At 42.2% G+C, this 121,563-nt stretch overlaps 5 protein-coding genes across 14 annotated transcripts; 3 read left to right on the top strand and 2 right to left on the bottom strand.

The window, feature by feature from the left end:
- The first annotated feature begins 14,797 nt into the window (after positions 1 to 14,797).
- On the top strand, positions 14,798 to 25,228 carry LOC130196799 (protein prune homolog 2-like). 4 transcript variants are annotated; one of them, XM_056419168.1, is made up of 10 exons: positions 14,798 to 14,835; positions 15,125 to 15,346; positions 15,474 to 15,659; positions 16,015 to 16,114; positions 16,473 to 16,604; positions 17,571 to 17,657; positions 18,022 to 18,120; positions 18,417 to 18,458; positions 22,667 to 22,699; positions 23,693 to 25,228. In XM_056419168.1, exons 1-10 carry the CDS (start codon positions 14,820 to 14,822, stop codon positions 23,721 to 23,723), a joined length of 948 nt encoding a protein of 315 aa, XP_056275143.1. In that variant the 5' UTR covers positions 14,798 to 14,819; the 3' UTR covers positions 23,724 to 25,228. The 4 variants fall into 4 exon arrangements, with proteins under 4 accessions (XP_056275143.1, XP_056275144.1, XP_056275145.1 ...); XM_056419169.1 differs by having other exon boundaries at positions 15,510 to 15,659; XM_056419170.1 differs by lacking the exon at positions 18,417 to 18,458.
- A 3,795-nt stretch (positions 25,229 to 29,023) lies between these two features.
- On the top strand, positions 29,024 to 32,160 carry LOC130196094 (putative per-hexamer repeat protein 5). The gene is made up of 4 exons (XM_056417960.1): positions 29,024 to 29,107; positions 30,411 to 31,612; positions 31,666 to 32,056; positions 32,110 to 32,160. The coding sequence occupies exons 1-4, from the start codon at positions 29,024 to 29,026 to the stop codon at positions 32,158 to 32,160; spliced, it is 1,728 nt and encodes a 575-aa protein (XP_056273935.1).
- Positions 32,161 to 41,175: 9,015 nt separating this feature from the next.
- LOC130197191 (enoyl-CoA delta isomerase 1, mitochondrial-like) lies at positions 41,176 to 43,664 on the bottom strand. Of its 2 annotated transcripts, XR_008832398.1 has the most exons (4): positions 43,366 to 43,664; positions 43,161 to 43,282; positions 42,506 to 42,646; positions 41,176 to 41,984 (listed from the first exon to the last, which is right to left on the bottom strand). XR_008832398.1 is itself a non-coding variant. In XM_056419739.1 (3 exons), exons 1-3 carry the CDS (start codon positions 43,414 to 43,416, stop codon positions 42,511 to 42,513), a joined length of 309 nt encoding a protein of 102 aa, XP_056275714.1. In that variant the 5' UTR covers positions 43,417 to 43,664; the 3' UTR covers positions 42,333 to 42,510. The 2 variants fall into 2 exon arrangements, 1 of the variants encoding a protein (XP_056275714.1); XM_056419739.1 differs by lacking the exon at positions 41,176 to 41,984 and having other exon boundaries at positions 42,333 to 42,646.
- Positions 43,665 to 44,785: 1,121 nt separating this feature from the next.
- Positions 44,786 to 49,279, top strand: rfk (riboflavin kinase). Its single transcript, XM_056418113.1, has 4 exons — positions 44,786 to 45,595; positions 46,760 to 46,911; positions 47,365 to 47,467; positions 47,678 to 49,279. Exons 1-4 carry the CDS (start codon positions 45,514 to 45,516, stop codon positions 47,848 to 47,850), a joined length of 510 nt encoding a protein of 169 aa, XP_056274088.1. The 5' UTR covers positions 44,786 to 45,513; the 3' UTR covers positions 47,851 to 49,279.
- A 1,085-nt stretch (positions 49,280 to 50,364) lies between these two features.
- Positions 50,365 to 116,517, bottom strand: pcsk5b (proprotein convertase subtilisin/kexin type 5b). Of its 6 annotated transcripts, XM_056418108.1 has the most exons (38): positions 115,940 to 116,517; positions 110,888 to 110,992; positions 103,300 to 103,452; positions 101,828 to 101,971; positions 101,072 to 101,148; positions 98,545 to 98,633; positions 97,901 to 98,073; positions 95,307 to 95,519; positions 94,142 to 94,242; positions 89,379 to 89,482; positions 88,470 to 88,587; positions 82,535 to 82,723; positions 81,821 to 81,957; positions 81,220 to 81,351; positions 80,926 to 81,028; positions 75,719 to 75,912; positions 74,485 to 74,569; positions 72,494 to 72,597; positions 72,216 to 72,354; positions 70,715 to 70,830; positions 63,546 to 63,648; positions 63,140 to 63,276; positions 61,453 to 61,653; positions 60,337 to 60,405; positions 56,542 to 56,602; positions 56,318 to 56,463; positions 55,857 to 56,063; positions 55,384 to 55,467; positions 54,966 to 55,152; positions 54,657 to 54,871; positions 53,894 to 54,136; positions 53,551 to 53,784; positions 53,293 to 53,473; positions 52,986 to 53,203; positions 52,650 to 52,750; positions 52,304 to 52,511; positions 51,614 to 51,895; positions 50,365 to 50,522 (listed from the first exon to the last, which is right to left on the bottom strand). In XM_056418108.1, the coding sequence occupies exons 1-38, from the start codon at positions 116,117 to 116,119 to the stop codon at positions 50,419 to 50,421; spliced, it is 5,637 nt and encodes a 1,878-aa protein (XP_056274083.1). In that variant the 5' UTR covers positions 116,120 to 116,517; the 3' UTR covers positions 50,365 to 50,418. The 6 variants fall into 6 exon arrangements, with proteins under 6 accessions (XP_056274083.1, XP_056274082.1, XP_056274085.1 ...); XM_056418107.1 differs by having other exon boundaries at positions 50,365 to 51,895; XM_056418110.1 differs by lacking the exons at positions 50,365 to 50,522; positions 51,614 to 51,895; positions 52,304 to 52,511; ... (13 more) ...; positions 63,140 to 63,276; positions 63,546 to 63,648 and adding an exon at positions 66,969 to 69,232.
- Between the last annotated feature and the right edge of the window lie 5,046 nt (positions 116,518 to 121,563).

Genomic DNA, 121,563 nt, shown 5'->3' on the forward strand with positions numbered 1-121,563 from the left:
ACTTGCTCGTATGAAATGTTTTGTGTGACACGTACGTGAAGCTCAAATTAACAAACACATTATTCACATATTCATGTGCCAGTGAGTGTGTGTTTGTGTAGGTTTTCATGGCTCAGTAATTAGCACTGGGAGATGAAACATTGGTCGGATAAAGAGTTGTCGTGCTGTGGAGTTGATGAACTGTGGGAAGGACAGGAGCCCACAGCCAAACACACACACAGTCATGAATATTTGAATAATGTGCTTTTAGCATGTGTTAAAATGGAAATCAAAGTATTACAATATGTTTTAGAGTTCTTTGTTTTCTGTCTTTTGAAAGCTATTCCCACTATTGAGACTTTAGAGAGAGGAGCCCTGGGAGAGTGAAGTTTGCATTTTGATTTGCGCTTGAAATGTGATATTTAATTTATGATCCAGTGTTCCACCAATATATCCAAATTATTTTAACGTTGTTTATTTTTCTGTGTTAAACCAAATCAATCATATTTGGTTATGTGGGAGTGAGTCAGGTTATGGGATAATACATCTGCATCGAACATTATTTTGGATGTTGATTACTATTTTCCCCTTTTCCTCGCTATATTGTATCTGGTTCTGGATTTGTTTGTTTTGTTAATTCTAGTCATGTGTTCGTGTGTCCATCTCTCCATCTGAGGTGCGCTTTAGATTTCATTTGGGCAACGTTGATCGTCTCTAATGTGTTGTTTGTTCACAGTCCTCCGGCCCTTCTGTTTGTTTATGCGGGGCCAGTTTTGCCCTACGCCACTTGCACAAATAATTATGCTCGCTAATGAAGGGGCCCGCAGCCACGGCACTCGGTAAATGCCTTTCTGATGAGAGGCACTCGGAGACAGCAGGTGCAGGGGGGGCCTCCCAGGGACTAAGATTGAAGACCAGGAAGTCAGAGTGCCCTGCCCCTCTATCGCTCTATCTTTCTATTCCTCTATCTATAACTTCCTGTTTTTTTACTTGCTTGCTTATCAATGATTTCCTTGGTGAGAGTATCCATTAAGTACATATTGCTGACTTCAGAGTCTCCGAATATAAAGCTAGGTGCATACACATCCTATGAATAGTACCTTGAGATGTGCTTATGCCATCAGGATACTAAAGCACCAATGCACATTTCCTCTGTGTGGTGTCTTTGCGGTGTAGCGCTTTATACGGGAATACTTTCAGACTAATGGACACAAAGAAACATCATTTTCATCTGCAGTGTGAACATATTTGGCTGTACATTTGTTTGGCAGTAACACACAACATAATAGGAATTGTTTCATGTCGTCCACATATTTAATCAAGTTTGGAAAGCCGCCACCCAAGACAGTCATCATCTCTTCTGAAACTCTCTTTCTTTCTCTTCCTCCATTTTTATTCTCCCCCTGTGGTTTCTTCGGGCTTCGAGGGCAAACAAACACACAAAACATTTATAGACTCAGTGCTCGCGTCTTGGCCCCAGAATCTCTGCACTTAGAGCTGAGCGAATGAAGCATGCGGAGAAGGCCCCTGTGAGACAGACAGATAGACATTTCTATCTCTGCAAACTTTTACCCCCTCCCCCTTTCCCTCTGTTTCTCCAAAAACTTTGTGAGCGGTAATACTCTGGTGTGTACGAGTGTGCACGAGTGTGAGCGAAAGCGCGTGACTGTTGGTTTGTGAGCACATGCGTGTGTGAGTTTGGCTGTGCACGTGTGTGCGTGCATTTGCATGTGTGTATTTGAGCAGGGTGGTGTCAGCTCGCTCCTTGCCACCCCATTTGCTGGAGCTGTACCGCTGTGATCACAGACAGATGTATAAATCAAACTTTGCTTGATGGATTCATCAGGGTGGCGAAACGATCGCCTGAGAAGAACTCGCAACTCTCTTAGCGTTCTGTGTTCAGACGGAAAGGGTATGCAAAGAGCCTAAATGGATGAACGCTTGATTAATTCTTTGCCGAAGATGTTGGCGACAGCAGGAAATGTGTTTTTGCTTTGACTGTGTTTGCACGGGAATTTACGCGTGCGGGGCGTGAGTTATGAGGCCTGAGTTTTGTACCTAAGGCTATTGTGCATAATGATGGCAGGTTGGGAGAACTGCAAGCAGCCGCTAAAGACTTGCTACCTGTGGAGCAAAGACAACCAAAGAGAGAGAGAGAGGAAGGGAGTGTGTGTGCCCGAGTGTGTGTGTGTGAGTGTCTGTGTGTGTGGGGACTCGTGTGAGAGAAAGATTAAGCTGCAATGTGTGTGAGTGCAAGAGATGAAGAGGCAAAGTGTGAAAGGGAAAGATAAGACAGGTGAGGGAGGGAAAGGTGAGATAAACAGAAAGAATGCCACTATGAACATAACGAAAAGTAACGCTCAACGTTATATTAAATGTATGTATTAGTTGCATAATTCATCCGTGTGATATGAGATACTAAACATGGGTCTACGCTACTTTTGATCAACAGTAAAACTACATACCTGGTCCTCAAAGACCTCGGTCAGCAACTGTAATTCCAAAAAGTCCACTGTTGGATCTTTCTGTCGTTAAAAGTTTTGAAAATACTATTTCAATGAAGAAACTGCCTGCATTAAATTGTTAATATTTTAAATATTTGCAGCAGCAGAACTGTTGCCAGTGAGTCTCTGCTCTTACAATACATAAAAATGAAAGTCAAGAGAAAGTAAGTACAGTGAAGGGTTTAACGGGAAACTATGTTTGTGATATCTCAGCTCAACAAATGAGAAACAGGTTTCTTTGTCTGGATCCTAAGGTTCTTCGAGACAGTTAGCAAGTGGATTTTTATTGCCAACATGTTGGTAATTTATAAGAAAAGGCAATCTGTGTATCTGGGGGTGGCAGAAAGAGGGGGAAAGAGGAGGGGCAGGCAATATGAGTAGTAATTTACTCAGTCAAGAGCCAAATGGCAGACAGACTGTCGCCCTGCGTGTTATCTCGGAGATTTGCACTCTGCTCGTTTTCTAACTATATTTCCCAGCCTGTGTGAGTGAGAATGAGTGTGTGCAGTTTTGTGTGTACATGCACGCAGTTGGGTAGTAGCTTTAGAGTATCAGCATCATTTGAGCATTTCTTTGATGTTGTACTGTGAATCATGAAGACTTTATTGCTTTACCATAGCTCGTATGTGTACATACTGGTACATGTTTGTTCATTCACTGAGACGCAGGCGAATTTCTGTGTGTATCTGCATGTGTTAAGGTTACATGTGCATGTACGAGTGTGTTTGTACTTATGTGAGCGAATATGTGTGTTTTAACGAATCTTGGGAGGCTTCATTGCAGTCATCACGATATCATTGTTTGAAAAATTGCAGTGTCAGTGAAGTGACAGTTGTGTGCGTGTGTTAGGATTGATGGGCCTGAGTCTGACAGCAGCCAGATTGTGAAGAGAGAGAAGGATGAAGGGATGGAGGGAGGAACAGAGGGAGGAGTATTGTCACCCCCTCATCCTCACAGGTTAATATTGACACAGCCTGGGCAGATACAGTGCCTGCAGCGCTCATCCATCACTTTCAGTGGACCCATACAAATACACACACACACACACACACACACACACACACACACACACGCTTAGCGGAGAGAAGTACCACACACACTGTAAAACACAGCACACAGAAAGAAATGCAAACTTTCAAAGTCAGACAGAATCAAATGTTATTTGGACGAGTCAGGCAAAGTGAACAAAAGCATATTTTCATGAAAACCAGACACACGCATCACGTCAAACTCCTCTATTAGCTTTACTAAAACCACAATAGCTCTTTTGTTTAAAAGTTCTACTTAAATAAGCACAACAACACATTTGACAACTTCACAAAGCAAACAGTTGCACCGCAAATCGAGATTAATCAAGTAAATATGTTTTCAAAAGTATTACTTTATGTGTAACACTGGGTTGCAAATTATGGTTGCCATAACATTGTTGTTAATCATTTCAGAAAGAAAGAAAAGCAAGTTGCCTTGACAAGCAAAACAATTAATTAATGCAACTTTCCATCCATCAATCATAGTGTATGGCACAGCATTACCATAATCTGTGCATGGTGGCTGTTTTAAGAGCAAACAGTTAATTTCAAAACAATAAATCACAAAGTGTCTCTCTGCCCCTCTGTGCGCCTCGACAGCTTCGTCTCTCATTGCTACAGATGAAAGCTTGAACTTGAAACACTTCTTTTTACTTCTCTCAAAAAATTACATTTTATGTGCAATAAAAGGCAAACGTCTAAAAACGTTTTCGATACAACTGTAACCAAAATGTTTATTCATTTTTTTAAATTTATTTTAAAACATTTAAATAATTTGTTCATAATTAATTAATAATATAATAAAGGTACGTTATTAGTTTGCATCAACACATTTAATAACTTGATTCCTTTCCCTACTTTTCTATACCTTTCTGCTTCTTTGTCTTTTTTTCACAACTCTCTCCCAGGACTGGCGTGATTATGTTGACGAGCTGAAATCATTCAGCCAGCGCCATGGCTACGATGGTCTGGTGGCGCTGCTGTCCATCGATGACACAGTTCATCATCCCTGCCAGCAGGTGGCTGTCTACTCAAGCAATACAGATCTCCTAAACCAGGTAAATTAAATGTAAAACCATAAATACAGCTTATGTCAAGAGTGAAACACACATGTCTTTTTGATCAACACAACTCTATGAATAACTCTGGGAACTAGAAGTAGGCATTGTGATGTCTCTTTATTCATTTGTCAATGTTCCTGAATCTTTAGATATGATTTTGCAACAGCAATTTGAAATGTTGTCCTTCCAATCGTATGAAATAAATAAAATAGTTAAAAACATCATTGAAATACACTTATTTTCTTTCTTGATGAGAGATGTATGAGAAGGTCATATACTGGAAAGACATTAGTGTGGTATCGACCAGAATAAATAAGCACATTGACCAAATCTTCAAACTTTTGCTTGAGTAAAAATACAAAACATAAAATATGACATCACGGTGTCTTTCATTGCAGATATGCTGTGAGTTGGAAGAGTCTTCCAGCTGGTCTCTTTCTGGTGAACTGGAGACAAGGGAGAATATCCAGGTCTACCACATACCGATAAACACCTGCTTAACTTTTGATACTCCTCCTCTGCTGATAGAAGAAATACATGGCCTCCTCAAGGTCTTTGTTGACCGGCAGAGCTCTGTATTGGCCTGCCGCCCCAGCAGTAGGACCTCTTCCACAGAGGGAGTGGCAGGCAGCGTGGAGTTCTCCCAGGGCTCATCTGGCATCAATGACATGGATGGCTCTGACATAGAGAGAGCTGAGGGAGGCAGTGGAGAGGCAGTGACCATAGCAAGGTAATTAAATTCATCCCTTTGACTTAGTTTCAATAGTGTCATTGAAAGTCATCAAAGCATGAAATCTGAGATGTCATATTATTTAGGCCTGTTCATGGACTTTTGACATAAATTGACAGAATACAGTCAGCATGTTTGTTATCTTTGTATATAGGGTGATGGCCGATGGTGAAGAAGACACAGGAGGTGCAGGAGTTGGCACTTGTGGGGAGCTTGTGAGCCCTGATAGTGGTATGACCACCTTCCGCAGCAGCCGCTCCTCCAAGGAGAGCTCCGTGTTTCTCAGTGATGACAGCCTAGTCGGTGAAGTTATAGCAGCAGCAGGGCCAGGAGGACCCTTCCTGAGGAACCCCTCTCCTCTGGGATTGTTGTCCCTCTCCCCTCCTGTTGCACCTGAGAGGAGGAAGAACCACTGCAGCAGAAATAAGAGTGAACACTTTGACCTTTTTAGTTTTGACCCCCTACATAGCAGTGATCAGTCTATGCCAACAAGAGGGGAATCAGGCACTTCTGGAGTAAGACGAGATGAGGAAGAAAGAAGAGGAGGAAGTTCTAGCTTATCAGAACTTGAAGAGCTGAGGTTGCTAGATTTCTCTACTCTCAATTCACTGGGCGGGCTTGACAGCATGCATTCTTCAATTGACAACCATGGTCAAAACCATGGGAATGACATGATTGAAACTGTGGTTCCTCCAACCCCAGTCAACAGTGTGGTAGGTAGCCGCCCACCCAGCAGTTGTGGGGTCAGGTTCTTTCCAGAAGATGTGGTTGAAAGGATCAATGGCCTGCAGCACAAGGACAGTGTGTCATCATCGTTGTCAGAGACCTGGGATGAACTGGACTTTGACACACAAGGAGCATTGTCCTCAAGTGACAATAATGTCTGGAATAGGAACAAGGAACACGAGAGCCCGCCGAATATTGTGGAGGAAGTTGAAGGGAAAGAGTCATTGTTTGATATGATAGATCAAGAAAACAGGGAAGAGCTCTTAAAGTCAGATAATGTCCACCACAGGGGAAATAGACTTGTGCCCCAGCTTACTCTGATTACTGAGCAAACTGATTCATATGACACCTGGAACCCAGATTCAGTATGTAAGGACCAATGGAACCCCGCCACTTTGGCTTATCTGCAATTGACACCACCAGACGAGGACGTAACTGGAAAATGCAGGCCTGGAATCATGGGAGTGAAGGAAACATCAACCTCGTTTTTAAGAAAGAAAACAATCCTAAACACTTTAACGCCTGATACATTGAAAGAAGAGGATGAAGGAGTACAAAGGAAAAAAGGAGACGGACAAATGGAGCTCCCAGACTTTTGGACATACTCAGCACAGAGGGGATATCTCAAATCAGAGAGTGGAACCACCACGTCTTACCCTGAATCACTAAATCTGTGGAATATGACAATCAGAGATGACAGTCTATCGCCTCTCACGACCCCTGACAACTTGCCTGATTTCCTATGTGGGGTGAACCCCAATGTTGAGGCTGGCGCATCCGTGGAAAGCCCACAAGAATTCTGTGGTGGTGGAATGGTGATGTGGAATACCACCATACAGGAAGACAGCTCTTCAACGATAAAAAGCCCCGAAGGACCTGCCAGTGGAAAGGACCTTAGTCAAATGGGATCATTGGATGCCAGTAATTCTCCTGAGACACATGTAAGCAAACAGGTAGAGGAAGAAAGGGCCAGAGAAGAGGAGAGAGATATAAATAAAGTCCTCAAGCAGACATTTGAACAAGCAGGGTGGAGAGTTTATGATCACAACGTGAAAATAGTCATAGATGCGGCAGAGGGAACAACACAGGGCGAAGAAACGGGGCACGAGGACATCCAGAGCCTGCAGGACTTGGCATCTGAATGTTCAGAAGATGAGACCTCCCCCTACCAAGGCACTGACATGTGGGACCTACCTGTACCTGGCATGGTCGTCTCTACTTCAGATTATGACAATGTTGGCACATGGAGCCTGACATCCTCCCCTGAGACTTATGCTATCCCGGGAGCAGAGCTGATCCAGCTCGAGGAGCAGTCGAGTCCTTTTGTTGCTGTGACAAACCCTATTCAGATAGATGAGGGTCACAATAAATACAAGAAGGCTGATCCACTGGGCACGACTGAATACAGAGAAGTCCTTTCAGACAAAGAACAGCCAGCCAATCAGGTGTTTCTATTTGAGGGAACTAGTGAGGTGGATCACATGATCAACAGTGGGATAACTTCAATTGAGAGTAATCACAACAACAAAGGTGGAGGAAGATCAGAGGAAGCTGATTGGATTGAGCAATCCAGTGATCATTCACCGTTCTTTCTGGTGGACCGCTCCACTGTCACTCAGACCACTTCGCCAAATCATCATTCAAGTCTCAGAGAAGCTGCTGAGACACAAATACAGACTGACCAATCTTTATCCCCAAGTCTCGTTGATTGGAGCGATCCTGATTTCAAGGATCATGATCCGTTGTTCACAATGGCCCAAAATGACGACGGCCCTGCCCCTGAAAGCCATGGTGGTCTTGACAATGACAGAACTGGAAATGTGGTTTGTAAAACATCAGAAACCATGTCTCTCAGCTCCAGCTCCGGGGGGGATAGAGACACGCTGAAGTATAGCCCCGACAGTCTTCATCCAGGTAGTCGAGACGAACTCCGATCCAATTCTGATGGAGATTCCTCATCGGGCCTAGAAATGGATTACATCGTTGTGTCTGGCACCGTAAAAGAAGCGGAGAGAGAGTGGCGCGATAGGCCTAAACAGGCTGACAGGCTATCAAAAGCTACTAGAAAATCCATGGAGACGTTTAGCATGCTCTCCTATGCAGCCACAGTACTGCGGAGCCAGGCCCGAGGTGAAAATAAAGAGCGCCAGGGGAAAGCAGAGCAAAGTAAGCAAAAACAAACCATCAGATCTTCTGACAGTACGCTTAGCAACGTTACAGAGCAAAGTCAAGCCGTCTCGTGCACTCATTACCAAGCACTTCTTGATAATAACATCAAGCATCACATCGTGCCAAAATTGATCAGTCCAAGCCAATCAAAAGATAACCATGAATCTTTTCATCAATCAGATTTGAGATCAACAGGTGGCGGTCAAACACGGGGAGAAGAAGATGATAAATCCAACATTGTAAGCAGAAGTGTGTCTCCATCCTTAAGATATCCGTCAGACCATTTCCTGAAAATCAGAGAGGAAGTTTATGTCCATTCACAGATCTCAATGGAAGATTCAGATGAGGGTGGGCAGTCTCCTTCTGCACCTCCACCTTGCCCTACTAGTTTGGGCGACTTTCAAGTGTGGGGGGGTCAGTTAGAGAGACAAACATCTGAACCACAATCACCTGTACTTACCAACAGCTCAGACTCCCACAACAGCTCCTTTACTGGCACCCCATTAAGTGAATCGGGTATTTCTGCTGAGAGAGGCCTTGGATTACCATTCTCTGGAGATTTGGAAGAGGAGGATGATGAGGAAGAGCAGAAGGAGGGAACTGATTTAGAGCGCACCTCCTTGCCAAAATGGACTTCAGAAGTACAAAGTGGGAGGGAAGAAAGGCAACAGTTAGGGTCTGCTGATCTGCTAAGTTTCACTGAGCAGCTGATTGAAGATTCTTCATTTCAACAAACAGGTTCACAAACAGTTGAGCCAAAGAGGGATGGATACTTACAGAATACAGTGGATTACTATTATGGACAAGCTATAAGGACTGTTAATCGGGATAAATGGTCGACTGAACAACAGATCGGAGACCACGAAGATAGCGGTTCACCTTTTCTAAGGTAGGCAATGCACCTCAAATGATGTGTCTTAAGTTCTACTTCTATCACATTAACAGTTAGTTAAACGTCAGTACAATTATGTAAGAGGAAACACACTGATACTGACACTGACATTGGGTCATGGTTTATTTCAACCAATTGCTCTTTTTATATTTTGATCTCCCTCTTGCCTCTATAATAGAGGAGGAGCAACCTCCTCTGCCTCTATGGACCAGCCTCCTCTATTATACATAAACATGTGCCAACCACTCTTCCCCTCGCACTCCTTTCATGTTCCGTTTATGAATCTCTGCAGCTTTCTCAATGGTCTGTATGGCAGAGGAATATTAGCATCGCTGAACAGACTGTCGAAATGTTGCTAAAAGGGCCTCCTGAGGAATTGAGTCTGATGAGCTGCATGTGTGTGTGGGTTTTTTTTGGGTGAGTGATGGGTTGAGACTGACAAAGAGGGTGTGAGGATGATGATTAGTGGTGTCAAAGAACAATATTGTGAGTCCATAATTGTGTGTGTGTGTGTGTGTGTGTATGTGAGAAAGAAACAACATTTGTACGTAGGTGTGTTTCATGTGATCAGTGGCAAACTTTGATCTGCGGCTTTGTGTGTTTAGGTTTATAAATCAGTTTATGCCTCATTAAATATGCATTACCTGCCTCATTACAGCTGGAGCCCCACCACAGCGAATGGAAACAGTTCCCCTAGCTCTCTTACGAGGTGTGCAAGCCTGTGTGAGTGTGTGCATAGGTAATATCCAATGTATCAGACAATAAAAGTGTATCCAAATAGCTTCACCTTTACATTAGCAAGAAGTACATCATTATATATTGAACACGCATCTAAGTCTGTGTTGTTTGTTTGATGTTGTGTGATGGATTTAAATATACTTTATTTGATGCAGACTGTTTACTTCTGTGTTTGTTATTGCAAGAATTACAAGATACGCTTTTATTTAAGTTGATGGCATTTGATGTTGAGTTGTGAAGCAGAATCTTATTTCATTCAGTTTTTTGTGTGGATTGTTAAAAGTTCAAGTTAATTTTTCTTGGAAACACACTGTACCTAACACACCTCTTGACTGCATTTCCTTCATCAGAAAACATTTGCAAAGAAGATGTATTTGATTTCTTTTGAAACCATTGTAGTCATTCACGTTTTCCTTGCCAGCAGTCCTCTTCTTCCTCGTCTTTGTGGAGGCAGTGCTGCATTTCCTGACGAATTACAGCCACCTGTCAATCAGTATAATGGCAGGACATGTTCAAGCATGTGTATCCACATGCACGTTCATGAGAACTCAGGGTCAAACCCAAGATGGCTACAACTCGCACCACATTGACCAAATAACTGAAAACCAGACACCTGGCCTGTGCACAGACTAAACCCAATAGCCTGCAAAGCACCACATAAATCTATGCTGAGTTTACAACTGATGCCACAGCTAGACAGTACCGATCTGAGCTGGCTGACAGACAACCATTCCACCAATCAGATGTCCACCCTGAGAGGAAGAGTGTGTGCCAGATGGTTGTGTTCACTTTCTCCTCTCAATGTGCACTTTTAGCTCATAGAGACTAAATGTTTCCCTTCAGGAAGTTATTAATGCTCTCAGGGGATCTAATCGTATGTCCTCCTGGTATCAGCCAAATGCCCCTTTGTAAGCTAGCCTTGGCCACACAAAATGTAATGTCAGATGTTCTCTTTCATTGGTCTTTCTAAAAAGCTAAAACATGATGATATGAGTTTTGTGTCCCTTATAAGTGCAAGAGGGCAGCACGGTGGCTCAGTGGTTAGCACTGTCGCCTCACAGCAAGAAGGCCCTGGGTCAATCCCCGTCGCCGGCCATTCCAGGTCCTTTCTGTGTGGAGTTTGCATGTTCTCCTCGTGCCTGCGTGGGTTTCCCTCCGTACTCTCCGTTTCCACCATCATAAAGACATGCACCGCAGCCTCACCCCGTGTATGGATGTGAATGAATGTTGGTGGTGGTCGGAGGGGCCGGAGGCGCTGATTGCTGCGCACGCGTCTGCCTGCCCCAGGGCAGCTGCTGCTACTGATGTAGCTTACCACCACCAGTATGACTGTGTGTGTATGACTACTGGACTCTGAACTGTAAAGCGACTTCGAGTGTCTTGAGAAGCGCTATATAAAATAAAATAAATGATTATTAAGAGACCGCTTTCCAACAGGCTAAGAGCTGCACTACTGTCTTTTACCACAAAGAGGTAGCACATATCCTTTTAAAACTGTGACCAATCCTTCAGATCTCTTACATTTGTTTTCATTGTAGGCTACCATAGAAGCCAAGGGTTGATGTGACACGCCTACATGAGCCCAACAGTATCAAAGTATCAAGTACTAAAAGTATTGTTTCATTCAATACATTTTACTCAAGTAAAAGTAGCTGATAAAAGTAGGTTAAAATATATTACGTAATCATTAAAATATATAATAAGAAAATGGTACATTTATATAGGATACATGCTACTGTTAAATTAATAGGCTACAACTTTAATGACCATGAATGTCAACTTATACACGAGTGAACCAACCAAAGCAACACGACCCCTTCTGTCCAAGCCAACAGATGGGCACTCTGCAGTGGGTGCATACAACTAATCAATTATATAAATGAACTGCCTTCCTCAGTGAAGCTTTACAGGGATTAACCAGACAAGAGACACAACTTCACAGCAGTTGCCGCCACTCACACTCATATTACAGCAAAGGAGAGACCGCACAGTTTGAAATCACTGCGGAGATTTGACTTTGTTATGGTACTCACCTGAATCTGCTTCTGGTTCACTTTCTCGGCGTGTTCATGCTCAATAATATGACCAGTCGACTTTGCCTCTTTGTTCCAGTGTAACCAGTCCACTGGGCCTCTCTAGTCCCACTGCATTCCTCAAATTCAAAGTGGTTTGAGTTGAATGAGGAGTATCCATGAGCATGTTAGCATTTAGCATGTTAGCAGACCCAGGAGGCCCCTACTGTACTGGTCAGGTTCAGGTCAGGAACGGCATGGGTTTGTCACTCTGTGTGCTCGTCATGGTGAATTATATCAGACTTTAACTAAGATAGATACAATATGTTTTTTAAACGATCATGAAGTAAAATAGTGCTAATTATAACCCTGTATATAATCCTTAATGTCATAGTGTTTGAAGTGCTACACAGTAAATTCCCCCATGTTAAAATGTTTGTGTCAAAGTATATTTACTCTTTCAGAGTTATTGCAACACTAGCAAGAGTACATAGCCCCCAGTGTTGGTGTACATATTCAGATTTAATTCCCAAGTGTTAAAAATGCAGTGTTAAAGTAAATTGACTGTCAGAGTCATTAAAACTAGAGCCAAAGTAAACCCTCCAGTGATGACGACGTTCAATGTTACTCTGGAAAGCTTCGCCCACTCCTTCTCCTTTCAAATTGAGTTTCATCACGTGCGTTTTAATTGTGGAAAGACTGCATTCAGGTTCAATAAATAAAAAAAATTATATCAAATGTTGATATTTCAGCAGAAGCAACATTTTAGAATAACTCTTTACTGAGTTCAACTTACACTCGAGCTGATTTTGTGTCTTGAAATATCGAATTGCAGACGGCTAACATGACCGAGTCAAAAGCTACACAATAAAATGAAAGAGTACATTAACACTAAGCCAGTAAACACATGGTCTCTATCTACAGAGTGTTGAAGAGCCACTGTGGGTCAGTGCCCGCCTTAGTCCATGTGTCCTTGAGCAAGACACTTAACCCTGAACTGCTCCCTGTATCTGTGTGTCTGTGTATTAATGTAACATGATTGTAAATCGCTTTAGATAAAAGCATCAGCTAAATGTCATGTAATGTAAAGTAACACTGAACACAGTGATAACATGACACTGAGAAGTGTTCATTTTGATTAACACTAGTCCGAGTGTCAAATGTAAATAACACTTGAAGTTAATAACACTTGTAGTGTTATTTACATTTAACACTCGGACTAGTGTAAATCAAAATGAACACTTCTCAGTGAAGAATAATAACTCTCACCACAGTTGCGTTAACTCTGAAATCTTAACACTATGTTCAGTGTTACTTTAACACTCTAAAGATAAGGGATCATATGTTCACTGGCTGCGTGTTAAAATGTTCTCTTCAAGTGCTAAATTGCCAATTTTACTGTGCAGCCTCGGCACATAAACGCAACATTTGTTATTTCAATTGCACTGATTTGTAAGTTATCATTTCCGGAGTGCAGAGTTCCTCTTCTCTGGCGCTCTGCCCTCCTGCAGCCACAGAAACACCTGCTGCTCTTCACTCTTGCAGCTGCTAACTAATCACATTTATTCTGTTCCATTCTCACACAGTTCATCAGGACTTTTTCATGTATCTTTAGTGAGTTGAAATGTAGCAAAGGAAGTCAAGATAGGCCTAATTGTGATGAATAGATACATTAAGTTAAATTACAGATTTAAAAGAATACTCAAAAAGCACAAATAGCCTGCACAAAATAACGACTTAATTGCAACGAGAGTAAACTTAATTTGTTACATCCACTTGTTTAAATGTCAATGCAAGGATTGTCGTGTGAGTTTGAAAAAGCAAGAATGAGCCAATTTCTGTTTGGATGGCAACGTTTACAGAAATGGCCACGTTGGACATTAAAAATCCCTTTTAAGCATGAATTACAAAAGAAGAGATGACAGAATCCACACCGCTCCTTACATACAAACAGAATTCACTCCAATTTACGGGTGAAGTTTTAGAGTGTCAAGTGAATTCAAGTCAAGGGCTGTAAAGACTATAGCCTAGTATCACAAATTAAAATTGTACCCCAGGGGGCTTTATAATCTGTGCAGCGTATCACACGCTCTGTCTTTAGACCCTCGATTGGATCAGGAAAAACTCCCCCCAAAAAACCCTTTAACTCTGAGAAATAATTTAGTAAACCTCAGGAGGAGCAACTGATCTCTCGCTGGATGTTCACGAGATGTCACATGTACAGACATTTAGACGCAGTAGTTGCAGTAAAGACAATCATGGGGTGTTTGACCCACTTTGTAATTCTGATGACCGTCCCCCTCTTTGGGATTCACGACCCCCCCCTGTCTTTGACTGTGTGTGTTTGCGTGCATACACAGCAGACCTTTTCATCATCAAGTGGTCATGTGACTTTATTGTGGAAAGAGTGGTTCGGTCCGTCTGCTAGGAGAAGACAGAGTGAGAGGAAGGTAGGTGTCCTCAGACAGAGAGGGGTTCTTTTTAAAGAAAGAAAAAAAAGCATGTGTGTGTCTTTGTTTGTGGACTGGTTTCTTTGTCGAGCTTCACTCTATTGTTGGCAGGACTTATGTTAATCAGAGTCGGTTAGAGGGGCTTTGGTTGGGGGGAGGTAGCAACACTGCTCAGTATTGTTTCCTCAGCCCACACGTGCAGCCTGGGAATGAAGCAGTGAGTCGCTCTCTGTCCGTCTGCTTCCGTAATCTTTTACGTCCAAAGTCAAATGAACAGATTTGAAACTCTTTCTTATTCAATGTCATGGGAAAAGTTATTTTTTTCTTTGTCGATGGTTGTCTTTGGCTTGTTTGGCCCAATACTATGCGTAGCTGTGCCTATGGTGGCAGTGGCGACAGCAGTGATCATTTATGTTGTGGCTCATTATTGTCTTTCTGTGCCTCTGAGCAGACACTTCCAACAGGAAGACGGTGCAGCAGGGATGATGATGATGATGAAGAAGCCCTCCAGTGAGGAAGCTGCTGAGGAGATGGATAACAGAGAAGGTAAATATAAACCACGGTAAATATCGTGAAATGATAACCTATGGAAATGCCAACTTGTAACACTCTTTAAATGAAAGACAGTATTTCATCATTGTTCTTTCATGACGTGCCCGTGTCTCTAGATGGGTCAGGGGGGTCCGTAACTTTGGTTCAAGGACAACACCGTAGATGTACCTTAATCTATATAAATAAGACACATGTTTGTTAAAAGAGAATACAGTGGGTCAACAACCTTTCTCTTGAAAAGTAAAAAACGAAGAAAACAATGTAAGCGTCTCTGTTTGATCAGATCCACCCTCTTTTGCGGATCCGTCATGCGGATCCAACCAAAGGAGAAAGTTGGCAGCTCCACCAATGAACGTGTCACTGGACCGCAGTGAGGGGTCTCTCCTCTCAGAAGACGGCCTGGACACAGAGGACGAGGCGCTGGATACTGGTGATGACCTGGACGTCAACATAGATGAGCTGGACACACCTGATGAGGCCGATTTACCTGAGTTCAACGAACACGGTCAGACACACACCAGAACGTACAATACAAACGGGTCATTCAGACCGACCCACACACACTCACATTGCATATTTTCAAAGAAAGTGGACAGTACAAATGTAAATGTGTTGTTATGTTGTCTTTATAGCAACAGAGGAGTCAGACAAGTCTAATCTGGGTGCAGGAGCAGCATCCGGTGATGCTAACGCCGGACACGGAGCAGCTGAGGAGAACAGGGGAAGTCGGCTGTGGAGGAGTGTCGTGATTGGAGAGCAAGAGCATCGCATTGATATGAAGTGCATTGATTCGTACAAAAGGGTCATTTCTCATGGAGGTATGCAAATACAAATACTTAAAATCCATACATTCCTGTTTCTGATAGCTTTTGTCCATTTGTATTCTCTGCTAAGGTCCTCCCTCTTGATACGGCCTGCTGGTGGAAAACAATGAACTAACATTAAGTCAAATCAGTGTTCAATGTTCGGTGTTTTGTATCAAAATGTCTGTGTTTGGAAACTGAAGCTCTTCCCTGTACTTGCCCAAACAATCCCTTTTTTCCATTGAAGGTGGAGCTGGAAAAATTGTGAGCAATTTCAAATGTAAAAAAAACAACCTGTGTACAAAAGTAAAGGTTGGTGCATGTGCAATGGAAGTGGGACCCACTGTCTTTATTGTGTTCATGTTTTTAGGTTATTACGCTGAAAAGAATGCCATCATCGTGTTTGCAGCGTGCTTCCTGCCGGACAGCGACTGTGACAATTACAATTATCTCATGGAAAACCTTTTTCTGTGAGTAAAGCAACGGTGCATTTTCTAAATATCTGTGGACATATAAATAAGCCAGGACCATAGGCATTCTTTAATATTCTGCAATAGCAACCGTCACTCTTCTAGCGAGGCTTTGCTCCCATTCTCATGGCTACTGGCCCCTGATATTGGCCTGAATCCGGCCCGGCTGGCAGTCTGCGTTCCAATTCATCCCAAACGTGTCAATGGTGTTGAAGTCGAGTTAGTCCAGTTCCGCCACACCAAACAATGACAAACATTTCTTGATGGACCTGTTTCGTGCATGCAAGCATTGTGCTGTTGAAATCAGAAAGGAACTATTGCTACATAGTTGTTGTTTTTTTCATCATCATCTGCGTAGGTATGTAATAAGTACCCTGGAACTAATGGTGGCCGAAGATTACATGATTGTTTACCTGAATGGCGCCACACCTCGCAGGAGGATGCCCGGCTTTACCTGGATGAAAAAATGCTACCAAATGATAGCCAGACGGTAATATTCACACAAACAAGTGCACAGAAACCTTCATGTATAATCATGTTATGTGTAACACACCCAAACGCCCACGTTCCCACTCCACACTTAACCACACGATTGACTCACGTTGACCCTATCTGTCTCTAATCATGATATTACTTTAGTTTTTTCTATTATTGGGATCTCATAACATGGGGACATGGTTTTGCTTACATATCACATGGTTACTATGTTTAAATTACATTACATTACACTGTAATATTATGCAGAATGTCTAAATCAAACAGTAATGACGCATTTCAAATACATTAGTTTGATTAAAAAGAAAGAAAGCAACCTTGAATATGGAAAATGAATAGTCAATTATCTTCACCTTTGAAACATCTTTTATTAAAGTGCTGCTCTGAAAAAAGTACTTTGGAAAGATTTATTCATAAAATTAAGGAGTTTTATATGAATAAAATCATAAATGCTCAGCCAATTACATTAATGAATTAATAATTGAACTTGCTGATTTGCTCTCAGTAGGTTTTCTCTGTGATACCACAAATAACTGTAACTCTATAACTGTGAATTCAAGAATAAATTCATTTAGTTGTACCCTTTGACCGTAATGATGTCACTATCAGCTGTGTCAGAAATCATCATTTCGAAGAACGATAATTTGGGCAGATCTAGAAAATTCAACCGAAAGTAGAGTAAATACGAGAAACAATATTTTTCTCACTCCACTGTGGTAATATTTGAAGGCACATTAATATAGTAAACATTTCACACTTACATAAAAAGTCAGTCCGTCATACTATAAAACCTTTAGCACTCAGTTAGCGGCCATCCTCTTTTCAACTCCCACTGTGGTGTTTTTATCTCCTATTTTAAAGGACTTTATATCTGCCAGCAGGAATGGATAATAACTCACATCATGATAAGTGAATAATAGTTGTGAATGACACCACTTCTGCCTCTCGTCTTGTTCCACAGATTAAAGAAAAACCTGAAGATGTTCACCATTGTCCATCCCTCCTGGTTCATCCGGACGTTGCTCGGCATCACCAGACCCTTTATAAGGTCTCCTTGTTGTACACACTGTAATATATAGATGACACAAGCATGTGCATGACAGATTTTAGTTTCACAAAATACAAACATTGCACTCTTAACACTACATATAACCATATCCATGGATACCACCAGCACGTATATGGGAAAGAAAATCTCCCAACACTATCGCAGTTTCTCAGATACACTATTTCACTATCCCCATACGGGCTTACTTTGTGATCTATTTGCATTTGACTCCAGCTTGAACCTTTACAGCTATAACTAATTCCAAGAGGACTATTTGATGACACAAAAAATTCAGGAATCAACTAAAGCGCACATGACCGTCCACATCATTGAGACACAACTTTATGATTTATGTCTTCTACAGCTCCAAGTTCAGCAGTAAGATCAAGTATGTGAACAGTCTGCAAGAGCTTGGAGAAATCATCCCGATGGAGTTTGTCCACATTCCACCCAGCATTATAAAGTGAGTCAGCCTGTTTCTATGTGTAACACATGAATATACATATACTGTGTATGCCACGTTTGGCTTCCACACAAGGTGAACAACACATTTCCCCCTGGTGTGAAAACTGTTTGTTGGTGTTTATCTGAAGATAACACGTCATGGCACTCTCTCAGGAAACCGTGTCTTTGTCATGCTCCCCTCCTCTACTCCAGTTTTGACAGTTTAAAGTGAACTAATATTCTGTCACATATTTAGAATAGTTCGTAGCCAGCAGCTGTTTGTGGGCTAAAATATATATCTCACTCTGCCCCAAGGTATGACGAGGAGAGGGCTATACACACATTTGCATGCATGAGGTAAATAGCCTAACCTGCCTGTGTTAATCAGTTGGTTGTGTAGACATCTTCCTGAAAACCCTTCAACAATATCTTGAATTTCCTCATGCTGGGATTAACCTTTGACTGACCTCTGGCTGTCTTTTTTACATAAAATGAGCCATATATTAATTGTATTACTTCTTTCAGTCTGTGATGTGGCTTCCCTTGTGAATTGGTTGATTTCACCAGTCATCTGTGACATTTTTGTAGAAATCTAATGAACAAATGTGCTCCCCAAGCTCGGCAGGTCAGATGGTTTGTAATGTGATTTAAGTGCAATGCATTGTGGGAAAGACTCCAATCCACACAGGAAAAAAAGAATTTCACTGTCAGTATGAAAGGTTGTAAAGGGTTCCGGGTTTCAGTGAACTGCACAGATGGGACTTTCTCATAATTGGCAGCAAAATATTACTGCAGTGTAAAAAAAATGGTTTCAAGGTATAAAGGCTAAGTTTGAGAAGACTCAAACGAGTCGGTGAAGGTTAAGGAAACATAGCCGTCATAACCTGCAGCTCACAATGTCACAAGTGTACATTACAGGTCACTCGTCAGGGAAATGTTAACAATTAAACAAATGACAACTGCTGTTGTTTTTATCTGGCAACAACAGTCTCTGTGAAAAAATGAAAATACTATAAAGAATATAACATGAGATTTTATGTTTTATGATTTGTATGATTACTTTCTATTCAGATCTACAACCAAAATACAGAAAAGTGTCTGTTTGCAGTTCAGTGGAGATGACATTGTGTACAAATGAAAGCTGTCTAATTCCTACTTTAACCCTTTCAATTATCTAAGGGGCCATGACTTGAGTCTGAAAACTAGTGACCTTTACACTGTGCTTGTAAAACAAATTATTGAACTGTTTAAGTATTTAGAGTTAAAATGTTGGCTTTTTTGACTGGTTAATTGATATCAAATAATTGCTCCCTTGCAGTGCATCTGTGGCTCACTCCTTTGGCCTTGAATACTCCCACGTTAGAGCACTGATGCTTGTTTCCCTTTCCTTCCATACACCCTTCAGTGTGGACCAATGTTCCCTCTAATTTTTCATGTGTCTGGGCATACACACAAGCTCCCTGAGCACACTGAGGACCACTGTGAGCAACATCAGATGTGCACGCTGTGGCCACACACCAGTATCACACCTGTTCAAAACCTTGGATCATAGCAAGTTACATGGCTTATTAAAAGAATCAAATTACAGCAGCAATTTTCATTAGTTTACTTTTAATATAAGCGATTTGGCCCACTTAAGATGAAAAAGACAAAAATCTTGTTGTTCATGAGATGTATAGTATGTTATATATGCGAGAGTCCTGCTTTGGCCATGGGAAGAGTCCTGCTTTGGCCTGGCTGTGGTCCAGTTGTGGCCTGGCTGAGGGTCCTGTTCTGGAAGAAATGAGACATATACACCTTTCAGACATAACATTTTGTTCACATTTAAAACATTCACATTTTGCTCAATGACATGTGCTGTAGCTTGTGATACAGTGTAAATTCCTGTAACTCTTTGTCTGTAAAATATATAATTACACCGTTTTTTTAATGAGCATTTCTACTACCCATAAATTATCTAGTAGTAACAGCATTTAATGATTAATATCCATAAATAAAAAATCGTAATAAATGTCACTCGAATATGCACACATTTTGACTTAAATGTTACCTTATTTTTCACGTCTGTCCTTCTCACTTCTCCAACGGTTGTACACTTTGTCCAGGTTGATGGCTTCGTCTGCTTCTTGCTTTGACTTTATGCGCATCAGCTGGTCCAAATGTGTCACTTCAAGTAGGCCTACTCACATACTTTGCCATGTGATTGTGGATTTGTTGAACTTACAGCATTGATGCATTCATTTTGATGGCAAGTAAAATATTGTCAATGAGAACTTACCTTGCTTGGGGTCAGATTTTGTTTTACGTGACAGCTCGTTCCTTTTCTCTCTGTCGTTTGCGCTCTCCCGCAATAATGAACCAATCCCCTGTCCCACCTGGAGTCTTCGTACAATTCCAACAGCTTTCAAATGACTTTTCTGCTGAATGTGACGTCCAACTCCCATTCAGTCCACAATGTTACCGCTGAAAGCTCATTTGCTACTTTGGCTTCGCTGCATGTTTTGCAGAGTAGACCTTTCTCACTCGAAAAAGACAAAATCTCCCCCAGCTTCACCGCTTGTTCTTCTATTTGCACATACTCCGACAGCCATTCCATCCGAAAAGAACCGCATTTCTTTTTTACTTTGGCTTGGTGAGTGGACGTGTCGCTAGCTGTTGTTCCGCCATGATAAGGGGTTGCATCTCATAAATGCAACCCCTTATCATGGCGAAACGAACGGGCAGGACTCTCGCATATATAACATACTATACATCTCATGAACAACAAGATTTTTGTCTTTTTCATCTTAAGTGGGCCAAATCTCTATGTTCTCACAAAATATACCGAGAATATCGGTAATATGTGATTAATCATGATTAATCCACAAAAACCTGTGATTAACCCGATTAAAAATGTTAATCGTTTCACAGCCCTACTTTTAATATAAGCAATTTGGCCCACTTAAGATGAAAAAGACAAAAATCTTGTTGTTCATGAGATGTATAGTATGTTATATATGCGAGAGTCCTGCTTTGGCCATGGGAAGAGTCCTGCTTTGGCCTGGCTGTGGTCCAGTTGTGGCCTGGCTGAGGGTCCTGTTCTGGAAGAAATGAGACATATACACCTTTCAGACATAACATTTTGTTCACATTTAAAACATTCACATTTTGCTCAATGACATGTGCTGTAGCTTGTGATACAGTGTAAATTCAGCAGTTATTTAGCAGTTTTCTTCCATATGGAACATTAATACATCTTCATCCTAAACAGAATGTTTAACCCTCCTGTTACCTTTCGGGTCAATTTGACCCCATTCAATGTTTAATGTCGGTGTTCTTTGGGGTCAATTTGACCCCAGGCTGTTTTTCACTGTGTCAAACATATAAGAAATATCAACTTTTTTATTTATTTAAAGGGCTATTTAGGTAGTCAACAAACAAACATAAAGTACCTCACACTTAAACTTGGGAAGCAATATTAATTCTAATAATTTTCTGGAGGTTTTAATTGCTGGGGTCAAATTGACCCCGAGGGTAAAATATGTTAGAAAATGTAAAGGTAACAGGAGGGTTAAACAGAACATTTTTCTCTTGTTTGTCAACCATTAACTCCACCATTATACAACCTAAAGGCCTCTAGTCTTCCTCTAGCATCTGCTGAGGCAAACTGACTGTGTGGGTTTTCTTCATGAACTGGGCCGTGATGAAAGGGACGGCGGGGACACCGCTGCAAAGCTGAAACCTCACCGGCCCGGACAGGTGGACAGATTGACAAGTGACTTTTTTTTGCTCGGTCCCGATGCGCGCGCACGGAGCTCTGTGGCGCGCGAGACGGAGATCGATAAGTGTTAACGCAACGCGAAGAGACAGAAATGACATGCTGCTGTGGAGATACGATCAACAACAGACGTTTAGTTTAATAAAAGAACAAAGACGTGCTATAGAGAACATGTCAGGGGCGGGCCAATCTCTTTAATGTCATGCGATCTACCGACACTACGCCGCGATCGACTGGCAGGTCGCGATCGACGTGTTGAGACCCTGATCTACAGGAAGTAAAAGTCGTAACAAGGTTTCCGGAGGTGAACCTGCGGAAGGATCATTACCGATGAACAGACCGTCTGCATGAGAGCGGACAGAGTTCAGATTGAAGTGGTGGATTGGAAGCTCATTTTGGAAGTGACTTTTTTTTCGTCCCGACGGCCAACAACAGACCTGATTGGAAGCTCATTCTGCGCATGCGTTAAATGCGTTTACAAAAAAAAACTAGTTAAACCTGTAATTGAATTAACTGAGTTAAAATGAAAATTGCTGCTGTAATTTGATTCTTTCAATAAGCCATGTAACTTGCTATGATCCAAGGTTTTGAACAGGTGTGATACTGGTGTGTGGCCACAGCGTGCACATCTGATGTTGCTCACAGTGGTCCTCAGTGTGCTCAGGGAGCTTGTGTGTATGCCCAGACACATGCAAAATTAGAGGGAACATTGCCCAGCATGTTTACTGACAATATGGTCGCCCCTTGTCACTTGTTTACCTCCCTCACTAACCTTTGCTCTCTGCCCTCGAACACAATGCCACATCAGATTGGATACAGAATTGCAAGACACTTCCGTTCAGTAAGTAGTGGGCCATTGTTCTCTGTCAGCGAGTAATTTAAACAAAGACACAGAATAAGAAGATTTCTGAATATTAGCCCAATATTCAATAGACGGGAAAAAAATACCCATATTGAAAGAGGCATTGGCCCAAGCAGAAACAAAACAAAAGAAGCAGCCTTCTGACATTTCAGAGATAATTAGAGCCAAATTGCTTCGTTTGTCCAGTGGTGATGTGAAATGTTAAGCGTGCTGCCCTCAGTGATAAAGTACTGATGAGCCAAGACATGAACACATACAGGCACTGATTTGCAAGAGAGAATAAACTAATAAATGATCTCTGGTTATACATTTCATTAAATTGAACAGACACAACTTTATATGTTTCACTAATGTCCCTGCAGGGGATCAATAAACAATTTGAGCCTCACTGAACTCTCTCATGCTGGTCCGCCTGCCTAACAGATGGTTTTCCAAACATGTTCATGCTAGCATTTCATAAAAAATAGTGGCAATGTTTTCCAAGACTAACAAATGCTGTTGTTGTAAGCAAAGGCTTGGCTGGTTTCTGAAATCACTACTACTATTGCAAAGCCATGGTGCCTGCTGGAACTCATGTTTTTTATGAATAAGGAATAAATGATAATTGATAAAAACAGTAGAATCAAGATATATTCATATATCTAACTTGCTCCAGATGAAACTCATCTTTGAGTTTTATTATTTCAGAGTGAACCATATTTAAAGATACTACAGGGAATAAACACTATACATTAAGATCCGGCCTGGTAGCCGCTGAATACATACTTATTTTTTAGTGTTGCAGTTAATAGAATATGTCAATCTGCAATTAGCCTTTGCAGAGGCATGCAGTTTATGATCTGACTACTGTTTATAATTTCTCACTTACCATATCATTTTCATTTGCAACCCCTCTGCTTTTAATGTTTATTTGTAATGCCTTGATGACAAAGATGTAGAACATGTATTCATCTCATTTGTTCTCTCCCTCAGAGCCGACAGGAGGGGAAACTCTTTTGTTTGACAGTTACAAGATTCCTGGCCGCTGCCTCTCCTCTCCCTACATTATGCTGTACTCTGCCGCAGCGTATCTGAAGATGAGCCCGCCTGCAGCATGATGTGTGCGGCTCATGGTTGCTGCACCAACAACTGTCAATGGTTTAGAAAGGGAGTTGCTGTGGTACAACACTTTAGAAAGTTGCTTGTTCATTGAGGAATGTATGAACTTGAGGGTGCTGAACATAATACTGTATTTACAGTGCAGAGACTGCCACTGTGCGGAAGGTTTAATGCTTTACCCTGTATTACGCCACGTGACACAGCACTCCATTAAGCTCCCAGTTCTCTTTCTTTTATTTTCTTTTACTTCACCTTTCACTTTTACGAAATTTTGATTCTTATGTAATTCACTTAGGAGGAATTACTAACTGGCTTTGTTACATTCATGTATTAATCTAACCTGTCAGTTGCCGTGTGGACCTTTTGTAACCCTTGGTAAACACAAGTGTGACTGATTGCTCACATGAAAACATAAGTTGTACTACAGCCCATTTCATTTGCTCACAAAAGATGTGAAATTGTACTGTCAATAGATGGCGGTGTTAAGGGATACTCTATATATACTGTAATTTTAGATAGTCAAGGTTTACAGACATGATCCACACACAAAAAAAGCTTTCTACTGTGCACCTGTTTGTAATGGCATGTATAAGGGTCGCCACACTGGTTTTAAATCATTTCCAATGGTGTAGGTGGCTCATGTCATTGTGTGTCAACAATCTTTAAAGGCTATCATTTGGCTGTTATACTAACACTGTATGTCACTGTGAAAAGACTTGCGACATCATATCATGAAGGTAGCAAAATAGCAGTTCTTTATGATGACCCTGAGAGCTCAGCTCACTGCAACTTACTGTTAGAAAACCCAAAGTAGACAGAAGACAAGCTGAGTCAGAACATTTCAATTTGAAAACACAAGCAAACAAAGAGACACACGGCAAATATAGAAAATACAAACGATTAGGAAACAAGCTGCAAACTTCAGCAGAGTTTTCTATATTTATTTGTGTTTTCCTAACTTGCAGTTGCTGAGCTCTCAGGTCCACCGTAGTTATCAGTAGCTGCAGTAATGTGTTGCATGCAAGAGTTGAAGATTAGTCTGATCAGATCTCTCACTCAAAAGCAGAATTATGTACCAATGTAATTTTAGTCATAGTTTATCTTATGTCTGTGCGTGTGTGTGTGTGTGTGTGTGTGTGTGTGTGCGTGTGTGTGTGTGTGAGATTGTTGGGGGTTGAGTAAGAACATCTAAATGTTGACTGATGGTTAGAGAGGTACAGTATAGAGAGGGCCTTGGTTCAAATATGTTTACTTTTATTTGTTTTTATTATATTTGTATAAATATATATATAAATATATTCATTTGTTGTAAAATATGTCAAAAGTTTTACTTCATTAAAGATGTGTTCCACCTCAACAGTCTTTTCAAATAGTGCACCATAGACCACAATAAACACATTGCTCATTTCATCTTGTAGCAGTTTATTAATCCTGCATATCCACATAACGGACAGAAGCTCGGCTAAACACAAGAAAACCATTTTAAGAAATACAATTCCAACCCCAAGCAACTAAATGAACCCACAACAAACACCTGCACACAGTACATCCCTGGTGCTTGCAATATTACACATCATGCCACCCTAAATAACAATGGTGTTAATGCTCTTAACGTCTTTGAGTTGGTTTGTAGATTAATTAGCTAACTGTCAGGCTAAACCAAAGTTATTGTTTAACCAGAGTTCCTGCAATACTGACTTGACAGAAAGCAATAATCTTAACATTGACTTTCTGGAGTGCTGCCATATTTGACTTTATCAACAAAAAAAATATGTGTTTAATTAAATTAATTCATGTGTTTAATCATACGGTAAGTGATATCAAACGTTTAAACTTATGCCACAAATCGTTATCGAGAATGAACAGCACTATGACGGAAATATATATTTACCATCAATGTAGTATCTGTAGTGTCAATCTATGCAAGATTCAATTCTCCCAACATCTCCAGTTCAGGGGGACATTCAGTCACAAGGCCAGGCCGCCCTTTCCCCTCCCCGCTAGAGCGATTGGGGGTGTTCTGCCTGGAATAAAGCTTCGTTCAACTATTCCGTGAGTCATTCGTATGTCTTTTGGGTCCTTACCACACCCGGTACAGGGTTTAAGACTTCCGACAATCATAGACTGCAAACTATTTCCAGCTTTATTGGCCGTGTATGTGGGCAGACATGACATTTTACTTCGTGTGGCTGCTCCCATATGGACACACAGTTATACAAAACTTTATTCCAAATGGTTTATATTTTAATTAACTAACAGTACAGATTCATTTAATATTTATTGTTTCTAAGAAGAAGTATACACTTATTATTATTTGTACTTTGTATATCATATGATATAGCGACGGAAGGGTAACCCGTCTGTTTGGGCCATGGCTTGGCTGCTTGGGAAAGGATAGTCCTCATGTCGCCCTCTTGTGGTTTCATCCATTCATTCCTCTGGTGGTTTCATGAATACATTTATATATTCCACGGGTAGGATACCACCACGTTTAGTTAATGTTTCTAAAACTCTGAGCAGTAGTAAAGATAGTAAACGTCGCCTTGTCGACTGCGGTCAAGCCAGCCGCCACTTCGGAAAACACAGTCAAGCCAGCCCGCCCGATATTTTTCAGTACACGTATATACCAGGCATTACGGTACGAGCGTGTGAAAACTGTCTTCAAAATAAGAGCGAACTTCCGGTGAACGTGATATGACGAAACACGCCTTTAAAAACAGATATAGTGATAGATTAAACTAATTGAAGAGATGAAAAATCACGAATTGTATGAATGATGAATACAATACATAAAAGAAGGTAATTATTTCAATATTGGATGTTCTGATTTAAAATTTCAAAATAAATGATATAGAAAATCACATTCATGCGCAAATGTGTCTAATTTCAGAATAGATTTAGAACACAATGGTGCGTAGTTACAAAATACTTTCACTTCTGATTCATGGTAGAGTACCTCAAGGTGTCACCCAGAGATAATCAAGACATTCTGACGTTTGATTTCTAAATGAAAGCACTTCATAAAGAAAATATTAATATATTTCCAATATTTGATATTTCTTTAAAGCAGATCCTTACATTTCATGAAAGAAATTACACTGCAGTCTTGTTATTAGTGACCTCTGCTAGCCCCATGATTATTTTCATGATATATTACCGTGTGGATTGTGAATGAATTCAATTTAAAGTTAGCGAAAAATAAATATTATTAATATTTTGCCAATATTTAAATTATATTTAAAGCAAATCCTTAACTTTCATGAAAGGAATTACAATGCAACCTTGTTACTGGTGACCTCTGCTAGGCTCAGGATTATTTTCATGAGATATTACTGTGCGGATTTTGAATGAATTCAATTTCAAATTAGCAACAAATAAATATTATTAATATTATGCCAATATTTGAATTTTATTTAAAGCAAATCCGTAACTTTCTTGAAAGAAATTACACTGCAGTATTATTCATGGTGACCTCTGCTAGGCCCAGGATTATTTTCATGAGATATCACTGTGCAGATTGGGAGAAAATACAATTTAAAGTTAGGAGAAAATTTATATTATTAATATTATGCCAATATTTGAATTTTATTTAAAGCAAATCCTTAACGTTCTTGAAAGACATTACACTGCAGTCTTGTTTATGGTGACCTCTGCTAGGCCCAGGATCATTTTCATGAGATATCACTGTGCGGATTGGGAGAAATTCAATTTGAAGTTCGTAGAACATTTATATTATTAATATTATGCCAATATTTGAATTTTATTTAAAGCAAATCCTTAACTTTCTTGAAAGAAATTACACTGCATTCTTGTTATTGGTGACCTCTGCTAGGCCCAGGATCATCTTCATGAGATATCACTGTGCGGATTGGGAGAAAATTCAATTTAAATTTAGGAGAACATTTATATTATTAATAGTATGCCAATATTTGAATTTTATTTAAAGCAAATCCTTAACTTTCTTGAAAGAAATTACACTGCAGTCTTGTTATTGGTGACCTCTGCTAGGCCCAGGATTATTTGGACCTCTCAGCCAGTGTCCCTCTTGAATGAACTTCTCGGCTTTCATGCCTCTTGATTCACTGTCAGCGGGGTTGAGTCCTGTCTTTATGTGGCGCCATTGGGATTTGTCTGTCAAATCCCGAATAGTGGTCACTCTGTTAGCCATGTAGGTTTGAAACCTTCTGGCGTCATTCTGGATGTATTTTAAGACGGCGGTGCTGTCGGTCCAAAAAACTGAGTCTCCGAGGGTTGACTCGAGCTCTCTCTTCAGCACCTGTCTATCCTAGCAGCGAGGACTGCACTGGCAAGCTCCAGCCTTGGGATTGTCACCACCTTTAAATGTGCAACTCTTGCCTTCCCGATCACAAACACCATGTGATCTAGTCCTTTGTCACTGGTCAGTTTCAAATAGCTCACTGTCCCGTAACCTCGCTCACTTGCATCGCAGAAGTGGTGCATCTGTGCTCTAGTAACTTCGAAATCTGGTGGCCTACGGCATCTCTTGATTCTTAGGCTGGAAATCAGGTTAAGATCTTTCAGCCACTCTTTCCATCTCTCTGTGTAAGCAGTTGGTATCGATTCAACCCATCCGCAATTTAGCTTGCACAGGTCCTGCAGTATTCCTTTCCCTGTCAGCATGACTGGTGCTATGAACCCAAGAGGATCGTATACTGAGTTCAACACGGACAAAATGCTTCTGCGGGTGACTGATGGTTGTTTCGGGGTGATAGAGAAGAAGAATGTGTCGGACTCAATGTCCCATCGCATGCCAAGAGCCCTTTCTATGGGCACTTTGTCTTTGTCGATGTCTAGATCTTTGACCTCTTTTGCTCTCTCTTCCGCTGGAACAGAGGCAAGGACTGCTCGACTGTTACTAGTCCATTTGGTGAGTTTAAATCCACCTGTGGTGCATACTGATTTGAGCTCCTTCACCAGACAGATTGCTTGGCTCTCGCTTGGGATGGATTTGAGGCAGTCGTCTACATAGAAGTTGTGACGAATGGTGTTGACGACTTCAGTACTACACTTTCCTTCATTATCATCAGCTGTCCGTTTCAGTGCGAAATTGGCACAGCTCGGTGATGAGACTGCTCCAAAGAGATGCACCGTCATCCGGTACTCTGCTAGCGGTTGGTTGGTGTCACCATCTGGCCACCACAGGAATCTGAGGAAGTCCACATCATCTCTAGGTATTCTTACTTGATGGAACATTCCTTCTATGTCTCCCATCACTGCTACTGGTTCCTGTCGGAATCGGAGGAGTACACCCAGCAAGGTGTTCGTAAGGTCAGGACCCTGCAGCAGCTCACTATTTAGGGAGGTTCCTTGGAATGAAGAGGTACAATCGAACACCACCCGGATTGTCCTTTTTCTTTTGTGGTAGACACCATGGTGGGGAATATACCACAGTTTTCCGTCTTTCCGGGGGAGTTGTTCCTCGGGCACTCTTTCTGCATGCCCTTTCCTCAAGACATCACTCATGAAGCTGTTATAGTCTTTCCGAAAGGCTTCATCTTTCTGGAATCTGCGGGCAAGGCCTAATACTCTTTGTTCCGCCACCTTCCTGTTGTTTGGCAGGCTGATGTTATCCTGACGGAATGGAAGTCGTAGTTCATAGTGGCCTTCTTTCCTTTTGACTGAACTGTTCATCACATGCAGGAATTTCTTGTCTTCAAATGAGTGTTCTTGTTTTTCATTGTAGGACAGCTCTGAGAAGTCCTGGTTGTAATGTTGTATAAGGAGCTCTTCCAGCTTGGCCACTGATATTCTATTGGATGTTATCTGTGGTCGACCATGCTCATCCATAGGTGCAGTACTGCAGAGAGGTCCGTTTATAGTCCAGCCTAGGCTTGTCAGGACTGTGTAGGGCCCCTCACCTTGGCTACTGATCACTCTCAGTGGTTCCATGGCCTTTGGGACATTTGCACCAATCAATAGGCCTACTTCTGCCCTGATGGGCCTTAAGTGGACCTCCTTTAGGTAAGACCATCCTTTTATGTCCATTTCCGTAGGAATGTTCTCTTGACTGACAGGAATGGCCTTTTGTGTGAAGACTTCTGGAAGCCCTATGAAGCTGTTGCCATCCAGGCTGCATACTTCCAGTCCTCTTATCGCATGGGTTTTCACAGGCTTTTCATGATCCACTGTTCGGAGTAAGAGCTCTGTTTTCTTTCCTCTGACAGACAACTGCTCCATCAGTTTTTCGGTGACAAAGGTGGCAGTGCTTCCAGGGTCCAGAAATGCATATGTTTCTATCAAACAGCTGCCTTTATGACTCTTTATATTTACAGGTACCACTGCTAGCTTGTAGTCTGTGGTTCTGTCCCCTGTGTGTGCTGCTGATGACACCATAGCAATATGAGGACCGGCCGAGACGGGACAGGAAGACCGGCCGAGACGGGACGGGGAACTGGAGTTGGCGAGACGGGGCACCTGGCTCTTTCCTTTCTTACCTCCTGTCCTTCCTTCTTTCCTACCTTTCCTTCCTCCGTTTCCTTCCTTTCCTCATTTCCATCCTTACTTTCCTCCTTTCCTTTCATCCTTTCCCGGCTTCTAACCTTACTTTTCTACCTTCCTTACCTCCTTTCAGTCGGGGACGACCATCCCCCCGTCTCTGTCCCGGCCGGTCCCACTTCCCGGTGCTCCGTCCCGCTTCCCGGCTGGGACGGGGACAGGAGGACCGGCCGAGACAGGACGGGGCACAGGGAAGTGGGACCGGCCAGGACGGAGACGGGACAGGAGGACTGGCCGGGATGGAGACAGGACCGGCCGGGACGGAGACGGGAAAGGGGGAACTGCAGTCGGCGAGACAGAGCACCTGGCTCTTTACTTTTCTACCTTCCTTGCCTCCTTTCAGTCGGGGACGACCGTCTCCGTCTCGGCCGGTCCTCCTGTCCCGTCTCCGTCACCGGCCGAGACGGGGAACTGGAGTCGGCCGGGACGGAGGAACGGGAAGTGGGACCGGCTGGGACGGAGGAACGGGAAGTGGGACCGGCTGGGACGGAGACGGGATAGGAGGACCGGCCGAGACGGGGAACTGGAGTCGGCCGGGATGGAGACCGGACAGGAGGACCGGCCGAGACGGGGAACTGGAGTCGGCCGGGACGGAGGAACGGGAAGTGGGACCGGCTGGGACGGAGACGGGATAGGAGGACCGGCCGAGACGGGGAACTGGAGTCGGCCGGGATGGAGACCGGACAGGAGGACCGGCCGGGATGGAGACAGGACCGGCCAGGATGGAGACGGGAAAGGGGGAACTGCAGTCGGCGAGACAGAGCACCTGGCTCTTTACTTTTCTACCTTCCTTGCCTCCTTTCAGTCGGGGACGACCGTCTCCGTCTCGGCCGGTCCTCCTGTCCCGTCTCCGTCACCGGCCGAGACGGGGAACTGGAGTCGGCCGGGACGGAGGAACGGGAAGTGGGACCGGCTGGGACGGAGGAACGGGAAGTGGGACCGGCTGGGACGGAGACGGGATAGGAGGACCGGCCGAGACGGGGAACTGGAGTCGGCCGGGATGGAGACCGGACAGGAGGACCGGCCGAGACGGGGAACTGGAGTCGGCCGGGACGGAGGAACGGGAAGTGGGACCGGCTGGGACGGAGACGGGATAGGAGGACCAGCCGAGACGGGGAACTGGAGTCGGCCGGGATGGAGACCGGACAGGAGGACCGGCCGAGACAGGACGGGGCACAGGGAAGTGGGACCGGCCAGGACGGAGACGGGAAAGGAGGACTGGCCGGGATGGAGACAGGACCGGCCGGGACGGAGACGGGAAAGGGGGAACTGCAGTCGGCGAGACAGAGCACCTGGCTCTTTACTTTTCTACCTTCCTTGCCTCCTTTCAGTCGGGGACGACCGTCTCCGTCTCGGCCGGGCCTCCTGTCCCGTCTCCGTCACCAGCCGAGACGGGGAACTGGAGTCGGCCGGGACGGAGGAACTGGAAGTGGGACCGGCTGGGACGGAGACGGGATAGGAGGACCGGCCGAGACGGGGAACTGGAGTCGGCCGGGACAGAGGAACGGGAAGTGGGACCGGCTGGGACGGAGACGGGATAGGAGGACCGGCCGAGACGGGGAACTGGAGTCGGCCGGGATGGAGACCGGACAGGAGGACCGGCCGAGACAGGACGGGGCACAGGGAAGTGGGACCGGCCAGGACGGAGACGGGACAGGAGGACTGGCCGGGATGGAGACAGGACCAGCCGAGACGGAGACGGGAAAGGGGGAACTGCAGTCGGCGAGACAGAGCACCTGGCTCTTTACTTTTCTACCTTCCTTGCCTCCTTTCAGTCGGGGACGACCGTCTCCGTCTCGGGTTGGGAGGTTGGGAGGGCTGCCTGAGCGTCAACCATTTCAATGTCATTTGGATAGGTGGCTGCAGGGGAAGCTTCAGCCACCTCTTCACCACTTCATGTTTTGGAGGGCTGCCTGAGCAACAAGCCAATTGGAAGCTGGAGAGAAGGTTGGAGGGATGGCTGCGCGGCCGGCTACGATGGGGTCGGACTCAGCGTCAACCATTTCAATGTCATTTGGATTTTGTGCTCTAGTGAGGGCTACACGGGAGGCTTCAACGTCTCTCCCCAACTCGTTCACCCTCAGTTGATATTGTGATACAGTACAGTTTATTTCCTGTACCAGAAGCGTGTTTTGTTTCTCCATATGCTCTTTCATCTGGGTGATTTGACATCTCTCGTTAAACAGTGTCTCATTTGTTTCTGTAAGAGTCTCAGAGAGCTGTACATTGCACTGTTGAAAAAGCCCAATCTGTTTCTCGAACTCTGCTATTGTATGTTGATTCTGAGTCTGTTCCAGATTTTGCTGCCTTGATGTCTCTTTAAGTTCCTGGAGCTGGATCGCTTTTTGTTTGCATATAGCATTACTCCTGGAGATCCTCTGACAATGTAGCTCATGTTCTTTGGCTATCTTATTTTTCTGAAACATTTCATACTCCAGGGACTTGCATTTCATTGTTTCCCGACACAATTGTATCTTCGCCTCTTTGACTTCCAGCGACAGCAACTCATGTTTTGTGCACATTTTACCAGGGCAGTTGTTTAAGGCCTCTTTCGATTCGACAAATATTTTTGGGCTTGGGCTGATTTGTTGTTGAATGGATAACTTATCGAAGATTTCTCGTCCTGAATTCAATCTTTTTCTTTTTGCTTGCTGCACGCCGGATAATGCAGATTCCACGTTAATTCCTGGATCCAATCTTTTTCTTTTTGCTGGCTGCATGCTGGTTTCTGAATATTCCACGTTGATTCCTGGATCCAATCTTTTTCTTTTTGCTGGCTGCATGCTGGTTTCTGAATATTCCACGTTGATTACTGGATCCGATCCTTTTATTTTTGCTGGCTGCATTCTGGTATCTAAATATTCCACGGCGAATCTTAGATCCAATATTTTTATTTTTGCTGGCTGCACACCAGATTCAGCAGATTCCAACTTCATTCCCTTTGGATCAGGAGCCTGGTTTTCCGCTTGGCTATTGGTGAGACCAAACAAGTTCTTAAAAAAAGTAAACATTGTTGGAATATATCTTGATCGATGGTCTCTGAAGTAAATCCTATCTTATACGTCCTCTTGTACCAGAAAAAAAACTGCAACTCTATGGCTATATTGGCTATAACTACTCCTATATAGAAAAAACAGATCAAAGGTAACAACGCCTCTGACATCAGGACATGACGCGATAGATTTTAGACCGAAGAACTGACTTTGATCTGGCTCCGCCTTGTGAGAGTGAAGTCTCATTCAGTGGTTCTCACGAGATCTCATTCTCATTCATTGGTTCTCACGAGATCTCATGCCTCTGTTTACCCACACGTTCACCGTAAGCTACAGTTTTACATTGTTAGCTGCTGATGTTGTACAACTTAAACTATCGATCAGGGGACCGTGAGCTTTCTACCAGCTGAACGGAGTAGATACCGGAGAAAACCCCGCTGTGTCGGCTGGGTACGATGTCGGTAAGCGGGTAGTTTGGTCACGTAAGTTTACCGTAAGCCCGGTGTTACATGTATAGCCGTTAGCAGGAGCTCACTCGCGTCACTAAAGCCCGCGGTGCAAACGTTATTTGTTGAGGTGTGTCCGCGTGTCGGTTATAGTTCCGTGCGGTACCACGGTCGGAGAATCTTCCTCCGGTTTTATCTCCGCGAGGTGTCCCGGTGTTAGGGTTTAAGAAGAGACCGTGTTAACTGGCGACTTTGAACCGAACGGGTACCAGTGTTGCCGTAGTTCACTAGGACAGCTATAGGCCTACGTGTTATCTTCCTATTTTTAACAGCTGTCTGTAACTACGATACCATCGGACGCTTTCGGTTCAAAGTCGACAGTTAACACTGTCTCTTATTAAGCCGTAACACCTGCTCCATGGTTCCCCCACCCCCAGCATGCCGGGGGCTGTCGCTCTTGGAACTCGGCGATGAAGCGATAGCACGGCCCCCGAAACAAGAACACCGTCCGGAAGCTCTGGTTCATTCTGATGAAGAGCAAAGAAGAAATTTAAGAAAGACATAAGAAGGTTAAAGCTTTAAAATATTGAGAACCATACATTGTTAATGCTCACTTGATTTGATCAAGCTCATTAATTTGAGAAAGCATCATGTGTACGTCATCTTCAGACAAATCCATGTCGAGGTCCACCAGAGATTCATCATTCATCTCCATGGAGAAGTCACTGAGGCAGCTGGACAGGAACACAAATATTTAAATTGATGGGTTTTTTTTGCCAACAATGTGCATAATAATAATTTGTAATGTCTTTGTACCTTTTTTCTAGCTTCCCACAGATGTCCTGGGTGTTCGCGTCTCTCTTGAACTCGAGGAGGCGAGGGCAGGTCGTCCGCGCAGCGGTGACGACAAGCTGAATCTTCGGGTCGGATCCCCTCCAGCAGACAGAGGACCCGGTTCTCCGGCGTGAACACGTGAAGCGAGCTGACCGCCGGATTCTCCAGCGCATCCAGAAAGGACTCGAGCTTCTGCAGACCTCCCAGAGTGTCCTTCAGCACAGCAGCCAGCTCCCCCTCCAGCTCTGCACCCTGGCTGTCTGCGGTCACCTGGGTGGCCTTGCTCGCCATGTATTCCAAAAAGGCCTGAAATCGGCGCTCCGACTGCCTGACGTGGTCGATGGGTAAGTTGATGTGGCCGACCCGGTCTTTGATGTCCGTCATCATTTCCAACACTAAGTGACCTCAAAGACACTTAATGAATACAAAGAGACACTAAATGAATACAAAGAGACACTAAATCAACACAAAGAGACATTAAATGACCACAAAGAGACACTAAATCAACACAAAGAGACATTAAATGAAACAAAGAGACACTAAGTGACCTCAGAGACACTTAATGAATACAAAGAGACACTAAGTGACCTCAGAGACACTTAATGAATACAAAGAGACACTAAGTGACCTCAGAGACACTTAATAAATACAAAGAGACACTAAGTGACCTCAAAGAGACACTAAGTGACCTCAAAGAGACATTAAATGACCACAAAGAGAAAGGGAGTCTCCGCCGCCATCCTTGTTTCACATTGACTGCGTTCACCACGTGCATTTCAAGTGTTGGTTCAGAGAGGTGGAAAACACAGCGCTGTTTACTGATTCTCTCACACAGTTAAGTAAATCCTGCTCTTCAAAGTGAAGCCATCTCTGGCTGCTCAGACCAGCGCATGAATGTGTTCGGAGCACAGAGGAAAAGTGAGAACTAACGTCGGCGCAGCTGCCAAAGGACTTGAGAGTTTTGAAGGCTTTCCAAGGAGATCGTGATCATATTAGAGTTATTATATCTGCAGGTTAAAAAGAAACAAATGTTCCTTCTATGGTGAATCCCAGTGAACTCAATTTCCTAAGAAAGGTACCGAAGATGATATGAACACCGGCAGAAATATAAATGCTCGGTAGTACAATAACCGGTATATTACACTTGATGTGAAATAAACCGTCAAGAGACGGAGTTCAGCGACGCTGCTACTGAAGCTGCAGCTTTCAAGTGTTGCACCTCCTTCTGTTTTTATGGAGTGTGTGCGACTGATGTGAGCTTCTTGATGATGTTCAACTCATGAACTCTCTAAGACTCCAGCAAACTATAACACACACACACACACACACACACTCACCTTTCCAAACTTCACCTTCACACACCGGTCGATCCCGTACCTTGTGATTTAGGTCCATATCATGTTTGGTACAAATACAGGAAGTAACGTTCAGCCATTTGGAAATGAAAGGCAGGATTTTGCTTGATGATAATTAGTTGTATACAATGTGTTGTGAGCGTTTATGTATTGAATGACAACGCACTTTGTGTGTGTGTGTAAAGCTGTCGGCCATTGCGGTAAACCCCAAATATTATTTAATTTATTCTGTATGCTTTTACGTTGCGTCTCTGACATGATGTTTTTATTCTGTCCATTTTAACATTGTTCTCCCTTATTTTATTTGCTTTGTCTGTAGATGGTATTTGTAACCTTGTGTTTTTAGGTTTGTTCTTAACATCAGCATCATTGGGACTACAGATGAAAAATAGCCTCTTGGCTAACTCTGGCACATTTACTGAAATGTTTTTATCAATGTGCACTGTCCCTTATTAAATATACCCAGTATTATAAGAATAAAAGATCCCTGATTTATATTCTAAGCCTAGCTTATTTTCCTAACTTAAACCATGCAGTAGTTATGACACTGCAACGTGTGTGTGGCTGTCACGAGCACACGGGATCAATATTTGGTAATATCTTTTATTAAAGAGTGCAGACTGCCTCTGCTCTCCCGCTCCTCAGTCCCTACTGATTCTTTATAGACACACACACGCGCGCAGATTGGCCTCAACTGAGACCAATTAGACACCGTTCCCTGAACCACCCCCCCCCCCCCCCGCTCCACCCGCTCTGCAGCCGAGCCTCAAGACCCCCCGCTGCCACAGACACCTACAGATTGTAGAATCAGATAAAAAACTGTAACCCATGTGCGCCAGAAATAATCCGTGGTTTTGCTTTAATCCAGCATTGGCGTTCTTGTCTGATGACAGCGCGGTGACGTGCAGAAGCAGCTTCGTACGTCCTTCCCGCTGACTGGCGGCCGCTGCGTCACAAAGCCACACGGGCACATCAGAGTTCCAGCTGAACAAAGTGGAGCCGTTATGATATTTCTGGGGCCCCCGGAAGCTCAGTGGACCTCCTGCCGGGCGCTGATCGCTGCTCTTGGGAAGAAAATCACTTATTATTAATAATTCAGCGCAGCAGCCACTTCAATATCCGAGGCGGTGCTTTGTCCCCTCCGTCAGTCACAGCATCAGAGACGGGGAACGCGTTCCAGCAGGTGTCAGCCCGTTCATTCACGCTCGTGTGCGCCACTCCATTCAACAGATTACAGTCCTCTGTACCGTGAACCCTGAGCAACTCTTTATATCCATTCAATGAATGAACAACATCTCGGGGCAGATGTACGAAAGCGCACCTCTGTCCTCATTAAATATGCTTTTAGAGACTAACGTTGGTCTTCTTCAACATTATTTTGTCATCTTCTGTCTATAAGTGAATTATGATAATAATAATAATAATTCAGACTTCTATAGCGCTTTTCTAAATACTCAAAGACGCTTTACAGGGAACAAGAGACAAACAGAACAAAACAAAAAGAAAGCAGGCAGGCAAGACGAACAAAAACATAAAGAAAGGAAAACAAACTGGGGAAGCTGTATGAGTCGTATCGGGGTAAGGGTTTAGCAGTTGAAAGCGAGTTGGACGGGGTGTGTTTTGAGGGCTTGCTTAAATAATGGCAGGGTGGGACCCGATAACGGATTGAAATGTAATTCTACTTCAAAGTCCGCTAACAGTTCTGTTGTAAAGGACCCGACAGACAAACAGGATGTTTCTTCTGACCTTCTGTTTGTTGTTGGTCATGTGACGCGTTGCTGGAAGACAACGGTGGAATCAATGTGATGGAGGAGAGTCGGCGTTGTGTTGGAGGGCAGACGGCGTAGTTTAGTGTCATCTCTGGTGGGGACGAGACCACCTGGTGACCTGCAGCCAGAACAACCTGGAGCTCAACGCCTAAAGACAGTGGAGATGGTTGTGGATTCAGGAGGAATGCAGCCCCACCCGCCCTCTCATTGTGACTCGGAGTCCTTCCGCCATCATCACCCAGGACCTCAAGTGGGAGCTGAACATCGGCTCCATCACCAAGAAGGCCCAGCAGAGGATGTTCTTCCTGAGGCAACTGAGGAAACTCAACCTGCCAGGGAGAATGATGGTACAGGCCATCGTGAGTCCATAATCTGCTCCTCCATCACCGCTGGCACCCTGCCGAGAGGGTTATTGGCTGCAATCTGCCTCCTCCAGGTCCTGTTCACTTCCAGGTCACTGAAGCGGGCCAGAAAGATTGCGCTGTCCCTCCTCGGGAGGAGGCCCATCAGGACAAAGACCTCCCGCCACACCAAAGGAACCCGGGACTGACTGACTGTCACCCCCAGGACTACCACCTCTTCTTCCACCTTCCTCTCTCCTCCTTCTTCCCGCTCCTTCCTCTTCTTCCTCCTCCCTCCTCCTTCTTCTTCCCTCCTCCACACACGTCACTTTAACATGCACTTTAACTTGAGGCCTCCCCCACACACATGCCACTTTATTTACATGCACTTTAACTTAAACACTTAAACACACGCCACATGTAACATACACTTTTAACTAAAACACACATCACTTGAAGCACACACCCAAACACTTTCACATTATTTGTTGTCTTTCTGTCGTGTTGACTGTTGTTTGTCATGTCCAAATGTTGCACCTTCCGCCAAAAATTTGTGTAAACATTCCTGGCAATAAAACTGTTTCTGATTCTGATTCTGATTCTGATCTCAAATATTCTCAATCTCACTCAACGGGTCCTTACGATCTGTCAGGTTCGACATTAACGGAGCCCAATCGTCACGAGCAATTTAATTGCAGCCTATTTCTCACTCAATATTGGACCTCGTTGATCACTTTTTGTTTTATTGATGCACACCGAGGGTAGTGATGAGGGCTTGAAAGAAAGTGTTGCACACTTTCAATAGTTCCATCCATCCATTATCGTCCGCGTAGTCCGGGGGTCGGGTCGCGGGGGCAGCAGACCCAGCCGGCTGACCCAGACTTCCCTCTCACCCGCAACATTTTCCAGCTCATTCTGGGGGATCCCGAGGCATTCACAGGCCAGCCGGGAGATATAATCGTGCCTGGATAACCTCTAAAGGCAGGTGTCCAGGAGGCGTCCGAATTAAATACCCGAACCACTTTCAATTGTTGATCTTGAAAAAACATCATCGGAAGAAAAGAAAAGCAAAGAGAAACGTGGGGAAATAGGTTCCACATTGGAGAATATGAAAATGACCTCTGAAAGGAGTATCAGCAAAATGGTAGAAGAGATGTTGATGCTGGGTTTTCTGAGATTATGCAATTTTTAAAACGACCCAGATGGGATTCACATGAGCCAGAAGAAGAGTGTAGAGGGACAATAAACCTTGCATTGAATACGGCCTGTATTAAACTAAAGACTGATTACTTTTATTTAGAAAAATGAAGCAATTAAGCTTTTATTAATAAACACAATTTGTGATTCTTGGAACACAGATTTATTTGGTGCGGATGTCGTTGTGTGTGCCGATCGAACTGTATTGTTAACTCCACCATCAACTGTAAAGTCCCAACAGGAGGCCACTAAACTTTAAGTGGGCATTTGGCTGCGTTTCACTCGACGTTAACATCCACGTCTACACCACCTCCATCGCCACCTGTCTCTCTATCTTCACCGATTAGATCTTTTGTAAATACTTTGATCACCTCTGTTATTTCTGCTCTGAGCTCAGTGATCTCGTAGAAATCCTCCTGAACTGCTCCGGGGTTCAGCAGCAGGTGCCGTCCAGGAGCCGATTGCATAAAGAAACGCAATTTCCCAGTAAATCTGGCCCTGAATTTGAACAAAGAATGTCTTTATTACTGCATTTTATGCAGGATTATAAACAATAGATCCCCAAATCAGTGAGAGGGAAATAACGTGTGTTAATGCTGTGAGGACAACTCAACATTGTTTACATGAATTATTCCGTCGATTGTTTCTGCTCGATGAAATTCAGCCTGATCTGTGAAAGGAACTCGGCCTCTGAACAGGTGCGTTAACGGGACCACAGAAACAATGCCGATGGGAAGTGCATCGATCCGTGAATTATTAGTGCAGGGATCAGCACAGTTGTTTGATTTTCTGGTGTCATACTCAGAACTTCATTGAGGGCGGGTTGTCCGCCATAATCCTGTAGTCACACGTCATAGACATGAGACAGCCGCCTGCAGGACTGGAGCCCTCAGGCATTCTGTGAAAGCGAGTTGGACGGGGTGTGTTTTGAGGGCTTGCTTAAATAATGGCAGGGTGGGACCCGATAACGGATTGAAATGTAATTCTACTTCAAAGTCCGCTAACAGTTCTGTTGTAAAGGACCCGACAGACAAACAGGATGTTTCTTCTGACCTTCTGTTTGTTGTTGGTCATGTGACGCGTTGCTGGAAGACAACGGTGGAATCAATGTGATGGAGGAGAGTCGGCGTTGTGTTGGAGGGCAGACGGCGTAGTTTAGTGTCATCTCTGGTGGGGACGAGACCGCCTACAGGTGGGAGACGGACCACCTGGTGACCTGGTGCAGCCAGAACAACCTGGAGCTCAACGCTCTAAAGACAGTGGAGATGGTTGTGGATTTCAGGAGGAATGCAGCCCCACCCGCCCCTCTCATCCTGTGTGACTCCCCCGTCGACGCTGTGGAGTCCTTCCGCTTCCTGGGCTCCATCATCACCCAGGACCTCAAGTGGGAGCTGAACATCGGCTCCATCACCAAGAAGGCCCAGCAGAGGATGTTCTTCCTGAGGCAGCTGAGGAAACTCAACCTGCCAGGGAGAATGATGGTACAATTCTACACGGCCATCGTTGAGTCCATCATCTGCTCCTCCATCACCGTCTGGCACCCTGCAGCCACGGCCAAAGACAAGTGCAGGCTGCAGAGCATCATCCGCTCGGCCGAGAGGGTTATCGGCTGCAATCTGCCTTCCCTCCAGGTCCTGTTCACTTCCAGGTCACTGAAGCGGGCCAGAAAGATTGTCGCTGACCCCTTCCACCCTGGACACTCCTGTTCGAGTCCCTCCTCTGGGAGGAGGCTGCGTCCATCAGGACAAAGACCTCCCGCCACACCAAAAGTTTTTCCCGTCGGCAGTCGGGCTCATCAATGGAGCCCGGATCCCACTGACTGACTGTCACCCCAGGACTACCACCTCTTCTTCCACCTTCCTCTCTCCTCCTTCTTCCCGCTCCTTCCTCTTCCTCCTCCTCCTTCTTCCTCCTCCCTCCTCCTTCTTCTTCCCTCCTGGAGGCCTCCTCCACACACGTCACTTTAACATGCACTTTAACTTGAGGCCTCCCCCACACACATGCCACTTTATTTACATGCACTTTAACTTAAACACTTAAACACACGCCACATGTAACATACACTTTTAACTAAAACACACATCACTTGAAGCACACACCCAAACACTTTCACATTATTTGTTGTCTTTCTGTCGTGTTGATTGTTGTTTGTTTGTCATGTCCAAATGTTGCACCTTCCGCCAAAAAAAATTCCTCGTTTGTGTAAACATTCCTGGCAATAAAACTGTTTCTGATTCTGATTCTGATTCTGATCTCAAATATTCTCAATCTCACTCAACGGGTCCTTACGATCTGTCAGGTTCGACATTAACGGAGCCCAATCGTCACGAGCAATTTAATTGCAGCCTATTTCGCGGCTTTAAGCGGCGTTCTCACTCAATATTGGACCTCATTGGTCACTTTTAGTTTTATTGATGCACACCGAGGGTCGTGATGAGGGCTTGAAAGAAAGTGTTGCACACTTTCAATAGTTCCATCCATCCATTATCGTCCGCTTAGTCCGGGGGGTCGGGTCGCGGGGGCAGCGGACCCAGCCGGCTGACCCAGACTTCCCGCTCACCCGCAACATTTTCCAGCTCATTCTGGGGGATCCCGAGGCGTTCACAGGCCAGCCGGGAGATATAATCGTGCCTGGATAACCTCTAAAGGCAGGTGTCCAGGAGGCGTCCGAATTAAATGCCCGAACCACTTTCAATTGTTGCTCTTGAAAAAGACCTGAGGGCCAAAACATCACCAGAAGAAAAGAAACATGGGAAAATAGGTTCCACATTTGAGAATATGAAAATGACCTCTGAAAGGAGTATCAGCAAAATGGTAGAAGAGATGTTGATGCTGGGTTTTCTGAGATTATGCAATTTTTAAAACGGCACAGATGGGATTCACATGAGCCAAAAGAAGAGTGTAGAGGGACAATAAACCTTGCATTGAATACGGCCTGTATTAAACTAAAGACTGATTACTTTTATTAAGCAATTAAGCTTTTATTAATAAACACAATTTGTGATTCTCGGAACACAAATTGATTTGGTACGGATGTCGTTGTGTGTGCCGATCAAACTGTAATTTTAACTCCACCATCAACTGTAAAGTCCCAACAGGAGGCCACTAAACTTTAAGTTTGCATTTGGCTGCGTTTCACTCGACGTTAACATCCACGTCTACACCACCTCCATCACCACCTGTCTCTCTTTCTCTCCATCTTCACCGATTAGATCTTTTGTAAATACTTTGATCACCTCTGTTATTTCTGCTCTGAGCTCAGTGATCTCGTAGAAATCCTCCTGAACTGCTCCGGCGAGCTCGTCTGGGGGTTCAGCAGCAGGTGCCGTCCAGGAGCCGATTGCATAAAGAAACGCAATTTCCCAGTAAATCTGGCCCTGAATTTGAACAAAGAATGTCTTTATTACACGTCACTTGCATTTTGGAAGCGACAATGCAGGATTATAAACAATAGATCCCCAAATCAGTGAGAGACGAACGTGGAAATAACGCGTGTTCCGTAAATGCTGTGAGGACAACTCGTAAACATTGTTTGGACGTCCTCGTTCATGTGCACGCCCAGATGGAGTCGGCTGCACATCATGAATTATTCCATCGATTGTTTCTGCTCGATGAAAATCAGCCTGATCTCACACAAACGCGTGAAAGGAACTCGGCCTCTGAACAGGTGCGTTAACGGGACCACAGAAACAATGCCGATGGGAAGTCAATCGGGATCCTTTGTCGTGGCGGACACATGAGACACGCCCGCCGTACCCCTCGAGCATCGCTTTAGGTCGTGGCGTGGACGCCGTGGCGGTTCCCACTCCGTTACGCGTGTAGCGTGAATTATTAGTGCAGGGGATCAGCACAGTTGTTTGATTTTCTGGTGTCATACTCAGAACTCCTTACCAAAAAGGCGCCACGATGCCCAGCTGCGTCTCATTGAGGCCGACGCTGTGACGCGGGTTGTCCGCCATAATCCTGTAGTCACACGTCATAGACATGAGACAGCCGCCTGCAGGACTGGAGCCCTGCGGAGGGAGGGACAAGGTAGGCTACCAGGCATTCTGTGAAAAACATGTGATTTACCAAGTTTCTAAAGATGTTTGCGTACATTGATTGCAGCTATGGTGACCATGCTGGAGCCGTAGAGTTTCAGCCACATCTCCTGAACAACTCTTCAGAACTCTCCATAGCGCTCTGGACTCTTCCCGTACATCTCCATGATGTCCAGGCCGGCTGAGAACACCTTGGGCTGGCTCTGGATTAAAAAGAGTATTTATTTGAATGCAACTCCAAATATGTAATGCAATGCAAACACGGAGCACAAAGCAAAGACTGCACCGAGGTGAGGATGAGGCCTCGGCAGCTCTTATCCAGCAGACTTTATTGGCTCCACCTCTCCGAAAAGTGCAAAAGATGATCTGTTACAAATTTTTCAGTGCTTTGGTCACCACTCCACTTTTTTTATTTTAGGTGAGTTGTTTCCTCCGGGAGCGGCGTGAGAGTTGCATTCTCTGCCTGCATGACTGCTGCAGGAGGAGGGAGGAAGAAGAAGAAACCTGCACATACACATACATACACACACACACTCATGTACACACACACAGTGTGATGTTGATGAAGATCTGTGAGTACAAAACAAAAACACCAGCCACGCAAATCACAAATATATCAAGTTTACGGTTTATTACAAACTTATTACAGACTTATTATTGTTTCCAAAAGGTGTTTTCAATTTTATATACAATAATATGTTAAAATAAGGTTCAGTTTTTTAAGTTTTCATGATGTTATCATGAACAAGAGATGACAAATACAACACAATAACAATAAAATATAAATATTAATATAATAATATTATTAATAATATTAAATTGAATTTTCTCCCAATCCGCAGTGATATCTCATCAAAATAATCCTGGGCCTAGCAGAGGTCACCAATAACAAGACTGCATTGTAATTTCTATCAAGAAAGTTAAGGATTTGCTTTAAATAAAATTCAAATATTGGCATAATATTAATTATATTTATTTTTTGCTAACTTTAAATTGGATTCATTCAAAATCCGCACGGTAATATCTCATGAAAATAATCATGGGGCTAGCAGAGGTCACTAATAACAAGACTGCAGTGTAATTTCTTTCAAGAAATGTAAGGATCTGCTTTAAAGAAATATCAAATATTGGAAATATATTAATATTATTTTCTTTATGAAGTGCTTTCATTTAGAAATCAAATGTCAGAATGTCTTGATTATCTCTGGATGACACCTTGAGGTAGTCTACCATGAATCAGAAGTGAACATATTTTATAACTACGCACCATTTTGTTCGAAATCTATTCTGAAATTAGACACATATTTGCGCATGAATGTGATTTTCTTTATCTTTTATTTTGAAATATTAAATCAGAATATCCCAATATTGGAATAATTACTTTCTTTCATTCAATGTATTCATCATTCATACCATTCATGATTTTTCATCTCTTCATTTAGTTTAATCTATCACTATATCTGTATTTAAAGGCGTGTTTCGTCATATCACGTTCACTCTTATTTTGAAAACAGTTTTCACACACTCGCACCGTAATGCCTGGTATATACGTGTACTGAAAAATATCGGGCGGGCTAGCTTGACTGTGTTTTCCGAAGTGGCGGCTGGCTTGACCGCAGTCCTTGTCGGGTAACAAAACATCCAGATGAAAAGATGCAGTCTATTCACATAGATGTGTCAAAGGACGCCTCATTTGTAGCTGAATATTTTCCGACGACATTTGAACGCAACACGTAACGCCGAGTGCACGCGGCCAATGACGTCGGCAGAAACGTTAACGAAATGTATGTGTACACACATGTAATCATTTCCGCCTGCCTGTGAGATCTTCACTATTGCCGCCACGCCGTGAGCGGACCGAACCCGAGCGGAACCGGGGCGGTCATCTTCTGAGTGCTGAGCAATCGACACCTTTCGACCACTTCGTTTCCGGGCCCGGGCCCCTCTGTGGGAGACATCGGTAGCTAACTTAGCTAGCATAGCTGGTGAACTTTACCCGTCGCTGCTGAGTGAGCGACGGTCGACTTTATTTAGCGAGCGAGCTGTGGCCAAATACGAGGACGGGTTTTGAACTCTACGATTTCAGTGTTGCTAACTGTCGAAGAGTCGCTACTGGCCGATCTGTCGGTCGACGTCCCTGCATCATTAGAGGTCATTCTGTTGCGTCTATCGAGCCAGCTGTAACCGGGAAGCTAGCGCGAGTCATGAAGAGCCTTCCGTATTTCAGCCGGGGAGAGGTCATCCGAGGCTTCGGCAGAGGAAGCAAGGAACTTGGAATCCCCACTGGTGAGTCGGTCGTCTGCCATTAATCGGTATGAAATTCTGAGTAACGTTGGCCTCCGTAGATGACGTATTTCAGTAACTTCACCAGACGGAACTAGAGTAACGTAACATGGTTTAACGTTGTCAGTCCGTTGTTGTCGTAGTTACTGACAGCTGCTGAAAGTAGAAAGAGAACACGTAGCTGCCCTCGTGAATGCCGTATTATTTAATTTGTATCGTATATATGATTATGTATATTACAGGGGTTGACACTGTAGTACAAAATTAAACCAAGCGGCATTCGCGAGGACAGATATACGTGTTCTCTAACCTATTTTTCGAACGGCCGTCGTATTTACGACAACAACGTTGAAAAGTCGCCAGTTAACAGGGTCGCCTGTTGAACCGTAACACCGGGATGTGAAGGACATGTCTGCCAGGCTCCACATTCAGAACTATATCGATGACTGTTGACGACGACGACACCTTGTTAGAAACACGACACCGTCGTGCGTGCTCGTTGCGTAACAGTTACGCAACGAGCACGCACCTTTTTTGTTTATTTGTTGGACTGCTGGTTGAACTTGATGGATGATCTATCTGTTCACAGAAACGACAGCGTTGTCCAGAATTGTGTACCTAGACGGGAGTATACATTTCTGGAAAACGCTGTCATATTTCAATGAAAGTGAAGTTAGTTTATCCTGATTCAGGACAGCTGTTTATAGGTGGGACCTTCAGTGCTTGAGGGCATTGTTTTTTCACTAAATATGGGTTCAGACTATTTTGATGTTAAATCAGGCATAAGTAGTAATATTGAGATAAAGTTTACATTTACACAATTGAAAATACTGTGGGACGATACCCCATTTCATGAAGATCCCGTTTAAACTCAAACAGGTTTATTGACTTGTCTCAACAAGGATGCACACATTGAGGACATTTAAAGCATTTTTAAAGATGTTTGTTTAGTCAATGTTTGCTTGTACAGAAGAGGTTTGTGTCTATTCAAACGGTGAAGACATTGCCAAAAGTACCCAGGGTGTTACCCACTATTCATTTCAATCAATGTGAAGGAAAACAAATGTGTGGATTCATTTCTAGCCTTGGATATCCTAACAAGCCGTTGCGATGTTTCTCCATGTAGTTCTCTGGTTTATAAAATCCCTTCCTTTCTCCCATCTCCAGCCAACTTTTCTGATGCAGTGGTGGACACTCTTCCAGGAGATATAGGCACAGGGATCTACTACGGCTGGGCCTGTGTCGGTAATGGAGAAGTCTATAAGATGGTGATGAGCATTGGCTGGAACCCTTACTACAAAAACACCAAGAAGTCCATGGTCAGTACAAGAAAAGCAACATTTACGGCAAACCGCTTGGAGTTTTAGTCAGAAATGAAGCGTGCATGTTGAAAATCTATTCATAAGATGTTTATTAGTTATTTACAATCCAGGTTTAAAGGCAATGACTGTATGGTCACATGGCCATGGTCACACTAGGAATTGTATTTCCCCCAATTATTATATTTTGAACATTTCTGCAACACATTCCAAGACATTTCTTGCAACAATGTTACACTACAAGTATTTGGCAAAAAAAAGTCATGTATTTTTTTTTTTTATATAGGTCTTGCAGCTGTTTTCAACATGATCATACACACTTTATTTATTTTGAAACTCCCTTATTTTGTTAATTTCCCATCCCTTTAATTGTATTCTGGTTTGACAACACAAGAGCAGTGTTGACTGTATGACAGCAGCAGGACTCTTATTCGTTGTGCTTTCCCCGCCTAGGAGACTCATGTGATTCACACATTCAAAGAGGATTTTTATGGGGAGATTCTCAGTTGCGTCATGGTGGGCTACATCCGTCCAGAGAGAAGCTACAGCTCACTGGGTAAGACACCCCTCCCTCCCTCCCTCCCTCCACTGTATTGGCATGACCATAACACAATGCAGCATTTCCAAAGCACTTTACAAATGTTGACAATTCTGGCTCGCTCCTATTTTTTTGTCATTCCCCCTCTTCCTCTTCACTTGTTGTTCTTCTCTTTACATCCGACTTATTTTCTGCAAGTTTTTATCTCTTTTTTTCTGTTCCTAACAGAAGCACTCATTGAAGCCATAAACAACGATATTGAGGAGGCCAAGATGAAGCTGGAGCTCCCAGAGCATCTCAAACTGAGAGACGACAACTTCTTCACCAGCGCTCCCAGCCCGCCGTTGGATCTGCCCCCCACCAGCGCATCCACATCACAGACTATTATGAATGGTCACTGACAGCTGGCTGGGACTGTAGCACTTTGTTCACACATCCACACACACACACCAGAAAAAGACCACGTTTTCTTTCCACACAGTGTATGTGTTAATTAAACGACAACGCCTCATTCTGAGATCACTTAGCTGCCATTATGTCTGCTTATGGACATACTCTAAAACAACCCATCTTTTTTTTCTTTTCTTTTTCTCTACTGTTTAATAACTTCCTGTATTGCTTTGTTCCAGACAGCCAATCACTTAATCTATCTTTATTTGTATATATCCACAACAGAGATGGCCTCTGTATATAATGGAAGACACAAATGGTCCATACTAAACTCTTGCCAAGGTCGAAAAAAAGATACTAATGTGACACTTTTTTTCTGTATCGGAGAGGGCATTATTATCTGTAACAAAAACCCTGGTCAAACTGTTGATGAATATGCAAACATTTAGCTAAATGCAAGTCATGTGTGACGACGGGGACATTAAATTATTAATGTAAATTCAACAATTTTAAAATCTGTCTTATTTCCCTCAAGAAAAATCTTTCCCTTGTGAGACACACGCCCTGTACTGTTTATCACTGCCCTTCAATGGATGACCTTAATACTTTGGACCAGAGACTGATTGTTTTTAAGGATATATATATATATTTTCAATGCATTAGCTTTCTGGGTTTAAGTGGTACTCTTTTGATGCGAAATATCCTTCTAGTTTTCTCAGTCAAGGAATGCAGGCTGGATGAGCGAGCACATTCTTATGCACGTCTGTTACGTAGTGTCATTTCTTTTTCTCTTTTGATCTCTGCAAAAGGCAGCAGTCTTTGAAATGTATAAACTCTTGATTTCTACCATAAATATTTAAAAGCAGGTTCATGCATTGCACAGTAACCTAACATTTGCAAAATATTGATCTTCATTAGACTCCTTTGTTCATAGGGTTTTTCAAAGAACATAAAAACATGATTGTGCTTTACATGGTTTGCTTGGGTCTGTTTGTGTATGTGCACTGCTAGGTTTTACAAAAAAAATGGCACGCAATATGTTGATTTCTTCAAACCCCTGTAAATTGTTATTAATAAATGAAATCTGAGTCTAGATATGTAATTTGGGATTTGGTCTATTTTAAATTAAAGTGTTATTTAGAAAGATGTGAAAAATATGACTGCAGTCCTGAAACAGTAGCTATGTTCATCTCCAAAGAAGTCTTTCCGGGTACCTTTCTATTCTGTATGGTAGTTTGTGTAAGTTTCCTTTTTTAGAAATTTGCTGGAAAATGAAAGAATGAATCCAGGAAGCAGTTCATCACTGTATTCATGACAACTGCACTTCTGTGAAAAGCTTTTATTTCATGCTGAATGCTACAGTATCCATTATATTCATCTTCTAAAGCACTTAGTGTACAAAGTACAACATTATACAATAAACTTGAATGTAACTTTGAATTGCCATGTCTTGCTTCTTTAAACCTGTCTGACTTTAAGAGGGCTGCTTTCATAATACCGACACTTGTGATTACGCTGCGATAGGGTTGAATGTTTTTCAAGGTCATTTGTTCTTATCAATCGAATTGTAAACAATAGTTTCTATCTCAAAAACATTTCCACACACACTTTAGTTTCGATCATTCACATTTCAAGAGATATCCATTTGACCAAAACAGAATTACGTTCCATTACTCATTCTGACGTAGTCCACAAATATCAGATCCTCTTTGACCAAGTGTCAATAGTAAAAATGTCCAAAAAAGGAGTGACTGATGATCGGTTCAGGGTTTGTGCGTGCGTATTGGAGGAGCCAAGAGGAAATGTAAAGTCCAACAGGGGTAAATATGAAACAGTTCTGTGTTCTTCAAGTGGGGAGACCAGAGCGACACGCAGTTCCAATCCAATATCACAGGAGCCAAGAGGTGTCAATAACCCCTCTGCTTGCTGGGTCTCCCACTCCCACTCTGATGTCTCTCATCCTCTGTCCGCCGTTAAGGAGCCGACTGGTTGTTTTTGGCTCATGCTACAAAGTCTAGAATGAGATAAGAAACTGGACTCAACCTGCTCTCCTGGGGATTCAGCATAAAGGTCGTGATGAGAAGACAACTTCACGTTGATGAGTCATAAGTTGACAAGTGAGCCTGGGGATGTCGGTGCTTAAGCACCTTAGTAATTAGAACAACTCTGAACCTAAAAGATGTCTTTCGGTAATTTCAGTGAGTAAATTCAGATTTATCTCTAACGGGTCTTCCTTTTCAATGTGTGTGAGAATACTAAATTACATAGAAAACAATAACAGGGATGTTGTGAAAGCCCCTTGGGACAGATGAGGAACCAGCTAAATTAAGATTGCATTTACGTCATTCAACATACATCCAAGAATGATTTAAAAGTAGTTTAGACGAAATCAACTCCGTCACGTAACACAATCACACATATAGGCCAACACCAACATGGTACTAAGCTCAACATTTACAGGGAACAGCTCCCCTTTAACTCAGCTCTTTGCATCAGTAGGTACATTTCAGACACAAATGTTCATCCAAAGTGCACACTCCAACTTTATTATGAAACAATGATTCACAGCAAGTTTCAACTCAACCAATCACAGAGACCAATCTTAATTGTTTATTATTTTCCAGTGTGTGGGATGCAAACCTCTTATTGTCCCGGTGAAGGCAAACACTTAACTGGTGGAGACCTAAAAGAACAATTTCCTGCTAAATTAACATGTTTTGAGTATTAATCTGAGAACATGCAGATGCCAGCATTTTACTGTGGCTTAAACAAGACAAAACCAGTTGGAAAATATCTCTCTCTGTGTAAACTAACCCAAACAGAACCCCACAAGGTTGTTACTTCACTGTAAAGTTTGCTTTGAATATATTGGTGACTCCTGCAGTGCGATACAAAGTCCAACTCAATTCAAACAGTAATGTTACCACCGATTAATCTGAGTTTCATTCCAGATGATCCCGAAACAGAGGGCTTATATTACGTTAACACTCATTCCCAACGTGAAGTTAACTGAGTTGTAATAACAGAATGTAATGTGCAATTAACTGTAGTCTTTAATTTGTCACTGTGTTGAAAATTCAAAGATAAAATCTGCTCATTTTAACTAATATAAAGGTGTTTGTAAGATTGTTTTTTTTAAAATATCAATATCAATAGAGAATGATTTCCGTATCATTTTATGTTGTTCTTCAAATTATATTTTTTCTCGACGGTAAAATGTTTTCTAGAAAATGTAAACAAACACATGAATATGATTGTCAGCACATATACAACTTTTCCAGAGGTTTGTGGTTCAAAAAATTAATCAACTCTTCATCCCAATGAACGGAATAGGTTACATAATCCAACAGGAAACCAACATGATTGATGTGGAAATGTTATAACATTAAAATATTGATTAGGAACTGTCTGGATTACTAAAGTGTCTTTGAAATGTAATATAATTAAAATAATGGAGAAATTGTCACCATCCTTCTCCAAAGACCAAAGTGCCAACATGATCTGAAGAGATCCAACTCTTTAAAAAATATTTAAATGGACATTCCACGTCTGAGGAATGATGAAAAACAAAGTTCACAACACGTTTAGACTGAAACGATACGGCAGGCCGAGCTACTCTCCTCCACTCAGGGCTTTCTTTTCAACTGTATGAATAGCTCTCGTCATCGTACTCAAGCTCAATCTCGTCATCATCCAACAGTCCGTACTTAAACTTCCGATACACTGTCCCATCTTGTCCCATGTACACAATATCTTCGTCATCATCTTCCTCACCTTCCTCACATTCACCGATTCGATCGCTGTACTCCCCAAATGAAGAGGTGGGGGGTTGTGAGGCAATGCGCCGACTGGTGTCCAGTTTCTCATAGCCTCCCGCTTTGGTGTTGGATGCAATGGCAAGTGATCGATACCGAGCGTTGAGGAAGAGGAAGACCCCACTGCCCACTGAGAGGATAAGCACAACACAGGCCAGGACAAGGAGCTTGGCGGTGCTGCCTTGAGCCTCCATGTCTTCAAGACGTCTCATCACAAAGTTGACACCAAGGACGCACTCCTCTGAGAAGAAGGACATAGAGCACACCATTAGGTCACTCCAAATAAGAAATGTGCTATGTATACTGGGTTTGTCTGGCATGAGTGTTTTTTACAAGACTTGTTTTAGTTGAATGGCGTCTTGTCTTTCATGGCCCTAAGGCCTTTTTTGTAGAAGCAACATATTTCCATCGTTTCCAAGTAGTGGAAGCTATATTTGGAATGGGAGATGAAACTCATGTCTATGCAGTGGGAAGGCTATCAATTAGATCAATTACAAAGGGGGATAACCATTGGCAATTGTATGCCCTGAAGGGAAAGTGTGACTGATGAATCCCAAGCAAGTAAACACTATTTTCCAGGAGCAAGTCTCAATCCAGTGTGTATCTGTGCGGGTTTGAAAAGACTATTCCAGAGGGGGTTCTGGTTTACCTTGTGACGCCTTGCAGTCACAGCACTCCCTGGGTATCGGTTCATCATCACGGCGGGTCTCATTTCCACAGCAGGTCAAGCAGCGACCATCAAACAGGATCTCGAGTGCGGGGCACACTGTGCAGCTCGACATGCTGGGACCCCGGCAGTCAACGCAGGCCGGGTCACATGCCTTGCAGTTCGGCTCATCACTCTCTGACTCAGAGCCCTAAAGAAACATTATAATTTGTCACACTGCAGACTGAACGTCACACATTTTTAAGAGCAGCCTTGGGCTGCAGCTATATGTCCAATATATTATTATTGTTTCCCAAGAGCAAATTCAGCAACACACAAGCTCTCTCACCTGGGAAGTGGCATAGAAGCCCACGAGACATCTGGATACACAGATGCCTCCCATAAACGTGTAGCCTTCATAACAGGACTGACAGGCCAGAGCGCCCTTATCTGGAAGGAGATAATGTCATCACATGGCTGAGCTGCAATTTGCCGATTAAAATCATATCAATAGATGCAGTAGACGTCTGCATAGTCGGGTGGTGGCTATGAAAATAGTAGCCAAGGGGGTCTTAGAAACTGTGACATTATTCATGCTCAATTAAAAGGAAATATTTTCAAAACACAGTTCCCCACACAAAAAAAAGAAGCACGTCAGAAATAAGCCATGACAGGCTTCCTTTACCACTGCAGGTTTTGCAGGTGGGGTGACACTGGTGGCAGGTCTTGGAGCGGCTGTGTTGGTAGAAGCTTGAAGGGCAGCTCCGCAGGCACTGCCCCCCCCGCCCCAGGTAGACGTAGTCCTCCCGACAGCTCAGACAGTTTCTGTTACCGCGACCCCCACACTGGCTACAAGAGGGGTCACATTGCTCACACGCCATGGTGGTGGTGTTGCCAAAGTGACTGACGAGGAGAGAGGATATCAGTTTAGTTTGCGAGGTTCTTCAACGAAAAATAAGAAAGCGTTTTGTGCGCCTGTGTGCTCTTTGAACCTCTCTGAACAGGTTTCCACGCAGCTGCTTCCCTGCTTGAAGAATCCAGATTGACAGTCGACACACTGCACACTGTGACGGCCGACACATGACTGACAGCTGAAGTGACAGCGTTCACACACACGTTCGTCTTTGTCCTCTGCATAGTGACCCACAGAACACTCCTGTACACACGTGTTGTCTAATGGGAACAAAGTTACACATTTAAAAAACAAGAAGTTCACATTAGTTGGATAAAAAGCTATTGGTCGAACGTACTCATGAGGAAGTGTGGCTCGTTGCAGCTGAGGCAGCGGTCTTTGCTCGGTCCCGAACAGCGATGACAGAGTTTGTGACACTCTTGGCACTGCCCATTATGATCCATGTACGAGCGCAAAGAGCACTGACTGAACCACACACAGTGCCCGCTGGCATCTCTACGCCTGTGGGTATCGCAGCTGAGGCACGATGAGGGCTGATGCCCTGAGCAGGTCAGACATGACCGGTCACAATCTAGGAAAATAAAAAGCAATGAGACACAGGCCGAGAATAAATCCTGAATTGATAGAGTAGAGCTGTGTTTGATTTTTGCATGATTAATATAAACGTGCACCTTCCCTACCTCTGCATTCATTGGTAGTCGCGTCATAGTAAGTGCTGTCGGGACACTTAGCCAGACACTCTCCATTGTAACGGACAGCTTTCGGGTTACGACACACATCGCAGTCATCAAAGCTCGGCCCGTCACAAGAGGCACAATCAGCATGGCAATGCACACACTCCTGTGGGTTCTCGCTGGCAAAGTAGCCGTTGGGACAATCATCCAAACACTTCCCCTCAAGGAGGAAGTAGTACTGAGCACATGCTGGAAGAGAAACACATTTGTAATTCTTCATCCTCTCAGGCAGCCCCAACTATTTCTCATCCTGGCTTGTCCTTCTTATCCACTTTTTACTTCTATAACAAGAAGCCGTCATGGATAAAACACTTGTTTGTGTTTACCAACAACGCTAACACTACAGACATAATCGAATGAGAGTATATATGTAGGAAAAACCGTGTCATGTCAATATAGGACTTCGACTAAAGATACACTGACCCAATGTTTCCCTTATTCTTCAACGTCTTCTCTCTAATGTCTCTTGTATTCCTCCATCCTTCTTCTCATCTGATTCTCCTCAGTCAATCTTAGATTTAAACTTCATGGCTGAACTATTTGTAGTCTATTGAGCAGAGAACAATCTCTCCTTCCTCCTCATCTCCCTTCTCCTCTGTTCAGATACTTCAACACTAAACTGAGTGACCTTTTAAAAAGGCTCTTCTTTAAACCTCCTCTCCACATCTTCCATTTCTCTACTCTCCACTGCGACACCCAGCGTACTTACTCTTACACAGGCCATCTTGACTGCACACTCCACAGTGAGCTGCACAGCGGTGGCATTCGGTCTCGGTTGCGTAATAGTCCTCTGGACAGTGAGACCTGCAGGAGCGGTCCAGCAGCAAATACTGTTTCTCACAGCTCAGACAGTGAGAGGAATTTCCCTGGCAGGATGCACACCCTGGCACACACGGCTGGCATACACCACCTTGAGGAAACCCTCTAGGGAAGGAGAGGAGAGAATAAGGTATCATTAATATAGTATGATGGTGTGTGTTCATGTGCAAGTCAAGAAATGTGAAAACAGAAGAAGCACCTCTGACAATCCACCACACACACTGCATTGTGGAGGTTGAGCCCACTGCGGCAGCGCTGGCACTGCTGGGCATCTTGACACGTGACACACCCTTTCGAGCAGTCTTCACACCGGCTGGATGCCTGGTTGGCAAAAGTACCAGATGGACAATGGGACAAGCAGGTCTGATGGGCAGTCAAAAATCGACCTGAAGGCAGAAAGACAAATCACACCACTGACGAAAGAAAACGACTGGGCACAAAGATCTTTAGTGGACTAAAGCTTATTTAGATTTGAAAAAATCGCATCTTCCATCATTTATTTAAGAAAAAACATGTACTTGGATGGCAAGTTTGCCTAAAACATCAAAGAAAATGCCACTCAACATTTAGTAGTCAGGAGCTCAATCTAATGTGGCATAGCAGCAGCCAATGCGTACCAGAGGAGCAGCTGTTGCAGTCCGCCATCCCCGCAGCAGAGCAGGTCTTACAGGCGGCGTGGCACAGCTCACAATCACCCTGACCTGACAGGCAGCAGAAGAAAACCAGGACAAAATATTGATATGAATGACATGGAAGAGAGGAGGAAATGAGGGTATGAAAAAAAAATAGAGTAAAGTGTGTGTTGCTGAGTGACTGATGAAAGATTGAAAATACAAATCCCCCCCGCACGGTTTGATGTTTATGTCAGAATCAGAATCATAAACATTTATTAGCTACGTGTGTTAGACACATGAAGAATTTGACTTGGCGGCTGGTGTGTACACATTAGACAGACAAACAAAACAATAACAGTCAACATATAAGATACAAATTAATCAAATTAATCTGTTAATGAGGGTCAGTGGGGGACCCGGGGAAGTTGTACAAAGTAGAGACAGTCATGTTGACAACATGTAGTACTTTTCCATACTGTTTGTGAAGTGTGTCTCAGAGCAGGAAGCAAGCCGTCTGCCCTGTAAACACTCCCCGCTCTTCAGCGTGAATCCGTCCTCGCAGGAGTCACAGTCGTCATATTGCGGCCCTCCACAGGTGCGACACGTGCGGTGACAAAACTCACACTCCCGACTCTCCTCATCCACGAAGAAACCTTCCTGACAGTGATCCACACACTTGTCATCTGGACACACAAATAGACATTTTTACTTTCTCTATATACACACAATACAACTTTTCCTATAATAATTTGTCATCTGACACTTTTTCTAACTCGGATGTTTGTGACGTCAAGAGATGGAGAATTTTACTTTAATGTTTACAGTTCTTTAAAAAATATATATATTTAAACCGAATGCCGATCACAGTTTCTCCAGAAATGTCGCTAGTTGGTATTCACACCACAAACCCACAGTTATAAATGGTTCAAATGTTTACCAAAGATATAAAATCCCTCTTCACACCAGTAGCACTGGGACTGTTCGCAGATTACACATTGTTGTTCTTCACACGGAGCGCACACCATGGTGTCGGTCACACTTTGGGTCCGATCTGGACAGGACTGATGACAGTCTGTGCCTAACCTGGAAGACAGATGGTATCAATAGGAGGACATACCACTACGTGGTGCAGTTCAATGAGACTAAACTGAAGATACTTACTGGTAGTACCCATCTTCACATTTGAGACAAACAGTTCCCTGCTCCTGATCGCCTGAATCCTCTGTGATGAAAAGCAGAAAATTAAACAAATCCCAACCAGATCAGGCATATTGTGATTCCTGGACTTGGTGAAATATCTCCGTTTGCAACCTCAAGGCAAACATTGTTTGCATATTTGATCAGCCTTGTTATCAGTTGTTGCAGCTTCTGTTTAATGTATATATCATGTAGCATCTGACATATCACCATTGACCCTCTCACCATGAAAACATACAGAAAATGAAACATAAAGACAATATCACTGTGATGGTAAGGGTTGTTAAAGAAACATCTGATCTCTACTGCAAGTGCAGTCATGTTTTTCTAAACCCATTTTCCTTTAACACCAGCAGGAGGCACTCTGACAACACACACTAACACGTTGAGAGCTGTAGAATTGAGGGGCACCAATCACAGATCAATCTTCAGCTCAATGTGACGAATGGAAAAATGGCACAACAGAGCCAGAAGTGCCTCCAAATGAAATGTATTATTATTAGTATTATTATTAAATGTAAAAGTTTCTACAGGCATTAAAGTTCATTTATAACGTCTGATCTTCTAGGAGTCAGAAGTCACATGCTGTCTTTGTAGTCTGCACTGAAGGTGTACGTTTGCTGAAAGACACAAACATAATGTGAGTGACAGGTTATGGAACAAACTTTATTTGCTGTTAGTGTATGTTTTTATATTGGAGACCGGGGAACTATAGGCAGGGGATATTAATATGTAATGCAGGTGTGTGAGAGGCTGTTTTTGTACACAAAAAGCAGAGTACATTTTACCTCCAAACTAATTCACTCCTGCTGTCAATCAAAATCATCTATTCGATAACTGAGAAAAAGCCACCTTGCCCTCCAATGATGTCAAAATATCTCCAAGGACAGACGGAGCAAGAAGGGAAGAGGAGAAGAAAATGATCAGACAGGAAGCAGAGAGACACAGAGTAAAAGAGAGATAGGAGGATATATATTTTTTAAACCCCTTCTGCAGACTTTCCCCAGGGACATTCATCCATTCCAGAAAAGCCTCCATCGACTCCCAGACCTCATTCCTCTCACTCTTCTTCCAGCACCCCCAACTCAACACTGCACTGGTTTGCACTTCAATGTGGTCGACAAGCCACTACCTGTGAAACCTATTACTCATACAGAGAAAGACTTTGACAAAGGAAAGGTGGGAGGGACAGATGAGTTTGAAATCATGCCTTCAGGCTGTGTCTCTGTGTAAAGAAAGAAAATAGCTCCTGCATAAATATGAACCGTGAAAGCCAGGGGAGGGGAGATTTTAACAGAATTTAAACTGGCATACACATCCCAAGTATGCACATGTGGAATGTGCAAGCGCTCATACACACGCATTTACAGTCTACATGTACTCACAAGCTTCATATTACATTCACACGGACAAACAATCACACATCAATGTGATTTGTCTCAGTGATGAGAGATGATACAGTCAGGACTGAGGATGGACAAACTCAGGTTTAACATCACCTCAAAGTATTACTGCAGTTTGAGAAAGTGACATGTGTTCATGAATTGTTTGAGAAGCGGATTGCTGGTCAAGAAAAACTGAATATGTGCGGGTGTAATGACGCAAACCCTTCATAAGGAAGACTCAGATATGAGCTGTACGTATCACACCAGCAAGGATTGGATGGAGGTGCCTCCAGCTCCGCAGTGAAGGAGCAGGATGAATACTTCTTTCCTGAAGCCAGGATGACCAGTAAAGGCCAATCGTAGCACAGTATGTGTCGATAATCATGTCTTGAACACTGATGGTCAAAAAAGGTTTCTAGAAACCCCCATCGATGACATTTAAAAAAGTGTATGGAGAAAAGTGAAGTAAGGAATTAAGGGCACAGATACCCAGAGAGGATAAACGGGGGAGTTCAAAGAAAATGTGAACACAGAAGAGCACACTGACGGATTAGAAATGTGTCATCAGCAATGCTCCCTAACGGAGGAAGTCATGGAGCCATGTGCCAAGAAGGGCTAAGATAATGAGGGCTTTTTATCCCGGGGATTTCTACTGAGGGTTTTGCCAGTCTGAGGGTACTTTTATCATTGGGCTAAGTTATACAGAGCCTTGCAAAGTCAAGTACATTTTATTAATATAGCCCAATATCCCAAATTTGCCTCTAGGGGCTTTACAATCTGTGCAGCGCATTACATCCACTGCCCTTGAACCCTTGATCAGATAAGGAAAAGAAAACTTGGATTTAAAAGATGAATGATCCGATTATATTATATTATGTTGACCCAAAATTGAACCAAAACCTTAACCTCAAGTGCAACTGTTTGGCCTCAGGATGCATGTTGAATTATTTTTGTTTTGTTTCCTTTTTGGAGCAATGCTTGCATAAACATGCCTGAAAAGATAATAACATTTTGGGCTGAACGTTATTTTAATACAAAGTATTATATCAATTTAATACAAGAATTGATTGAAGATTCACCAAGAAGCCCCGAAAAAAGTAGAGGGCATCCAAAACTACCAAACATGTCTGACTGTAAATGTCAAAAACGTATCAAAAGCCTAGAAAAGCTAAATAAGGATAAAGTATAAGCTTACAGAGACATATATAAATTGCCAGATACTACACGCTCTGTTTCATCTTCACTTTCGCCTGTCGCCTCGTGTCACACGGCCAATCGGCTCAAATATCTAATCTGCTGACTGGCTTGTTCAGCTGGCAGAAATGTGATTACTAAGAGCAAGTGGGTGGGAGGGAGGCTGTGGTGGGGTGAGAGTGGAGACAGATATTCCTCCGAGAATGCATAATGATATAATAACACCCGTCTCCCCCTCAGACTAGTTCAGCACAGCAGCTTTCTATGGTATGTTATAAGCATGATAAGAGAAGTGTCACCTTTATGTGGCTTGTCCTGACATGGTGAGGAGTAAGGGGATTTTATCCTGAGACTCATACTGTATGGTTTATTTAAGGAAAAAACAAATCAGTCAAAACACCGTTCAGAAAAAGAGCCCATAGCGTTTTTGCGTTGCTGTACACAAAGGTATGCTGATTGTTTTATATTAACAAACATCATGGAGGGTATCGGCAATGGAAATACAAATAATTACCGGAGGCATTACGCCTGGAGCGGAAAATATGTTAGCCCTTTGCGGGATAGAGGGCGGAAATTACATTTCAGGTAATGTTCCTTGCGGAGAAAATAAACATCAGTCTTGCAAAAAGGGAAACGATAACAGATCTTATGCATCTGTGGCATCTTCTCCGGGTGTCTGATAATTAAGGAAATCTACAGCTAGTTAAGATGTTTGTCCAAATGACTTCCCTAATGAATGAGGCTTATTGGAATATATACAATCTTCATTTCAGCAATTTCTGCAGTAAAATAGAGCTTACTGTAAATAGTGAGGTGCATCAACCATCTGTGGCAGCATCGTAGGTAAATGCCAGCACCCCCACCTCCCGACTGCACGGTCAACACACTTAGTCCAGTACTACTTGATTAAGAGTTATGTTACCAGTTTTTCATGTCACTGTATCTCACCCCTGGGGACTGAAATGATGTCTCCAATTCTGAAAACAGTTGAATGCGAGCGCTCCAGGTTTTTCCATCTCCAGCGACTTTGACTATAAGCTATTGCGGGGTGCCATACACCTGCTGCTGCTATAACTTGATTATATTTATATTTTATTTATATTTCTACGCTTTGATCAATGTAGGTGAAAGACGTAGGAGGAGAGAAAGTGAGTCGTGAGAGAAAATGTGGTGCACTTACTGCGTTCACATTGCTTGCAGCCCTCGTCACAGGGGACACAGTCCTCTTTCTCAGCATCTGCAACTTTACCTGATAAAAAAACAGCAGATATGAAAATACATACAGCAACAAAGACGATGTTGGAATAACAGGTCTTAAAAAGTATTGAGTTTATTATGTTAATTGCTCAACCCTGGATGTTTAAAATAAGGTTTTTATAATTGAGAAAAATAAGCTTTATTTTAAGCTTTTAAGCCGGCATATTTCTTTGTTGTCACACACTTTTTTTTAATCTATGTAACATCACTCAACGTGGTGTCATTGCTCTGCCTGGGATACCAAACAAGGACGAGAGTGCTGCCAAACTCAAAGCTATACGTTTCACCTACCCCAGAGATCAAGCGGCCTGTGGGGCGTGTTTAGACCTGCTCTAAGATATAAGAACTCATCCTCCCTCTCACATATTATATCCTCACTTAAAAACTTCCATCGTTACCCTTCACCTACGTCTTACATTCAAGTTGCAACTTCCCACCTCCACTTATTTTCCTTCTCTGAAATTTCTCAAAAAGCGTCTCAGTCCAAGCACATCAGCTCTTTCTCAATCCTCCTTTGGTTGGCATTCACATTTGAGTTTCACAATCTGCCTGAGGACACTAAATACATTCAGCAAATGTTCTTTAGTTAAGCATGAAGTAGAAGCAAGAACACATTTTGGGCATTTTTATTAGTTTCTCTAAGAATTTTTTTGTTTACCTAAAACACCTGAATCACCTCATGGACACGTTTTATTTCATTTTCTAATATATTGGCCTAGTATCAACGTGTGTCTCTTATTTATTATTCTTTGGTCAATTCATGCATATTATACAATATAGGAGACATGGGGGTTTGCATATGTTGTATTTCAGCTTTAATACTTTATCTAAACTGAGGTCACTGTGCTACAGGTCCCTGAGGTGATGTCTGCCACATTAAGCCAAGCTCTGACAGTGGTGCTGAGCAACAGCTATTGTAACATTTTAACCATGCTTATTGTTTGCGATACATCATTACTTAAAGTAGTGGACTTTATCATAGCGACTATAGTAAATAAGGAGGCTGTATGTCTTTTGAGGCTCTACCAGCATCTTTCACCTGCACTGCACTCCAACGGGACGCACTGGCCATTTCTGAGCTTGTGCCCTGGGCTGCAGTGGCGGCAGAAGTCTGCTGAGGAACAGATGAGGCAGTCTGCGGCACAGGGCTCACACCGTCTGCTGGAGGAGTGGAACAACCCCTCTGGACACACGTCCCGACACTGAGTCTGAAAGAGGTACCTGGCCACGTCGAACTTATCTAAATGGAGAAAGACAAGAGAATTCAATATGTACAGGAAATGTTGTGAGGGACAAAACAGAGATGCAGATGTATTCGAGACAGCGTCATACACATGAACACAAACACAGAAACAGTCTTTAACTCATCATATCGACATTGAATGATTCCATAAAATCTAAATAAATGTCTGTATAATTCTGTAATACAGTCTGTATTTTCAGGCATGTCTTTGCTTTTGTGTGTCTGTGTTTTAAAAAGGACACTTTGGATTAATCTGATAACCGATCTCTTTTCTTGTCTTCCCCTCTTCATTGTTCTTTTTACGCTCCTTTTTGTAGCACTTTTATTCTTTCCCCACTCTAGAGACAGCAGGGGTGGAAGAATCCCAGCTATCATCAACGACCAGTAGCAGTAATTGACTGCTCAATATCTACCAGTATGCACGTGTGTGTGTGCGCGTGTGTGTGTGCGTGTGCGTGTGTATGCGTGCCGAGATAAGAGAGGTTGTTTTGACAGAAATGACACGGGGAGAGACAGGCGGAGGGTTCCTTCATGTTATTATTGTTATGTCTCAGTGAGCCTCAGACAGACCTGCAATTAAATGGAACCACATTTGCAAACAGTCTGACAAACTCTCCGGCTAATTGAGTGTGTGTGCACACGTGAGGGTGAGAGAGAGTGTGTGAAGGGGAAATCTGGTGTTAATCTTCTCCATGGCTGTCTGCTATCTTAAAGTGGGTGTGTGCGTAACATAATCTCTCCAGTGTAAATACATTAATTCCGACAGCCATAATAACGTCTGTGACACTGTGATAAACACAGTCATTACTACAACCTTCAAGATGATATGTCTTCAGCTGTGAGCCTCTAATGGCGTCCGGTTTTATCATACCAATTGTTTTCTCACTGATGAATCCGTGTGTTTTTTTTGTATTAGCTTCATGAGATCCTAACAATTCAATAAGTAAGAAAAATGACTCAATAACCATAGATACAGCTTGTCCTTTAACTGAGCTCAAACCGGAGAGATTTGCAGTGAGGATACAAACAAATGACTGATTTCCCCTTTTAGCACATCAGCAAGCCTCGGATGAATTTTTTGCTTTAATTTGATTAATTTACCTTTAGAGGACTGCTAGTGGAGTCTGGCACAAATGAGCCTTGGCTTGATCCATGTGATGTCACAAAAAAGCACGATTTCACTTACATGGCAGTCAGAGCTAGATCGAAGGGTTTTTAAATTAACACCAGAGCACCCTTGCACAATGCTCCCTGTGTCACTTCAAAGACTAAAGAGCGTGTGTGTTGGGATGACGGGAGAAAGAAAGGAATGATTTCAATATGTAAGATTGTTTATTTACAACCGGTCCTGTAAGTCAAAGTCATTGACTCATTATATATAATGTAATAATAAATTATAATATATAATAAAAATAATAAATATATTACTGTTCGTGTCATTATCGAACAAGTGGTGTTCATATCTTGATCTAGGTGAGTGTACCTGTGTCACAGCTGGTGCAGTTGTCAGGTCCCCCATCAGTACACTCGTGGCAGGTGTGGTGACAGCGATGGCATTGCCTCTCCATGGCGTAGCGCCCGGTCTGGCAGCGGATGACACAGCTTCCATCATCAATGAACCTGCAGGTGGCAATGTGGTTCACAAAGAACATGCTCAATAAGCCTCAGCCAACATTTGCACTGTAAATATAGATTTCATTTAAAATAAGAAGCAGTGCAAAGTGACCAAAAGCTAAATAAAGTATGATAGGTCACTCATTTTAGAATAGACATGAAATAAATGGCAGTGATAAGAGTTCTTGTGATAAGCTGCTTTCTATTTGTTCAAAAGGTTGTTTGAACTATCTAGAAGTGTGACTTCACTATGAGTAAAGGTCCGTGGTTCTGACCGTGTGGGAGGGCAGCTGGTGCAGTCCTCTCTCTCTGGACCACTGCACTGTAGACAGGTAGTATCACACAGGTGGCACTTTTCATGACGACTCATATACTCTCCTACAGACAGATAATGATAGTGAATCACACATTTAATCACAGGTGCTTTATTTCTATGTGCTTACCTGATTGTGTATGCTCACTTTTTTTCTTTTTACTTGACTCGTCTCCTAGTTGCACCAATTATATCCAACCGTTAGTTGTTGTTGTTTTCATTTCCTTGAAGGTCCAGCTCATTATACTCTGGATCCTGACATATCCCGCACAATAATAGTCTCATCCCGTTTTGTTATCTTCTGTATATGTGCAAGAACGTTTCGCGGGTTTGAAAATCTCTTTGAAAACGGCAAGTTTGAAAATGTCAGTCAGGCATACTTATTAATTGCTGAGTGCTTTTAAACGAGACGGAGATATGATTTGGACCTGAAATTGTTTTCTTGACCCCATATGAGCTTGAAGACAAGGTGAAGATTACCAAAATAACTCTAGATGCAAACAAACACATATTACGACTGATTTGAATCGCAAAAATGAAGTTACAAAACCTCTACTCTACAGATAACAGAAACATGTAGCCATATATATGTATATACTGGATGTTTATATCAGATGTAAACTGACGGGGACATTTTTGTTGTGGAATTCATAATTTAGCCTCACAGCAAAAAGTTCCCACATGAGTTCAAACCCTTTGTGTGTGGAGTTTATGTTCTCTCCATGTGTGTGCTGGGTCCTGCTGAAATCAAATGACATGCAGTTCAGGTGAAACGAAGTTATATAACCTCTCGGGGCTTTCCTCAGACCTCAGCTTAAGATTTTAAAAAGCCATTTCGTAAGCAAAACCATAGTTGACCTTTATAAGTGACCACACAACAGCTACATGAGCAGCATATTGGCTCAGCTGCTTGAAGACACAACAGAAGCATCAACCCTATAAAACCACGTTCTGTTATATCGACTTGTCGCTGACTTGTTTTCCACTCAAGAATAAAGTGGCTACATCCTCCACTGTTGAAAATGATGAACGCGTGTGTAGGTTTTGTGAGGTCGGAAGGTTTTTGTTTCAAAATGAATTCCAGGCTGGAAATTGAGTTTTGGGTGCCAGAAATCTCAACACCTGGCAAAGCAATTGTTGAGTCACTGACATTGCTCGAGAGCATTCTCATTCCACAGTATTATTCCACATATTATTATTAATTAATAATTATTAGATGTGTAACATCATAAACTAACCATGTTTACCAAATAATCATTACTTACGCTGCATAAATACGTAAACTTTGCTCACTTTCACCCTGGACACACACAATATGTGTCTGAGCTATTGTGTCCAGAGTGGTAAAAAGATTGAGAGTTCCAAAAAACCATCGACCGTCAGGCTCACACTAAGCAACATTGAAAAGGGCCAAAACAAAAGAGGCATAAACATTGTCTACTATCCCGCCTTTGTATTAGACAAAGGTGACAGACACAGGCTCAGGCATAAGGATGGCGCTGTGTGGTTTTTGTGTGTTTGAGCATCCTTCAAGGAAGCGGCGTGATTGTCTGAGCTCTCTGTGAAAAGATCAATTGTTTCTTTCAAAACAAAAGAGCTTCTTTGTGTACAAATACAACAGGCGGTGGCTTCCCATTCAGTCAAGCTCTGCTGAAAACATTCAAGCTGCCCCCAAACACACACACACACACACACACACACACACACACACACACACACACACACACACACACACACACACACACACACACACACACACACACACACACACACACACACACACACACACACACACACACACACACACACACACACACACACACACACACACGAGAGGAGAAGAAAGCGAGGCTGTCACTCAGGGGAGTAAAACTTTTCCTCTTATAGACTTAGCTGACCTTGTGAGGGCATGACAGTCTATACTCTGTCAGGAGAGAGAGAGAGCGAGCGAGAGAGCGAGCGAGAGAGAGAGCGAGCGAGAGAGCGAGAGAGAGAGCTCTGTTGCCAGAAATCACACTGACATCCACCACACCTAGTGCTGAATAACAAGTCCCTGGCTCTTCCACCTCCCGATACCTGCACTTGGTCCAAGAAAGCAGGGGAAGTTATATATTCACTACATGCTGCAAGTAGTCAAGAGAATATAAACCACATTTTGTATCTAATATCGGGTATACATTAACACAGCTAAGTGTTTCCTCTACTTGACCTGCAGGGAAATGTGACCTCAGTATTTCAACCAGCCGATGCCTTGTTCAAGGGCAGTGTCAGGATCACGACCAAACAGTGTCTTTTGGAGTGGGAAGTACCTTAAGACAAAAAGCCCACACTGATCACCACTGAGCCACAGTGCCGCTTGCCCATGAGTAACAGCTGAATAGACTAACATTTCACATGCCCCCCCACGGGGTTTAAGGGCAAGCTGATGCCCAAAATTGGCGGGATAATGTTAACTATGGTTACAACCAGTATTGCAGAGAGCTACGGTCATGACAAGGGGTGCACTTAACAGAAACGACTGTTTGGAATTTGGCGAGGATCAAAATGAGCATTTGTGCAGGATGAAGATTTTAATTAATGAGCACGACTGAAGAAACCCATGCGAGACCAGAAGGGTTTTTCCTCACACAAACTATCACGCAGAGTTTGTGTATCAATAACACTGGTCACAGTCAGCATTGGCACACACAGTTGAGTCACTTACACTTAGTCCGGGTGCAAGAAATACGACAGTGTAACATCAATGAGCTCTAGACCAGAATGATCCCAACAGAATAAACTCAAATGTTTGGGCACCCACACCCCTTTGCTGCATCTTGTCCCACTGAGACTACCATCATCCCTACATACTGTGTCTAATGGGTTCAAATGCAACTACTCGTCATAAGTATAGTTGGATCGGATTCTTTGGGAGTATATCTTTACTTATTTGAATTATAGCCACGGGGTTGTTTATAACTATGGCTAACATATGAATTGCTGCTGTATGGCAAGGAAATAAAAACAGTAACTCAAAATGAAGTTCTACATTAAGGCTTTGGAGTATAGAGCAGCAAAAGCTTCCATCGCTGACCTGCTTTTAACTTCCAGCTGATGTCAGTGCACGTCTGCCTTTAAGTGCCCTGCTTGAGGCAGGTGGAACTTTGTTTTAATCAATCTGATCGAGCGCTGAAAACCTGAAAGTGTCTGAAAGCAGTGATCTGAATTTCAATGATGTTATATATCTTTCAATACTGTTTCACAATGAAATGTAAAGAAATAATAGTGAGAGGAAACCTAGTGTTTTGGAAAGGAAGTGAGAAACCGATGAATGGATATGCAAATAGATGAAATATTACTGATTAATACAAATAATCCATGAAACTGAAAACAAAACAAAAACATGAACATATTAAACATTTTAATAAGAACACTTAAGTAAAAAAGATTTTCAAAACTAGGACTTTGAGTAACATTAATAATGCATCGTCACAGATATGTCACAGGTAAACAATAAAAACAGCTTTTATACGAGGGGTGTGTATGTGTGTGTATCTACCACCACACAAACTAAAGTCAATTCAAGTCATCTTAAACAATGACCAAGAATAAGTTTTTGTTAACCAAAACAGGGGAGTCATCAATCTTTATTACAAATCATCAGGACCCATAACCAGTTGACAGTACAACAATTCATCTAATACTGTAAATGCTCATGGTGCAGGTGCGAAAACCCACACAAGTAGAATAAGAATCTTAAACATTAGATTTGCGGTTCTTTATCAGAAACCAGCAACACCAGAATATTCTTCTAGTTCCATCAGGTAAGGTTCACAGACAGACAGACGGGAGGGGAAACCAGACATCTGAAGCCAACAGCTTAAAGTTCAGTTGATTTAACATTTCAGACGCATGGATGTGAAGTGACGCTGTCAGATCAAACAGATGTAATGTGAATAAAAACAATGTATTGACTTGTTTGTTTTCTGATTGTTCTTGGGTTGAATGAACGTGACGTTCTATTTCTAAATGCATTTCAATATCTACATTTTGAATCACATCTCTTTTCTGAAATAAAGCGAAACTGTTAGAGCTCTGAACGTCAGTTTGCTGTCCGTCTGTCTGTCGGAAACCTTCCCCGCTTACATGAGGACGACCGACCATTGACCTTCTGGGTTGAATGTGTAGAGCAATACTTCAGTCGATATGCATTGCCATCAATAATGGAATAGATAATGGAATAGATAATGGAATGACGAAAACTTTATTTTAGAACAGTAAGATGTAGGGATGCACCGATACAGATCAAATAAAACTATTGGGCAAAATTCCCTTGATCGGGGTTACACATGGCATGTGGAAACCAACAAACACATTGAAGAACTGAAGTTCCCTGTGACAAATATGAGTTATATTTATATTATTTGATCTAGTGACAACAAATTGAATTGTTTTGTCACAGTAATGGATGGAATCAATAAATCAGTTTTGGGCAAATGTTTAGAATTCAGAATGTGCATCATGAGGGGAAAATGGGCCTTGGTGCATCCCTAATACCACAAATTCATTGTACCTCCCTGCAGCATTTGCTTCCCTGCAGAAAGCTCCGGAAGGAATGACTATCGACTCGTCTTCTCGTACCTCTGGAATGAATCAATGCTGTCTGGGCTTACATTAAGAATTAATGTCAGTCTCCTACGCACACCAATAAAGCCAAACGCACATACTATTCAGGAGGGCAGGTTTATGTTTTTAAATAAATGAAATTAGGTGATTTTGGTTAGTAATGTGCATCAGTTTCGGGATACGGTGACACTGGAGTGTCTAACTTTAAGTGGTGGCTGCTGTATGTGTCCAAGGTAATGTTTATTAGTCTATCTGTTTGGTACATATGTTTCTCTGTGTGTGTGTGTGTGTGTGTGTGTGTACAAAACTGTGTGTGTGAATTTGTCTTCCCTCCCCTGCACAGCCAGTCCGCCCAGACAGACATTATATTCACATCACTGAGTGAGCTTCTTTTTATTTTCTTTGACGTATATTTACAGGCAGAGAAACCGGGGCCTTTCCTACTGTATATTCACTTTCCATCTGTTTATCGTTAACACTGGAAAGAGAGGAGGAAGAGGAGCCAAAACAAAAATGCACACAGACGTATTCAGAGATTCACAGGCTGATTGGCTCCTGTTTTAAACTATGCTTCCTACACTGGCAAAAAAAAAGAAGGTTTAATTATTTTGGCATCGATGCTTTGGTCACAAAATACCGACACTTTTATTCTTTTGTTTGCTTGCACTTTTGTTTTCATTTGCTTGTTTGTTCTTGAAATAAGTCCCAGTCATTTTACACTCTGACCACATGTGTGTGTCCCAAGTACAGAAAAAAAGGTAGGTTTGTTGTAGTCCTGTCATCGCACCTCCGATGCAGTCCCTTTAAGAGGCACAGATTCTCTTATAAATTATGTGACTGTGAATGAGTGGGCGGGGGAGGGAGGGGGATTGAGAAGGAGGGGTGCCCCCACATCCCCCCCCCCCGCACTCCCGTTACGCCCATCGAGTACGTCCCGTCAACCCTTTTGCGAGCACGTTCTGCAGCAGAGTTGCTGCAGCACTTTCCTCTGGCAAAGATTGTTCTTTTTAACGAGCACGCAGAAACTGCCTTCCGCCCAAGATTCTTCATTTGCTTTCCACAGACCAAGAAGAAGAGAAATAAGGGGAGTTTGGAAGGAGTGGAGGGGGGAAACATGCACACACGCACACACAAACAAACACGCACACACACACACGCACCCACACAGTGATTGAATGGCAGGTAGAGCAATGTGATTGGTCAGGAGAGGGTTCAGGTGACAGGAAGAGTTTTTTGATCCAATCACAGGTGATGTTCATCAAGGTGGGAAATGATTGTTGTCCAGGGGAGAGATTGGATCCACGTCAGGAGACAGGGAAATAAAATAAAGAGAGAGAGGGAAAACAAACGTCACACAATTAGCAATTTGAAGATTTTTGAAATTGACAACTTGGTGTTTAAAAAATAAATAAAGTGAACCACCAGTCTGCAAGAGTTGTAAGCCAATTGTTTTATTTATTAACAGCTTTGAAACGTACTCGCTACTTCTGAGCTTTGGTTTAGGAAGGTTTGAAACAGACTGAGTGTGCACTTTAAGTAAAGTACTCATCAAGAGAAAGGTCTGACAGTAAACACATTATCCTCAGAGCTTTATCTCAAAGGGTGGAAGACTTTTTGGCCTTGGGGTCATTTTAACTAGAAGATCATGGCTCAACCAGACACACACAGCTGTCGAAGCCTCATAATCAGACCATCACCTCAGCCAGTTAGTGAGAAACGGGAATATTTACACTACAAGAGTCAGAAGCCAAAAGAGAAGAACATAAAGGAAAGACGAGAATATGAAGCACAGTAATGAAATAAAGAAAAGGCAAAAAGAGAGCAAGCAAAAACCATAAAGTGAGTGTAGATGAGCAGATTATATGGTATGTCGATGGTTCAAGAAACCTTTCAGACCATTTTTTCAGTCACAAAGGACAGAAAAACCAACCAAGAACTGTGAGTTTACATAAGCAAAACAAGAATGAGTGAGTTTGTATTCCCAGAGAGATTTTAAATTAGTAATATGTAAAACATGAATGAGACCGTTAGATAAAGCACAGAAAGCAACAGCAAGGACAGACTGCCCTGCTGCTTCCAGGCAGTTTGATTCAAGAAGTTAGTACGAAGCAAAACAATTATAAAAGGCCATTAGTAAACCCTCAGCATTTACTTAATAGAGTTACCTTCTGCAATCATTTTTCATACCCTGTGGGATATAACAATTTAATTTATCTGGAAATGAAAAATAGTCTCAAGGAGAGTTGAGATGCTAATTGCACCTGTGAGGCCTTTGGCACTTTGACTGGCTGAGATTGTTTAGACCATAATATGTGTACTTATGCAATTACTTTGCACTATAACATATTGTCTCTGCTGTGAATCTGTCCAACTCAATGCTCTTGCTGGTTTAAGCCGTTGCAGAGATTTCCCCCTGGACCATACTAATACGCATTATGACTAAATTCTGCATATGGGTGGCAATGCAGGAAGTATGAGATAAACAGATTGAGGTCATCTTGTAGATGAGAACGCTGTCAAACTCACCATCTTTGCAGATAGTGCTGACCACACAGGCTCCTGTCTCCAGATTGTAACCACTGACACAGCTGCTGCAGTTCCTTTCACCGGGCCCCAAGCACTCATAGCAGCTATGGTCACACCTGTTGATGGGTGTATAAAGATTTAGATACCAGTCTATGCAGCACTTTACAGGCTCATATATCATATAGTGATTTTTTCAAAGTCATGTCTTTTTCATTTACATTTCCTGCTCTTAGTATACACTCAAACCACAAAACATTTTGCTGCCATATTAGACGTGCTCGAATAACATTCAGTCAAATCTGATACTGTGAAAATATCAACTGCAAGAGAGAAAATCATTTGTGTCAGTAGACATTAAAACATGTATGATATTACGTCATGGTGTGCATCATACACTGCAAATGTGTAAACACAACCAGGGACAAACGAGTGGAACTATCAAATAAACCCACATGAATGGGTCTGTTTGTATGTATGGAATTATACTTATGTAATCAACATCTACACAAGACGTAATACTATCTGCCTGAACAAATCTATACTTTTCATACATTTATAAGCTGCCATTCATTGCTTTGGCCCTTTCAGTGTGTGTGTTGGTGAGCAGTGTTTGCAAAGAATTGGACGGTTTAAAGTGAACAGAAACTGGATAGAAAAATAGACAATAATAATAATCTTTTGGGAGCAAAACAGTTCTCACATTTAATTTGAAAACGGGACATTTTGATTGGACTTAGGAAATCAAGGAAGGTAAAAAGTCAAGGTGGGAGAAAGACATATCCGGGAGGCAAGCTAACCTCAAGGAACGATAAAAAATCAAACTAAATGTCTGACTCTATGGAGGAGTTTAACTGTGGGTCTGATGGGAGGAAAAGAAGTCCTCAAACAGTCATCACATATGGCAATAAGAGTCTGTTTACTTGTTCTTCCCTCCCTCTCCTTCTTATCCAGGTTATCATTGGTAAAGAGTAAGAAAACAGGACTGTGGGAAGATTGCACACATCTTTGAGATGACTGCAACACAGGGCAGTTCAGCAAGGCTGTTTAAAATGTATCAAATCATAGAAGTTACAACAGTGAAACTGTCCAGCTGCATTGTTGGCGGGTTGCTGTTGAAGTGTTGCTCAACTTCTTGACGCAGTTATGCTGCTGAATAGCACTGGGAACTGGCTAAGAGCATTTTTTGGGTGAAACCAAAGCATATGGTTGGTTGATTTACTTTTTTAAATAGTGTCTGATGAAATTAATCGGACCAGTTTCTGTTCAAGTGCAACATGTATTTCAGATTTCTGATTGCGTACCTTCACCTCGGTCAGTTATTGATTAAACATTTTAATACATGTGTTCAAATATGTTCCTGTGCTCGAATTTTTTTGGAAATGTGCACTTCCCTCGCTAAAGCTCAAGATTTATTTGTTGTTGTTGTTTTTTAAAATCTTTGTAGACTGGAGATCCACAAGTTCACTGTGGTGAAGAGGTGTTGGCAGGTGTGCTGACTCACTTCTGACAGGACCTCTGCACCTGCCCGTTGTCTGAGGTCTGCTCTGACAGGTAGTAGCCCGTGCTGCATGTCAACACACACCGCCATTCCTCAAGAAAGTAGCCATCTGCACACTTTGTGCAAGCCTCTATACCTGTGCCTGAAATACACACACATTTCAGGGATACGGTGAGGACATTATAGAGCAAATGTTCGTCTTACAATTTTTGCTGATTAAAGTGAAGTACATGCTGCCACACATAATAAAAGTACTTATAATCAATCGTATGACTTCCTACCTGCGCAGGTGGCACAAGCCCGATGACAGGGCTCACAATTTCTTCTGTGGCCATTGTAATAAGTCCCAGGGTCACAGGTCATCTGACACTTGTTTCCTTGAAGACTAGAAAGTGAAACAGAAGAAAAACCACACACACACTTGTGCCTTTAGAGTAAATACCAGGAAAATAATAACAGACATAAAATCTCTTCCGGTGGTAGCTCAAGTGAGTTTCAGAAAAGTAAAATGTGTGAAAGCACTCGCATGTCCAAACCGTGTCCTGAACATTTGTTAAAGTTTTGCTGTTAAAAGTCGCCTGCTATAGAGCAATTTTCTTTAAAAGTTTCTTACTGGGCAAATATTTAGGAAGAATGAGAAGCAAAACAACTGAAACCCCGGTGATATCATGTGCGTGTGCACATTAGCTGCTAGTCCAGTTCAGTTTTTCACGGATGAACAGGAATACATCATATTCTATTTGGTATTTTGAAGAACTATTAAACCAGAGATTTGGACATATGCCAGATACAGGGGTATTAGTAAATTATGAAGTAGGTTTGCCGGTTATAAAGTCAGTTCTGTGAAGTCACAGTGAGGACAGGTTGGTGAGCTCGCTGCAGTGAACTTAAAAACAGCTGGTCTGTGTTAACGTTTCCCAGAAACAATCTCGTCTGGTCCTCTCTTCCTCCTCGTCTCCTAACCGACCATGAATGGGAGACTGTTGGAGTGTGCATGTGTGAACATGTGTCTTACTGTGGTCTCGCTGGCATTCAGAGGAAATTATGGCTTACTAGTGTCCCCACCTGCACCTCTGGCTATGCTGAACACTTAAAGCTGGGTTCAAGACCGCAATATGTTTTAGGTGCTTCACAAGTGTTTCCTTCATGACCGATCAGGAATTCCAGCAGTTTTAAATGCCCAATCCTGTGTCAGGTCAAGTGTAGCCAGGGTTGTTTGAAGATGTGGAAGTGGCCAAAAAATGAACTGCAACATGTCTGCATGGATAACAACATTTCTAAGATCAGAGGATCTTCAAAGTGAGGACCACAAGCCAAAATGGACAACAGCTCCACTTCTTGTGGCTCTCCGCATTACATGAGTGTCTGTGGGCTTTAATAATTCTGAGTCACAGGATGAAATTCAGTTTGGGTCCCAACAGGCAAACAGTTGGGAAGCCCTGGTTTCATTGGTTAATGCTGTGAAGTCAAACCACAGCGAAACACAATGTGCTGGTCTACATTAGCTACACTGTACGGTCATGCTGCAGAGTTGGAGTCGATGAACACAAAAGGATTTCATCCTGAAAGCACAAAACTGACGTTAAAGCCAAATTAATGCAAAAATCCCAAACCTGAGATATGTGTACTAGTACAATTGAGGACTTAGTGTAATGGTAGATCTTCATATGGACAAGCTGTGATTAATATAAGCAGGTCTCATAGCAGCAGGAACACAATTATATTGAAGGTTAAAGGCTTTTCCAAGCCCAGAGCCCCATAGTCACCATGTTAGTAATATTGTTTTAGATCATTTCCGAAAAAGGTGCTTGAGTGATTCATTTGGTGAGTTGCATCTGAGACCACAGTGTTCATACATTTGGGGAACAGTGAGACCAGCTGTGGCTCAAGGGGGTCGATGCCCAGCTCCTGGGACCAGACACTGAATCCCAAGTTGCTACCTATTGTTCGGTCAGCACCTTGCACGGAAAATAGTGTTTTGTATAAAAGTATAATTGTATAATGTGTAATTGTTTGAAGGTAGGCCGAAAAGCCAGCTGTCAAAGTCAGTGGTGAAGCAAATCCTCCAATCCGTTTCTGCGGCAGTTTAGAGGAAATGCAATTATTGTTAAGCACTTCTAACGCTATCATTAGTATCAAAACACTGCACGTTATAAAGATGTATAATCACATAGTCTGCAGCATCAGACAAAGCAAGACATATCTTTGTGTCAAATGACCAATGCTTTAAACTCCAATTAACACAATGAATACCGCATGACTCCCAGCTTACCTCATCCCAGGTTTACACTCGGTGCAGACGTTGGAGGTGGTGCACTTCTTACAGTTCTCTGGACATCTCCGGCAAATGTTGGAATCTGAAAGACAAAAGGTGAGCCAGTCACACAGCGGCTAAGAGGAACAAGAAGTCTGCATTTAAAATTAAGAGAGCTGAGGAGGAAGAAGACACTATTGAAGAGGAAGACAATGGGTGAAGTTAACGAGGAAGACCAGTGAGAACAGGATAGAGAATAAGTGGAAGAAGGGGAAGATGAACAAAACAGGAGGGCAGATTGGGTGGGGGCCGAAAATGTTAAAAGGCTAAAGCTGCTGGGATGAAAAAGCAGATTGTAGAGTTGAGAGGATAGGAATGTAGATGAATATTTGAAAAGGCAGACTAAAGGCAATGACACACTTCATCACAATGTACATGTGCAATTCTGACTCTTAATGAAAACTAGTGTTTCTACATTTACGATAAACGTCGCGTCTGTACGCAGCCATTATGGTTTTCTTTGGGCAGTCACATGGTCAGAGGTGAGGAGACTGAGAGGAAGTGAGGATTGTTGGTGAGATTTGCAGGAATCTGAAAATTCTTTCAGGGGGGAGGAGGTATGTCGACAGGTCTCACACAAGACTGTTACTTTGTCTTTCAAGAGTTATGGAGGTCAAAATGAGGGTTGAAATGATCGAGTTTAGCAATTGGTCAATCGAAAATGAATAAACTATGTTGATGATTAATTATTTGTTATTTAAGAAATACTAAACATGTGGGAGTTCTAGCTTCACAATTGTGAAAATGTTCTGCCTTTGATCTGACTTTTATTGGATGTTAGACAGTGTCACTTACACAAAATAAGCTAATGTGAAGACACCACTTTTGGCTTAATATATATTTTTAACATTGTATTCACTAATTAATAAAGCTTTTAATCCAGAAATTAAAAACAACTTAATTCAATTGATGACACTCATAACATAAATCGCGTGGCTTGCTACACTTTGTCTATAATTACCCTGGCAACTAAAAAAAGAAAACTGTTCAAATTTGAAATGTTAAACTATAAAAAAACAGTTGCAAAAGAAAAAAACTATGTTGAAGTCAGATGCAAATCCCAAAGGTGGGACCAAGGAACGATTGAAGAGTTCTGCGACAGGTTCTGACTGCAGGGTGTGTGATCACGTGTGCACTCATTAGTTCAGAGTTTTTACATTTCAGAGTCAGTTTGGCCACCGATGAAACGTACCATGGTCGAGGTAGAAGCCGTCGCCGCAGTTGGCGCCACACGTGTTGGAGCCCTCGTTGAGGTGGAAACCAGTCCTGCATGTGGTGCACTGGTCGCTACGGCTACCAACGCAGGTCTCGCACAACGAGGAGCACTTCTTGCAGCGCTTCCTGTCATCACGGAAAAAGCCACTGGGGCACTCCGACACACACATCCTGGAGAGAAGGGATTCAAGGGAGATAAAGGAGGAAGGCAGGGTGAAAGAGAGCGTCACAAAAGAGGAACAAAAAAAAGGAACGATTTATCTTTCTTACATATTTAGGTTGCAGTTCATGCCGACTGTACAGTGAGTTAAGTTAAAGAGTCCAAATTGACCTCATTGTTCCATGATTAACAACCTTCATCACACAGCATCAGTATAATGTTAACAAGCTCGAAATGTAAAACATATGTCTGGCAGAAAACATGCCTTTTATGTACGGAGTACTATAGGAAATATATATATCATGTGCAATTATAAATATATACCTGGTAAAAATATAGTTTTAAAAGAGTATATGGCAGAATATTTCTTCGTAAACTTCTTTGAAAAACTGAAGTAGAGGGACCAAGTGTGTGCTTGCGGGTGCTATATGGTGAACAGGTGTAACATCTGCTGAATAACTTCACAGACCTCCGTCACCCCCTCATTTCACCCCGGAGCTCCCTTCCTAAGGTGAAAAATATCTCCAAAATCCTCAAGTGTACAAAATACACACACGCACACACACACACACACACACGTGCACGCACTCCTTGAGCCTTCATCACACACTCCGAAGTTTTCTGCCAAGAAACACACATTGCGCGTGTGAACCACAAAATCCACAAGTGCACGTACATTTCCATGTGTTTGTTCTCCCGCTTCAATGATTATTTAACCAATAAAGATTGGAGAAACACTTCAATCGACCGTCTCCACCAAGGACACCACTAAATGAGAGAAGCACTTTAAACTGCATTTTCCTGACCATAATGTCAGATGTGAGTGAGTCCTTACATCTGTATAGTCGGGTGAAAATATGGTAAAAGAAATATAAAAGAAAATGTCCCATCAGTTGGGACTATGTTCCAGTCCCCAAATGCATCGCTGAGATCTGAGGACGTCACAACATTTGCTTTAACAGGGCAAGAAACAAGAGTTGTCAGACGACCACAATCGCTGGTTATCTTTCATGCCGATAAGAAACTGATGTATTGAAAAAAGTAATCTAATTGACAAATGCATGGAACCGATTCATACTCGTATGCACACCCTCCCACATTACAGAGCTTTTGACTGTCAGGACTGGAGCTACCACTGAGGGTCATGGCCTCACTGTGCGTTGCATGCATCGTGCCGTTTACATTTAATAATTTAAAGTTATATACATAGTGAGTTTTTAGAAGGTTTTACATTTAGACAATGACAAATTACATCAATGCATAAATACAATTAATAAATAATTACAAAAAACTCTGACAAACTATTAGACTTACGATATGAATATTTCAAAAGGTCTGACGATGAGACCGTGTACAATACAAGCACACAGTTTCAAAGACCCACACGCCTTTTGGTTGGTCTCTAGACCATCAAACACATATGTAGGGATGTAATTATCTGAACATTAAACACCACCACCATCCCTCCTCCTTCCTCCCACCACTCCCCCAATCTTCATTCATAAATTGCTCCCTGTGGTGGCAGAAGAAGGGCAGCACACCTCCAAAGTGGGCTAATTAGAAGGCAGCGCCTAAGCTTGCACACTCATGCACCTGCACCGGGTTGCCTTTTATTACTGCAGAGACCCGCCGACACAAAGGCAATTAGAACAGACTTTGATCCTAATGTAAAGAATCTTGGCGTTATCTTTGATCGGGACTTGTCCTTTAACTCCCACGTAAAGCAAATCTCAAGGACTGCATTCTTTCATCTACGTAATATTTCAAAAATCAGGCACATCTTGTCTCAAAAAGATGCAGAAAAATTGGTTCACGCGTTCGTTACTTCGAGACTGGATTACTGCAACTCCTTATTAGCAGGCTGCTCTAATAAATCTCTTAGGTCCCTCCAGTTGATCCAGAATGCTGCAGCTCGTGTTCTCACTAAAACTAAGAAAAGAGATCACATCACTCCTGCACTAGCTGCTCTGCACTGGCTCCCAGTAAAATCAAGAATCACTTTTAAAATTCTTCTCTTAACCTACAAAGCCTTGATTGGTGATGCTCCATCATATCTTAAGGAGCTTGTCGTACCATATTGCCCCACTAGAGAGCTACGCTCACTAAATGCGGACTACTTGTAGTTCCTAGAGTCTTAAAAGTAGAATGGGAGCCAGAGCCTTTAGTTATCAAGCTCCTCTTTATGGAACCAGCTTCCAATTTCAGTCCGGGAGGCAGACACAGTCACCTCGTTAAGAGTAGACTTAAGACCTTCCTCTTTGACAGAGCTTATAGTTAGGGCTGAATCAGGTTTGCCCTGGTCCAGCCCCTTGATATGCTGCTATAGGCTTATAGCTGCCGGGGACGTTTTAGGATGCACTGAGTACCTATCTCCTCTTTTTCTCTCCTTAAGGATGAATTTTCATCTCTCAATCACACGTTACTAACTCTGCTTTCTCCCGGAAGTCCTTTTGACTTTACGTCTCATGGGGTCATCGGACCCTATGAGACGGCATAGATCCTATCTGCCTGATGGATCGTCTGGGTCGTGGAATTCCTGCTCATGACTACGCCACTGTCCTGTTGAGACTCCGCCACCCTCCTCCCCACCGCCATCTGCCTGATGGATCGTGGAGGTCTCCATCGTGGAATATGCCTACTATGAACTATTCATACACTCTGTCATATTCATTGAATGTATTTTAACTCTAAATCTGTCCTTCTGTACACATTACATCTATTGCATCTGTCCATCCTAGGAGAGGGATCCTCCTCTGTTGCTCTCCTGCAGGTTTCTTCCTTTTTCCCCTGAAGGGTTATTTGGGAGTTTTTCCTGGTCCGATGTGAGGTTTTGGGGCAGGGATGTCTATGTGTACAGATTGTAAAGCACTCCGAGACAAATTTGTAATTTGTGAAATTGGGCTATACAAATAAACTGAATTGAATTGAATTGAATCCTAAGGGCACACACAAATGATCACAGTCACACACACACACACGTAAATATATGCGTTTAAAGTGGGGAAGGGAGCAACTTGATGTAATATGACCGACAGGAAACTGCATCCGTGTGATCACACTGACGAGGTTAAACCGTAGTCACATTAAGCTCAACCAATAAGAGGGCAGCATTGACCCATGACCTTAAAATGTGACAAAAGAGTAAAGTAAGCACATCAAAGATTACATCAAAATCAGAAATTCTAATTTTGTGACCAAGTTCAGACCAAGACACGATGAAGGGCCAGAATATTACAATAAACTAGATATGATGTCATGTAGTCGTTACACTGAAAGAACAACATAGCTGAATGCATTTGAAGTCGTGGCTCCAACTGTGAAAACCAGCTCAGGTGTTTACACGTTGTATCTCAACCGAATGTCATGTTGTTGTCTTCTGTTGTGACGTGTAATCTACAAAGGTGCTACAGTGTTTATAGTAAATCATTTTGAGCCTTTTCCACCTTCATGTAACACCCTGCTCTGTTTCTCCTGTGTTCCGTGTCTCCTATGTCTCCTTTGTGTCTTCTGTCTTAATTGTTTAATTCCCTGCACCTGCCCTCAGCCACTCTTGTCTCGTTACTGTCTGATGTCGTACACCTGTTTCCCCCCTATATATTGTGTCAGTCTTTCCCTTGTCTCCTGTTGGATTGTCGTCTCTAGTTCTGTGTCCTTTTCCCGTCGTCCTGTCCGTGTTCCTGGTTCTGCCTGTTTGACCCTGCCCTGAGCCTGGATTCTCTGCCTGCCCCTTTTGGACCTTGTTGTTTTTTTGTTGTTTTGCCTCATTAAAGAGTGCTTTTTTTGTAGTGATGGTGAGATGAAGCCTCATGAGGCATCGAACCACTTCAGCCAATTGGTTCGAGAAAGGGTTCATTTCTCCAAGCTTCGTGTGCTCACGAAACCACCTACTGGCCAAGTGCATAATCACAGGCAGCTGTATCTTAACCACATAATGCGATGCATTGAATGTGTGTGTGTCTGTTATGGCTGTTGGGAATGACTATGAATTTCAAAAATGTATGACCAAATCATTTCTGTACATAAATTATCACATATGTGCATAATAAAATATTTTTTTAATGTATTCCGTGTGTGTTAATGTTCCCGAAATGGTAGTATCATATGATATGGCAGGTTGTGTAATAATGTTATTATGTCCCTTTAGGAAAATGGCATGGGCTTAAGCAGGCAGAGGACAGTGAACGTGTGTGTGTAACTAGGAAGAGGGGACTGAATATGCGTGTGTAACTTGGACAGTGATGTACAGGACAGGGGACATTGTATTCATTTTTATTCAGAAATAACAGTTTCTTAACAGTTCCATCGTATCACCTATCCTTCTCTCCTCACTCTCCTAACTCTCCAAACTATCTCTCTCTCTAAATTCTCCAAACTCTCAACCAACAACCCACATTTTGAATGGAGCCTGAGGGGTTTATATTGCTGTCAAACCTCCCGGCAATATCTGAACCACTTCCCGAAGCAGTCACATGGTACAAACTGGCTTTGTAGCTCAAGTGCACTTTTTAAATTAAGAAAACAAAAAGCTGAGTTGGCTCTGGAGAAGTCCACACAGGAATTATGTTTAAATCTTCTGAATACTTCAAGAATCTATAGTCAGTGAGACTGAGTGGAATTATATTCTCAATATTTATTAATGAAAAATAAATACACCTGTAATGACCCTGTGTTTTGGTACATTTCAACCAAATTGCATAGCTAAGCAATAAATAGTTTGGGTCTATACTTGACGTTCGGAGTTGGTGAAGCTGTAACCCAGTAAGTGACCCTAAATGTTTTATTGAATATTATTGCAAACAAGTAACTTTCACAGATTCCCTGCGCTTAGCGCTCTGCTGCTTTGTCTCCTCGGACATCTTGCCCAGAGTTCTCTGCCGCTAAGAGTGCGGTGCTCTGAATAACCCACCGGTACATTCAAGAGTGCTCAGTTTTCCAACAATCCAGTTTGTGACTTCTTACGAAATGTATATTGCATTTAAACCTGCATTTTTCTTTCACAATAAGGGACCTTTAAGCATTCTGACCTGGTGTTGTTCTTGAACTTAAGGAAGTAGTGGAGGCAGTTGATGCAGTGATGAGGTCCAGGACCTTCACAGCCGTTCTCATTGCATTCAGAGTCGCACGGGCCTGGAGACACACAGAAGTAACATAGTTAAGAGATTGTGACCGAACGAAAAGGTGTATGCTCTTAAAACTATGCCAATATCAAAAGAAGTTAATGTACAACTTACTGTCATTGTGACAGGACACTAAAGAATGATGTCACCTTTCAATGCTGCTGCTAAGGCAAACCTGTCTATGCGACTGTGGACTCTTACCGTTGTACTCCTCTGTGAACTCCTCCTCAGTGGGCGTCAGCATGTCGGTGGAGCGCGGCTTATCGCTGCGCAGAGTTGAGTATGGGTGCACAGAGGTGCCGTACAGCACCAGTGACCACTCTTTCAGCTTGCCTGAGGAAAAAGAAGGAGTGTAAACATCTTAAGACACTTCACTCTGTCCTGATGGCTACCAAGCTGACTATACTCACAGAACAGAGATCAATAGATGTGTAATGTCAGGCAGTTGTACAGCAGGAATATTATTAGTATCATTTCGACCATCTTTGACCATTTTCTACATTGTTCTATATTTCAAAGTATTTGTAGCTCCCCTAAATAGATTATATCACAGTATTTTCTCTTAACACACATGAGAAAACTAGGCACAGGTTACATGGGTGCATAGGGACTGCAACTTTATTGTGTTGTTAAATTAGTGGGTCATTTAAGCATTTAATGTCACTGCCTGCAGAGCAACATGTGTGCTCCTGCCGTTCTTCCTCCTGTTCCTTGCATGTCTACGGTCTCTGTAATTACACAAATGAGTAAGTAGACGGATGATTCAGTTTTTTTATTAAAGAAATTAACAACACTGTCATACCGGGTACTTTTTGGCTGCGGAGTTGAGAAGGTGAATCATAGATCTCTAGGACCCAGTCGCCTGCTGTCTTCTCTCCCCAGCAGTGGGTGGTCATAAACTCCCAGTTCTTAAAACCCTCCATGGAGTGATCAAACAACCTGCACATCAACCACAAACACACACGCACAAATAATAGATGAGGAAACAACTCAAGTACTGCAAATACCCGTACAAACAATCTCAACAGAGTACAATCCTTGTCTCAAATTCACCGTAGCAAACAGAGCTGCGTTTTCTTTAGGTGAACATGGACTAGGTACATACAACGCTTATGGTTTCAGCTGAACTTTTAAAAAGCAAGCATAGAAAAGTGACATTTTTGGCAAATCGAGGGAATTAATTCAAATGGCCAGAAGCACCTCGTTTATCTCATGTAAGTATTTAACACCATGAGTCCCAACATTTGTAATTCAAATTTACCGTCAGAACTAAAAAAGCTGCATTTTCAGTCCCTTTTCAGTTTTTTAAAACATATTTTGAAAAAACAATCAATAAAATATATCTCAAAGTGAGTTGGGATATATTTGTAATATATAATATCATATCATATATAATATCAAATACTATTTGAAGACCACATTCTGACAAAAATACATTACATTTAATTTTGCACGATGTCTTTGCAGTTTATGTAGTATTACATCACAGCTGGCGTATCACAACTTGCTTTGTTACCTGTTGGCAAGCAGCTGAGACTTGGTCCCTGAGGGTGAGGTCAGATTGATTGACAGGTCACCACGGCGAGGGTGTGTGATTGTAATACGTACGACCACGTGCTCCAGGTAGATCACATGGTGGTTGGGGTTGTCAGTGCATCCCGTTGCCTTGTACACCGACCGGACCACATGCTCGGGACGAATAGTTCTGCAAGACAAGATCAATCAAAAGGTAGACGTGGGGGAAAAAACTAAGACCAAAATATACAGTTTGTTATTTCTTGGAGCCTTGACAGTAATTTCAATTCATATACAGTAACACAAAATATTACACAGCAATACACAGAAGAGGATGCCATACACAGATGATACATGAAGACAAAAGGCAACAAGACAACATTGTAATATAAAAGAGGAAGCGGTGTACATTTCATAGTTATTAAACACATCTGGCCAATGTATTATATTAGTAAATGAACGAATTTCATTTGGTTCCTAATAGTGTTTTTCAATGATGTTCTTAATTTGTTTGCCGGTAAGAACAAATTCAGGCAAGAACATATTTATGAATCCTGGATTTGTGTAAAACGTTCGGACGCACTTAGGATACGTTTGTGAATGAGGCGCCTCGTCTTTAATGGTATCAATCTGTCCACTGAAGGGAACACAAGTCCACTTCTAACCAGCTCAACTGACAAAAAGTGGAAAAGCCATAAAACTAATTTTTGGACATTGTGCTTGCTGGGTGTACGAGTACATTTCATTGCAAAAGAGATTTTGTAACAATCAAACAACAACTACAAAGCAAATAGAAATAGGATATCAGAGAGTAGAGAAGAGCAGATGGCCAATCAGTTTAAAAGCATGCAAAATAGATAAGCTTCAAATCACTAAAGATAAAACGTGGGCTCCGATTACAGTAGCTTCAACAAATATACGTGTCTTTCAAAAATACAGTTCCTCTTTACAAAGCTGTGAGAGACATTTTAAAATTAACTTGTTTACAGCTACTAATTAGCGGATACTGATAATGGTATTGATCCGATTCAGGCGCAAATAGCTGGATCAGGTATCGTGACAATGGTCTGGTATCAGATGCCCTTATTAAAAATAAAATAAAAAGTTCAGTATATCTATATTTGGGTATTTATTTGTTACATTTTTTTCTACAGCTTATTGATTTAACACGAGTATCAGATTGATACTTATATATCAGCCAATACCCAAAGCTCGGGTATCGCTTTCGAGACTTAAAAAGTTTGATCTGTGCATCCCTACTACTAATTGATCAATGTTGTCATCTTTCCATCTCAAAAGATTAGAACTATACATTTTGTTAAAGTTAAATTAATCTGGACATGCTCTTCAAAACACATCATTTGGCAGCTGAATGTACCTCAGGCATAATGTACCTGTAGTCAGTTTGCTCTTTCGGGAGGGAGGTTGGGGACGGTCTCCCTCCACTGACACGTTCTGTTCAGTCAACTCTATGTTGGTGAATGATGCAACACTGAATATCAAGCTTCAATACACAGAGGCACCCCTCAAGGCATGTACTTGTACTTTGATTTAACCTCCTCAAAAAAGCAAAGATCACGCACAAAAAGTTTTCCATTTCATAAACCTCGACCTGCCAAAGAAACAAAGAGCCATGAGCATGATGAGAAAGACAAAGAGCAGTACCGAAGGGTCATATACGTTGCTGCTGCACAGGAGGACACGAGAGGCCGCTCAACATGTTGACTCACAGCCTGTAGCACTGGATGACATGCAGGATTTATTCGCTGGAAATTTAAATAGAGCTGGTGAATGACACTTGCTTGCAAAATAACATATAAAATGATTACTATCACTATTATTTGAAAGACAATTAATGCCAGTGATTAGTGCGGTTTGACCTTGTATTGAAAACAGCGTTATTTCACCCCCCGTTTGTCACGGTTACAATGGCAGTGATGACATTTTTCAGGTCAAATTGAAACAGCACAGTTGTTCATCATCAGGAGGAAAATCACCCCAAGACAACAATAATTGGCTTGTAAAGATTGCCTTAAAATGTGCAATGAAGATGAAGATTTTCTCTTGCAACAACATATTTACTCAAACTTGCCTCAATAATGAATTGAGACAAACAACAACACACTGATTTTGATTATTTAAACAACTAAATGTTGGCCAATTAGACCACATAGTGCCTGTCAGGACCCACAAATATGTTAATTACAGTCATAAAGAATTGCTTTAATCATTCTGAAAATAGGTTTTAAAAGCTTTGTGTGAACATAAGTAATATTGTTGACCTACAATCAGTGTATGGCTTGTTAATTAGGGTTAAATATACCAATATGTTTGTGAAAGGGCAAAACTTTCTGGCAAGAATAAATCAACAATTTCAATTGTTTTCTATAAATACTAATATGGTGAAAACAAATTATACTTACATGGTAAAAACAAATTCCCTTCTCATATCAATGAAATCAACAAATTCTTATGAAAGGAGTCAAAGTGGTGAATCTGTATTCATAGCAGCGCATCATGAATTGTTTTTCTAGAATACTGGCAGGTGAACAATCCATAACAATTTCTCCATTTGTCCTTTCACTCCATCTCTGATCATTTATATAATTATTGAGGGACTAATAGTGAATATAAACATTAAAACCACTGAAAAATAAGAAATACACCAGGAAGTGGCATGAGCTCAAGCAGATGGGATGGAATGAATATCAGAGAGAAAACACCGACTGTCTCTTTCGTAAGTAGTTCCTGTTTGGGAAGCGGACAGCGGTAATGTCGGGGGGGTCGAGGGCTGATATCACAGCTTTGGCTTCTCCATGACACAACACAGAAAACGTAACCATACCCATGGGGCCGAGCAGAGCAGATGATTAACACCATCCTGATTGCACACGGATCAGGACGCTTCCCTGTGCGTGCTCCAAGTGAGGCGAGCGATTTCATACAGACATTACTAAACGCAGTCAGAGAGGCCAGCCAGAAGGTATGTGGGAACATACAGCAGAGAGGTGATGGCTGAAACTCAGCAGCACCGAACACGAACACGCAAAAACACACAACAACAAAAAGAGATGCATACAGACTTTCCTCGAAAACACATTACCACAATCTATGGAAACACATAGGCACAATCACACATTCATGACACAAGTGAGCACAAAGTAATTTATAAAGAGATTTGTACTCAATAAAGCGGTGAGTTAAGGGAAGGAATGTTAGTGCAGTTCTGTAATGTGTTACACAATAATATGTCATGACTCTTTGCCTTCGTTTCAAAACCAGACCAAACAAAATAAAGCCTTATGTTTCCTCGTGATTGCCTACGTTCACTTTGCGAGCCCGTCATGTGGCTGGATAGACGAAGGGTAGTTTCTGAATAAGGCTTACGCTCCCAGAAACTAAACAAATGTTTGACTGACCACTTCACACATCTCTAAGACGACTCAGAAATACACTTCTCGTGGAACAAGAGGCTTAAACGACAGGGTTGTTTTTATTTCTTTTACACAACAACAGCGGTATGAGCCAACACACAACCCATGAGTACAGAAGGCTTCTGCCTCGGACACAATCTGGACTACATAAGCCTCGTATGGACCGACTTGTGCGCTGAAGCAGAACCGACAGGACACTGATAATGCTGCAGTTGCTGGCCACCGAGCCTGCGACTGAAAGCAAACCAGGGCCTGAGTTCAGCCAGCCAGCCTAACACAGAACAGGGCTCCGGCTTCCAGCTGCATCAAGAATAACAAGCTGTGAAGCCCTGGCTCTGTGTGTGTGTGTGTCCGTGTGTGTCCGTGTGTGTCTGTGTGTGTCTGTGTGTGTCTGTGTGTGTAGTAAAGGTCTTATGTGAAAACCACCCTGCCAGAACTAATGCTTGGCCCCTATCAAGGTACAGCTTGCACAACCGCACTCTCAACCACATGGCGGCTGCTGGTGCATAAAACACCAGGGAAGAAAGAAAAAAAATGCGAGACAAACTGAGAAAGAACTTTTGTTACATATGTTGGTGTCAAAGTGTCCTCACTTATCTGGCTTTACGCTTTAAACTATGAGAGTCTATTACAGTTAATACAGTGCATCCGGAAAGTATTCACAGCGCTTCATTTTTTCCACATTTTGTTATGTTACAGCGTTATTCCAAAATGGATTAAATTCATTATTTTCCTCAACATTCTACACACAAAAACCCATAATGACAAAGTGAAAACTGTTTTTGACAAATTTTTGCACATTTATTAAAAATAAAGAACGAAAACATAACATGTACATAAGTATTCACAGCCTTCGCTCAATACTTTGTTGAAGCACCTTTGGCAGAAATTACAGCCTCAAGTCTTCTTGGGTATGATTCCACAAGCGTGGCACACCTATTTCTGGGAAGTTTCTCCCATTCTTCTTTGCAGAACCTCTCAAGTTCCATCAGGTTGGATGGGGAGCGTCGGTGCACAGCCATTTTCAGATCTCTCCAGAGATGTTCAATCGGGTTCAAGTCAGGGCTCTGAGGTCCAGAGCGCTTTGGAGCATGTTTTCATCGAGGATGTCTCTGTACATTGCTGCATTCATCTTTCCCTCAATCCTGACTCGTCTCCCAGTTCCTCCCGCTGAAAAACATCCCCACAGCATGATGCTGCCACCACCATGCTTCACTGTCGGGATGGTATTGGCCAGGTGATGAGCAGTGCCTGGCTTCCTCCAGACATGACGCTTGGCATTCAGGCCAAAGAGTTCAATCTTTGTTTCATCAGACCAGAGAATTTTGTTTCTCATGGTCTGAGAGTCCTTCAGGTGCTTTTTTGCAAACTCTAGGCGGGCTGTCATGTGCTTTTTACTGAGGAGTGGCTTCCGTCTGGCCACTCTACCAAACAGGCCTGATTTGTGGAGTGCTGCAGAGATGGTTGTCCTTCTGGAAGGTTCTCCTCTCTTCATAGAACAACGCTGGAGCTCTGTCAGAGTGACCATCGGGTTCCTGGTCACCTCCCTGACTAAGGCCCTTCTCCCCCGATCGCTCAGTCTGGCTGGGCGGCCAACTCTAGGAAGAGTCCTGGTGGTTCCAAACTTCTTCCATGTCCGGATGATGGAGGCCACTGTGCTCATTGGGACTTTCAATGCTGCAGAAATCTTTCTGTACCCTTCGCCAGATCTGTGCCTCGATACAATTCTGTCTCGGAGGTCTATAGATAATTCCTTGAACTTCATGGCTTGGTTTATGCTCTGATATGCACTGTCAACTGTGATACCTTATATAGACAGGTGTGTGCCTTTCTCAATCATGTCCAATCAACTGAATTTAGCACAGGTGGACTCCAATCAAACATCTCAAGGATGATCAGTGGAAACAGGATGCACCTGAGCTACATTTTGAGTGGCATGGCAAAGGCTGTGAATACTTATGTACATGTTATGTTTTGGTTCTTTATTTTTAACAGATTTGCAAAAATTTGCAAAAAACAGTTTTCACTTTGTCATTATGGGTTGTTGTGTGTAGAATGTTGAGGAAAATAATGAATTTAATCCATTTTGGAATAAGGCTGTAACATAACAAAATGTGGAAAAAGTGAAGCGCTGTGAATACTTTCCGGATGCACTGTATACCCGTTTAACTATGGCATGGCCGTCCATTATTGAGGAACTAATTTATGTAGACACCCCTAGTCCTCATGCTGTTGGTTTGGCCCCTTTCGGTCCAATTAAGAGAAAACCTAATGGTTCAGCAAACAATGACATGAGACAATAGTGTGCGTCCAACTTTGTTTGAACACAGTTAGGACCTTGGGGAAACAGTTTTACAAGTCTGGTGTGGAAGAACTTGAATTTCTTGCAGAGAGAGGTTAACCAAATACATATTGGGATAATATCTAATATATTTTTGGACATTTAGTGTAAAGGATGTGTGTGTGTCTTTGTGTGTGTGTGTGTGTGTGTATTCATTCTACCTTATTTGTCGGTCTGCACTCTCCACACAGACGTGCTGAGTAGGGACTTGCTTCCATCGCTCTGCCTCCTTCACCATCGCCTCAGCATCCATCAGACCGAAGCCGTAAAGATGGCTGACTGTAGAAAACAGTGATAAGTCACAGCTGATCAGACCACTCCAATGCCGAATGTACCGTTTGTCATACTAATGATTGTTTACTCAAAATCATCCTCTAAAAAAATCAGAAAGAGTGGGGTCAGAATAAATCCTCTGGACAGGTTTGTAGCTTTCCTTAAATAATCTATTATTGTACAGACTGGTATCTATGTATGTGTCAAAAAGTTTCACATAAGAAGATTCAGTATTCTCTCATTTCGGTGTTCTCTACCAACTGAAACAAAAATACTGAGGACATATGGTGGTTGTCTAAATATGAAAAGTGAAGTTTAGAAACTATTTAACTTCTGGGTACAACAGCTCAAATATGAATTCCTTCCATACTTCTCCCACCCCTCATCCCCTGTTCTGTTTCTCTTTAGTTCCTCTTTGAAAACTTGAAAAATCTCCAGGCACACCAGTTCTCACTGTGTTGGTTTCTCTCCCTCATACACACTTGCATGCATGCATGCTTACACAAAAAGCAACCCTGACATGGACCCTGACAGATGGCAGCTAGTAGCGCAATAGTTAAGCAAGAAAGAAACATTTTGGGATTGGATCAAATAAATGCAGGTGTCAAAATACTGCATATTGAATTCTCTAACCATTTGCAGTATTCTTTATAACACATTATATCCCACTATGCATCTTAAATGCATCAGTTGCTGAATTGATGTGTTGGAAAAATAGATGGACATAGATATATTGTGTGTGTACGTGTGTGTGTGTGTGTGTGTGTGTGTGTGTGTGTGTGTGTGTGTGTGTGTACCATTGTAACCAGCAGCATTGGTCTTCCAGTCAGGGGCGCTGAGATGTCCGGCTCTTGAGGTCTTTACAATTATGTGCTGAACATCTCTCCATGTTAGAAGAGGACTAGTGGAAAAACAAACCAAAAAACACACATTACATTACATTACGTAAATTAATATATTTATTATGTAAAAAAAACTCGGAGGAAAAATTTGAACAAGAACTAAGAGAATTAATAAATACCTTTTTTCTATGCACATGCTCAAACAGACATACGCATACATTTTAAATAACAAATGTGAAAAATCGACACAAATTCACATCCATAAAAGACCCGGTCAAGCTGCACTACAGATTTAAATACTGAATGTTTTGAATAATTCATTATGTTTTGAAAGGCAAAACACAAAGAGAAGGAAAAAAAAAGACAATGAATGAACAGCAAGACATGAAAAGATATCTCACTGTTCATTCTGAATGAATTCAGACAAGAGCATGGTGGGAGATATGTGGGGGAAAGAGAAACCTAAAAAGTTTAGGATTAAAGGGGAAGGAGGTTAAAAAACGAAGTGCAAGGAGGAATAAAACAGATGAAATGAAAAACAAAATACATAAAACGTAGTAATACGCAGTCTGTGGAAGATTACTGAGAGAAAACAATTACAGAGAAGCATAGACAGAGAGCAGAGATGCGTGTTCATCCGTCCCTAGTTTCTCAGATCTCACGTGAGATCCATTACAAGATGGCATTCATTTGCCTCAAGTGCTTTGATGTACGAATGCTACATTAAAGGGAAAAACCAGGAAGAAGTGGGTCACCAAGTTTCCTGGGATTCCCTTCCATCTCATATGCCGGCCAGATGCTCCATTCCTTCCCTTTGTGTCACTCCCTCTCCATCCGAGACCTCCAGAATCTGCACTACTTTGAATCAGCTGACCTAAAACTAATATGTAACATTCACAACCCAACATTTAGATTAAAATGTCAGAAGATATGCTGGTAGGATGTGAAAGGTAGAGAGAGAGCTAAATGAGTCCGACCTGAACACTGTGGTTAAAATCCTCAACATCTGGGATGTATTGAATTATATATATTCTGGATTTAAAGCACATTGCATTTACTTGTAATGAAATGCGCTGTACAAAAAATGCTTCGTCTTTTTCCGAAGTTGCACATATGGTGAGTGAAAAATAAATTATCAAAAAAATAAAACATTTGTTTCGAGTCAGCCTCGAGGAACATTCCCTTTATTGCCGAGTGTGGTGAACACATTAAAACTAGTTAGACAAAAAAATCCTACGGTCACAACCTTTAGGTCTTTTTGCATTTCAACCATTTCATTCCTCGTTTTATTTCCATTAAGAGCAGAACACAGCAGGCCATCTATCTCTGGCAGCACGAGAAGACTGCTAACCTTTTCACATTAGCCGTCTATCACTCCTTGGTTTTTAAAGAATAGAAATCAAATGCACGTAATGGAGTGTTGGGTTAGCCTTTTGCAGTTTGCAGTGTTATATTCAAGACTGCTTTCTGATCTTAGGGATGAGATCAGGATGAGACTAGACAAGGAAATATTGGAAGAAAATGTCTGGACTTGCAGTGAACCTGAAATATCAATACTAGTGCCCTGAAAACAACCGGAGCTAAGACAAAAGATATGCGTTACATTTCCTTTACTCATGGCTTGAATGAGCCCAATCTGGTCAAAACTAACTATAGAACATATACTTACTAAAAAGTTTGAAAAAAAATAGCAAGTAAAAAACAAAAAAGGGATGTTAGCACACAAATGTGATACAAGTCATAATAATTACTGTACAGATAATTATTAATAGGCTTAGCCGTCACTGTATAATTATGGTTCCATACATGTTTTATGGTCATTCATTAAAAGTGACTTTGGCAGAGTTATCTAGGCCATGACAACCTTCCCATAAACAAGCCAATACTAATTAATGGAGTAGCTTGCATAGTGGGGGAAACCAGCAGCAAAAGAGGTCGTTTTATATGGGATTCTTGGTGCTTCTTTTAAGTGTAATTAATCTGTAGGGATGAAGCAAGGAGGAAGATGAAGAGAGAAAAAGTCAAAAATGTCCATTGGCCTTCTACATCTCACCTTTGTTCCATTCAGGGATGGTAGATTAACTCCTGAACTATAAATCATCATTTTTCAGTATAATATCTGCTTCTCTCACTTGAATTTTAAAGCAGATAAATGTAGAGAGAGAAAGTTTTATTTTTGCTCATCTGTCCCCGCCAATCAGATGACATCCTTATTTTAGGTTATCCTTGCTCATATCTTGTTTATCCCTCCTATTTCCCGCACTGAAGAGTCCCATCTCCATGTTCACTCACTTTACCATTTCTTCACTCAAGGACAAAGGGAAGGGGGACAGAAATACTAGTTTCTGAAGCTTTCAGTCTTGCTGCTTGCTGTGCCAGACTCATAAAGAGATAAATCATGTGCAGACTTACAACATCTTAAAACTTGGCCAAATGTAGAGAGAACGAAGCATGAGACAGTTTTCCAAAGCAACATGTTCCAATCCAGACCTCACAGCACAGAGTAAAAAGAAGTCTTGCGTAATGGCGTCTTGTCATGTTTATCACAGAGTTTGCTTTCTTTCATTTACCAGGTAAGAGCAGATACAATCAGTGTTGCATTGTTCGTCTAAACCTGTGTCTCTCTCCCTTTCATCCTCTCCTCTCCTCTTTGTGCATGCATGCAGGTTTATCCATGCGAAAAAGGGAACAGAAGGAAGGAAAGAACGTTTGCCTTGGAGGAGGAGGGGAAAAAGCCCATCATGAGAGTGGTGGAGACACAGCACGCACCAGAGAGAGAGTGAAAGCTAGAAGAGAAGAAAGCAGGCAGGCAAGAAGCAGTGTGTAATAATCTCGTTGAGGAAACAGGCTTATGTGCCCAGCACTGCCTGGAAACAGGGAATATTTTCTACTGGGAGGATTTGGATTGGATTATCCAGGTTAAACGAAGTGACCTCAGTTTACCGAGCCACTCAACCTGTGATGATGGGGTGAAGAGCAATTCCCAGTCTCTGTACTCACTCCAATTAATGAATTTATTATAAATAAAGCATCAACAGGTTCCAAATAGGGCAGGCATCTGCAGCGCCTCACACAAGAAGCTACCAGAGCATCTAGAAGGCATAAGGGGAAGCCAGAGCCATTGAAAATTAGATGATTTTAAAATCTGGTTCTCTCTTTTTATCTCTGAAAATGCCAACATTGAAATTGGTACTCCAGAAGACTGGCGCAGAATCTCTTGGCATGTTAGCACCTGGCCACACATGTCTGTGGGTAGCCCTGCCCTGCTTATTACAGACGGCTCAACATGCTGCCACAAAGGGCATCTTGAAACTAAGATCTAAATTATGTTTGAAAACTAAAGAAAATGGTAATATTGAGCTTCCCAATATTGTGCCGACACTAATGATGACGTCACTATCTCAAGATAACAATCTGACTCATAGAAATCAGCCTACACTACCGTTCAAAAGTTTGGGGTCATCCAGACAATTTCGTATCTTCCATGAAAACTCACTTTTATTTATCAAATGAATTGAAAATTGAATAGAAAATATCGTCAAGACATTGACAAGGTTAGAAATAATGATTAATATTTGAAGTATTAATTTTGTTCTCCAAACTTCAAGCTCAAAGGAAGCCCAGTTGTATAGCTTATATCACCAGCATAACTGTTTTCAGCTGTGCTAACATAATTGCACAAGGGTTTTCTAATCAGATATTAGTCTTCTAAGGCGATTAGCAAACACAATGTACCATCAGAACACTGGAGTGACAGTTGATGGAAATGGGCCTCTCTACACCTATGGAGATATTTCATTAGAAACCAGACGTTTCCACCTTGAATAGTCATTTACCACATTAACAATGTATTGTGTGTATTTTTGATTAATGTTATCTTTATTGAAAAAACAGTGCTTTTCTTTGAAAAATAAAGACATTTCTAAGTGACCACAAACTTTTGAACGGTAATGTATATCTATTCATGATGTCATGATATTGTATAGACAGCTCAAATTAAACATTGCTTGTGTCGTGCGCACTCATTGGAATAGCCATATAAAGGCAGAACAGTGTAGGATTAATATGTCTGCAGTAAAGGATGCAAACACCTCAAGTCTCAGGACCCCAACACAACACTGTGATATTACAGAGGAGCTGGTACTACAATATATTGTGTTTATGCAAGTAAATGTCCCAGTGCAGGCAAGACAGGCTACAGTATGTACACACTGCAGCTGTGTATAGCTGTGACTACTAATAGTTTACTAAAAAAGATATCGGCATAGTCTATCTCCATACCCAAACTCACCTTAAGCCCTCAAAGTTTATATACCTGGAAAAATGATGGTTTGTCTGTCACATCTACAAACTGTCCACTGTTGATGTTGGCCTGGCATGCAGAATAACAGTTAAATATTAACAGCAGATGTCTCCTTTCATTCATCACCACAAAGCACCGCTGCCAGCTGCAGATGTAGTCAGCAAATGTGAATACATCACGCTATAGAGGAGAGTTACTTGCATGTGCAGGTGTGCATGTACCCTTTACTTTACATTCTCTTGCCCACCATCCAGAAGAACATCTAAATTGGTTGAACTGCTCAGCACGATGTACTTGTGAGAAAATGCTTCACATGTTCCCTATATAGATCAATGAGGCCCGATGACAAGAGGGCATTAGAAGGTAAGCAAGGGAAAAGGGATGAAGAGACGGGATGAGGTCAAGTGGATCTTACTTTGCCTCCAGGGCCAGTGCAACAATGGCAGCAGCCATGGGAGCCGAGGCCGATGTCCCTGTGTGGCTGTCTGTACATCGATGTCTCAGGTCTGTTGTGATCTGCAAACAGAGAAGAAGAAAAGGAGAGTGAGGACAGAGTTAGACAGGGGAGGAAGTAGAGATGAAGAGGAATTACAGGAATGAAGGCAGAAAAAAGGGGCAGGAAAGAGACGAGACACAACCCAAAAGAGAACAGTTGAAGAAGAGGAAGAGTAGACCGAGTTAGAGGAAAAGAAAATGGTGACCGTATTGGAAAGAGGAGAGGGAGACAGAAACAGAGAGATTGAAGTCATGAGGATCAGAAGGATTTAGACAGAGCAAAGCATGTGCATTACAGCCTTTATATACCGCCTCAATACAGTCAACACACAGATATTCACGCAGATGTACACAAATCACCAGTTTTCCAAAGAATTATAGGATTCAATCGCCAAGTAGAATCCAAGGACGAGTCAGGGAAAACAGAGTAAAGCATGTTGGTAAAGCGCTGTATGTTCGCGTGATTGTCTGGACTTTAAACAGCCAACAACTCAGACAGCGCGACAGTTAGTCAGGCAAGAAACGCTTGTCTAACTTCCAGTGTGTGTGTGTGTGTGTAGCATCAGAATGAGGAATGTAGCAAAACACTGCCAGACAAGCAAGCTCACAGTGGACAACTGTCACGATCCACCCCAGTGGAGCATGAAAGTGATTTGGTCAATCTGGGTCAAACTAGGCCACACCACTGGCCCACAAAGCATGCGCACACACACACACACACACACACAAGGTTAAGTTAATGCCAAATAACATCACGCTGTAGTCTTAACTGAAATCAGACTTTAAATGTGCATTTGACACAGCGTAAGCTCCAAATCGAAACATGGTCAGTATTCAATTATCCAGGGTGGGGAGACGTTCCTTAGCAAGTCTCTTTGGTTCACGTCACACATTTAAAGATGGAAAACATCAATCGTGTCAACATTTTCAACTAAGCACAAACCGCTGTGCTACAACTTGGGCATCAGTGAAATGAATAAGCGTTACGGCCCTGCGGTAAAATCAGACCGTGGGAACTTGAATGAAGGCACTGATGTGTTTGCATTCAGCACGTCTCAAATCTACCAGACACACAATGTCCTCACAATCTTTCGGTCGTAGTTCTCCCCGCTGCTGTAGGTGGTGGTCAGTGTGGACGAGCATTCTTCCAGGTACCATGGCTTGCGTCCGCTCTCAGCTGTGCTGGAGATGGAGATGGTGTAGATGGAGTTGGTGTAGCCATCGCAGGAGCAATGGTCTCTGCTGCGCCCGCCATTTCCTGAAGCCCACACGAAAATAGAGCCACGACCTTTCCTCCCCTAACAGGAAAAGATGCAGAGAGGATACAGTAAGAGGCTGCAGGTTTGTTTTAGCACTAAGAGTTGGTCATGTTTCATCAGGCTGTGTTGTTTAAATGTTCTCTCACTGTCTGCCAGAGTAACAAGCTGTGTGTTCACTATGCAGAATTCACTGCATGACAAAGATGTTTTCTATCAGCAACAGTCAGAGAGGCAGAAAAGATCAAATGGAATCAAACCCTCTGGCTTTAAGGGAGTAAAATCATGGTTATGTGTTTTACTTATTTTTACCCAGATCTATTTTTGTCTAATAATTTTTTTGTTTCACTCAAACTTTTCAAGCTTGTACATTTTTGTAAATATTACCTAAAAAATGTTATTACCTGCACTTTCAGAATGCATCAATAGCTCACAAAATAATGTTATTGATTGTACACGAGTAGGAAAGGCAGCAAATCAATTAAACTACATAATATTCATAAAAAGACCAACGTTTTTATAATGACTCAATGTGCATGTTTTGCATTTGACATTATATGACAAGCAAGGCAGCTCTTTAATATTTAAATCCAGGTTTCCAGAAGATGTTGCACAGTGCATCTAAAAAAAAGAAGACATGGGCCAGCTCAGAGTGTGTTTCAGCGTGACTAAAACTGTGAATAAAAACACAAATAATTAACTAATAAGAGTTTTCAGTCATAATTACTTTTTTTATTTGATACCTCCTCTGGCCACATGCTGTTTACTTTTCTTTTTTCGACATGATAGTTCTAGAATTGGCATCGACAATGACCTAAAGGCAGGCCGAAATACTGGAGACACCAAGCTCGTTACAGTGCTGGAGATGTCCGGCTGAGACGTCGAGCCAACGTTCAGCCAGCAGTCAGCAAAAAAGGCATCTGACAAACCTGACTGACACATTCAAACCGTTTCTCAAGAACACACACACACAAACATACACACACACACACACACACAGGTGGAATGGAGTACTTCAAAGGGGGCTTCTGTCAAGCAGTGTTAAGGAAGTGGAGCCCCTGTGAGTGAGAGGCGGGATCAAACGCTGACAGACGAGAGCGATGGAGAGCACTTTGGAAGAAAGGACGAGACAAAGATTGAGATGGAGAGGAAACGGTGAGTAGAGGACATAGGAGAGAGGAGGATGAAGGAGCGGAGAATGGAGAAACACAATTTGAAACTGATGCACAGCAATCGTCATCAAGATATCAAAAGGAGCCCAAAGAATCAACAATTAATTGGTCAAAATAATTTCGAATTAATTAATGTGTCAGTACATTCATCATGAACAATTTCATTGATTAATGACTTTATCTAGACAGAAGACATTACAAGATTCACATATTTTTTGCATTTCTCTACTTTTGTCTTCTTTGCTTTTTTTATAAACGATGAAAATAATCCTTAATTGAAATTAGAAAATGCCCTAAAAGCAGGTAAAAAGCATAGACATCACTGTTATGATTCAGAGATACACACATACAGACAGGGTTGTTTATAGAATGTGTCTTAGAAGGAGAATAAACAACAAAGACATGATTTTTCTTGTTGTTTTACATTTGGCAACACGAGTCGATTACAACACACTCCACAGCCGTCACTCGTATCTGACGCCTCAGCGCTCCGTGATAAACTGTCTCTTCACATAGGTACATGTTACACTTCCAAACATGTCACATCCACTCAGCTTTACAAACACACACACACACACAAACACATACATATGCCCGACTTGTATCAGTTTGACAGATATCGCCCTCACCCCTCATCTTAAAGAGGCCAGCCTGTTAAGAGCGGACTCTATTCTACTCACACACCCTGCCTGTACCTTTGTTCCTTTCTCTTTCCTCTTTTTTTGTAAAATGCCAAAGGCAGTCAGACTTCAAGTAAAGGTTTTAGTCTGACCTCATCAAAGGGCTACATCTGTTTAACCAAATGGCAGAAAGCCAGGAATAGCAAACTCTATAAACATGTAGACGTGCGTGTGCGTGTGTGCGCGTGCGTGTGCGTGTGTGCGTGTGCGTGTGTGTGCCCAGTTAATGACTTCACCCCTCTTAACCTTTGTTATAGCTTTTCCACTCCACCCAGCCAACAACACAGCCAGCTTGTCTTTATGCAAAATACGCTCTGAATATGTAGATGAATATATGCTAACAGACCAGGGCTGCTCTCTAACGTCCGGAGGAGCCTCACAAGTAGAGAGCCAGGGAGGACTTTGGGATACGATTTCATGAGCACACACACATACCTGCCTTCTTGGAGTGTGTGTTTATATCTGTCATAATCATATGAATATCAAAGCCAGAGTATTGGCTGAAGCAGTGAAGTGTTCATTTGTACATTGATCTGTATGTGAAGGTGTATGCATGCGTGCATGTGCCCACCAATCGGATGCCGTTCTCGAAGGCCTGCCTGGCCAGAGATGCTGGTCCATCCACGGTCTTTCCGTCATCATCAGGTCCCCAGCTGGCGCTGTAGATGTCAATGTGCTGTGGCTGGAGGCTCAGAGACTTCGCCTCCACCATATCTGTTACATCGCCATCCAGCATTCGCACACCTAATATACACACACACACAAAGAGAAATAATACATGCACAAGCTACTTTAATCTTTGTTCTGTGCATTTCATTCCAAATGTTTAATAATATGTATCTACCCGCATAATGTCCTGTCATAATAATGTAACACACACAGACAAATAAAGTATTTGATTAAGCTAATCAATTTAAGTATCACAATATGCATGTCCCACACAACGCCATGTAGCATTAGAAGTTACACTGTAATCAAATGCGTTGCTCCTCTTTGATATGCAATTGTCTGCAAGAACTCTATATAGGTTTCTATAATTCAAGTTCTTATCACATGTAGTTTTTTAGTCGGAGCAGTCGGGCATCACCATGACGGCATCTCAACGGTGTGTGGGTCATAAGCACGTGATCAATCAGTGAAACAAATATGAATTAAAAACACAGAATGAATTCAAGCTAAACCCTGTTGGTGGAATAACAACCAATAATCCCTCACCTCCTATTCTGGCATTGTAGGCAATCCCCACGATGCAGTGAGAGTTGTTTGCGGCTGCAGCAACTTCGCCTGCACACCGTGTCCCGTGTCTGAGGAAAGATTGAACAGCTTACTATCCAAATCTAGAACACACCTACATACACAAGCAGGAGAACACACACACACACACACACACACTAGCAGATAAATATGTAGTTTTTGAAGTGAAAACAAGGACTGAATGTTCACATGTTAACAGATAGATGTGCACATTCCTGTTGGAAATAATTTCAGAGTAATAAGTGTTACAAATATAGCAAACGCTATAAATATGTTGGTCATTCTAGCTTTTTCTTCACAGGCCTAAAAGAGAACAGAAAAAGAGGTAGTTCAACATTCTCCATAGCTAATGGTCCCTAAATGAGCAAATACACACAAACGGAGGCTGTGGCACCTTTTTCGACACGTTCTTGGAGTACAGCAGCCACGTGCAAATAGACAGAGAAAATGAAACAATGTCCAACAACAGTGGAAAGTTAGACCCGGTGTTTAACAAGCAGAAACACACACACACACACACACACACACACACGCACACAGTAACATTCCACCAGTAACTGCAGTGGTGACAGTCGGCCCGGGTCAGCAACAAACATAAACAAATGTAAGAATGTTTGCGTTTCCCGCTACTCAAAAATATAACTTTCTGGATCGGCATCAACACACTCAAACACATGCACACACCACCTGCAGAGAACATCTGCATCACAACACACACACCCCCCCCGCAAAAAGCTCCGACCGCTGCCATGGAAACCCAGCATCTAGCCGTCCAACCCCCGGGGGAAGACACAGGGAAGTTCTAAAGTCCAGGGAAGCACTGAGACTGAGGACAATCCGTTTTACAGCAACTTGATGATTTCAGGTAAACATTTATTTAGCAACATGATCAAAGGTTTCAAATATATCACTAAACATCTTCACTGTCGACACTTACCTACGGTGTATACAGCAACATCCATGATCGGCAACTTCATCAAAAACTTTCAGAACGAAGGATTATATATCTCCGACATATCTTTTCCTCATCCAAAATCTGTTGCAGACTTTAATGCAATACAGTCCTCTACTGTTTTCTACACTGGTGCAACACAACACACTAAATCGCACAACATACTCCTTCAGGTTTTGAGCAATGAGTCGCCCATTCTTACAAATATGGAAAAATGCTTACATACATGTAAGAATGGTTGACTCATTTTTGGTTTTCAAAATAATAGTCTATAAAACTATTTTTTTATATCCAATTAATTATCTGATTTAATTGATAAGAATTTAGGATAGGAATATATAAGTATTTAAGCTTCTGCCTAAACCTTTTCAATCATTTATTTTTTGAATACAAGATTGTGGCTTTACTTATTGTATGTAATGATTGACTGAATAAAACACACTGTACAATACCACAATCCAGTTTCCCAGATGAAGCTAAAGTTAGCTTTATTCCTCAGAAGTCTAAAGCTGACGTAAACACAGCCGGCGCGTTATTTGGTCATACCCTTCTGAATTTGATTTACTTGAAGCGCACCGCGCGCACGATCACAGGGCTTGTACAAATGCAATTAAAGTTGTCCATGAACATGAGATGTGAGTTTACAGATCATTAAAATCCATCCTCTGCATTGTGGAGGTTGGTTTATGGCTTTTGGCCGATACGCTTATAGAGCACAAACACCTCCGTACATGCTCGGAGCACGCGCACCATCTGCGGAGGCTCGCACTACGATGCCAAGTGCTAGTACAAACAAAGCTTAAGAGACTGTGTTTCTTCAGCCTGTCGGGCATGATGACCAGTTTGGACTTGCAGACCACCACACACCGACCTTTAAAATCAAGTTCATTGGACTCTCTATTCCCACGGGAGATGTGACCTCCATGTTTTGATCGGACTGCAATTATCATCAGATGAGATAGTTTGTTGAATAAAGAAAACTTATATGAAAAGTAAAAGAGAGGAAACCAGACTTCTGTCCACACACATATCATAAGCAACAATAACTTCAACCTTAAACTGAATCTGTCTCTTTTAGACAATGCATTACCAGCAGCGACTGAGACACTGTCAAGGCATGTGTGCTACAGCAACTAAACACACACATCCACATCACTGCAGCCCACTGCTCCTTAATAACTAAGGATGGGTTAAATGCAGAGAACTAATTTCCCCTTGGGATTAATAAAAGTGTATATTTTAAATCACACTCACATAAACACAGACGCCAATTCCTCCAAACAGAAAACCCACAACCTACCCACAAAAGTAACAATCAAATACACTAGTGTAACTCACCGCACCCGTAAGAAGGTCAAGGTTACGGAAATACAAACAGTGGGGCAAAGAGCTTCTGGTAAAAATCAATCAGAAAAGCATGTGGCTGACTCCAACCCCAAAACACATCCTACATTTTACCTGAACCATATTTTAACAGTAAAAATAATATGTATCTCTCCCTCTCTCATTAGATCTGCAATAGATTGTTTTTCTTACTTGTTCTCATTGGTGGCGTCATATCGAGGCATGGGGTCCATGTCGTTACCATTGACATCAAAGCTGGCTTGAGGGTCCTGGAGGAGACACAGAGGTCAAAACGAGTACGTCAAACACCCAAATGACAGTTGTAATAATGATCGGGAGAGAGAAAACAACCCAACAGGCAAATTCATTAGAAAGTAGGTCCAACGCTACTTCACATTGCATCACTCAACGGTTTTGTAAATCGAATGTAATCAGTGCAAATGAAATCTGCTGCCCCGCTCACCCTTCGGCATAAACAAATCCAGACATAGCTCATAACAGCAACGCAGGTGCTGTCAAACAGAGTGTGAAACATTTTATCTGCACCGTTGATTGATGGCCTTACCTGCTGCTTCAGGCCAAGAAGTTGCTCTAAATATCTGGCCTGGTCTGAGGTTGAAATACCTCTGCATCCAGATTAAAGTATGTAGCCACAAATACACATATACACACAGCATATCTGCACACCCACAGGTTTGAGGAAGTTTTTCCTTTGAAAAGTAATCCATGACCATAATCTGATCCAAATCCCCACCAGTATAATTATTTGACTTAGTATTTGCTTTCTGGATAATTAAGTCATATTCATATAATTCCATGTATAAATTTTGATCAACATAATCTATGATTAACACTTTTTAATGAAACTGCACTGACTGCTCAATACTCAACGTGCGCACACACATTGACGCTCGTAGCCGCCCTACATGAGCATACATACACACTCACGTAGTTCTGAAAGAGGTCTGGGTGGTTCCTCTCGATGCCGTCATCTAGTATGGTCACCACCACGTCTCTACCCGTGTAGCCCCTCTTCCACGCCCCCATGATGTTCATGTCCGACTGACAGTTGTGGACGTCGTCGTTACAGTGCTGGGGAGGCGGTGGAGTGAGAGAAGGTGATGAGGGGGGGGGGGGCAAAACAACAACAAATATCATGAGCATCTTACGGATGCACAACATACACTTTATGAGTGCGTCCACGTAACGAAATGTTCCATTTAACCTAAAGCAAGTGTGAGCATTAACATGTTTCATGGAGAGCCAGTCAAAAGCCAGTTCAAAGTGTTTGAAATGGTCAGATGTTGCGTTCCAATACCCATACTACTGTACTTTAGCATGCATGGGAAGATTTAGTATGTCCCATTACGTAGTATATACAAAATACCAGGATGTCCAACTGCATCCAGTCGTATTTTGCAGTGGGCAAGCCAGCATGCTCTTCTGGCTATTCTGTCCCCAAATCCTCTGCACAACAGAAGATCCAGAACATCTCCTGAGCCGCCGAGAGATCAGAGGCAGATGACAGCCTGATGCTCGTTGACCAGTACCACACACGCATGTATTAGCAATACTGGTTTAAGTTAAAGGCTCAATGTAATTAACAAAGTATTAAGTCTTAGTTGTAACAGGACACACTTTGTGACGACATCTTTTAATACAGAATAACACTGCAATTTGCTTGCAGGTTCAATGTGATTTAAACTTATGTCCGTGTCACTGATACTGTTTCTTACGTGTCTCTTGATTTATCTTTAAAATAGATACAAAAATATACATATGGACCAGCTAACATAACTTTCACTGGCAGAATTGTTTCAACCATAGGTAGGTACTTAGAAATGACTCGAGGAAGTCAATTTCTAAGTAAACCTAAAAACACACAAGTTTAAACCGTTCTGGACTACAGCTGACAAACTTCATGGTCAAAGTATTAGGTGTTATCTCTCCTGAGTAAACAATTGACAGAGCAGAGGACACTGAAGCGTGCACGTGCGCGATCACACACACACACACAGACAGACACACAGATCTGAGGTTTTATGCAAACAGCAGTGATAAGCCTGCAAATCTGTGCAATATATTTAAATGTCCTGTGCACACTTATGAGTAAACACAGAATGTTTCAGCTTGACCTTAAAAATGTCATCTCTATGGCTTCATTATTTAATACAGTAAAACACACACAAATCGCTTATTGCCCTGCAGTTATCAGCATCGTGCCATGACCTTGACTGACCTTTGACCCACAAACTCCACAAATGTAGACAAAGCAGACTGGATACAAACAGCAGTGATACTCCTAAAATATATTGGGCTGCATTTGCCTTTGAACTTGTGATATTCTTGTTTTGGTGGAGTAGTCATGCAAAGAGGGAGTAAGAAATAAAGGATCTGGTACCAGTATACGATGTACTCACAATGTACCACATGCTGCTCCACTTGGCGTCATTATAGAATATGTTGTTCTGGGCTGGGTAGCTGTGGGCGGGGCTAGTCAGAGAAAGGGGCGGGTCTGGCTTGTAATCCCTCTTGATCCTCCTCTTCACCACCTGCTGCTGAATCCACTCCACCTGAAACACACGGACACAGATAGAGAAAACAAAAAACTAGTAAAAATCAAGTAATACCACCAAGTAGCCAATCTGCTTCACGCATAGTACATCAGTCCACAGGTGAAATATCATTGTGTTCAACACAATTTGGAAAATATAAGGTTCTGGGAAACATGGGGTCTTCTCAAACATGGATGGGGCATCTTCAATAAAAAAAGTGAACATACAGTGGCTATTTTTCTTTGACTTTTATGACCATCCCTAGAGATTAAATATGCCGAGTATACGATGGCGCCTGAGCAGCGTAGACAAAACTTTAGAAAGCAGCAGAAGGGAATTGAAGGTTTGTTATTTGTGAGCAATAAATGAGTTCAGATGACTTCGTAACTCTAAGAGGAAACATTGCTGAAGTAAAATGAAGTCTCTCTGTAAATGGTGTTTTCATTTCAAAGAAAGAATATTTTTTAAAGGTGACAACACTCAGTTGAAAGTAATATTATGGATATGAATCATCTGTAAATAACTTCAGCACTTTTTCACTTGAGGTCTCCCCGTTTAATTAATAAAATACGCAAATAAATTGCACACAAGAAAGCCTTTGTTAAGAGGAATCTTGAAATATGATCCTTTTCGCCATCCAGACATTAAACTCTCTTCATTCCAGTGTTAGCCTACAAGAGTTTTGCAGTCGAGTCATTCTTTTCTCTCCATCCGTTTATTTCTCCTCGTCTGCAAAACGGACAGACTAATACACACACATATGCGCTGTGGACAGTATTGTCTCTCAGGTAACATCAATCTCTCAAATGTTATGGGCTCGCTTCAAAGCGCGCGCCATTCCTTGGCAGGTATCACGGAGACGTAATTTTCCAATTTCAAAATCAGCATCGCTGGATCCGAGCAGGAGGGCTGGACCCACTTGCTTGGCCCTGGTCGCCTCTTTTTTTTTTTAAACCTTCAAATCTTATGTTTAGTCTAGCTGAAGTCCTGCAGACGTCATCCGTCTAAAAAGACTGAGATGTTTACATTTACCAGCTATGATGACAACAAACATTTTAATATTAGCGGGCATAAGACTGGCACAACATGTGTTAAGCTTTATGAGAGCATCCAGAGCCGTAAATATTACTGTAATACATCATTTGTGTATTCGTCAGACTGAGGTTTGCACATGAACATGATTGTGTGCCAGCGTACACAGACAACAGTAGGGTCCTTTCAATGTACTTCAGGAATACACCATGTTGTAGAGCTCCTGCTTATTTATACAGTTAATAATGTGCACTCCTCCTGAAGCAATCCACACACCATCTACTGTGATGCAATAGTGTCATAATGTACAACGAAATTTCAACAGAGCATTCAAATACTCGCACTGAAAAAGTGTTTTGTGGCTCAGTTTAGCAGATCCAGGAGTCTGAGGCCCATGTGAATAATATTTGACTGCAAAGACAAAACATTTCTTCACGTCAATACAGCTCCAGCAGACCGAGAGGAGAGAAGAGCCATAATGACTGCAGAGTGATTATCTGGTCTCATGCTCTGAAATAATCTGCCTGGCTCTTTGGAGAGTTGAGAGAAGGAGGCAACGAGATGAAATAGAATGGAGGAGGAGAGTTGTTAAAGACCTGAAGAGTCCCAGGAGAGTCAATACAGAAAGACAGAGCTTGGAAGAGGAGGGAAGTGAAAAGAAATGGCGAGTGAGAGCAAAAGACTGCAAGTGAACGGAGGATGATTGCTTTTATAAATATTAACATTTAATCAATAAAGTATGCTGCTCTTTATAGATTTTGAAGGAGGGAGAGCAGTACAATTATTCTGTAAATGACCAAAGAGAAGAGAAAAAGGGTGGAGATCTTATATGAATTATGGGATAAAAAGAAGTGGCAAACCAGGGAAGAGACAAATCTGCACATCTAATGCATTGTTGTATCAGCAGAAAAAGAAACACTACATTGTTTAGTATTCAGTTTAATCCAGATCGCTCATTTAGGGACACTTCCTAAAAATGAAACTGTTCAACCAAAAACAGTGTTTTTCACATTTTACAACTGATTACTTTTAAAAGGTCTATGGGCTGAAAACACTTCTGATAGTTATAAAGAAAAAATAAGATTTGTTTTAAGTTTTGATATAATATTTAAAGCAGCAATACGTTGCCAGCCTACATCCAAACAAGTTTAAACAGATTATACAGTTCTGCAGCTGTAAGAATCTCCTATTGATCATCAATGTCGTCCTTTTAACACCTCTCCTCCTCACAAACAACATTTTCAGTTTCAGAGGCACAAGAAGATGTAAACTACTTCTATAGCTAGAGGTAAATCATGCAAGCTAACTGCTAACAACAACATCAATCTTACTATGGAGGCTAAGAAAATGAATAAGTCTAAAGGTTTCAATAGGAATGTGGCAGACAACATGATAAAATATATCATGATACAGTATCAAAACAGCTATTTACAACTCAGCCCCTACTGCCAGAAGGGCTGATATGTATTTGTATCGAGCTTTTCAGCAACAAACATCTTCAAAAAGAGCAGTCTGATGATTACAGAGGAAATACTGTATGTCTCAAACATAAACAAAACTAACTTGGCCAACGGAGGACGAGTGTGTCCACTAAAAATACAGCTGATGAAATGTGCATGTGTTTAACTGTTATTTGCATTTTTTTGTCGTGTTAAATTAAAACTCTAATGCTAATATTAGTCATGCTATTGCAAACTTATCACAGCTTTGCATTTCTTTATATGGACTTTTTACTTTAATACACTTTTTTCCTTTAGTTGCAGGATGACCTGAGGCAGATAAATGATGAACAGGTTTTCTAAAGCAATCACAAAAATGCCATTCTTTGTTATCCCTCTAAAAAAATAAAAAATAAAAATCACTCAATAGTAACAGCCTGCGGTTATCTGCATCAATTGTGTCACATTTGCCAATCCTTTTCCAAACAAAGACAATATTGCCCTCTATTATTGCCTTCAAAAAACACGCCAGTATCACAACCTTTGTTAATGTACCAATTTGCTGGCAGGCTCTTGGGCATGACAATTGGATTCATTTTAACTCTAGCTTTGGGAAGCAAAGCTTTGATCTTCTAGCACCTGTACATCTCAGTCACCCTGCTTTTCTTCCTTTTCTCCAACTCCCTCTTCTATGTCACTCTTTTACTTTTCTCGTCCATCTCACTCATCTCCTGCTTTCTTGCTGACTTTCCGTTGCATTTCAGCTCTTCTTTCCCGCAGATGCCCATTTTTCTTTGAGATTGCCTGTATGTCTCCCTCGTTCCCATTGCAATCCCCTTCCTCCCTCCTCTCTCTCATTCGCTCTCTGTCTAAGGGTTTGCAGGTGGCCTTTGCTGGCTGGGTCAGTAACCAGGGGAAACTGGGGAAGAGTTCACTTCAATAGAACAAATGGGAACAAATTGATCCACTTTCACTGCTGTTTTTGAGATGATGTTTGAGTTGCAGGCAAGAGAACTGAAAGCTGTGAGTTATAAAAAAAGGTCAACGGCTGTTGTAGCAGAACACCCACAACTACCTTTGGACGAACAGGAGAAGCCAATTCTTCTGCTCTTAAGAGAAAAGCTGAGCCTCAGCCCAAACACAGCACACAGCCCCACAACTTTTCAGACTGTTTGAGCCAAGTGGTGCTGTGCGGGCCAGCTGTAGGTACTTCTCACAGGGCGTCAACTTCTTAATAGTGCATCTGTTAAACAAATTTAAGGAAAAAAAAGATTCAGGAGTCTATTGCAGAGAGTTTCACAAGCATCCTGGCTTCATGGAAATGTGTGCCAGGGACTGTATGGAGACTCATGGTACTTTGGCAAATATAAAATTACTTCAAAAGGTCCGAACAAGGTACACAAGTTCTGTCCGTGTCGTCTCCTTGATGCTGTGCGTCCTCGTCTTCCACACATGTTGATGAACACACTGATCTCCAAAAGCAGCTGGATTATGAAAGAGGATCTACCAGATATAGCTGCTCAATATTGAGCAGGCTGAGTAATTTTACTATGTTGTAAAATATCTTCTTTATGCAATACTGAATTGTTATTTTGGCGTCATAGCCAGTCTGAATTTCAGTGTAACCCGGCGAGGATTCAGTTGCAGAACACACCTGGCCCTCAGTTTTCTTGCACATGTTCGGATAAATGACTTTAAGTAAATAAGAGTCTGTCTTGCAAAGTGAAACTCACTGGAAACGCCGCGCTCCTGCAACAGAACACTGTGGACAGACAACAACATTCAGCTGATGTTTCTCTACTAATCTCTGCGCGGACTTCCAAAGAACATTATTTTTAAAAAGAGACAACCACCGCAGGAGTCCAATTGCTGTTTACAAAAACTTGAAATAGCTGGAAATGGATTTCAAACAAAGCAAGCCGAGTAAATTTGAACTCATACCAAAAACTAATAACAGTGAGGAGCTACAAGAAAAAAAAGTCTGCGGCCATTTAAATTGTCTTGGAACTCCCAGTATGAATGTGACATGAGCCTATGTCCGCATAGCAGAGCAAGGTGCAAGCTGAGTGCTGATTAAGACCCAAAGAGAAGAAGTCATCACGAACAGTTTTTGTGAGTGATGACTTGCAACAGACTAAGAATATTGTATCTAATATTTGAAAAATACAGAAGGAACCAAAGGAAATGTAAGAGATGTGCATCAGAATGAAAACTCTTTCTCTCTCCAGGCCAGTGGCCTCAACAGAGTCCTTCACCATCCTGGAAAATGCTCTTTGACCTGAGGGGCAAGTGACACTGCAGTTCGGCGGATGCCATAATGCGGTAATCTGTGCCGTGTTGCATCACCATAGTAACATGCGTGCCAATGAGTACTGTGGGTGGCAGGGTGCGTCTTTCATGGGACCGCTACACCCATCTGACTCACTTGCTGCACACACATACATACACACACACACACACACACACTGTCATTATTACAAAACATCATTAGTAGTATGCCAGACCGCGCTGGTGCCAAAGTAGCCATCACGCTGATCCCAAACCGACAGACAGGTCACAGATTATGCTGAAAGCATAACGAGTCAGGGGAAAATACTCTTTCCTTCTCTCTTCAGCTGCTCCTTATTATCCTTCTGTTATAAGAGATCATTTTTCTCTCCTTTAACCTCTCCTATCTGATCAAATCCTCTAATATCTCAGTCTTTCAGCCAGCTGGCATAAGGACACAAACCTTCCCTCCATTGTGGCAGAGTGTCAGGCCCGAGAGAGCAAGAGAACCAATAATGGAGGGAGGGAGACGACTACGCGGAAAGCAACAGATATAACTGAAGGTAGGAGAGGGAGTCCGGAAAAGAAAAAGAAAAGAGTCGACAGGTAAGGACAGCAGGTGGGCAAAACACGCCGAGTGGACCAAAAGAAGATAATTGAAGAAACAAGGAAATAAGAGGACAACAAAATAGATGGATAACAACAGACAGCGACAGGTACCGTCTTATCTTTTCTTTCTGTTTCACTCTGTATTTCATACTTGTTTGTTTTTTATTCCACTGATATCATCACTGATATCATTATCATTCCCCAGAAGTCAGCTTACATTCAAGGTGCATGTATGGATACAAACTGACTTGCATGTCCTTGAATCCATTGTTCAAAACACACAAACACAAACACACAAAGCCATTGTTGCTGGATGAAATCCCTGAAGCCACAAAAAGTCCATATGGTTTTCACAAGTCAAGAATGGGACATCTGCACAAACTGCCGTGCCACTGAGTCCCATTTACAGCCATCTACTTCAGCACTGTATACACATGAATCTAAACAAGGCGTCAGTAAAGGGAAACGGTAACATCATGTGCTCCTTCTGTACACTCCACCAACTCCTCTTGTGTGTTCTGATGAAGTTCAGGCGACATCCACACTGCTACATTTCCATGTTAAAACCCAAGCGTCCACATTACTCCAGATTTTAAGGGCACCGATAAGAAGAGAGACGGGTATATTCTTCTTTTCTTTATTTTCTTACATACATGCATGAAATGTGGTCTCTGCATTTTGCCCATCTCTAGGAGCAGTGGGCTGCTGTGAAGCACCCGGGGGGCAACTGGGGGTTCAGTGTCTTGCTCAAGGACACTACGAAATGCAAACTATGGGGAGGACGGGGGTCGAACCGGCTACCTTGTGGTCTCAGGACGACCCCTCTCTCCATGAGCTACAGCCGCCCCGGTTTGTGGCTTTGAGATGGGTGACGGACACAAAACAGAGGACTTTCCTTTTCTTATTAATGCTTTTTTTCCTGTACAACTATTGTGAAGTCCACACAGAAACTGTAAACAAACAAAAGCATAAATGCTCTCCAGTACGACAGGGACTTCAGCCGACCAGCACAGCGACGAATGCGAGCGCTACTATAATACGGTTGTATTTTCTGGAACCAAGCAACCAATTTACTTTCTGTTTACACACACACACACACACACACACACACACACACAACAACTGCATGCCCAATATATGTGAATTGGCATGTGACATTTGTTTTCAAGTGTGTTAGTATGGATGGAAAACATTTCTCAAATTATGCTGAAATGTAGATCCGTTTGTTTTAAAACCCCGGTTTTAAATGCAAAACGTAGTCGTGTGGATGAAGCCTCAGAGTGGGGGAAGTTCAGGCTTTATAAATAATGCAGCCAGGGAGTGCTGACCTGGTGCAGTGAAGAGGAGCACTGGCAGGACAAGTGTATGGGTTCACCTTTGGTCAAACTTTAGTTTGAAGGGCTAGTTGACACACATTGCACAAAAAACCATATTGTTCAGTTAACTAAGAGGCTTTCCTGACCTTGGTGGAGGAGAAACCATATCATAAATATACTTAATATATTTGTATTTTTCATATCTCTTTTTTGCAGCCAGTAGTTTCTGGAACAGGGCTTTTTCTAAGAGCCACGTATTTAAATAATATTAAATATTGGATTTCCCCAAATTTGTATTTAACATATCTAATTAACTAGTCCTGACCACACCACTATGTTCAACATTATGTGCATTTTCTGGTCACCTTTCATCGCAACATTAAGTAAATAAAAGAAGCTGAATGTCTTACAATCTCTCTGTGACCTTTTTTTGAGGTTTCTGCTCAAAGACAAAACAAGTTCAGTCTTTAAACAAATTGAGGTTTAACATATTGAACTTTAGAAGCTGTTGGATATTGCCTTTTTATTTGAAGGACAATTATATTTATATCATGTTTAATCGCCAACCTCTAAAGGTATCCATCAACCCTTCGTAATAGGTTTGTGGAATAGAAAAGCAGCAGAATATGTCTCAATTATCACAATTCATCTATCAAGATTACTGGTATTTCCTGCAATGTAATGTAGTCCCGGTTCTTATCAACACTCTGTCCGTGCCATAACCCATTTGTGCGCTTTTTTTTTCTGAGAAAACCAGAGTCAACCATGTTGGTGTGTAAAGTGGCTTACCTTGGGCTCCATGGAAATAAAACTATGGCGACCGCGGCTTGACAAAGTCGACCTCTTGATAGTCCGGCTATGGAAGAAGTGATAGTGGTCTTTGAGATCACCAATCTGCAAAACATATATGGACACTTAAGAAACGTATTTATTCATTCTATAACTCTTTCTCCCTGAACATAGTGCTGGAGAAAATCCCATATCACATTAACATTATCATATTTATTCTTGTAGTTTGCATTTCAGTTGAAATAAATGGACATAAACTGTAAACACATCATACATTCACTCGACAAGCATTTATAAAAAGAAAGTATGTTTAGAGAAGTTCCTTAAAGTAGTAACGTTACAGTTTTCTACATTGTCATGTTAAATTCCTGTTTTTTCTGTATATATTAAGTTTGATTGAGTTCTTAAAAATGGTGTGAGAGAAAAAGAAAGCAATCGGGACTACAAGGTGAGACGGAAAAGGCAGACAAGTCAAATAAACACAGACATGGAGAAGCAAAAAGACGGAAAGAAGAGAAGACGTGACCATCACACAAACTGTACAAACAAAGACTTTGAGTGACAGAGGCATGAGGGCAGAGCATCAGCAGACAGACAATGTCAGGCAGACGGCCAGCTGCATGACGGTGATTAGTTTTAATAATTGATAAAGACCATAGAATCCCTCAGATGTACCCTGTCATGGCTGCCAAGGGTCCTGTGGTGTGTCAGTGATCCGTGGCTGAGCTCCACCACTACAGAACCCATTAGATCAGCTTTCAGCTCAATGCTCATGCACAAACATACATCTTCCAACTTCCAGACAGATGAAATGCAAAATAAGAAAGTTCCAAAAGGCCTTGCTGGAGCACTTTTCAGCAAACACCAAACATTAGTGTAACATACAGCTCAAATCAGAGGTCTTGGGTAATCCGATTTAAAAGCATTCTGCATGAATGGTAACAAAATGTGCTCCCATAATAGGCGGCTACCACTTTGGATGCTTCTCATAGTGTAAACAGGTCTCAACATATCGGGCCCCACTGCCTATTTAATCTACTCATCTGCACTGCCATTAGAGGGCAGGAGTGTCTGCAAATGGGAGCTGCTGGAAAAGCTCTACACATCAAATACAAAAAAATTAAAAACCTTAGCCCAGGTCTAAACTTCTGCCACACTGCTCTTTTTAAAGCCATCTACAGTCTTTCTTTGGCTAAAATTCCCCATGTATTCCAACTAAAGTGACATTTGGAAATTAACAACACTAATGGTAGCTTCAACTCCTCTTCAGGTTACTACATCTCGTTTTCAATGTGCGGTTTCTCAAACTATTGGCTTGATTTGTGACTGCTATGACAACATGTAATCAGATCGACATGCATCAGATTATATAGTCTATTCACCTTTCATTATGATGCATTATAATACGGGTAGATGAAATCAAGCATTCTGATTGGTGGAGAGTGAGTCACGAGGTGTACATTATTCAGCCATAATGTCCTACAGCTGTGTACATTTATCTGAGTGTTCCATATCAGTACTCACTCAAAATAACAATAACAGTAGATTTTTCGCGACCGTTAGTTGTCAGTTCAAGCTTGACAGTTACAAACATGTTTCCTGTGAACTTTGATATTTTGGGGGAATGATTTTTGATAAGTGGTTAGCCGGAGAGTATATATCAGGTGGACGTCGTGGTACCAGAGAGAAGAAAGAAAGTGAGACGTTGTGCAATGAAAAAAACACTGTCAGCCAAATGAAGTGGGCAATGAACTGCTAGTGCAAAGCGAAACCGGTAACTAGACCTGAAGACCATAACCAGAGACGATATGAATGAAATGCTACTGGATTTCAAATGGCACTGTGCGCTATGGAAAGTGTGACCGCTAGGTGATCAGCAGTTGCATCTAAACGTTGAGTCGGTGCTCGTGTTTAATGAAGCGTGTTCACGTCTGCAAACAATGTTTTTTTTGGCGTTGTAAAAACCCGTACTAATTTCTCTCGGTTACTGAAATGCGATACACAACGTTTGGTGGCGACAACTATTTTGTGCTGAAAGGCAGCGAACTATTTATGTCGCACGCAACCATATTATAAAAGCAATAAGGTACGAGAGGCAGTACTGTATGGTCAATAATGTCCTGTTCATGGGTTTGCCGGCCCGACGCGCAGCGCAGGACCTAACAACACCCTTGAAGCGGACACTATTGACGATAAAGTACTGCCTCTCATACCTTATTGCTTAAATAATCCACATAGTGAATCACATGTTCAGCACAACCTTTGGTTTCCTGGAAAGTATGTCGTAACACATGCAATTCAGTGATTCATGATGTCTTGCATTGAAGAGTTTTTCACTGGCTGGGTCAGACTCCCAAACTTGGTTTTGCCTGAATAAATGTGGTTCGGATACGTGCATGCTGGCCACATTTAACAAAAGGACGGGTATTAAATAACATGATCAGAGCTCACATGCACTTCAAGATCCTGCAATTGCGAAAGAAATATGTCTGCAAACGTGGATTGTTATGGAATATGGTGTTCTAACTTCTTGCTACATGGTGCAGATGATGCAGTCCCTTTTACAGCTACATTGTATAAAGTGATAGCTAGGATAATAATACAATATTTATATCACTTCACTTCCATAACCTTGACCTCAACTGTCCCAGAATGAGAATTTTTATATTTAACTCAGGCTTATTCTACAAACCAAAAAGTATAAGAAATAAAGTACTGAATGTTTTACTAGTCATCAAAGACACTGGATGACTATCTCGGATCAAAATGAATGGTGTTTTCCAAAAACAACACCCTGTTGGCCTTAAGCCTTTAAGCACTAATGCTTATGTGCAACCTGCTTAAATAATTGCAGAACTTGTTATTGATGTAACCGCCTACTGTCCAAGTCTGGCTACGTCACCCCCCTCCCTCTCAAAGGCTCCAGCTCCTCTCAAATCACCAGTTTGAACAGATATCCACCTCTAGGGTCTTGTCAGCTGATTTAGACCCAAATTCAGGCCACTGTCTTAGTCTGGGAAGGGGCTCCATGGTTAAGAGGATTACCCAGAATTCCCCAACGAGGTGCTCTCTCACTCCATGCCAACTCTTTTCTTCCATCCATCCATCTATCGTCCCTTCTTTCGCTCCCTCCTCCCTCCATCTCCCAGTGTGTGTTATCTTTGTCTGTTCTTCTCTTTCCACCCCTGTCAAGAAGACTATATTGTCCCTCTGTCACATGTTTTCCATACCCACCCCCCTTTTCCTCTCCAACTACTTTGCTTCCCTTCAAAACATGAAACCTCTACTCTTTTAGCAGTCATATACCCAAATCATTTATCACAAGCACGTACATCCAAGCATGGTTACTTGAATTGAAAAAAAAAACTTGTATTGTATCTCTTTGTAATCTACAGTGGTGTCAAACTGGAAAAAACCCTGCAATAAGTCATCCGACAATGTTTAATTGTATTCACCATATACATCAGTGCGGCACTGATATTCGAGGGAGGGGGTTGATAATGGGGATGTCAAAGTTCACATTAGGAAACCAGCGTGTGCTGTTATCTCTCCCATGGGAGCGGCTTTCAGCTGACCCCAAAACCAGGAAGTGAAGTAAAACTCTTGTCTATGAGGTGTCAAAGTCCAATGAACGCTCCATATTGACATGGAAATTAGGACGAATGGTGGGGGTCGAGGGCGACACTGCACTCAACAGGGGAATTCCTATGGGGGGCTGGTATGGAAAGGGGGAGAGGACTCCACACATTAGTTCCCGTCAAAGAGAGGGGATAAACGAGGCCATTACGGCCTGCTCTCTGGGGAGTATAGTGGGTGGGCAGGCTGGATAAGGCGAGGAGGAAGGAGTGGGGGGGTTCAATAGCTGTTGACTAGGCTACCCCACAACAACCTGTCAGAATGCCCCCCTCTGTTCCACGCTGTCTTCACGTCGAGCGCTGGCAAGTGCAGGCTTGAACTACCCACGCATTTTGGTCACAATACTCTGAAGTATGTGTGGGGTCCATATTTGTGTGGCCTACTTTTTTCAGCCCACAAAGGACACAGGATTTCCCTTTAAACATTGTCAAAACACATTATAAGTGGCCAATTAAACCCCTCCTCCTGGACCTGTGAAGACTTCTGTTGCTTGATAAAATGACATCATGTAAAGTGTTTCTCTTCTCTGTATGTCCTTTTTCTTACAGCAGTGGTTGGATATATTTGAGACTTTACTCAGCATTGTATCCCACATTTTGCAACAAATATAAGATCTAATGGAAATAGCCTCGTACACAGTAAAAATGTGAATCGGGGTGATTAAGAGTAAGCTTTAAATATTGGTCTTTTAATTTTAAAAAATGCAAGCCTTTCTTGTGAAATATCACGTGCCTATTCCAACATTTCCCCTTGTATTGGTGCCTCATCCATAATCAAGAAACCCAGAGGAAACACAATTGATTGTCATTTTGTGAATACTGACAACAAGTATAGGAGCATCGACTCAATAATGTATCCTAAGTGTAAGTTAATGTTGCCAAGTCAACCCAGTCAGGGGAGGTTGTGCACAACAATTGCACAGTGTTAAAAAAGCCCAACATGAGAATCTGTTCAACTGGAAATCTTTTGATGTCAATTTCAAGAAGACCACAAATACAACAGCACTATGTCTCACTTGTGTGTCAAAAAGATCAAGCACATGAGACTGCTGTGGCTGTGAGGCTGGTAGTGAGTTCACTGGGCTCCAACCCGCGACGTGAACACGACCCGCGGAAACACACCGAGGACGCACCTGTTGTGCCATTCTGCTCTTGATCTTCTCGATAGGTTTTCTGCCGCTTCTCTCTCCTAGACTGACATACAGAGAGCTACAGAAATAAGGACCAAGTTAGAGAATCACAGAGACGGTTCATTGCTCAGGTTTGGACTTCAGACCTTTTACGTTTCACTTCGTATTATGTTAGAAAGAAAGAAAAAACCTCATGCCATGCCCGACTTTTGTAAAGAGTTGTCAAAAACAAGAAACGACAAAGGGCACCGAAAAAGAGGCAATTAATGGAGCAATAAGCGACCTACCTGTCCCATGTTCCTATAGCCATATTTATCCGCTATCCGCTCGGCCACATCGGGTCCACCGGCTATCCTGACTGCCCAGTGGTTGGTGTAAATCCGAGCATTGCACGGCGGGGACGCAAAGCTGAGACAGAGCGCCAGGACGCACAGCGAGCTTCTTCTCCAAGCGGCGTTGCGGACCATCTTCCCCCACTTTTAATCCGACTCTTCTCCTCCTCCTCCTCAGCCGACCTCAGAACTACCAAACTTCTCTTCTCGCCGACCAAGACTCTCATAGAAGCACAACTATCCAGCCAAAAAACAGTTGAAGAGGGAGGACGAGAGGGAGAGAGGGGCAAGGAACGGAGCCAGGGAGAGGAAAAAATAGACCTTATCCTCAAACCTCTGCCTTCCACATGGGAGAGTTGAAGTTTGCGTTTCCAGTGCCCTCTCTGTTTTTCCACAGTGGAGGAGGAGGAAGTGTATGTGCGCCGTGCGTCTTTTGCGCGCGAGTTCGTGTACGTGTGTGCGCGCGCGCGCGGGACTCCTCAAAGCGGATTTCTCTTCTCCACGAACAACTCGGATGTTGGTCGTTCAGCGCATCGGGCTTTCATGTGGCGAAATGGCTACAGCGCCTCCCCACAAATAACTAGCTGACACTCTGGAGAGTAGAAACAACTGAAGCCGCGGGGTTTCCCTGCCGAGCTCCGCTGGGTCTTAAAGACACTCGATTTAGATCCGCCGCTGACCGCCCGTCCACCAGACACAGACGGGGGTCAAACTGGGGGCCATGGAGCCACTTGGGGGCAGCTTCGAGGGCTTACTCCGGGAGATGCCTTGGATAAAAAGAAAAGCTATTTCCTGAAAAACAAACTCTGGAAGTTAGCCTCGTTAGACTATATTAAAGACTAATTCTTCATTTTGATTGTCACAACGCTCAATTGAACTTACCAAAGAATAAACAATCTAAAACAGTGTGTACAGTTGACATGTCCATGTGTATGTGGCTACTTGAATGCCAAAGAGACATTGCAACAAAAATGACATCGTTACAATTATGGTTCAATCTGTAGATTCTGTAGATGAACCATAACCCTGACCCTGTGTTTAACCCTGACCATGCCCTATTTAAACTGAGTCTGAGGGTTAAATTCATTCTTTTTTAAATAAGACGATACTGCCAAAGCACTTCGTAAAAAATAAAAACATGCTGAAATGATTTAATTAATTAATTAGATTTGGTTTGACATCGTGAAACGCGTATCCATTTTTAAGAATGTGTGTAGTTTGCTCTAAAAACATCTCAATTTCACTAGATGTTTCAGGGTTTTGTTTGTTGACAATGAGATGATACTAGTGAGTGGGTTCGTATCTTACAGAATAATCTTTTCCCCTTTTTTTTACTGACAGCAGGGCTGGCTTCGAACATATTTCAGTGAGTGACTGAGTTGTTATAGTTTGCTAGTGTGCCACAATTTATTAGCTGTTACCAACTGCAGCAGATGAATAGCAGTGGTTTGTTTCTCCCTAAAATTTAATAATTCCACAAGTTAACAAGTGGATGCATTACATTTTGGATACTGCTCCCCCGTCCCACACCTTGAAAAGTCTGCTGTTGAATGCAAGCCTTGTCAGTCTCCTGGGCAATATTGACATAGACATACCAATGTAAAGGTGAACCATGCCCCCCACCTCAGTCATCATCCAATGGGAAACAACCACAGAAAACCAACTATTATATATTATAGTAACCAACCTCATAGATAACCTCACTGTTTGCCTGGGTTATACATCCACCACTGCCATGCCTTCTGCCCTGAATAGCGACTTTACTGCATATTCCCCCTTAATCAGTGAAGCTCTAGATGGCATGCCCCTCATCGCAACACAGGTCACAGCTGATTAAACGCTGTCATTATGGGATGTGCCTGGTATTATCTGCAGTTGAGTCTTTTATTCAAGGTATTTGTTGATTGATGGGTTTTTGTTTTGCAGCAGTTTCCCGTGGATGTCTCTGTGCACAGCAAAAACTCTATTCTGCATGGGACACAAGTGAAAATCAGCATAATTGCACTAATTGCAGCCAATTTCTCGCTGAATGGACCCGCTGTCACATCTCACAACAAGTGTGGGGACAAGAACATCTCATGGTCCCCCAGATGGAGATGAAAGGGATAAACGGTTTTTTTTTAACACCCAATGATCATTCTTCATTCAGATGATTCGAGGGGCTTGTAATTTAAAGAGAAAAGGAGAGGAAACAAAACACAGCAGAAATTGATTTGAGAATCCAAATCAAGTACCCAGGTCACGAGGCCACCTTGAGAACCAGGGCTCCCTGTGTGTCAGCCTCACAGCTCTCCACTCGTGCATTGAAGAGCATCTTATGATTACCCATCCACCTCTGCTTCTCCACACGAGTGTCTCCACCGTTACCCATGATGGCCTCTGCGTTCAATACTTTGCTTTGCTTTCTTTTCCAGATGATCTCTTTATTGCCTGCCTCTTTTTTTATATAATAATATATCTGGTTCTCTCAGTCTCCCCCTTCGTCCATCTCTCTCCACAGAATGTGTAATGAATATGCATTTTATGGGAAAAGGTGTTGATGGAGCCACCTCACTCAAGCAGAGTCACCATATGGCCAAGTGGCTTAAAAGACCATTACAGAGAACACGTTTTGGCAATTGGATTACAGAAAATGCTCAATTCAGTTTCAGGGAACTACTTTTTTGGAAAATGTCACACCCCATTGCAAATTTACAGCAGCCAACACTAATTGGAATGTTATCGCATATTCAATCACAAGAGCTGATCCTCTGAAATCTGTCAACCGTAAGTTTGATTTGGTCCTTACGGACTTATTAATAGAAGTTAACTAATGTGACGTTTTGCAATTATAAAATGTTTTGTCAAAACCAATTGTGCTTGGAGATTTTTAAGATCTGTAATGACTAATGAAAATGAAAATAATAATATATCTGGTTCCATTCATTGTAAATTAATTTAACCTTACTATTATTATTATTTTACATTACACCTTTCTTTCCTTCATGCCTTTTAATTAATTTAACCGTACTATTATTATTATTTTACATTACACCTTTCTTTCCTTCATGCCTTTTTGCTGCTTCAGCTTTTTCCTAAGGCTCATTGCTCTCTCTGACCCCCTTATCTGTATCTCTCACTGGGTGGTGTTCCTGGGACTAAAGGTTGACCTTTCAACTTCACTTTGACCTTTGACCTTGTAGCTGTAGGCTGCTGCACTTAGGCTACAATAGCACCTGCCACTCACAGACTTTCCATCCTTCCTGTTCGACATCTCACCCTCCAGTCACCACCCTTCCTTTTTTGCTCTTCACCCTCTCCTTTGTCAGCCACATACCAGTGACACAGTGATACAAACAGACTATTCTTGGGGCACACATTACACATTCTGTGGAGAGAGATGGACGAAGGGGGAGACTGAGAGTGCTATAGCTAAGTAAATGTGGTATGGTAAGTATGGTTGTGGTTTATCAATCAAATAATGTAGGATGTGATAAGCTGAAGTTTAGACATTGGCAACATATACTTGTTTGACTGGTTTACATGGCATTTCAGGCATTACAAATAAGAAGATTCATTTGCTATGTACCTGTGAGCTGTGACCCACCTGGTACTGTGTACGGTACAGACAAAGGATTGACTTCATACGATATAGCTATACATTGCCATCTTGTGGTGACTGAGAAGGTGACATAATGATAAAGAGTCGACAATATTTTCATTAATATCCATTTACCCTTTTACTGGTGGAGAATAATTTGTCTATATTTGTTCTTGTTTCTGAACATTATTTCCCTGACTGGACAATGATTAGAAAAGGTATAACATCAAAAGGGCTAAATGTCCTGACAGCTAACGGTGCTAACACTTTAATAGTGTAAACAATGGCAACCGTGCTGAAAGTTCGCACTGAAGGGAAGCGCTAAAGCGAGTTGAAATAATCAAAAAAGATTGCGGCAGTGTAGCAAAAAACAATCCACACGGTTGGTTTAAGAGAGACTCGTGCTGCTAATCAACGTCTGTTCAACTAATTGAGTTTTAGGATTGTATCTATATGCTCATATATCATATATTTTCAATGAAAATTTTTCATTGCATGTGATGTTCACAAATAAGAGTCTAAAAAGTAAATCTGAACAGAAAAGGAGTCATCGTTCTATTTTGTTTCTCTCACTTTCAATAGATTATATGGTATTAAATATAATATAGCATTTTAAGAAAAAAGAATTACAACAATGAATAGCCATGAACACAAAATAACTACTCACCAAATATCCCAGTGAAATTATGTTGAAAAAAAAGAATCAGCGATCCTCACTTGAGCAGGCGCAGATTATAAAGGTAGGCTACATGTGTAAATATATATGACGATATTGCCCCAAAGAAATGTCCTAGAACTGTCTGAATGAGGTGCAGACAAATCCACAACTATTCACCTTTATTCTGCACGACTTACCTTGTCACATCTTAGGGAATGCCATTGTGTTTAATTATTGTAGGAATTCAACACAATCAATCCCTCCAGCCATTATCAGCCGCTTAACCAGGGTCGGGTCACGGTGGCAGCAGGCCGGGCAGGCCGACCCAGGCTTCACCCGCAATATTTCCCAGCCCATCTGGGGGACCCCAAGCATTCCCAAATCCTTCCAGCGTGTCCTGGGTCTCCCCCCGGGGTTTCCTCCTAAATGGACGTGCCTGGAAAACCTTGAGTGGGAGGCACCCTGGAGGCATCCTGATGAGATGCCAAACCACTTCAGCTGACTCCTTTCGAAACGAAGGAGTAGCGCCTCAAGTCAAGTTCCCTCCTGATGTAAAAGCTCCTTTCCCTCTCTCTAAGGCTGAGCCCGGCCACCCTACAGAGGAAATCTATCCCCTTACCCTCTCTCTAAGGCAGAGCCCAGCCACCTTACGAAGGAAACTCATCTTCTTACCCTCTCTCGGAGGCCGGGCTCGGCCTACAGAGGAAACACATCTCCTTACCGTTTTACTTAGGCCGATCCCGGCCACCCTAAGGAGGAAACCCATCTCCTTATCCTCTCTAAGGCTGAGCCCAGCCACCTTATGAAGGAAACTCATCTCCTTACTCTCTCGAAGGCCGACTCCGGGCACTCTACGGAGGAAACTCATCTCCTTACCCTCTCTCGAAGGCCCAAGGTGAGGCGGTGCAGCACCTGGTCCACCTGTCAATATCCCGCTCAGTCTTATCTTCACTCGTGAACAGGACTCCAACATACTTGAAATCCTTCACTTGGGACTCTGTGCCCACCTAGTGGGAGAAATCCACACAAACACAATCACAATGTGTTTTGATATTTAAACTAAGTGTTTGCTGTAAGTCATGTGGAACGAAACAAATGAGTTAGTTTTTTTAAAACTAAAGACAACTGTTTAATCTTCCTTCCATTGACTATTGTATAGCATCAGAGAATATGCATTTTATGGGAAAAGGTGTTGATGGAGCCACCTCACTCAAGCAGTCACCATATGGCCAACTGGCTTAAAAGACCAGAGAACACGTTTTGGCAATTGGATTACAGAAAATGCTCAATTCAGTTAACTATTTTGGAAAATGTCACACCCCATTGCAAATTTACAGCAGC

This window comes from Pseudoliparis swirei, chromosome 7 (assembly GCF_029220125.1).
Source record: "Pseudoliparis swirei isolate HS2019 ecotype Mariana Trench chromosome 7, NWPU_hadal_v1, whole genome shotgun sequence".
In the NCBI taxonomy this organism is placed as follows: domain Eukaryota; kingdom Metazoa; phylum Chordata; class Actinopteri; order Perciformes; family Liparidae; genus Pseudoliparis; species Pseudoliparis swirei.

Excerpts from the sequence above, each read along its gene's own strand:
- LOC130196799 (XM_056419168.1), top strand. Across the intron at positions 15,660-16,014 it reads AAGGGTCATTTCTCATGGAG|GTTATTACGCTGAAAAGAAT; the intron begins GTATGCAAATAC and ends TCATGTTTTTAG. Across the intron at positions 17,658-18,021 it reads ATCACCAGACCCTTTATAAG|CTCCAAGTTCAGCAGTAAGA; the intron begins GTCTCCTTGTTG and ends TGTCTTCTACAG.
- LOC130196094 (XM_056417960.1), top strand. The coding sequence starts at position 29,024 with ATGGAACATTCCTTCTATGTCTCCCATCACTGCTACTGGTTCCTGTCG. Across the intron at positions 31,613-31,665 it reads GAAAGGGGGAACTGCAGTCG|TCGGGGACGACCGTCTCCGT; the intron begins GCGAGACAGAGC and ends GCCTCCTTTCAG. Across the intron at positions 32,057-32,109 it reads GAAAGGGGGAACTGCAGTCG|TCGGGGACGACCGTCTCCGT; the intron begins GCGAGACAGAGC and ends GCCTCCTTTCAG.
- LOC130197191 (XM_056419739.1), bottom strand. The coding sequence starts at position 43,416 with ATGTGGCTGAAACTCTACGGCTCCAGCATGGTCACCATAGCTGCAATC. Across the intron at positions 43,283-43,365 it reads TCACCATAGCTGCAATCAAT|GGCTCCAGTCCTGCAGGCGG; the intron begins GTACGCAAACAT and ends CTCCCTCCGCAG. Across the intron at positions 42,647-43,160 it reads GGCATCGTGGCGCCTTTTTG|GGCCAGATTTACTGGGAAAT; the intron begins GTAAGGAGTTCT and ends GTTCAAATTCAG.
- rfk (XM_056418113.1), top strand. The coding sequence starts at position 45,514 with ATGAAGAGCCTTCCGTATTTCAGCCGGGGAGAGGTCATCCGAGGCTTC. Across the intron at positions 45,596-46,759 it reads GGAACTTGGAATCCCCACTG|CCAACTTTTCTGATGCAGTG; the intron begins GTGAGTCGGTCG and ends TCCCATCTCCAG. Across the intron at positions 46,912-47,364 it reads AAAACACCAAGAAGTCCATG|GAGACTCATGTGATTCACAC; the intron begins GTCAGTACAAGA and ends TTCCCCGCCTAG.
- pcsk5b (XM_056418107.1), bottom strand. The coding sequence starts at position 116,119 with ATGGTCCGCAACGCCGCTTGGAGAAGAAGCTCGCTGTGCGTCCTGGCG. Across the intron at positions 70,831-72,215 it reads GTGCAGAGGTCCTGTCAGAA|GTGTGACCATAGCTGCTATG; the intron begins GTGAGTCAGCAC and ends ACCCATCAACAG. Across the intron at positions 55,468-55,856 it reads TGAGACACACTTCACAAACA|GTCAGGGTGATTGTGAGCTG; the intron begins GTATGGAAAAGT and ends GCTGCCTGTCAG.